We start from the raw sequence: 121,896 nt of genomic DNA, 5'->3' as shown, positions 1-121,896 counted from the left end.
ATTTTTCATAATTTGAAATCTAAGGAATGATTTTAATTTTTTATGTTGTTTGGAATGGGAATGATTTGAAAGAAATTAAATTAAATTTCTTTTGTTTGGATGATTTATGAAAAGAAAAGAAAATAAAAATTTTACTGATTTAGACTTTTAATCTAAATTTATTGGTTAGAAATTAAAATGAAACAACTAGGTAATTTACTTTGAAATTTTACGAAATTCTACAAAATCCGACCATTTTGGTATGAAAATCTTTTTATACAAAAATAAGATTTGAAATCCATTCAAAATCATAAAGTACCCAACAACAAAATTCATTTGAAATTCTTCGAAACCTAAGGTAGGAAACAGAGCATAAATTTTTGATTTATTAACATTTATAATTTGGATGCTATTTGAAACATAAGATCCAACTAGTTTACACTGGCATATCCATATAAAAAAAACATTAAAAATTTTTTTTAACAAATTTAACCCAAAAAATTCAAGACTTAATTGAGAATTTTAAAGCTTAATTGAAAATTTAAAAGATTAAAAGTAAAATTAAGAATTTTCTACCAGATTAGAGACTATACACAGCCTATAAATATGACACTTAATTCAAAAGAATAATAATAATAATAATAATAATAATAATAATAATAATAATAATAATAGATGGGAGGGAAAGACATTGATAATGACAAGAGAAATGAGACAAGGAGGGCTTACCTAAACAGCACTATTCAGAAAACATATTGATTGGTGAACACGTGACTCAAAATTTTCTAACTTATACAACTAATTCACAGTTGGTGTGCATCACATGCACAAGGAATCAAGTTTTGCAATCTGATTCAAACCCATGTGCCACCAAATTCACCCTCCTCCTACTCACACTAAGAAAAACAAAATCTAAGGGCTGACCTAAGTTTTAAATGAACAGATAGAAAGGAGAATTACCCCTAGTTTGTCTTAGATCCAAAATCGACCCAAAAGTTTATCTTCTAAATTTACTATTTCTAATTTTTATATTTGAAAGGATTAATATGGATAAGAATTCAATTAATTAAGGGATATATTCTCGACCAAAAAATTGAAAGTTTGAATTCACACCCTACCATCCTAATTAATATCGGTTTAGAATACAAGGTTGAGTGCCTAAAATAGTGTAGATATTCTCAAGATTGTGAAGTTCTAATTTACTCTTTTTAATTTTTAGAATTAAAAGCTTAAATATGTGAAGTGTTAGGAGGACAGAATCTTAACTATGATACCATATTAAATCACCTAACAATCTAATTTAAGTTTATGGTTTCAATAAATTTAATGTTTTATACATACCTCAATAATCTATCCCATCAAACCTCGCAGATAATGCAGGTTTAAAACATAGTGTTGAGTGCCTAAAATGACTGCAAATATTCCCAATGATGGCAGAAAATCAAGCAGCTCATACAAAAATAGAGACTGAAATACTATGCCATATATCGCTTATATAGTACAAATGATCTGAATTCTCCCTGCAATAATTCAACCGAAGAAGCTTAACTAAAGAGTACTATCTTCCATATACTCAAAAAAATGAAAATTGAAGAAAAAAAGGTGGGAAACATAGGGGATGTGATGAATCAAGTGAAGTACAAGTCCACCAGTTGAACTTGTTTTTGCAGAAAGACATTTTTGGGACTCAATGTAACGGCAGAGAGAAGAGAAATAGTGCTGAGCCAGCAAGAAGAAGGAGCGAATTTGAATACCAAGGCAGGGCTGTGGGCGGTGCGAAGGAACCTGGAAGCCCAAATGGCGAGAGGGCCGAGGGATCGGGGGCGGGCGCCTCGAACTCGTCTGGATTGGGAGGGCTTGGGTTGGAGGGAATGGTGGGAATGGAGCCAGTTGCAGAAGGAATGTTACCGCCTGGAGAGGGCAATAATGGAGCAATTTCAGGGGAGAGTTCTTGGAAAGGGGAGATGGGTTGTGGAGAATTGGTGGTAAAAAGTGATGGAGAGGCTGAGATTATGGTGGAGGATTTTGGATTGTGTAGAGAGTCAGATGGTAAAGCTAGCAAAGTTGAGGCCATGAAAGCCATAATGAGTGCTGAACAATACCAAAAGGAGGCCATTCTAATGATGATGAAATCAGTGGGACTCTCACTGGAGAGTGTAATATATTCGTGAAAACTGAAGGGTTTTTATTTCAAGAAAAGAAAAGAAAAATATTTTTCCCTTCCTAAGCTGCAGAAACTCGAGAGGATGATGGTTTAGGTTTAGGGGCTTTTTTTGCTTCAAATGATGATGCGGGACCTATAAAATGGGAGAATGGAGAAGCCAGGTGGGCCAAATTCCACGTGGCTGGTGGTAAGTGGATGATGTGGAGGGAATACAGGTTGTAATGTTTAGGGAAGCGACAAAAGATTGATAGACTTTTTAAGCTGCGGCTTGTTTGTTAGCTGATGATTCCTCTTTAACCCGTGATATTGGTTCTCCTTAATTTACGATAATTCAGATCCTAAACTCCAGTCCAGTTGATCACAACTTTACTAAAAATATTAATTTCACTTACCACTCTGATTACTGCGCTCTCTCTATTCTAATTACTTGAATTTCAATGATTAATCCGAATCCCACCTCTCAAACTTGTTGAACAGATCTGTACTCGGACATGGAAAGATCAAGCACAAACGCACAGACAGAAGTTTACCAAATTGAGGAGATGCCAAGAAAAAGTCGGCTTGAATATGCATTTTCAGAGGGCACCGAGAAAAATCTCTAACATAGGGATGGGATCTTCAGGGTTTTAATGTTTTCTAACTCAATGAGACTATATTTGGATGGGATCTTGTCGTAAGTGCTATGTGGAGATGTCTTTCCTCATGGATTAAATTGATTCTTTGCACAAGTTAGAGCTCATATTTTGTAAATGGATCCAATCTGTCCTATTAATAAAGTTTCTGCTCTTGTTTCTCAAGAGAAACATCAAAAGAATATGAACGTAGTCTCCAATGGCGGAGATTCCGTGACATTTTCTGTAAAATTTGAAGACTCCAAAGCACATTGATTTCACGGCTCCAATTAATAAGGGGCAGAAAAGGGGAGACCAATTTGTACTCTTTGTGGTTTTTCTATTCATGGCTTACGCTCACGAGAAATGTTATAAGCTACATGGTTACCTTCCTAGATATAAGCAAAGAGAAACCTGGACATAATCTAACAAGGAAGAAGGCCACACCTGTTAACCAAAGCTATGGACGGCGGTTCTTCGAAAGCTTCTTCATCCTGATGAAGCGTTGGATATTTTGTTCAGACGTTTAAATCTGAATACACTCTAGAATTACGGCTGATAGAATTTGAATAATACTTAGTGCTTACTGATCAACATCCATTTCTTATTGAACACCGTTAAATAATATCCTTGCTTCTAAGGGAAGGATCCAGTCAGTTTCCTTATGTTCGACATCCTGAAAAAAGTTCAGTAGTGGGAGAATAAGGGCTTAGATTTTTCAATCTCAAGTTCCCGTTTCAGTTTTGGGGTGGGTTTATTCTTACAGCGACATTCCTTATCAATAAGGCATCCTATCCTGATTGACAAGATAAACTCCTTTTCAATTACATTGTGACCCACGAATGGATTATAATTCTCTCTGGGTTTTTGGTTGCTTAAACTTTGCTTCCTTCTAACCGAGCCAAGTTTTGACCAACTTAAACATTCTATAGGTTGCAGATGCATTTATTAGATTGATTATAAATAAGATGGAAATACGAGGAAAATGTAAGCTCATTAAGATATACACTATAAGAAGGTAGGGATTTCTTTAAAAAAATTTCCTGCGGCGGAGCTTGCCACTGTGAACATTCTTCTTATGATCGCATCTATTTGTAATTGGCCACTTGAGCAACTTGATGCAAAGTATGTATTTTTCGCTGGTAATAAATTTTAGAAGATTCTGTGGATATACCTTTAGGTTTTCCTATAGCGATTCATGGGGGGATCCCTTGGTTTCTAAGGTTCACAAATCCATCTATGATATCAAAGAAGCTTCGGGAAAATGGTTCTCTAAATTTTTTCTCTGCTATTCTTGTTCCTGGTTTTCAAAATTTATTAGCCTAGCACTCGTTGGTCACCAAGTGTTCAGGATCTTTTAAAAAGGACAAAATTATTAGTCTATGCCATCGATATTACAGTTGCTGGATCTGATGTGAGTGGCCCTGGATTTTGGAAGTTTTCTTAAATGGATAGCTCAAGCTTGAGGATCTTGGTAGTTAGAAATTTATCTTCGTCCGGAGATTTGATCTCGTAGACGTATATATCTTTCTAAATGTCATTAGACTCCTCAATTACTTTATTCTGATTCATGATGTTTTTTGGTAGATCCTAAAATTCAGTAAAGTTCTTTTGATGGTGATGTTCTTAATGATGCTTCTTCATATTGGCATTTAGCTGGAAGGCTTCTCTATCTGACAATATCAGGACCGGAGGGAGTGAAGAATAAACCTACTTTGTGTTGCCTCTCGAATAGACTTAGCAAAACCCACTGTGAACATGCACGTACGTCCTAGCTTCACTTTCAACACTCAATCGATTATTTCGCTAGTGTCAAGAATTGTTTAGACATTTTAGGGCCGATTGACTTCTATTTTGTGGAAAGGATGAAAATAGATGTTATTGTCTAGCGCCGAGAAGGCAGTAGCACCAATGAATTAACGCCATGACGGCTTAAGAATTCAGGTTCACAGATCAGAAGCTAAAAAGCCATAATAGTCATTCCGTTCGGCTCTACTCAAAGGATTGTTAGTTAAATAGGCGAGCAGATAATTCAGCAGCGCATTTTGCTGCTTAACGAAAATATCAAAATATTTTTGTCAAGAAATGGAGAAGATAGATTTGTAAGAGTACCTGACGCAGTATGCCGAATCCTTGTAGCTCGTGAGGATTCCTCAATAAAGTACTTCACAATTGACTATGTTTGAGTAGATGTTCCCTCCCTGTTAAGCAAAGGCAGTATTTGCAGAAAACAGAGCTCGGGGAAATTATCTGAAGCAAACTCGAGGAGGAATAAGGAAGTCAGAGTTGAAGAAAACGAAAAGTTCGAGCCACTTCAATCGAGCATGAGCTTTTAAATGATCCAACAGGAAAAGAACAAAAAATAGAAAATCTTAAAAGGTAAATGAAACTTTAGCATGATCCGTTTATCCTAGGGTCAATAATCTGAGATCAGTGAAGAATGAGCTTATTGCCAGTTCGTGAAGCTCAACATATTCGAAACCTCAATTCCGTTCGAACTCCTGCTTAGATACAAACGAGAAGTTCAATGAGTCAGAAATTGAACAAATGCAGCAGTCTCTAATAGTGATTATTTTTTCGAGGTTTAAGATACATACGCATTGAACCAATAACTAGCTTAGAACTCCGTACAATATGTGAGTTCTACTGTCGACGCCTCTGATTGTTGATTACTCGATCATCTACTTCCTTCCATGGGATAGAGTCAACAAAATCACGATTCAGAAGATCAAAAGTAATGTTGCTAATGACTAGATCATTAGCAGAGTACAACAGAGAAACTACTGAATAGGATAAATATAGCTCGGAATAATTTGTAAGAAGTACATGACGCACCGAATCTCAATAGCTCGTGAGGTCTCCTCCGATAAAGTACTCCAAAACTGATCATGTTTGAGCAGATATTTCCTCCTTGATTAAGCAGATGCAGTCAGTATTAACGGAAAACAAAATTCGGAGAAATTAGCTAACGTAAACTTGAGAATTAAGGAAGGTCAACGTAGGAGAAAATTAATAATTCTAATCTACTTCGATCGAGCATGAGCTTTAAGATGATCGAGCAGCAGAAAATGTAAAATAGAACAATGTTAAAGTAAATGAAATTTTAGTACGACCTGCGATCATGTGAAGCACAACATATTTCCCGCAGAAACATCAATCCCGTTCAAACTCCAGCTTAGATATAATGCAAAACCAAAAGTTCAACTAGTCCAAAATTGAACAGATGCAGCAGTTTCTTATGGTGATTACTTTTTCGATATTTCAGAAAAACATACGCCTCGGAGCAAACATCAGCTGAGAACTCCTTCTCCGCACAATAAGTAAGTTCTGTTGATTCGCTTCCTGCAGAATCTTGATCATCTACTGCACATCAACGCGCTTGATCGCCAATTAATCGATCGTCTTCTTCCTTCGGTATAGCTATGGAGTATTAGAAAGCACGATTTAGAATATCAAAACTATTGCTACCGGTGACTGGAAAATCAGCAGGGTACAACAGATAAATTCACGGATAGGCTGAAAATAAAGCTCGAAAAACTTAACCGAGTAATTTCCGCTGCCAATGGAATTGCTGGAGATGCTATAATCGCTCAACAGTTCCTCTGTTCGCTTTGCCATAAGGTTCCAAATGGAGAGGTCTACGATTTGAACAGTTCAACCGGAGGGAGAAATAGTAATAAAATTCTCGATAGGTGATGATTCGAGTTCCACGAGAGAGAATGTTGGCGATTCGCCATGGATGGGAGAATCGACTAGCAAATGAATGGGCGGGAACAGACAAGCGACGACTGAAATTGTGAAAATAATGGCGGTTTGTCAAACAACATTTTTAACAATTTTTTTTTTAAAGAACATTTTTAACAATTTTAATAATGAAGGTGAAATTTAAAATAAAAATATAAAATAAAATATGTTAAAGTACAACTTTTTCCCTATGGTTTAGCGTGGTTTTAATTTGACCCTTGTAGTTCTTTTTTCAATTTGGATCTTTATGGTTTGAATTTAGTTCACAGCTATGAGATTTATTTATTATATTTAGACTTAGGTCGCTTTAGAAATTCAACGACCAAAGTAAAATAGTATAAAAATTAGCATAAACAAAAATTTAAGATATACAAATTAAATTATAAGTTTTGGAAATTGATGTACCAAAATAAACTAACGGTGAAAATACAATAAACATAATAGTATTTGAACAAAACAGAAAGTTATAAAATAAAGTAGCATCTGCTATGCTGTCGTTACCTACATATTTCATTCTCCAGTTAGTGCATCAAATTTGTTTTATATAACCCATGTTATTCTATCTATTAATTGCATACTCTTTGCCAAAAGAATCAAATATCGTGGAAATTGTTAAAAAGACAATTAGAGTTGAATTAGATAATTTTAGGTGGACAAATATACTCTCCTAAATTTATTCGGTCATTACCCCTTCCAATTTGTGACGAAAATACCCTTGAAATAAATACACCTTAAATTTAGGAAACAAAATAGTGAATCAAAATTATAAAGTTCAAAAATTTTAAATAACATATACATTTAGAAAATTCGAAATTTGTAAGATAAAGTATTTTAAGTGTATGCTTTCAAATAAAAAAAATATAAAATTGAATCAAAATGTAAAATGGACTAACAAAAACATAAAATCAATTTAGAAAAGTGGAAAATGAATAAAAAATAAGATTGAAAAATCAAATACTGTTTTTAAAACTGTGGGAGGGGTATCCACATTGAGAGACACGATAATTAATACCAAATTCATGAACCGTCTCCTTATCCCCAAAAAACGTAATCGGAAAAAAAAAAGAACCTACAAAATAGGTTACAAATAAAGGTTAGGACAAACTAGAAACGCGGTGAAGCACCTAGACGAGGATGAAGCTAAGGTATTGGTTGTATATAATAATACCTACGTGGTACTGAAAATAGTTTACTTACACTACAATGAGCGACTTGTTTGCATCATTTTATTACTTAGTTTTTACCATTGGTTAAGTATAATCACTATCTAATATAGTGTAAATACGTATATAGACATAATAAAACAGAGTAAGTAAATAGGTGTATAGGAAGAATAAAGACGAAACATAGAGTAAGTAAAGATGCGTATAAACATAATAAAGACAGAGTAAGTAAAGAGACATATAGACATAATAAAAGACATAGTAAGTAAAGAGGTATATAGGCAAAATAATACAGAGTAAGTAAAGATACACACGGTACCTGAATTTTTCTCAATCAGCATGGCTGCAACAGACAATACGAGATAATGTGACTGCTCATTATGGCTACAATGTCTCGTGAGGAAGGAGACTCATTTTCTCTTCCAATCATTTTCTTCATCTTCTACTACTTTCTCTCAACTATCGATAATTATATTACCTTAAATATCAATTCATCCAATGTTTACTTCAAATTTGTACCAATTAGGATTCAAATGCATAAATTAAAATAGGGATCAAATGACACATTTTGTGGCAGGAAACTATTTAGGGAGAAGAAAAAATTCTTTAGTTCTTCCATCGTTTAATTGAATTTTTCTTATAATCTGAATGTTTACTAGATGAATTTCGATCACATAATTGAAGGCTCAAACTTTACAAGTCATTATCTACTCGATTTGTTGATCAATCCATGTCTAAAAGAACTTGAGATTCTTGGGTTGATAAAAATTTGGGATTATGAAACTTTTGTAATAATATTTAGGAGACACCATATTTAAGATGGTGATAATTGCAATGGAATTTACTGTCAAATTAGTTAGGTTGGTTATAAATTCTAATTAGATTATGTTGGAGATAAATTAATAATATTTTTAAAAAGTTTGAATGATATAGGTAGGTCGTTTGATAATATAGATTCGGTAGATGGATTTGACTGTTTGATAATGTGATTTCTAGGATGTAGGTGGTTCAAAAGTAAAGGGGTAAAATTGAGAACAGATTGCAAGAACAATATAGGCATGAAATATGTGTAGGGTAAATATGAACTTCTACCCCTTCCATAAATTTTAGGAAATCCAAGCATGATCATATATGCCTTACGAAAATTTTGACCATTTTTCATTATGATATATTGTACGTAGCCATTACTCATCATTTCCCTAATTGATAAATGATAACATCAATAACAATTTAGGGTTTAAAGTTTAGAGATCACATAGACACGAACACAAGGCTAGAATTGTAATTTACTTAACTTATGAGGGTTGTTTTGGTAATTTCATCCTCAATTTATTATTATTATTATTATTTTTGCCATCATTTATTTCCAATTAATCAGCGGGTGTAGCAAGAGAGGAATCCCGAGTGAAAACAATCGATACCGTAGAATTTGTATCGAACATCTCAGGCGAAGAGCCCTCACTTTCAACGTTATTACATTACCGATTTTCAAAATCACAAGAGAAATTCAGTGCTAATCCCTCTGGGCTTCTTCCGATGCCCAAACATCGCGTTTCCCTCAAATTTCTCCTCCCCCTCAACTCTAAACTCTGTGTTTCTGCTGCTTTCCAACTGAAAAAAAGCACAAGTAAGTAACCTATTTTATCGTTTTTCTTACTCTTCAGAAATGTCTGTTTATGATCATGTATAGGGTTTTGTTTAAATCCTCTTCTCAAATCGTCGTCTCCAACCTTCTGCAGATTTTGAGGGTATTTGATGCATGGGTTTGTACTTTTGACTAAAATGGATTCAATGGCGTTTTTGAAGTTTGTTGGTTTCTTGAATGTGGGTTTTGCCTGATTTGGGCTGAGTTAGGGTTTTACTGCGGGTTGGTTTTGCTGAGAGTTTCGTGAACTCTCTACTTTTTTTCTTGGAGAACTCCTGAAATTTTAGAATCGTAGCCGTTGTGGAATTTGGTCCGTTGACGGATTTTGCGATGAAGGCGTAGAAATATTTATTTAATTTGGTGCCATTTCAAGAGCGTAGAGCTTTAAGGTGGTTTCATGCATTCCTTTTACTCTAATGGAGTTTAGGGTTGGTGTTTGTAAAACGGATTGCGGAAGTTGATAACGGACAGCACCTCTACTAGCAGCCTGCATTTTATTTTTTGATTTTTGTTGATATGCATTTTTATTTTTCAAATCACATGATGGCTACCTTAGCTAGAATTTTTGAGTTCTACAAGTTTTATGATAATCAGATGTTATAGGATTAGGTAGATTTTTGTTTTGATATCCGTGAATGTATGCACCAACTTACATGTAATTGCCCAACCCTACAACTTTTGAATATCAAGAAACTTGTGGGATTTTATTATAGGTAAGCAGCCACAATGCAATGGGGTGTGAAGGTTGGGCATGCTTTTTTGTAATTTGGTTAGGGTGGGGTAAAGGTGTAGAAAGAGTGAGTTAGATAGGAAATAGTTGGGTACTCCTGGAGAGGATAAAACCTCTTGAAATTTTTTTGCTAACCTTGCACCCATCTCTTCACATCACTAGTAAGTAGTAATTGTCAGAATGGAAGGAGTTTAATCAAATTGGTGTCAGAGAATTTCCCCTAGGCATGCCAATGGGAAAGATAGTTGATAATATAAAGGAGTATGTGGTAGGATGGTAGGGCGTGGTGGTAGAGGAAGTGTAGAAAATAAAATACGAATCATGGAGAGAAATAGTGTTGCATTATTAGAAGGGATGGCCATGCCTCATCGTTGCAATGGCTAGAGGAGTAGGATGGTGGTATAATTGCTTATGATCGTTAAGACTTAAGAGGGCCAAAGCGTTGGAGTGGACGCTTGAAGATGAGGCATCTGCATCAAGTGAGCCGAATAAGAGAGGAGCTGAGGCGAATAAGGCATTGTATAAGTGACTAGAATTGCATCTTTTTGATGGCCTACAATATGGTTACCAAGATTAGTGCTACTGTGAAAGTTGAATAGGATGGCAGGAGAGAAGCATATGGAGGCGTTGGTGGTGTGCTTAACTAGGGAGCCATTAGTTCAATTCGAGTTGATTGAGAGTTGGAAGTGAATTAGAACTTGGATGGAGTTCAAAAAACTTGCCCCCTCAGGCCTATTTCAATCTCTTCTAGAAGGGACCTTGTATGAAAGGCAATTCATATTAGGACTGGTGATTAGTGTGAGGGGTTATCACCTACAGTTTGAAATCTCTCAAATGAAGTGTTGGTGGGAAGCTTCCTTAATGCTATGCTACAAGCTTTTTTTTATTTATTTATATATATATATATATATATATATATATATCCGTGAGTGTCCCGGCCAGCTTACGCGCACCTCGACTAATCTCACGGGGCAACCACCTGACCCCACAACATTTGGTGCCGGGAAATACATAGGAATTACTAATTCCTAAGGTAGGTGGCCATCATGGGATTTGAACCTATTCCCTCTTAATTACCCTAGTCTCTTTGGATCGACGGTATGACTACAAGCTTAAGGATGAGTTGCAGGTTTTCCAGCCTGTGAACCTGGTATAAGGAAGGTGATGGGGAGAAAGACCAGAATGGCAAAGTGAAAGAGAATGTAGGAGAGATTTATGAAGTAGTGGCAATAGTGAAGCCGTGGTTGAACTCGATATGATTGTTGGAATCATTAGACAATCCCCAGTAGGCATCAAATTCGCCTTCAGCCTCTGCACAACAACTCCAAGCTACTCCATTAAGAGTTGACCTCACTGGTCTGATAGGTGTCTAGAGCAATTATGATTTATTTGTAAGACAGGGAGAGGTTCTATGATAGTTTTGGAAGATCCTGTGTTAATTTCTCAAGGGTAAGTCTTATGACTTTCTATTAGATTCTATTTCTTCTATAGCCCTATATTGATGTAAAAAATTATCTCTCCTTTTATTAACTATATTTTAAATATAATTTTGGTCATTTGGAAGAGCTGTTTGTAATCTTCTTTGGCTTGAGGCTTGACCTTCCTCTTCGATTGTAATTTCACTTTCATATCACTTATGATATTGTTTCTCATCCTTAAAAAAATGGTAAGACAGGATTTTTTATCTCATAATTTTCAGAATTAGACAACTCCTAGAAAATTAGAACTGGAAACTTATTGAGTTATTTTATTTTTATTTTTAAAAATTTTTACCGCTGAAATATCACGAGAACAGAGAGAAATGAAATATGATTTGAGATGGACTATAATTTTTATTGGACTGATGATTGGGTTATTGATTAGTATGCTTATAAGAACTGAACATCTGTCCATTTGCTAGGAATGATTTATTTTATGGATTGATCTTCCATGTGCTTAATTTTTTTTTAGATTATTTTTTAATTGGTGTAACTTGCTTCAAACTGTAGCGACCGACTTTATTTGAGATCTGCGTGCTTTGGGCATGGTTTAGAAGCATCGGCAATTTGCCTGAACATGCAGCTTAACTTAGCGAGGACGATAATACAAGCATCTGCTGTTATGTAAAAGTCAATTTGCATTGCGTATTTTGTATTCGAGTCATTTGAGTGAGGTTGATAATTATATGAGTTATGGATTGCAACAAAGAAGAAGCCATTAGAGCAAGGGATATTGCTGAGAAGAAGATGGAAAGCAAAGATTTCACTGGGGCTCGTAAATTCATTCTCAGGGCTCAACAGCTAAATCCTGATGCGGAGAATATTTCACAAATGCTTATGGTCTGTGATGTGCATTGCGCAGCAGAGAAGAAACTGCTTGGGAATGAGATGGACTGGTACGGCATCCTTCAGATTGAGCAAACGGCAAATGAGGCGACAATCAGGAAGCAATACCGGAAGTATGCTCTTCTTCTCCATCCGGACAAAAACAAATTTATTGGTGCAGAAGCTGCTTTCAAGTTGGTCGGTGAAGCTCAAAGAGTGTTGTTGGACCAAGAGAAACGCCGGTTGCATGACATGAGATGCAAACCAGCAGTACCTTATCGACCTCCACAAAGAGCTGGTTCGACTTTTAATGTTGGGGTTCAAGCTAACTTCAGAGGCAACTTTACGGCCTTCACTCCTCAACATCCACAGCCTCAACCCCAAGGACATTCGGGTTTTGGTCAAAACCGTGCAACTTTTTGGACCGTCTGCCCATTTTGTTCAGTGAGGTACCAGTACTATAAAGAAGTCGTCAATAGATCGCTTTGCTGTCAGAATTGCAAGAAGCCCTTTGTTGCATATGATATGGAACTGCAAGGGGCTCACCCTCAGCCTATGTCTAACTTGCACCACACAACATTTTTTCAGCAGCAGAATTCCTTCAATCACAGGGCTGAGATGGGACACCCAGGAAACTCTCAGTCTGAGAAGCGTAGAATGGAATCTCTCCGGAGGACGCACAACACTTCAGGTGCTGCTTCAGAAAAGTTATATGGTAAGAAAAGAAGGAAGCAGACATCTGAATCCAGTGAGAGTTGTGATACTGGAAGTAGCTCCGATTTTGAAGAAAATGTAGTTACTAATGAAGATAGCAAAAAGGATGTTGGACGCCCTGGAGCGCACCATCCACGGAGATCTAGTCGACAGAGGCATAAGATTTCTTACAATGAGAATTTAAGTGACGACGACTCTGTGATCACTCCAAAAAAATCAAAGAGAAGCAAATCGTCCGACAGCTCAGATGAGGACAGTGAAGAAGTATATGTAGACGAGGCATCTAAAATCAATAATCAATCTGGATCTGCTGATGTGGATGATGATCAGAGGGAAACAAATAAGCTAGGACATAATTGCTCTGAAGCGAGCTTATCGCGTAGAAGCAAGGGTGGTAAGAAGGTGAGCCATAAAGAAACATTAGATAACGATTATTCTCAGAGAAGCATGGGGTCAGCTGGTGATCCCGAGGTTAATTTGTTCTCATGTTCTGATCCTGATTTCAATGATTTTGATAAACTACGGAACCGAGAGTGTTTCAAACTTGGGCAGATCTGGGCTATGTATGATAATATTGATACTATGCCTAGATTCTATGCTCGGGTCAAGAAAGTGTTTCCTTCTGGATTCAAGGTTCAGATCACCTGGCTAGAGCCAGAAGCTAATGATGAGTGCCAAAGCAAATGTGTTGATGAAAAAGTGCCAGTTTCTTGTGGTGAATTTGTATCTGGAGCAACTGAGACCATGACAGATTGTGGCTCGATGTTTTCTCATGCTGTTTCTTTGGTCAAAGGCGGCCGTAAAGATATTTTCAAAATTTATCCTAGGAAAGGGCAAATTTGGGCTCTCTTCAAAAACTGGGATAAGAATTACAACCGTGATTCCAATTGCCAGTATGAGTATGAGTTTGCTGAGACATTGTCAGAATATAGCAAAGAATCTGGTATAGATGTTGCACTCCTAGCCAAGGTGAAAGGCTTTTCGTGTCTCTTTTGTCGAATGGTCAAGGAAGGAGAAAATTCGTTTAGAGTCCCTGCAGCTGAATTATTCAGGTTCTCCCACCAGGTTCCTTCGTTTCCACTCACAGGCGATGAAAGAGATGATGTTCCGGAAGGTTCTTTTGAACTTGATCCAGCCGCTCTTCCCCCCAATGTTCCGGAGATCGCCATCCCCCAGCATTTAAAGAAGGTGGCTGCCAATGCTGGTCTTAACACATTGAAGTCCACGGCGGGGCCTAATGGAGATGCAGGCACACACAAAGCCGATGCTGATACTAAAAGCGACGATGGTGATGTGGCTGAGGCTTATGAGATTCCAGACCCTGAATTCCACAACTTCGATGTTGATAAAACTTCTGAGAAGTTTCGGGTTGGTCAGGTCTGGGCATTGTACAGTGATGAGGATGCCTTACCGAAGTATTATGCTCAGATCAAGAAAATAACTCACAAACCGGAGTTCGAATTGAGATTGTTGTGGCTGGAGTCCTCTGAACTGCCAGACGATACTATTGAATGGCACGATAAAAGTATGCCGATTTCTTGTGGGAGATTTAGAACTCAGAGGACTAAGATGCACAGCTACTACTCCACCAAATCCTTTTCTCATCTGGTTAGAACTATTCCTGTTCCTAAGAATGGGTTCTACATCTCTCCTTCATTGGGTGAGGTTTGGGCATTATACAAGAACTGGACCCCTGAAATCAGATGTTCAGATATGGATAAATGTGAATATGTTATAGTAGAAGTCATTGAGGACGACGATTTGCAAAAAGAAGTCTTGGTCTTGGACCGCGTCCATGGTTTCAACTCGGTCTTCAAGGCTAAGACCAAAGGTGATTCTTCAACCGTCACTATGGTAATTACCCGAGTCGAGCTTCTACGATTTTCCCACCGGATTCCCGCTTTTCGGCTGACAGATGAGAGGGGCGGTAGCTTGAGAGGTTGCTTGGAGCTTGATCCTGCCGCTTTACCGATATATTTTTTTTATTGACCCGATCAGGCAGGACGATAAAAACCATAGGCAGCAATGCCATTGTATACCTCTGTATCTAATAGCCTCAACGGAGCCTTTGTGCAATGAACTGAACCGAAATGAAGCGTTTTTTAAGAGATGCCTTGGCAAACAACAGCTTGTTTAGATGAGGAGTCTGTGCTGGTTTCGATCCACACTGGCTTTGGGAGAAAGAGAAGTTTTCTCGCTCATATTACTCTGGGTTTGTTCTAACATTTTCAATTATCATTGTGAAATCACCCTTAATTTTGTTTGTAGCTAGCTGGACCTTATTTGCCAAGGAAAATATGATGAATTTCTTCACTTAACAAAATGAAATGTTAAAATTATGTGTCCATCTTTCTCCTACAGATTTGTCATCCAAATTTGCTGCTGATGAATTACTGGAAACTCGCCCCTCCACATTATACTTTGTTCTAAGTTGGAAGGCAAAACATACATTACCACGAGTTCTTAGAATAGTTATCTGAGTTTATTTGATGGCTGGTAAGATTTTCTTATTGGTTTTCTTTACTTTTTTTTCTATTCGACTTCTAAAATAATCAACGGATGAAAATTAGATGTATTTTAATTGATTGAGATATGACTTTTTAGATCATTTAGATAAAGAGTGGAGAATTGAATGGGCAATTCTTTTGGTAATATATATATATTTTTTCTTTTATCTTGTTTTTGTTTTCTATTTCTTATTTTTCATTTTCTCTTTTAATAAATAAAAACAATATTGCATTTGGTAATTTAAAATATTTAAGTCCTGATTGATGAAGGGTAGTGGTGGATTGCTCTACATTCAACCACGTCATTACGACCCTCAAAGCAATACAGCCCTTAGTTGGGTGAGGTTGTGTGTGAGCCAAATGACGTAGGTGTACAAGAGTACTTTGTGCCACAACCATCATTGAGTGCGTAGATTTTCTTTTGTAGTTGGTTTTAAATTCAGTTTAAAAAACTCTTCCATTCCATAACATAACGGGGTGAGGTAATGTGCCGGTTAAGCAAATCAACAAACTGAAGTATCTTATAACAACTAAGTGAGATAAATGCACCACATAACCCTACTAAATATTTGACTAAGAGAAATAAATGCAAAAATTAAAATAATTTTTAAAAAATTAATGAGTTGACAATTTTTCAATGATGATTAGTATAAATATATATTTTGATACAGCCTTAAATATTTTTAATCTATCCTAAATTATATCACAAAGGATTTTTCTAAATATTTTATAATCTCTCCGAGAATTTAACTTTGAGAAATTATGATGATCAAGGGCGAGAAACTATTGAAAATTTTGTTATCGGAAGAACAAAATCAAAAGCGATAAAAATTTTTCTTCAACATTCAAACGGAAAAAAAAAAATTTAGTTTTAATTTTAAGTTAGAGCCCGTTAGATTTCTGATTTTGGTTTTTAAAAACAAAAATCACATATTAATAACTTTTTTGTAGAGAGAAAACAAGTGTTTTAGAAGAAAAAATTTAGGTAGGAAAAAAATTTAGAACCTCAAAGAAATTTGTTATAGATATTATGTCAAGAATAAATGTTGAACATTAAAAAGAAAAGTGAGATTTTAAACAACATACCTTTATTTTTAAAAACTACTTTTTTTTTTTCGTTTTCCAAATTTATTTAAAATTTAAAAGGTGATTTTTTGAATTGGTTACCGAAAATTTATTTTTTCAAAGCTTAAAAACAAAATAGTTACCAAACCTCCCTTATTTTCCTACTTCTGTAATCGTGTCAATATCATCTTTTACTTTTTTTTTTTTTGGAAACAATATCATCTTTTTTTAAATATCATTTATCAAAAAAAAAAAAATAAATATCCATTGTAAAATAGAAGAATTGAAATTAATAAAATTAAGGGCAAAATACTCGCAAAAGATATATTTTTTTTTAATTAAATTGTTAATTTATAAATAGTGGTTTCTCACCTGTTATGTCAAATTCACATAAAAAATAGTTGTTCTCCCTATGAGTATGAAGAACCTTTTTCGTAAATTCTCGTCTACTAAAAAATTTGTATTCCAAGACAGAACAAAAAGGACAATATACAGGATGGGTAGAAGAAGTTGTGATATTTGGTTCGATCCATGATCTGAAACGACGCTACGGGATATAATATATTAAACGACTACACCAATCCTAAGGATCCATAGGCTTAATTGCGGATCTAGCACAACAATAAAAATGTTTAAGTTGTTTCGTCTTAGATTTTTATTTCAATTTTTATCCCTAGGTTTGAGGTAGATGTTTACTTGGTTCCTGAATTTTCAATGAACACTTTTGGTCATGTGGTTTGAGGTATGTGTCTAATTGGTCCTTGAAGTTTGAGAAATAGTTTTAAATGGTCCATGATTTTTTTTACTGTTAATTAACTAATATTATAACGATGTGACAAATTACAGTTAATTTGTTTATTGTAGTTGCTGATGTGACAAATTATATTAATTAAATGATATATGTGTAGGTGATGGTGCTTTCTCCCTCCTCTCCCCATCTTTTCCTCTCTCCTTCTCTTGCTTTTTCTGATGACCACCACGTATTTGCCGTCGCCGTCACTTCATTTTAACATTAGTTAATTAACAGTAAAAAAAACGACCATTTAAAACTATTTCTCAAACTTCGGAGACCCAAAGTGTTTATTTTAAAACTTGAGGGACCAAGTTGACACATATTTTAAATCTCAAGACCAAACATGTTTATTTTAAAATTTTAGGGGCCAATTAGACACGTACCTCAAATCTCAGGGATCAAAATGGACGAAATAAGGACTAAGTATTTTACCCTAAAATTAATTTAATTAAAGAATGACAGCTGTCGGCTGCTACTAAAGCAAGAGTAACGGCTTGCTGACTAGGACCGATGAATCCCACCGCAGCTTTCGGTATAATTTTTTAATTACATTTCACAAAATTTTAATTAAATTTTTTTTCTTTGAAAATTACCCTTTTTTTCATTTTGGAAGATGCCTCTTCCGTGGGAGCCGCCGCTGGGATCAGTTTCCATAGTCTCACTCATTTTTTTCCCTCCAAAACCCTCACCCCTCACTTTCACCTTCCCGCCATATCGTCCCTGATCCTTAATCCCTCTTCCGATCAACTTTCCGGCGCCGGCTAAATTATCTCCGACGTTTCTCCGTCAGTGATTAGAACCAATTTTCTGCAATAGTTTCGCGGTTCGTCGTTGTTGGATTTTCTTTGCTGCAGAAGAATTGAAATGGCTTCTTCTGGGAGCGATCCCGAGGATATTGATTGTACGGATACTGAAGTGTTTGACGGCCATCTTTCACCGACCACCTCTTCTGGTAAAAGATTTTGATTTTTGTATAATTTTCGCTTGAAGTGATTTTAATGTGGTAAAAGTTTTGGCCTCGATGTTCACCCATTGTGTTTCTGAAGTTGCTGGATTTTACTTTTCCATGTATTTTAGTGTGATTTTCGAAGTTTTCATATTGTGAATGATTTTTCTTGGGGACTGTTCTTGGATTCCACCTTTTTAAGAGTTGAGATACAAAGCTCTGATCTTTTAGCAGTGCTCAGTGGTGACTATTTAAACTGTGGGAAATTTTCATTTTTTTAATTGTATTTGGTGTGTGAATTTTAACCTTAGACTGTTGATGATTTCGTCAAATTGATATTGGTTGAGTTTGGGCATTTTATTGCTACATTTTGAGGTTTTCTTTAACATACTTGATTTTGTAGCTAGGTTTCGTAATGGTTGGGTTTGGATATTTCTATGGACTGATTTCGAGTGTTTTTTAGGTTGAATTTAGTATGAATTATTGGTTAGTTATTAAACAATTTTCTAATTTTTTTATTTCACCACATGTTTAAGTTTATGATTCAATTTGATGGCGGTAAGATTTAGGCTAAAATTGACTCACTTGATCATCAAGTATAGGAGTAAAAGTGAGCTTTTTCCAGCCACAAATCACATACAAATAGATTATAGTGGCTGTGACTGGAAGCTATTTTAGTTTCATTTTGATTGATCCTATGACTTGTGAGAACAGCAATAAAGCTTCAAATTCTTCAGGAACAACTCATTTTTATGACGACAAGTTTGAAACTCAAGTAGTGGATCTTGCTGGAGAAAGTCAAGCAGTGGATCCCATAGATGATGAGTTTGAAACTCAAATAGCGAATCCTGCCGGAGAAACTCAAGCCTTTGATATTGCAGGTGAAACCCAAATCTTGAGTCTCTGTGGTGAAACCCAACTACTCGATGATGATCCTATTCCCACTTGCATTGAAAATATGGACTTCAACACTCAAATATTGAATGATTTTGATGATGACGTTGGCACTGATTGCTATGATGATGAAGGAACAGACACAACTGAAATTAATAGTGATGAGGATCTATCTGGTGATGAATCAGCCCAAAGTTTTGACCAATTAGTGGATTGGGAGAAAGGCCTATTGACCTCTCTTCCTGAACGAGACGGGAGGAAGGATTATGAGGAGCTCCCGGATAAGTCGACTGATAAAAAATGTAATTCAGGTATTATTCTTTTAAACCAGTGACCAATAACAAGTCTTTGTGTAACTCTCTCGATCATTGGCAATTAGATACATCTATTTCTTGTAGCTTTGAGCAGGAGCGGAGTTTGAATGAGATATAATTTGGTTTGTTTGTTGTGTACGTCAAGTAGTTTTAGAGTAGTGTTGTAGTAGTTCCTTGTTTTCAGAATGTTATGTTCATACTATCGATTATCGTGAACACAGACATCAAGATATTTACAATATGTTATTAATAATGTTTTGAGCTATCACATTATATTTTCCTTAACTTTTCGAATGTGATTTCAGTATTCATCATCCTGATGAGGTGAGTTTTAGACTTTAGTCGAATGATGTCTTTGCCAAGAGGCCAGAGGGTAGGGAAAAAAATAGAATATATAGTTTTTCTTGGGCTGATAAAAGTGATCATGAGATGTTTTCTGTGCTGCAAATTGTGATTGTTTCATTCAAGCAATATGCTTAAAATAATTTATATTCTCTTAAGAAGTCATGAATTCAGTTTTCTTTTATTTCACCTTTGCAGGGCCCACACGACTTGTTTCGATTCGTGCAGCCTCATTGCGTGCCTCTGGTTTAGCTGCAGCCCGCAGTTCTGCCTCACAAACTAGAAACCCCTGGCCATCTTCTGTTATTAGTGACAAGGATATAGAAAAGTCATCCTTGAAAGATAATCACGTTGATCGGCAGATCAATCTTGGGCAATGCTGTGCGAATGCTGGAGAGCTAGGTAACATTAAGTGCAGGGTTGGCAGTTCAGCAGTGAGAAAACTTTTTACTGAGGATTCTACACCTGCTAATGATTTAGGAGATCTTCATGAATTGACTGCATATGATGGTGATCAGTTGGCAGGGTTAAGCTATGTCGACTCTCAAGAACCCGGCGATTTAACGCAAGATAATGCTCTTGATTTTGTCGAAAAGTTTCTTAAAGATAACTCCATGGAGTTTGATCGAGGAGGTACCTGTAAACTGGATGCCATGGTACAATCAAAGTCAATTCCTAACCCAAAAGGACAATATGATCTGGCTAACATTGTTAACTGTATAAGAAGAGTAGGAGAATCAAAAGTTTTTGACTGGGACGATAATCGGGAAGATGAGACAGGTGGGGATCTTTTCTGCAGAAGGAAGGAAGAGTTCTTTACAGAACCTCGAAAACTGAAAGGAAGAAGACCGGACTCGAATGGTGCTAAGGAAGGATCTTCTTTAAGTATTGAGAATACGAAATCAAGGTTTTTTTGTTCTGAATCACGTCTAGAGTTGGGTAAAGGAAAAGAGAACAATGAGTCAACCCGAGAAACCACCATCAAATGTAAAAAGAACCTACGTAAGAAATTGGACCAACAGAATGATGGCGTTCCATGTAAGGGACAGTTGGAAGATGATGTCATCGAGCCTGATGAGCAAGAAGTCCTTAATGTCGGTTTTGATACTCAGATGGCAGCCGAAGCAATGGAAGCATTATTCCATGATGGGAATATCGATAAATTAGTTAATAATGGAGAAAATAAACGTTTGGAAAATAGTCGGAAGGATTCTTTTGGTGGTTCTCCTGCTGGAAAACCAGACTATAGCTTGAACTTAAGGCAATCTGCTAAAAGGGGACGTGCTAAGAAAAGAAACACAGTCAATACTGAAAGAAACAGGCAAAGGGTGTTGTCACAGAGGAGTTCTGGAAATCTCATCAAGTCTTGTGAAAATGAGACTGTAAAAATGCCGGGGAAGGGTAAGAGGACAAATGCTGATAAAATCAGTGAGAACGAAAACTCTGGTTGTGTATCCAATAATGGATGTAGGACGGTTCAGAAGTGGCCTTTATGTGAAAAAGTTGTCGAGGTTTCACCTGTTGCTCATCGAACTAGGCGTTCGAGGATAGCTAATCAATCAAAAAATGCTAAAGCAAAGAGAACGAAAGCTACTGAGGCAGTTTCTAAAACACTCAATATGAAGACGAAAAAAGGCACTAAAAATGATGCAATTAACTCTGCAGGAGAACGAAGTTCATGTGGTATGTTAGCTGGTGAGGTCGGTCTATCTGATAAATTTCTCGGGCAAACTGTGAACCGGCGCAAAAGGTCGCGTAACACACAGAAAACACGATCATCATTACGTCTGCTTTCGCCTCTTTCTTTAAATGAGAACTTGGAAGGACCAACTGTTGACAGAACAGATGCAGAAAATGCTCATGTTTTAAGTTTAACCGTCGATATGAATGTTAACAAAAAGAATGATGGACGTACAGTTTCGTCTGTTGTAAGGACTACGTTGGAGGAATCTCCTAGTAAAAGGCGTAAACCATCTATCTTGGTTTGTACTACTCCGCCTGATAACTGTAGAACACCTGTAAATGCTGCATCACCAGTTTGTATGGGCAACGAGTACTACAAACAATCATGCAAAAAGAGCCGCTCAAAATCATGTCTTCTGAAAGAAATCCGTGACTTAACTGCGACGGGGCTTGTATCGGGATCCTTATCGACTGAATCAAGGAAGCGAAAAGATATGAACGAAGTTCGAGTCTTGTATAGCCAACACCTCGATGAGGACATAATCAAACAGCAAAAGAAGGTAATTTAAGTCTTCAGATCCCATACTCTTTTAGCTCCTGCGTGTAAGGTGGTCTCTTCAACTAATCATTCATCATCCTTATTGATTCTCTTTCAGACGTTGGCTCGCCTTGGGGTTACCGTGGCACCATCCATGACCGAGGCGACGCATTTCATAGCGGATAAATTTGTTCGTACGAGGAATATGTTAGAGGCCATTGCTCATGGTAAGCTTGTGGTGACACACCTATGGATTGAGAGTTGTGGACAGGCGAGCTGCTTCATCGACGAAAAAAATTACATCCTACGGGATGCCAAAAAAGAGAAGGAATTTGGATTTAGTATGCCTGGTTCCTTGGCTTGTGCTCGGCAGCGCCCTCTTCTAGAGGTGATTTGTTTCTCAATGTTTAACCAAGTGCCTTTGTTTTTTGCCTTCTGTAATCTTTAGTTTTCACAATGGTAAGCTCCACAGGGTCGACGAGTCTTAATTACCCCAAATACAAAGCCTGGGAAAGACGTCATTTTGAGTTTGATCAAGGCGGTAAAGGGTCAAGTATGTTTCGCCTTACTTCTCTCATTGATTCAAGCATGTTTGGGAGTGATTTTTGCCGGCCAAAATCACTGTTTTAAGACAGTGCTATTTGGTAATATTGCATTTTGGAGAATGACTATTTCTGTTACACTATGATTTTGCCTAAAATTTTTTATGAAGTTTTTTTTGGGTCTTAGTCTTACACTCCTTTTAGCTAATTTGACAGTTTTGAAATTACTTTTGAAAACAAACCTTAATCATTCAAAAATACTTTTTAATTATATCAAAATGATTTATAATTAAACATATTTTACAAAAGTCATTTTAGAACATGTATTTGTATTTTTTTTGCTTCTGCAATTTCATGGGATTGTACATGCTTTTGTTTGGTTTGACACAAAATTATCTACTAGTTTGTTTGGTCTGAATGATTTTTTCTCTTCTCCCTTCTCTTTTTGCTGATGATGGTTGTGATGCTATCAGGCAGTGGAGAGAATTGGGCGTTCTATGCTGAAGGATGACCAAATTCCAGATGATTTGTTGGTATTGTCATGTGAAGAAGATTATGATTTCTGCTTGCCTTTTCTTCAAAAAGGTTAGTTAATATTGACCCTTTTCATTTTTATAGCATCGAAGTGGATAATTGAGACCTGTTTGATAACGTTTTCTATTTTTTGTTTTCTTTGTTTTTAGATCTACTCACTAGATCTAAAAAGCATTCAAAAACTTTTTCTTTTTTTTTTTGAAAAATTGACTATGATTTTTATAGCGTTAGGAAGAAAGTATGTACCTAAGTAAATACAATAAAATTAATTTTAAAAACAGACAAAAAGGGAAAAAGAAAAACAACATTGTTATCAAATGAGTAACCAAATTTATAGCTTCGTTTCGTTTTTAGAAAATTACTAAGTGTCCTTTGCTTGTAGGCGCTGCAGTGTATAGTTCCGAGCTGCTACTGAATGGGATTGTAACTCAGAAGCTCGAGTTTGAAAGGTCGGGTATTTTATTATTTGTTAAATTACTCACTTCTCTTCATAAAAGCTCAGTTTTTTCATAAAAAAATTTATTTGTTAAATTACAGCTAAAAATTTATTTGTCTTTTTATCTCCTGAACTTTCACCAAAGAAAACAGTTTTATTCCTAAAGTTTTGAATGGGTTTGAGATGATCCCTGCCATTAGTTTGATCTGAATAGAAAATTAGCCTTCATCAAGCTCGAGTTGATCTTCATCTTGATTACACGACGTCCTTTTAAACATTAAATAGAAATGAAACAAACCTCACACATCCTAAGAGCAAACACCATTTGATGCTTGTTCTTGATAACGTCGATCTTTCTCTGCAGGCATCGTCTTTTCGTAGATCATGTCAAGAGGACTCGTTCAACGATATGGCTCAAAAAAGATGGCAATAAGTTCCATCCCGTTGCTAAACATCAATAACTTTATTACTTATTCGTTGATTTTCTCTTGGGTTATGTTATTTCTAGGTGTTGCAGTCTGTACATTATAATCATAGTTTTTTCCTTTTTTAAACTTTAATCATAGTTTTGATGTGCTCTATATAGTATATATTAGCTTTCTTTAGTTTCATGTAAATTTTTATGCTGTAAGAGAACAAGAGAGGTACATGTTTTATCATTTTATTTATTCTTTTTATTGTTTTTAACTCGTCGATGTGCAACCATATTTCACCGAGTGATGTAATATAAATCAAGTAACTTTATACAATCTAAATGATGAAAATTTTTAGGTGTTTGTTCAGTAACATTTCTGTTTTTTATTTTTTGTTTTTTATTTTTTATTTTTTATTTTTTGAGAAACATAATTATTTGGTGAATATATCTATTTTTAATTCTTATTTAAAAATTATTTTCAAAATTGGGTAGAAATTTAAAAAACAACAAAAGGAGGGTTTTTTTGTTTCTTCACGTTTTCAGTATTTTTCAAAATATGGATAAAAATGTTATTTTATTATTTTAATTTTTAAAAGTATAATAAATCTAAAAAGTAAAGTTTTTGAATATTTAATTAAAACATTAAATTTCATACAAAACTTTTATTCTTTTTCTTTTTAATTTAAAATTTTAGAAAACAATAGATGTTATCAAATTTGTTTTCTTTTATTTTTTAATTAAAAATAATAATAAACAGTTATTCAATGTAGTTGTAATTTTTTTTTACTGAAAAAGAAAGAAATGAGAAACAAGAATTCAAACCAAACCCATATAATCAAGACTTATGGTTGAAATTTTTCTGCATTAAACTTTACCAATGAATTTATATATAATTAATTAATTAAACGGTTGATTTGTCAAGTTGAGTATAGCTTATCCTAATTTTCAATCAAAAAATAAAAACCCTGTTGATTTAAATAATGTGATCTTTTTCCAGAAGATTAGAATTTTCTCAATTTGCTCATAAAAGTTGAGAAACTACTTGAGAGTGGAACTGCTGCTAAAAATTTACAAGCTTGAGTAGTGGATACTCATGGCCTTTTTAAGTCTTTTTGTACATGACATTGCAAAGATATAACAGAAAACTGCTTCCAACGGATCAGAATTCGCTATACGAAAAATATATACGGTGCATTGATACATGTCTTCAAAGTTCAAGCATAATCTTCGTTCATCACTACCAGTTGTAGCTTCCGCTCGATCCCATCTATTGATATTGTCGATACGTACATTTGAGATGATGATCGTTACTCTTGGGATACCTGAATTTTCTGTAAAATGGAATCTACCTGCATTTTTGCTGTTCATGAACCGAATTATCTTCAGTAATCTTGGGGGCTTATCGTCTTTAGAATTTGATCATACCGGGTTAGGATTCTGAGCAACTCGAACTCGCCAAATGTAGTAATTAATGTATAGAGCGTTCAGGCTCATAGCCACACCTAAACCCAAGACAGCAGACAGCAATATGGCATGAATGGCCTTCAGTTTCAGCTGCAAACAAAGACCAAAAGAAGGTTGTCATTATGATGTAGTAAAGGAACCACGACGGAAAGATTGGCTCGTGCTAGAAGCATTTGAATCTTGTAGCTTCATAGATTCGATTCGATGAATGCCCCCCATTGTTCTGGTAGAATCAATTCCAAGCTAATAGATAATCCACGATCAACTTCCTTTCACACAACCCTATCGCAGGGAAGTCGAATCCTTGCTGCCAAGGTGTTCTTTTACCTAAGGTAAAGTTGAAGATTTCAATCGGGTCGGGTCAATTTGGTTTTCAGAAACAGTTTTGGCCTTGGTTTTTGCCAAAAACCGACCCAAACCAACTTGTATGCATCCCTATTTGTTCCTCTTCACAAACAAGGTCGCGTTCTTTAACGGAATAATACTTTTCCTATACACTATACACCAATCAATTGGAGTTCGTAGTCTCTAGTTTCTAGTAGTAGTCCAGTGTTCAAAAAATAAGCAGAACCCACTAAATTTTTTAGCCAATAAAATAATGTGATAGAAATTCTTACTGATCGATGTATAGGCAAATATTTTCCTTTGCTTGAATTTTCATCTTTCAACCCAAATTTAAGACTGAATTGGTCCCTTTCTAATATGAATTAAGAGAGATCTCACAAGAATGAAACCAAATTTGCTATGTCTCATGCATGAAGATTTTACTCACCAAAGTATAGAATAGATGAAGAATGATAGCTACAAGTGCAAACTCAAGAGCTGCATATGTCCATATGTACTCCTTGATTGCTGTAAAGTTAAACAAGCAGGCAAATATTAAGAATCATAAATAAATCAGTTAAAGAAAAGTATTTAAAATTTAGTGGTGAACTCTACCGAGGATGACAGACAATATCGATGACAGGAGACCGAACACCAATGCAAACGGCGCAGCATAAGCGATCGCCTTAGTCTTCAAGTCATGAATCTAAAAACAAATAATTAAGGCAAAAACACCAATATTACAGTTCGACGTGAATGAAAGCAGAATTGAACATTAACGAAATCTAAGTACTGCGAGGGGATAACATCGAGCAGAAATAATTCGTAAAGAAATTTGGAAAATGGCATACCAGAAGCTGCTCGAGGAAGAAAAAGTAGCATATTGTGCTGATTAAAACAAGCACCACAAAGTCCTGCCAAACACTGCAACAAAATGCAGAAGTCAAGTTACAGTTTTCACTCAGGTATAAGAAACAAAAAACCAGAAACGAGCGTGAAATTTTCAAACATCATCAAGAAACAGAAACCGTTCAGTTGAATAACAGAACCTTTCAGATAAAGTTTAACAAATCCAAATTGCGATGAGCTGTTTGTTATACCCTAAGAAGCACGGACACGGACACGGGACACGGACACGGACACGGACACGACAGGACACGGCGATACGTCAATTTCTAAAAAACTAAGACACGGACACGCTGGGGATACGTTATTTATTTATTATTTTTTTTAAGATATAGGTAAATTTAACATAAAAATGCTAAATATACTTCGCTAAAAAACATAAATGTCAAGTAAATTTATTGGGTTGAAGATGTACCCCACTAAAAAGCATAAAAATAGTAAATGTAATCCACTAAAAAATCCTAGAGAAGGATTTGAATTTGATTATTGGGTCGAAGTTGTCATCCTAATTTAGTAAATCATATTCTACTCCAGTTTAATTCATATGAAATTAGGGAAAAAAGGAAGTAAGAATAGAGCTTATTTAATTTAACTCACACCAACAGAAGGGTGGGTCACTAGGTAGCGTTTTAGGGTTTTTTTTTTGTAGTTTAAGTTGTTGAGATTTCAGCCAAACTTCGTGGACTTCCAAAATTGGGCTAAGGAAACAATATTTTTTTATCTGGCGTGTCCCTCCCGTGTCCAAAACGTGTCCCCACGTGTCTGAAATTAAAATAAAAAATTTAATATTCGGACACTTTAAATTGCGTGTCGGACACGTGTCCGGACGTATCCGTGTCCGACACAGACACTCCTCCTTTTTTGCCGTGTCCGTGTTTTATAGGTTATACCTGATCGCCTGTGAACGGAAAGTTTGTTGATTTTGCGACTGCCTTCTGTCCCGTTGTGCGGTGGTGGGAATTCGGAGTAACGTGACGGGTAAATTCTGTACTTCCTGCCTACAGACTTCACAGTTCTTGTTTCCTTTTCTGCTAAACCATTCAATTGCACAATCTTTGTGTACAAGCCTGAGGTCTCCTTTGCAACTGCATTCCATTTTGAGAGTGTTTTCTTCTTTACATGGGTCAAGACAAATTCTACAAATTGCTTCCTCTTCAGCAATTTCTTCATCGTCGTTTTCCAAGGTAGCAGAACCATTTTCATCTGATACATGGAAATAGTTCGTGTTAGGTTCAAATATATAATCGTCCCTAAAGTTGGTACTACTTTTCAATTTTGTCTCTAATCTTTTAAAAGTTTTAATTTTATCCTTCTATGTATTCATTCTTTTTCAATCAAATCCTTATTCTCACTAGACATCAAGATTCATTGAAAAAATGATGATCTAACGTCGGGATACATTTTATTGACGAAGTAGAAAATATCCTATATTTTAATTCAATGAAATAGACATGTCTACACATAGAATAAGAAACTTATTTATTTCAGGTATCATTATGCTTATGACACATGTAGTTAAATGTTATAGTAAGTACTATATTCAAATTAGGTTAAATAATTTATGGACCTAATATATATATAGTACGTAATATTGCGCCCCGTAATAAAGCCATGTCTCGGTGTCTATGGGACATGAAGAGTGCTCATGGTATAAACTATAAAGCAATATTTAAGTTAGTAATAAAGGAAGGATTAATCTAAACAAGCTGATTAATTACTATCAAGTATTAGCTGAAACAAGAGTGAAAGTGAACTGAAAGTGAAAGTAGGGTATATGGATTTTTACCAGAACTAGTACTGGCCTCAGAATGCACATTACGGGTAACGAAAGATGTAGATCGTATTATAACGATATTTCTACCGGGCACGGATAGAGACCTCGAAACTGTACGGACTGCTCCTTTCTGCAAGAATTAACCACAATTAGAAGACCAAATTACGGTTCTGAAACAAGCGCCATTGCTCGTGTCAATATAATAAGAACTATAAAATGATAAAAAGAGGCAAGGAACCAAGAAACTGAGGTACCAGCAAGTTTTTGTATGTCAAAAGTTAAAAAATGAATGTAATACGAGATAACTCACACGTGGGATTGGCCTTTCATCGGTTTCAATCGGAGTTGTTGTGGCAGGGAGGGGAACCACGGGGGACAAGTTTGATGCTGGAGTAACTGGGAGAGAGGAGGATCTTTTCCACGAAAATGCCGAAGCAAAAGCAGCCATTATTGGACTTTCAGCAGTTGTCCTCGGGTCCGAACTCAAAAGTGAACTTCTCTCACCCTCAGCAACAATGCCTTTTCTCTTAAAGCTTAAAGCCCTCAAGAAGCTTCCTGGAGATAAAACACCATTATTGGAAGCTTGAGATTGGAGTAAACCTTTTCCACTACGGCTTTTACCAAAGCCGGACGATCTTGGGGGTATTTGAAGTGAAATATCAGGACGTCTCCCACTACGTCCAGCATCGGAAGTCTGTTCATTTTCGGATTTTAAAACATCAACCTGCTAATTACAAATATTCGGATACAAATACAAAGTCATATTAGATTCATTGTCTATCCAGGCAGTTCTATACATAATTAAGTTGTAACTCACAATGGAAAATTTTCATGTGGGACAGTAAAATTTTACATTGTAATGATATGAAAGACATCTCAGACTCTTTATTCTATTAAGAATAAATAATTTTATATTTCACTTATTTTTAGCTCACAAATTCTTCCCATTTTAATGGTTTCTCCAAGTTCAATGCCACAAATATTTCTATGATGCAGCTAAGTAACTCTAAGGATGCCCGCAACCCAACCCGAGCATAGTCCAATTGTAAGAGGCATTTCGATCTCCTTTAGGAGATTGTAAGTTCGAATTCTCATTCTATAATTGTGATCTTATGACATAACATTTTAAAAAAGAATAATAAGAACTATAAGGATCAAGGATGTCCTGTTAATCGTCTTCCCACATCGAAGCCACGATATGCAAAAATAACTTCAATGTTTTAAATTTTAATTATAAAAACTCGAGAACAATTGCAAGCCCGAGCTCCCTATGTGAATTATCTTAAGGGAGACTTGTCTAGGCCACATTGTTCTAAGCGAGTCACCTTGTGGCTTCCAACTTCACTACTCGTCCGGGGCATTCACTGATGATCGATCCTCAAGCCAGTGTATTGTATCAAGGATTTTCCAAACATCCATCCATTCAAGTCCTATTGTGATTCAAAATTTTAATTATTAAAATATGATGTAAATAAGAGATTAGGCAATGTTATTAGATAGATTTATGAATCTATGATATGTGATCGTTTTACTACTTTCTTTTTGTTTTCTGTTTTTTTTTTTTTTTTTTGTGGCTAGTACTTGATACACTATTTAAGATCTACCAACAGTGCAAGATAAAGAAAATCCACCCCCCCCCCCTCCCCCCCAATAATTCAGCTCAATTAAGCTGAGTTTTTTATTATTTTTTTTAAATCACTGTTTCGAACAAACCTCATTATCTCATCACTCACATGAATCATAATTTCTCAGAATGATTGTAGTAATAATCCATGTCATAACTCGGAAGAACAGGACAGTATCAAACCAATTGTACAACTCTAAAACAGCTGAAACAATAATCCCAAAATCAACTTGAAGATAAATCAAAATGCAAACTCACATGCAGAAGACAGAGAATAAATTAAATTTGAAAAAAAGAAAAAAAAACTAACTAACCTCTGGAGTAATCTCAGAAACCCCATTTGAAAGTGGCTGAACTGCAGCCATTTCTGTAATAAACCCCACGAAATCAAAAGAAGAATCCAAGATTTAAGAGTGAATCAGAGCAGAAAGCGAGAAAAGAAGGGGAAGAGTAAAAGGAGTGGGAAATTTATGGATTCATTTATTATTATTATTTTTTTAATTTTAATACGAGTTTTTTAAGGGGAAAACAATGATACTCTGGGAAGACGATGGTCTGGAATCTGATCTGGCTGCTGCTATGCTAGCTTCCAACCTGACGAAGAAAGTGGGCTTAAAAGGCCCATTTACAGTGCACTTGAAGCAATGATGGGCCCACCTCTCCACAGAAAAGCCCAAAATCTTTTACTCATTTTCCGTGCATGGTGGGATCCACGCGCTCGATAATGCATCAAAACGTTGAATTTCGTTCACGTATTTTGTATTTGTAATTTCTGAATAAATTATTTATATATAAGAAAAATTTATTAACACAAATGTATAACTACATATAAAGAAATAACTGAAGTGTTATGCAAAATTAATGGTTGAAGAAATTAATTAAAAGTAAAAATGAACGGACTAAAATTATCATTTTTTAAAAATACGGGAATTAAAATAGAAATTTTGAAAATATATATACTCAAATGAACAAAAATTAAAATTATATGTACAAAAATGAATATTTTAAAATATGGTGTTCTAAAATAAACCAAAACTAAAGTAAAGCGACTGAAGTAGTATTTAAACTTTTTTAAGACTAATTTCTATAGCATATAAATCGACTAAAAGAAATAAGAGAGAGAGGTTAACGTTGACTTGCGAATTTGTAAAGAGAGGTGTAGCTATTTTCAAGCTGATTTGTTACAACTTTCTGTTACTAAAAGTTGGAGTTTACTTCAAAATGGGACTTGTTTTTCAACATAAACTTTGGTTAGCTTAACATGTGGACTTTGTGTGAAGTCTACTTACTAGTTAGTTTTAGATTTCTTAATTTGAAATTTTTTAACAGTGGGTTGAAAAAGGTAAATCAACCTTCAATTTATGCCTCTATTTTGACATGCTGCTACGATGTTATACGTGCTCGTCTTGATATATAGTTTAGACTTCTTTATTTATGCTTCCAATCAGTTATTGATGAGAAATTTCTCCCTCTGATTCTTCATTCGTTTTGTCTTGATTTGACAATCACATGTCCACCAGGCACCAATAAAATGATCCAAGAAAATCTATCCGTCTTGTTTCAAGTCTATCCGTCTTGAAATATTATATAATAAGTTAAGAGATAATATATTGGGAGAGCTATTTTAAAATCTTAATTACATAGATGTGTTTAGTTTTCAAAATTTACACTTTTAGATATTTGCAGTTAGGATTTTATTTTATTACCGTTTCTACCCTTATTTATTGCTTTTTATTTTATTATAATTTTTAAATTTTAAAGATTTGAATCCTTAATTTGTAATTATATTCATTTAATTGTTGTGGGCCCCATTCAAAATTTAAATTAAATGAATATTTTTGCTGCCGATTCGATTTCCTCGTTTGCTTCCGATTTTCTCCAACCATCTTTTTTGTTTACTGCTGTCTTCGTTTCCAACGTGCAAAGACGTCGACGGCCAGACCTTCATTTTCCATCTTCAGGGATTTTATGAACAATGTATTTATTTCTTTTGCACGTTTCCAACGACGTTCATTTTCCATCGCTGAATAAAGTTTCTGTTGACAACGTGTTCCTCGTCTCCTGTCCCCTTCTGTTTTTACCATTGATACTTATTAGTGTTCCGTTAAGATTGGTATATATGGGGATATTTTTTATGTATGTGTACAGAAAATGGAAGTTCAAAACGTCTCACAGTCTTAGTATTCCTGATTATATTCGTATATATAGGTATATATTGTATATGTGAATATATCTTATATGTGTATACATATATCTTATAGTTCTGTAGAAAGGGTCCTCCATACCATTTGTAATTATTAGTCTTCCGTTAAGATTGGTATATATGAGGATATTTTGTTTATGTGTATAGAAAATTGAAGTTCTAAGTGTCTCATATTCTTAGTATTCCTGATTATATTCGTATATATAGGTATATATTGTATATGTGTATATATCTTATATGTGTATATATCTTATAGTTGTATATAAGAAGATATAAACGCATATATCCTATAGTAATGTAGAAAGGGTCCTCCAAAATTTAAGTTTTAAACGTCTCATGGATGAAGCGAAAAAAGTTCTTGATTTCGAATTTGAGAGATTTTTGGACGGGATTTAGAGATATTTTGGGAGGTTATGATTTCAATTTTGGGGAATCTAGGGTTTTGTTTTTAATGTTTTGGTGTTTTAATTTATTTTGGGAAGTATCATTAACCTAAAATTATGGGATCTAAATTATAACCTTCAAATTAATCAATTTTGCATATTAAAATGAATTTGTAAATACAAGAGGCTATTTAAGTAATTTATATGATGGGTACTCTAAAATGATAATTGATACACCACGAGTACAAGATATCAATTCTTTTTCTAGATTGGAATTCTTAAAAGAAGTCTATGGAATTCTATGGGTGCTTGTTCCTTTTTTGACTACTGTATTGGGAATCACAATAAGCGTACTAGTAATTGTATGGTTAGAAAAAGAAATATCCGCACGGATACAACAACGGATTGGACCTGAATATGCTGGTCCTTTGGGAGTTCTTCAAGCTTTAGCAGATGGTACAAAACTACTTTTTAAAGAAAATCTGTTTCCATCTAGAGGTGATACTCGTTTATTCAGTTGATAGACAAATTTGTAAATTTCATAAATTCTATCCTTTTATGTAATTAGGATATTTAAATAGCTCATCAATGTACTAATCCCATAAATTAATGAATTAGACTTTAAATTCATGGGCCTGCTTCTCTAATCCTGCTTGTTTATGGGCCGCTTAATTGGGCCTTTTACTAAAAAAGCGTAGTTGGGCTTTCTCTGGGCCGGATTTCGAAATTGCCGCCTTCTCGATTGATGTTTAAGAACGAAAAGAAAAAATAAATTGGAAAAAAACACAGTTCCTCTCTGAAACCGAAGGACGTCGCAGCTATCTTCACAGCTTCAGCCCTGTAAGTATCTCTGAAACTTCAAGTAGAAACCACCGCTTGCTTTTGGAAACGAAAAATGGATTCTATTTTATAATTAATTTTATATGATTTGTTTTGTTGATTCTCAGTCCAAATGAAGTTTCTAGACTGGTATGTGAAGATTGGGGCAGTTTCGGCTTTGATTGGAGCTTCCATGGAGATGTTCATGATTAAGACGGGCTTCTGTGTGAGAACCCTCCTTCTTCTTCCTCCTTCTTCAGTTTATCACTTTAAATTCTTTTTGTTTCCAAGTAATTAGTGGAAGTAGTTTTGGTAATGGCTGCTTCGTCTTCCGATAGGTCTTTATATTAGATCTTAGAAAATTGATGTTTCTACGAGAATCGAAAGATGTTTTTCAATAGTTCTTTACCATCTTTTTTTTTTAATTATTTTATTATTTTTTAATTCTAAGATCTTCTGTTTAAGTTGATTGAAGAAAATTTTGCTTGTCAATAAATATAAACTAAGTTTTTATTTCTTGTGTTTCATACTTCGAAGTGAAGAAGTTTAATTGAGTTGAAATTGTAATGAGCCATAAAATTCGCGGTATAGTTCGAGGCTGTAGCTGATCTCAGTTTCGATACTATTGTGTTAGCTGCCATTAATCTAGAACTTTTAGAATTGTGGTCCGGAAGTTTAACAAGTGTCTAATTGGCACTTGAACTTAAATGTGTTTAACAGGTACATGACTTATTAGACTTTTTTTTTTAAAAAAAAAAAGAAATACAAATCTATTGAGTTTGTGAATTTTAAAAAATCTCGAATATATCAAAGATCTATTAGACATAAAATTGAAATTTATTGATCTTTTAAATACCTTTTAAGTTTAAGAACCTATTAAACAGTTAATAAACTTATTAGAATGTGTCATTGACATGGTGAGTTTTTTGCAGATTTGTAGCCTTTATGTCAAAGTGGAAATATATACGTATTTATTTACATTCAGTGTCTGTGGATCTAGTTTTCAAGGGAGGAAATTTTAAGGCTAGACTTTTTAATGGATTCTTAATTATACGAAGCTACTGATTCATGGTGTTTGCTGTCCCATATTGAAACTGATTCAACTGCTCACGCTGTGAGTCAGAAAAGTTAGTTTAAGAAAGTTCTAATTACAAGGAAGTTCTGATTCAATCGCTCTGCTGAAGTCAGTTTATTGTTTGATGGTCAATTTATTTTGGCTTTTGTATCTTGCAGATGATAAAGTAACAGTTTTGGAATCAGAGAAGCTGGCTTGGGAGAATTCGCCCGAGGCTCAAGCAGTTAGAGAAGCCCTCAATCCTTGGAGAAATCGTGATGCTGTTGCAGAGGCCAAAAAAGACGCCTAATGCTTCAACTGCTTACTGGACTAGCTGCTTTGCAAGGTTTGTCTGACTTCATAATCAGCAAATAGAACATAGAACTTATCATATAGAAAGATATAAGCAATGTTGTAACCATGCCCATGCTTTAACTTAGGGGTGTCAGCAGGTTCAGGTTTTAGCTGAAACCGATGTTGAGCTGACATATTGGTCTAAGGGGGAAAAAGTTGACGTTGAAATTGTGACCAAATAGGTCCAGTTTGATCGTGAAACTTCCAACCAAATACTGATACATCTCACAGAAGATAGGAAAAGTACAGTTTCGTGTGATGATTAGAGTTTTGGTTAAAGTGTTAAATTCAAATAATTCCTCCTGTGTTCTTGCCTAGAAAATTTGGATGAATACTACTAGCATAAGATGGATCACATCGATCTTTGATACTGTTAAAAGCTAGGCAAGATGATCGAAACATTAAAATGGCAATACGCGTACGATTAGAACACCCAAAACTCCAAAAGTAAAGGATTTACAAATCACTACCCCCTCCCATTTTTTCCTTTAATTTTATTATTACTCAATATTCTTGCTCTGTTTAACCAAAGTATAATAGAAACAAAAACTCTAACTCATTAAATCTTTCCAAACTGGAAAAAAATTTCTCATGGAGAATGATATGTCGGAGCTAGTTTTGATAACTATTTTTTTATTTTGTTTTTTGTTATGTTTTGTTTTTAAAAGTTACGCTCATAAATATTAGAAGATAACAAAACAAAGAAAAACATAGGTGGAAGTAATATTTACGAGCTTAATTTTTTAAAATTTAAGCCAAGTTTTGAAAAACTAAGAAAAATTAGTTCTTAAAAGCTTGCTTTTGTTTTTTAAATTAGTTGAGAAGTCAACTGTGTTTTAAAAAAGTGAAAAAAATTGTAGAAACAAATCATAATTATCGATATAAAAGATTGAAAAATGAAATGGTTGTCAAGTGGGTTTAAATTCTTTGGGAAGAGCACACCATGACGAAGCTAAGACCTACTATCATCTGGGTTTCTATGACATAGCTTCCCAAATTTTCCTATTGAATAAACAATGAAAGAACAAGGGATGATGGAAGGATATTGAAACTTCAAAACTTCACTAACAGACCTATCATAGTTCTACAGTGGTTTTTTTGACAATATTCAACTCTGTTTGTGTATATTGGTATGCAAGAACTCCCTTCGTACCGACACCTTGTACAGCAAAGGACTTAGCGGTTTCTTCTAATCGGTTTTGCAGGTGGGGAACAACAATTACAGAAGAAGACTACTGAAGGATATGCATATTGGTCCTCGGACTGCAAGGCACTGTAGTCCAGACCTCAGAAAGTGCACTTTTTTCTGGTGAAAATACTGATTTTTTCATTGAAGGAGAAGCTTAAGTTTAATAGAATAATCATGGACGAGATTTTTAACATATCTTCCCAAAACTCTTTCTGCCTATCTATATTCAAATCTCCAGGTGCCTCTAATTAGTTTTAGTATAAGAAACTGGCATGGATGAAAATTTTTGAGATCTGATTTTGTACTTGATATAATCCTTCAGGGCATGTGAGCCAACCAACCATTAGAATTGAAGACAATAAAGGCATCATTTGATAGTAGAAAACGGTATTTTCTGTGTCACCCTAAAATTCCCCATAGCACAGGCTTTCAGTTAATAAGAGATAGAGTTCTGTAGAGGCATTTATATAAGACATTGGAGGTCTTCTTATGGTAGTAATATGGTAGATTTTCAGATCATCTGATTCAATGTTTTTTTTTTTTTGATATCCGTGTGTCTGGGCTAGCTTGCGTGCACCTCGACTAATTACAAGCCAATCGTCTGACTTTACTACATTTGGTTGATAAGGTAACTCGTAGGATATTAAATTCTAGATAGGTGACCACCATGGTTTAAACTCATTTCCTCGAAGTCCTTTGCTATTTACATTGATCCTTATTAATCACTAGGTCATCCCATGATGGTTATCTGATTCAATGTTAGAATATAAATTGTACGATGATAGGCATAGGCCCTGATTAGAAAGGTATATTCTAGAAAGAGGGGGCGAGAGGGAGCGTAGCTAATGTAATGGGGTGTGAGGGTTTCTATTAATAGTGCGGGGACGGGGTCCGAGTTTGTTAGAGGGGCAAATATGAAATTACATCGTATTGAATATATCTCAATTAGGGGATGGGGAAGAGGCATCTTTTGGCTGATTTCTGAGGAAGCAATTGTTTGGTGAGAATAGGGAGCTCTCGAATTCTCCCTTGGCTTGTAATCTCTTCTCTGAATATCAATAATAGAATCGAGGTTCTATCATATTACCAAGCTCAGATTCTGATAACTCGATATCGAGGATTCTGTTTCTAATTCATTCTACCATGTTGGATTATAGTTCTTGACTATAACCTCCCGGATGATTATGACATAGTTGTTGCAGAACACAATTGTTGAAAATGTTTCTTGGTTAGGAAGACAGTTTAGTATTTAACCATTAGTTTGGATCTTTTTTGGGTCAAACTTTCACACTATCTAAATTTATTCATTATACTTTCAAATTTTCTAGAATTCCAAAATTTTCCATAAAAATTTGTTTTGGTCCTTGTCGTTGATTTTGTAGTGCACAAAGTATAAATCTTATGTGATATATTCAGTGGACACAAGTTCTAAGTTAGATTTTGTTAGGAGAACTTTAAGGATTAAAACTGAATAAATATGAAAGTTTGGAGATTAAAATAGAATTTAACCGTGGAAAGGTTGTTGGGGGGTAAGAAATCCGACAGAAGCAAGAATCTTCCACTAGTTTTGGAAATAATGGACCAAGAAAAGTGACATATATATGTATATATATATTTGTATCTCCGCTGATGGGGCTCAGTGTGAAATATTGACTCCCAAATTCAACTGTCTCTGATTCTGATTCCAGATGTTGGTTTTAGTGGATTTTTCCTCCATTTCTGTCAATTACTAAGTTGTTCAAGAGGATCACCTCTCCAACCAAACAAGCCAATCCCAACTTAAGTTGTTTCGACGTTTGGTTTGGTTCAAATTGTTGTGGGAAAGGGTATGTTTGAGTGGCTGGTTGGTCGAGGCGTTGGAACTTGGAAGTACCTATGGATGAAAAAGGGGCTTAAACAATTAGGATTAATAAATGTGCGTGATTCCATGTGAACTGGATTAAAAGTAGTAAATAGTTTGATAAAGAATGGCTAAGTTTGAAAGGACGGAAAGTGATTGAATTTAATCTTGGATAGCACGTTTTTCAAATAAACATTTTTTTTTCAAAAGTACTTTTTGACATGTAATCAAAATTTTGTAAAATATTTTAAATTAATTAGAAATATAAAGGATATCGAAAGTGCAACGACTATAAAAACGTCATCGTCGGCAAACCAAAATGTTTAGGTGTTTGAAATTGCAACCTTTTAACCGAAAGAAAATTTTGAATAAAGAAGAAAGAAGAAAGAGAATATGAAAAAGAAGAAGCACTTGGGAGATTGTGGATCAACCGTCTATTTCTTGACTTTTTTTGTTTGGTGGGGGCAACAATTTCCTTTAACATTAATAGAAACAACTTGATGAGATATCAATCAACTTATGAGGCTCATTACATTTCTATTAATTTGTCATCAAAATTTATGATGAATTAAGAAAATCAAGTTTGGTCGATAATAAAGTCAACATCAACCGGATTGATAGACATTTTTTATTTAAGAGAATGACGATAGATTGCGTTCAGATATTAAAATGTTGGAATTCAATATAGCATACCTCTAGAAATATTGAAATGCATTCAACTTACATTTTCAAAATATTTATAAAAATCCATATAACAAAGCAAATGAAACAAATTAAAACAATTATTAAACTCGGTCTAAGAAACAAAAATGGAGGATTTAGCACATAAAAAGTTCAGGATTCGAACTCAAAATTGAAAAACTCAAGATCAATTTTTTTTTAATTTAATAAGAGGGAATAAAGTGGTAGAAATATTCTATAACTGTGTAGTCCATAATATTTAAACCTAAAAAAAAAAAGTAGCTCTCTGATCTCCAGCTCTGAAATGACAAATGGAGTGGATAGGTGACATGAAACCCACCATCAAATTAAAATGTTAAGCAAGAACCTACCACATTTTTTCAAAACCCAGCAAAATATATATATATATATATATAATGAAGATCTTGTCATGATCATCTATAAAATCTCCACATAAATCACTTCAATTTATTTCAGCAACAATTTAATATAAAAACATGCACAAAATCTCCCTCCACATATCATAACTCAACAAACCCACCTCCCAAAAAGTCAAAAAAAAAAAGTTTTTTTTTTTTTTTTTGCCTTCATATATTACTCCAAACTTTTTCTTGTTAATTCATAATTAAAACAATGGACCAGATGAAAGATGGGTCTTCTTTCTTTGTGTGGGAAGACAGCGCAGATTCCGAGGTGGATAAATTACCGTTTTACCCTCGCCCGGGTGAGGAATCTGCTGTGGATGATCAGGAGGATGCTCGGTCCTGCAGCTGCGACGATGCGGGCGAGAGATCTAGAGCCGTTGATTTCCAAGATGATGGGGATGATGCCGACGATGGAGATCAAGGCGTTGGTGGGCCCGACCAGCTCGACGGAAGTTGGCGGAGCGTGGCGGCGGCCGGCGAGGAGGAGGAAGAACTAGAAGGTGAGTCATGTAATGTGGGTGTGATCCGTAATATGAACGAAATAGTGGAAGACAAAGTCTTTTGGGACACTTGCATGGCGGGAGGGTATCCATAATTTATTTATTTATTATTTTTTTTAGATAACTGTATCCAAATATCTTCAAAATAGTATGATATTATCTGTCAAAAAGTCTCATAGACAATGTGAGAATTTATTTGACATTTATCTTACAAACTCAACATTTTTTTTAATAATAAAAAAATATAGTATTATTTGTGGCGAGAATCGAATCTTGGAATCTTCATCATTCTATATATGGAAGGAAACTGATATTTTGACCGTTAAGGTATATACTACATGGTGGAAGGGTATCCATGAATTTTCTTTTTGAATATAGTATTATTTGTGGGTGCGTGGTGAGACTTGAACGTTAGATCTATAGGGAAGAATACTGATATTTTGACTATATATATATACACACACATACACATACTACATGTGGAAGGATATCTATGAATTTTATTTTGAAATATAATATTATTTGTGGTGTGTTGAGACTCCAACTTTGATCTATATGGAAGAATACGACCGTTAAGGTATATATTGCATGTGATAAGAGAGTATCCATGATTTTCTTTTGAAATATTGTATTTATTTGCGATGAGACTGGAATCATCGATCTATGTAGAAGAATAGAGATATTTTATATATTGCACATGGTAGGGAGGGTATCTACATATATATATATATATATATATATTTTTACAATATAGTATTATTTGTGGTGAGACTCAGAATAATTAATCTTTGATCTATACGGAAGAATATTGATATTTTTTATTGTTAAGATATATATCTGCATGGTGGGAGAGTATCCATTATTTTTATATATAGAAGTATATAGTATGTACTGCATGCCGAGAATATATATATATATATTTTTTTTGAATATAGTATTGTTTACGGTGAAGACACCACCACAATGTTATAATATTGTTCAGAAGTCTCCTACCAATGGAAATAATTGTCTTATTTTATATGCTCATGATCATTTCCTTCCTTAATCAATGTGTAACTTTGTTTGTACAGATAACAAAATGGTTATCAAACGTGCCCTAAAGTAACCTCAATTAATCTTGGTCATGTAGACTTTACTCTATTTTAGTCTATAAATTTTTTAAATATCTATTTTAGTGGCTCAATATATTAACTTTAATTTAGATTTATCTTATTTGTTATCCATATAAATTTTTATAAGGTCTATTTTAATAGCTTGATTCTTGTTATTATTTTATCATTAATGGTTGAGCAGATAGCTGCGTTAATATTGATTCATTATGACGGAAGCTTTTGCTCATGGAACTGTATTTTTTTATTAGAGATTACAAACCATAACATAATGAAAATAATGTATTGACAGGATAAAGAAACTATAATATCCCATTTAAGTTGGACGAGCCTTTTTATGGGATTCCATATATTTGGGGACTTCAGATTCGTAATAATGTCATGCTTGCTTTTGGTACTTCGGAGAAATAAATTTTAATCAACCCATATTTGTCCAATGGATTCAAGCTACTCAAGATAAAACTTATATGAATTTAATGTATTTTTATCTTCAACAAGTGGCCCGATGTTTAACACGAATCATAGGATGTGATTGTCTGGTCGATTAAATCAAAACATAACTTGACAATATAAAATTTGAACTTATTTAAAACAATGCACACCCCAAAAGCCGCCGTCATCTTTTTTCCCATACCTTCAACAGCAGCCCCAAATTTCGAATAGGAGAGGTCGTCTTTTGTATTTTCTGGCATGATTCAAGGGTTCGTCTATAGCTGGATGATGAAGTTTTTGTCCACAGCATAGCATACAGAGTTTTTGTCCATCGTCGGTGGATTCGATACTCTCGCCTGAGGTTTCTTGTTTCTGATCGGAAGTTTCAAGAATCTCACCATGGAAAAATAGCATCAATGAGAGCAGGGGATGCATATTGTGGCCCTATTTTAAATATTTTTAGGGGATTTTTGTATTAATTTCATAGATGTTTCGTTCAATGTAGGTGGCAATCAATATATATTTTTTTAGTACAATATTGTGGGAGTGGGGGTTCGAATTCATGACTTTTTGGTCAGAGATAAATGCCTTAACCATTTGAGCTATGTTGGATTTGGCCGCGGCAATCAATATTTGCTTTCAATATAACACTATGATTTTGTACTAAAAAAAATAGAACTCGGTAAGAAAAAGCGTGGGCAGGTACCTCCCTGACCCACTAAATACAACAAAAGAAAGGTCCTATTATGATGATGAATTTGTTATAATACGAGTATATATAACATATACCATTACATAATTATTGTTTATAGGCTCACCAATGGGGATTAAATTTTTGTGTCAAATAGTAGGTTATATATTATACGCTGCTAGGTTGGATTATATATGTGTTTAAGTTAGTTGATTTTGATTTATGAGTTATAATCTTCTATATTATAAACTAGAACCGACCTCGATTACGAATTTAGAAAAGGGCAAACCTTAAATAAAGTCAAAGAACACCTGCAAGGTTAGAAACTAGCTTTTAAACTTTGGTCAATTTCTTAAACTCAAAATTTTTTTCCGTCAGTTTGGTCAATTTCCCCATTTTCTTCCTATTGTATATATTTCTACTTCAAAACCTTGTGACTACAAAAAAATAAAATACTCCTTTGATAATAAACTTGAGAATTACTGCTGAGCTATACTTGCTTTGACGGACAACGCGAAAGTTACTGGTGTACTTAACAAACAATCATTTAATTTGTTTAACTTTGCAGGTAGAGTCGAGCGAATTAATGGGCCTGAAATATTTTCTTGACAGAAATAATGGGCCTGAGATTGATTGTGAATGAGGCCCAAATCGAAGATGAAGCCCAAAAGTCCAATGTGCAAGAACTTTATTTTATTTGAATTTCTTTTAAGATAAGTGATATTTGACTTTCAGATTTTCAACGGTCACTTGGCACCGCGTTTGACAGCTTTGATACGGTTGGTAAGATCTGAGAAAGTTTCCAAGTAAGAGTTATTGAGAAACTTGTCGACTTTATTTCAACTTGGCTTATTACCATTTATTCAAATTATTTATTTAATTATTACGATAATTTTATATCTCTGCAATAACATGACTGTCATTGTCAACCTTATGACTAAATCAACATCTTTTTTTACTTTTCAATTTTAATTTTTATCCAAAAAAAAAGAAGAAATGTTGACCTTATTCGAGAGTATGAAATTAAAAATCTTTCATCGATTATTTGTAATATTATTAGAGAAATGTGGAAAACAAGATTTCGAGGGGATTTTATTCCTAGAATACCTCAAGCTCAAGTACCAACATTTTGACAATACTTGCAAAAGAGTGGAGCTGATAATGCATAATTTAGATGTAAGAGTGTCAGTAGATACCTGAAGCAACTCGAGAAAATAAACATCCTCTTGAAGATTTTTCATTTTTTTTACTTTACTTTAAAAAAAAACAGTACTATTCTAAAAACTTTACTTCTATTTCTAATCGATGTGAGACTATGTTCATATTTCTAATATCATTTACTCGACAGCTTTCCTTGGACCTTCCTCACTTCAACCTCAATCCTCCCTATTTCCCTCTTCCCTTCGTCAAGATTACTAGGAAATTAATCATTTTATAAATTAGCTTAATAATTGGTCAAAGCTTGTCTCTAATTTTTATAGCTTAATCCATCAATAAAAACAGCTAGCATTTTGAATAATTCTCTCTTATTTCATACTTTATGTCACATCCATGTATAATATAATATTAATATCTTCATTCCCTTTCTATTTCAAAGACTGATTCGTGTTCTTCCATTAAAGTATGGTAACATATATTTATAGTATATACATATAAAATATGTATGGATCTCAATACAAAATATAAAGTTATTAATTTGAAATTAAATTATGAAAATTCTATACTGCATTACAATATCTATCATATTATTTAGTGGTCATTGTTAATGTTTGATGGAATTGTTGGCAATAAAATTATGTCAACATTAAGGGATAGTTTCCGCGCACACAAAAAATCGAAGAAAGTCATAAAAATAATTAAAGTTATATATGTTAAAATATTTATAAAATGATCAACTTTATTTTAATTCATGAACTTAAATTTTTAAATTAATTGATGATTTAACGTAGTACCATAATAGGGAGTTATTCTTATATTGTCATTTTGTCATTTGATTAAATTTATCCTAATCTGTAAATTTAAGCTATTGAATTTATTGGTCAACTAAATAGAATTAATAATTTTGTAAGTGAAATATATACTAATTTTCAATTTCGTTTATAAATAACACGATCGTAAACCTATGTTTTATATTTTGTTTGGGTTTGTAAATGTTTATTTTATTTTATGGGAAGTGGGATTTGAAATTATTATTCAATAATATATACATGTTTTCATAACCCGTGAACCAAAAAGGCCAAGTTCTTTAAAGAAGCCTCACACGAATTAGAAAGTTTCTTGGATTACAAAAAAAGTAAAAAAAATTGCCGTTGGCTACTTTCATATGAATGCATAAACTAACATTAATATATATAAATAGAGAGAGAGAGAAAGAGAGAGTTTAATTATTTAAAAAAATGAAAAATGAAGGTTGGATGTCAACCATATATTTAAAATAATGAGGTAGGTTTGTAATTATCGTGTAAATGAATTATGGTTCAAAAGGATTTTTTTTTTCCTATTGATAAAGTTTTGATGGATATTAGAAAAATGTGGGAATATTTACAAGAATTTTTTTTATGGAGGCATGGAGGAATATCTTCTCCCTTTACTCAAAGAAAGATGACCTTTTGTTTTCTTTTCTTAATAATTTTTAATTTAAATATATAAATCATCTTGCAAGTGAGAATTTTTTTTTATTAGATGCATTATGGATATTATTTGGAGTAGGAATGGAATGAGAAATATATAATTTAAATGTATTGTGAAACTATCTGTAACCGTGTAACAATTTAAGTGACAAACACTACTCTAACAATTGTAATAGAACGGTCTCTTCCTGACTCCTATAAATACGTCATTATTCTCGCTCACAAATAAGTGATTATATATATATGGAACCGATCTATTAGTTCAGACTTTAGACTAATTTGAACGTACGAGTGTTTGTTGCATTGCTTATACATGTTTCCTTGCATAGTTCGGCACAGCTCGATCGGTTAGCTCAACATGGATCTCTCGGACCATCAAAAAATCATCATCAACGTAATTCATTGTACATATTGTTGAATTATCATTAATTTATTAAGAGGATGAGTTGTGACTTGAAAAACATTGTTGGAGTTGGATGAAAGATGAAATATTTGTTTGATTTATTTTCCATAATACTAAATTTAACTTAAGAAATTTAAAAAGAAAAGTATCTTTAAATAAAAACCGTATAGAGTTCTTTCTTTTAATTTCATCAAGGGAAGATCATCTCTTTAATATCAAGAAACGAGATCTCATCAAAATTTATATAAAATTTCGAAAATAATATTTCCTAAATATGCAAAAATAAAAAATAATATTTTAGAAAGATAACTTAAACGCATTATACGAATATTCAACATTATTGCATCAATCTCACACCAACAAAGCACCTCCAATAATTTTTGGAATTGTTTTCCGAAAGAAAAATAATTTTTGGAATTAACTTTTCCTCTTTTTTAATTTTTATAAAAACTAAACCGAAGAAAGATAATTAAATAAACAATATTGTTAAACACACTCTTTTTTTTTTTCAAACTACAAACAAGAAATTTCATTATTCATATACCTCAATTTTGATTAGAAAAAGAAAAAGGAAATTCTCACCACTAACACAAACGTCCGACTTTGAAAAGATTATTAAATAATTTAAAAGGTCAGCTTGTCGCCTTGCCTTCATGGGAAGAATAATAATAATTATAATAATTTTAAATTTTAAATACTAATTTGGTCCACATACTTTTAAAATATTTATTTTAATCTATATATTTTCAATTTTTATTCATTTTAGCCTTTTTACCTGCAAAACGTCTTTTTTCTCTCTTTCTAAAATTTTAATACAACCATGGAAATCTTTGAATAAAAATTTATGACCATATTATTTCAAAACGAAAGGATAAATAATTAAACTGTCACGTTAAGATTATGATGGAAAGAAATAAGATTAAAAAAACTAAAACAGATGATTTACAGGGACTAAAATAAACATAGATTGAAAATATAGAGACTAAAATTGACGTTTTTTAGAATACAAAATTAGAATTGTATTTAAAAAATTTTCAAAAACCAATCATTTTATTATTTTAAAATTGAGATCGACCCATATCCACAGTCTCACAAGCCCTTAATTATGGGATAAGTCTTTGACTTTACACCATTATTCCAATTGGATGAATTTTTATTTTTCATGTTCCCATTATTTTCTTCCCCAATCCTTGGTATAAAAAGCCCCTCATTGCCTTATTTTTTTCCATCAATCCATTTTCTTCTTCTAAATTTGATATATTTTTTCTGTTCAAAATCTCTAAAATGAGAGCTTCAAACCATGGCTTCCCCCTCTTCTCTTTACTTTTTTTCAGTGTTTTTCTTGCTCTTCAGGTCTCCAATGGCGCTCTCATAAAAAACTTCTATTGGCGAAGCTGCCCCCAAGCTGAGCCAATCATCAAAGACGTCACCTTTCGACTTGCTCGGTCAAATCCCGCTCTCGGCGCTCAACTTTTGAGACTTCAGTTCCATGACTGCTTTGTTCGGGTACATTAGATTATCTCAAGTTTATTAAGAATATAAATAAAAGATTAAATATATTGTAATCTATCGACTTAAATTTTTGGTAGTTTAATGATATCTGAATGGTAAGTTATGTTAAACTCGTATAATGTCATCAAATATTACGCTGTTGGGTATTATTATGATACTATCCCAAGTGTTCGAACTCCTAATTTTTAATACTCTCTTATAATTAATCTACTTTAATATTTCTCTCTTTACTCTCTTTACGTTGTCGATTTTTCTTTCATAAATAATTTAGTTTACATTGTCGGACTTCACATCATTCTTATGTTGTACTAAAAAATTATCATTACTCTTGTAATGTTGTTGCTACTAATATAAGTACCTGTTAGGCTTTGTGTTAATTTTCAAGACTACGGTAGTGTAAGAATAACACACAAGTGGGTCGAGTATTTAAAATATAAATAAAAAATTTATCATAACTTATTATCTTTAAGTTTTTGGACAAAAGGGATGCGATGGATCGATTCTATTGAATACGGTGGGAGGAAACCAATCGGAGAAGGAGGCGAGACCGAACCAATCACTTTTTAGGGTTTGAGGCGATTGACGAGATCAAGTCGGAGGTTGAGAAGGCTTGCCCGGGAGTTGTATCTTGTGCCGACATTCTTACCCTTGCTGCTCGCGATGCTGTTTCCTTTCCCGTAAGTCACTTCCTCACTCTTGTCTCCTTATAAAACATTTATTTTGCAAAAGTTTTATAAAGGTCTCAATTTTATGAAAACGTCTCACGTTTATTCTTATGGATTATAAACGCAGTTCAAAAATCAGCCACGGTGGCCCGTCCTCACCGGAAGAAGAGATGGAAGGATCTCGCAATCATCGGAAGTCGCCGGAAATATTCCGTCGCCGTTCTCCGACTTCGCCACTCTTAAGCAAATCTTCGAGAAGAAAGGCCTTACCGCGAACGATCTGGTGATATTATCTGGTACTAATTAAATTATAATCCAAATGTATATATTTATTTTGTAAGTAATAATTTATATCAAAATTCCTTCCGAAAAAAAAAATTATATCAAAATTAAATTCTATAAGTATGATAAAAGAATCATGTAGAAATAAAGAGCAGTACATGCATGAAGGTGGCCACATCATGCAGGGCACGTCCACAGAAGGTTATTTTTTCTTAATATTGTTATAAATTTGAAATATATTTTTTAAAAAAATATATTTTAGAAAATATTTTGAAATTCTCGAGTTATTCCTCAGTGTTGTGCACTAGTGTTGGTTATGATCAAAATAAAATATTTGGAAGTTTTGAAAGCGATTAAGATATTGATTTGAAAAATAGCTAGAAAGTTTTAATTAAAGATAGTGATGTTTCTTATGTTTTGAATATTTTGAGTATATATTTTGGCAGTAGATTTAAAAATTGGATGCCAAATTAAAAATATTGTTCAAAGAATATTTAGTCATATAATTACTAAACAAAAGAAATAATAGTAGTTTTTGAGCTAAGTCCGGTTGATAATAAAAATAATAATAGTTATTAACTAAATATTTTGGTAATCTCAAATATTTATAATAAATTTATTTGGTATAATTATTATTTACAATATTATATAATAGTAGGTTATACATTATTTAATTTAAAAAAAAAGAAATTGATATTAATTTATTATATATTTATCAAAATTATATTTTTTTCAGGTGTAATTTTACATTTTCAAATTTAGAATTTCAAAATTGAAGACCATTGTTCTTAGTCAAAAATAGATTTTAAAAACAAATTTACAGGACTTTGTTTTAAGAATCCGAAAACAAGAAATATAATCTCACAATTTTTTACAGTTTTACGTACACCCTCCATTCATGTTATAAATTTTCCTCATAAACAATTTTTTTAACTTATGTTGTTTGACCACATTATTTTTAAACAATAATATTGATGTCGCAGACAATAAATGAAAGCTAGCAATATAAATAAAAATCTGACGACCTTCTAATTTTTTGATAAATAGAAAAAAAAAATATCTTTTACTACCTTTCTCTTATACTTGTTACAAATTTAATAGCGGGTACTTAAGTCCTCATTAAAAAAATTCATGGTTCATTATTGTTAAAAAAAAATTATATGTTTTTGCATTTATTTTTTAATTGTTCAGGACTTATATTTTATTTTTTTCAAAAAATTAAGAGAAGTTGTCACAATATGGTTGATAGAGACAAATAAAGGTATCTCAAATTTATATTCAAGTGTTAATCAAATTATGAGATATGATGATTTCGACTCTAGTACAGTCTCATTCAATAATTTTTCCTACCGTTTAAATCTATTTTAATTATATTTTAGGTGGTCACACGATTGGGGTTGCTCACTGCGGCACATTCTCTAGGAGGTTGTACAACTTTACTGGCAAGGGAGATGCTGACCCGTTGTTAGATCCAAAATACGCTGACATGCTTAGACGACAATGCCCGAACCCGGCCAACACGTCGATTACGGTGGAAATGGATCCACGGAGTTCTCACTCGTTCGATAGTAAATATTTCAAAATTCTCACTCAGAAAAAAGGTTTGTTTCAGTCTGACGCTGCACTGCTAACCGACGTCGTTTCGTCTCGCCTTGTCGGACAATTGAGGAATCCCCTAGTTTTCTCCTTTAGATTTGCTGACTCCATGTTGAAGATGTCTGCCATTGAAGTTCTCACTGGAACTAATGGTGAAATCAGGAAACATTGTCGTTTTGTCAATTGATCATTATATGTATTTGTGTTATTGAAGGAAGCTATCTATGAAATTCATATTAGTATGTATGTATGCCAATCGCCAAGGTTGGTTAATCTTATGATATTATATAAGATAACGTCTATTTACCTTTCCTTTTATACCCTTTTAATTTTCAATTAAAATGATTGTTTTTAAAACTTCAACTAACACTAACATAGATATTTTGAGGTTCTAGAGGGACAAAAATGGAAGAAATCTAAGTCCATAGACTAAAACTAAAATAGGGATTTTAAACATTCTTTACTTATAAAGTTAAAATTTTATTGAATCAGCATGGTGTAAATATATCTAATGAATATGCAGTGGAGGAAGGAACTACACTTGTAAAAAGAAATAGTGAAGGGTTGGGTAACTGAACACCAAATCTTGCAATTTGGGAATTGATCCAAATTTTCAAGTCTCTTTATTAAAGTTGAACCAGTCAAAATTTTATTCAAACTCATAGGGTTTAAATAGGGTTTTGTTTGGCATTTTTGAGTTATCAATAATAGGGTGTTACTTTTTCCTGCCGAACTGCTATAAATAGAACATAGAAATTACCGTTTAGGTTCTCATTAGTCTCAACTGTGTGTTATATTTTAAGATTTGATATAGTTTGTATCAGGAATTAGGAGGATTACTTAGGAAATTTAACCATTTTTCTTTTCAAATAAAAATTTTTCACGAGAATTTAAATATTCAAATTTATCTTTTAATTTGAAATTTATTTTTCAAAAAAATAAACAGAAAATCCGAACCCGAACCCCACGAAATTCTGCTGAAAATTTCACTGGAAGTCATTTCCCATCCCGCCCCGGCCCCACAAATTTATTAGTGCATTTAAACACCCATTGTTATTTATGGATTAAAAAAGGGGTACAAATTTAATTTCTAAGAGTTGTAGAATAATTCACAAATAATAGTTTCTTTGGGGCTAATTTCAAATAAGCCAAATTAATCTACTTTTGTTTGTATTATCACTAATTGGGCAGTTAGAAGTTAGAACTTAAAACATGCGGCTTTTCGAAATCCAGGAAACGTTAAAATTCTGTTATTTTGGTGCGGCGTTTTGTCGTAATTTATTCTTAACCGCCACTAAAATTATTTTCAACGACCACTATAAATTATTATTTTCATTTTCTTTTTCTTTTTCTTTTTTCTGCTCAAGTTTTCTTCGATACTCAATGGGGAAGAAGAAGAAGAAAACAGAGGAAATCAAAGTAAGTGATCCCATCTTCGTCTTTTTCCTCTATCAACGACGTCGTTTCTTTACTTGCTAAAAAATAATGAGCTTCTTGAATTAGCCGTTGACTGCAGAATTTAAAGTTTCAATGCATTGTAAAGCATGCGAAAGAACTGTGGCCAAAGCCATTTCCAAATTCAAAGGTAACTATCCCAAAAATGTTGTTATTTATTGTTAATATAATTATATTTTTAAAATTTAAAATTTCATTTTCTTTTGTTTGATTATGATGTTGAAGGGGTGGAGAAGTTTACGACAGACATGAGAAAGCACAATGTTATAGTGACGGGAAAGTTCGATCCACAAAAAGTTATGAAGAAAATAAGAAAAAAGTTGGGAAAGGTGGTCGAGATGGTGATCGACAAAAGTTCAAGTGCAACGGCAAAAGATCAGGCGACCGTTGCCAAGGAGTCAGATCGATCGGACCCGAATAATGCCAGTCAGTTGATGATGTTCAATTGTTGCAAGGAGAGTGCTCAGTTGCTAGTTTTGTTTAGTGATGAGAATCCAAATGCTTGTTGCATCATGTAGATAGAGATGATGATTCTTTACCAATGGCTGGTGAGAAACTGATAGAATTCAACTTGCTTTCAATAATAATATAACTTTGTGTTCCTAAAACATAATATCGAAAATAACGAAAAAAGTGAGTATTGGGAGTTCTTCGACTTCGAGTGGTAAGGGCGTCAATCTCGTCTCCAAGAAAATTAAGCATCTGTTTATACAGCCTAGACTGATAATGTATTGGTTATATGTATATGCAAGTATGACAGAACTTGACCAGCGAGATTTCGGTCGAGATTTCGAATTTGTACATTACATCAAAGAGAAGCGCTGCGATTTGGAAAGTTCTCTTCTATGACATGATCTCAAGAGCTTCCCTGGTTTGTCCGAGCATATTGAAAATTGTAGCAGCAATATGAGATGGGCAAAGACCTGCTTCTGCAAGTTGGTCTGCTGGCGATCCATGGTCGATGTATCGGTCGGGAAGAACAAGCGGTCTCCACTGCAAGTGTTGTATGGAATGCTGGATTATTAAATTTCATAGAACAATCTTAAAGCAGAGATTTAAAATATGGTTTGTATGAGATTTATACCCTCAAGGTGCCATCCAGAAGGCCATCAAGGGCCAGGAACTGGATGACATGAGACCCGAATCCCCCGATCGATCCTTCTTCCACTGTGATCAAAATTTCGTGCGATTTGGCAAGACTTCGGATAAGTGCTCGATCAAGTGGCTTGCAGAAACGTCCATCTGCAACTGTTATACGTAAGCCGTGGCGCTCAACCAAAGACGCTGCAGCCATACAGTTTTGGACTGCCGTTCCATAGCCCAAGAGAGCCACTCTTTCCCCTTCAAGTAAAATCCTGCCTTTTCCAACCTGTTATAAAGAATCGTCAATTAGATTCCTGGTGCGGCAAAGACTGTTCATGGCTGGAACCTTGAGATTTTTTTTTCCAAAAATGTACCTCAATAGGAATGCCTTTATTCCCTGGTGGCAGCTCGACACCGATACCGTTACCTCGTGGATACCGGAAACAGCTGGGTCGGTCATCTATGGCTGCAGCTGTAGCAACCATGTTAAAGAGCTCGGCCTCATCGGACGGGGCCATCACTACCATGTTAGGTAGGCATGCCATAAACGTAACATCAAAAGAACCACAATGAGTCGGGCCATCTGCTCCAACCAACCCTGCTCTATCCATTGCAAATCTCACAGGCAACTTTTGCAAATCAACATCATGAACTACCTGTAAAATCGAACACGACAGATTTCGTTGGAACTCATACAAAAACAAACTCGATACACCTTACTAATGGAGAATGAAGGATGGAATTGAAGCCAATTCTTGCCTGGTCATATGCCCTCTGCATAAACGATGAGTAGATCGCACAGAATGGTTTAAGGCCTTCACAGGCCAGACCGGCAGCAAACGTAACGGCGTGCTGTTCAGCTATACCAACATCAAAGCATCGTGTGGGAAATCGTCGTTGAAAGAGATTTAAGCCTGTGCCTCCTCCCATTGCAGCATGGATTGCAATAATATCTTTGTCAGCTTCAGCTTCTGCAATCAATGCCTCAGCAAAGTACGTCGTATATGATTGCGTTGCAGCTTTGGCTTTCTGCTGTTTACCAGTAGCAGGATCGAACTTTGCAACTCCTGCATATATGAGCCACAATTTTAAGTTGTAACCAATTTCAAAAACAGTACAAATAACAGCTCAGTTTCCAAAACAATGATCATCTATCCCAAATTTCATTTCAGCGGACAAACGAAGTGACATACTAACTGAAAGATAATCTTCTATTTACCATGGTACTTATCGGCAGCTCTTTCAGCATATGGATATCCTCGTCCTTTCTCAGTGACAACATGGATGAGGACTGGACCAGTGGTTTTTGTACTCTTAACTTCCTTAAGAATGGATACAAGATCATCCATGTTATGACCATCAACGGGGCCGATATAGTAGAGCCCGAGCTCCTCAAATAACGTCGATCCAGAACCACTAATCATCCCGCGAGCATATTCATCAACTTTTGCTGCCAATTCATGCATAGGACCGCCAATTTGTTTCGTGACGCCCTGAAACATCATTGGTGTAAAGATAAGTAAACTCAAACTCATTCAGATAGAAGGACCAGAGCCTGCTGGTTTGCTTTGGTTCACTATTTCTTACCTTGGCTACCTCTCTCAATTCTCTGAGAGGCCTGTTTGACTGCAGCCGGCTGAGAGCACTGCTCAAAGCTCCCACGGGCGGTGCGGGCCCATCTAGAGTTGCAGTTGGTAAAGAGACTTGCTTATTGTCGTTAAGAATAACAATCATATCCGAGTCAAGGTATCCAGCATTGTTCATGGCTTCATAAGCTTGACCTGCAGTCATGGCACCATCACCTATGACTGCAACCACATTGTTCTTTCTTCCCTTAAGATCCCTTCCCACAGCCATTCCTGTTGAGCCACAAGATAAAAAATTGCAGTGAAACTTCCCAGTGAAGTAATTTGTTTACAAGCAGTTGTCACAAATATTTTGATACATTAGGCAATTTTATGAAAAGAAAAACAAATTTTTAATATTTTGTATAATTTTGTTAGAGTTTTAAGAAATTTGTAGACACTAGACAACAAAACAAGTAAAATTAAGATTTATGAACCAAAAAAAAACAAAAACAAAAATCGTTATCAAAGAGACACACAGACTAGTCAACAGATTATGCATCTTTCCACCTGCCAGAAAAACGCAACTCCAAAATATCAATGGAGACGCACAAAACAATCTCGGACAGTGGCTCAGATGATGTTCTGATCTTATCCTTATCACTCTCACACAACCATTTTTCTTCAGCTCTCAGTTGGAGCCTCATCCTAAAAGCTAATTACCTAAGCCTGCTGAGATGGTGGTAGAGCTGTGACCGGCGCCAAAGCAATCGAATTCGCTCTCCGAGCGTTTGGTGAATCCTGACAACCCATCTGTCTGTCTGATAGTAGGCATCTTATCCCTCCTTCCAGTTAGAATCTTGTGTGGATAAGACTACAAATCACCACACAATTCAAAACATATTATAAACAAAGCCAATCAACATCTCTCACCATGTCAAAGCATAAACAATAAAATTTTCCTACAGCAAAGAGGGAAGGCAAGAAAGGGAACCTGATGGCCAACGTCCCACAGAATCCTGTCCTGTGGCGCATTGAAGACATAGTGAAGAGCCACCGTGAGCTCCACCACACCAAGGCTGGAACCCAAGTGACCCCCAGTTTTAGAAACATTGAAGATGACATCAGATCTTACTTCATCAGCTAGTTGATAAAGCTCCTGAGTCAACGACATCCCGGTAAGAAACTAAACTCCTTGAACAGTGTTAAACTTACACCAAACTCAGAAAACTTAAGATAATAGATTGAAGTATGTATATTCGATCTCAAGAGCCATCAAGTAATATAAATATTAGTTGGGTAGAGCCATAGAAGATGATATTGCAGGGACTTGAATGCAGAGCATGAGGTTTTATAAAAAATTCCATGCTTTGACACCGTAATCAACTACTACTGAATTCAAAAGTTTAAAAGTTTAAAGCCAGTAGTTTAGGATATATTTAATTTTTAAAATATATTCTTTAAGAGTATGAAGCTTTTTTTCTTTGGAAAGAAAAAGCGGGGAGCTTGTTATCAAGCTAGTGATTTGGGTTTTGAGTCTTTAACCTTGATAGATAGATTTTTCATGTGAATCGGATAGTTTATTGTGTCCAAAAGAGGAGTCGGTGGCCTCTGTGAAGGATACTCTCCAGTCTCTGAAAGTGATGCACAGATCCCACCTGGGATTTTCTTGACCTGCTACAAACAAAAGCAAACAACCACACCACATCTTTCAAAACATATCTGTTTCAATTTCCAAATTTAAAATAATTCAAATGGTAGGTCAAATAATAATAATAAATAACCAAGGAAAAAAAAAAAGAAAAGTGAAAGGGAACATCTTATTGGAACTCTCCCCGAGAACAACATCAATTCAAAAGGTGAAGAAAAGCCATAATTCCCAATTTTCAATTGGGAAAAAAAGGAAAAATCAGAAAATATTCTCTTCTTGTTCACTTGGGCTTTTCTTCAAACACTTGGTGTGCAGTGGTTCATCTCCATCTATTTTAATACCTGATTGAGCTTTTTCTGAACTCGGAAGACCAGATCCGTACCCCACAAGGATCGAGAAGAAACAGCACTGGAACTTTCATGCTCTTTCACTGCTCCACGGCTGACATGAACAGGAAACATCGAAGTACAGAGCGCCATTAGAGCTCCAACAACACCCAAAACGGAAAATTGGAGCGGTTTCAGCTAAAATCAAAACCCAGTTGAAGAAATCCCAGAAAAAGAAAAAAGAGAACCAATGCTCTGGTCTTCTCCCTCTCACACACCCACTTTCTACGTGTCTTATAGAGTGACACGGTAGTAGAAATCGAACGAACTGTTTTTCCCACTAAGGAAGTGGTAATCGAAGTGGGAAATTCATTCTTTTTTCTTTTCTATGATTGTTTTTTTGCAATAGATCACAGAAAGAAAAAAGAACCAATGGAAAGTGGAAGCGTGTGGAGAATTCGGTAGATTGGCGATAGAATTGAGAAGCAATGACGAGTGAGGGAGACAAATTGAAGCCGAATTCGTTGGGTGTCTTGTCTAGCTTTTAGAGTACGGTCTTTACATTCTCTCTTTAACTGTAAAATAAGCAGCGCCAGTGCTCCACTCTGTAAATCGGACATCTTTTCTTATTGGTCCACGTGGACAGAAATCCCAAAATGGATATGTGGATAGGGAGAACATACATCCACCAATGTAAATAATTTCTAGCTTCTCGCCTTATTTTTTACACACAATTGTAAAATTAGAAAAAAAAAATCTAATTTTTACTCAAAATTGGTTCGAGGATGAAGGATATATGATAAAATTATAAATTTGGCACCTGAATTTTTAGAGTTGTATTTGTTTAGTCTCGATAATTTGAAATGTTTCGAATAGGTGTCTAAACTTTGAAGGTTCTCTAATTTCAAAAAGTTTTTTAGTAGATTCTTTTAGTTTCGATTTTCTATATAATAAGTTCATGCAAATGAGTCGGCCGTGTAACATTTTCTTTAGTACAATGGGGATATTGGGAGATTCGAACCTTCAACTTATAAGGAGATAAATTATGTCTTAACTAGTTCAGCTATGTTTATGTCAATATTTGTCATGTTGACATGAACATAGCTAAATAATGGATGAAGTTAAATAATACAATCAATGTGTCATGAAAGTATTTAATTGATGAAGTTAATAACATTAACTTATTAAACACAAAATTAAAAGTTTATTAATCTATCAAGAACACCTTGAATAATAGGGAAAAGTAGACGTAACTTTGAAAGTTGTTTATTAAAAACTTTTTAGTATGTAAATTAAATAGATACGATGTTAAGCTAAAGCAACCATAGCTCACTGATAATTGACATAAATTTTCAACCAAGAGGTTGTAGTTCGATTCCCCGTACCCACATGTTGTATTAAAAAAAATAGATATGATGTTAAAAGTTCAAAGATCAAATTTATAATTTAGCTTCAAGAGAAGACATTATAAACTCGAGTATAGATTCGAATCTCTACACCATTGTAATATTAAGTCTTTTTTTTTTTTTTCGGTGATTCGATGGCTGTGTTTTTATGATCAGATGGATGTCTTCTTTTTGTTTTATTGTAAAATAGAATTTAATTGTATTTTTCTTACGTGGTCATACACAAATATGTTTTCACTCAATTTGTGTCTTTTTGTCATCTAGTGATGGGTATTGGGCTCATGGTTTAATGAGTATAAATTTGTTCAGTGGAGTTTATGCATTCATTATAAAATGATAATTTGAGTTTGTCTAATTTGTGTTCGGTAGAGTTCAATAATCGTGGTACTTATAATTAGTGAAGGAAAGATAAGATTTATGGATTTCTTTCCCATTCTATAATGAGATTCAAAGACCTTATTTATATACAAAATTTATCCTTACTTTTAAAAATAAAAAGACGAAAATATTGTAACAAGTTTTAAAATAATTTTTAAAGATTCTACCGATCTTCTTGTTTTGATTAAGATTTGATGTATGGCTTCAACTTTTTTATTGAAATTACGTTAACATCATTTTAAGAGGATTATAAAGTTGATTTTTTTTAATGGAAAGTTACTTTTTTTTTATATATATCTAACAAAAAAGTTACTTTCCCCTAAATTGAGTAGCGTAAAATTATCCATCATATTATGTCTATTATTATTATTATATTATTTTTTTTTTTTGGCTGTTTGGAGAGAGAAACAAACAGAACCTAAAATTTTTGGGGGGGATTTGGAGGAGAGGGGAAAATGTGGAAAATGAGGGAGGGAATGAGAAGGAAAAAAATAATAAAATAAAATCTACATTGTATGGTATTGATAAAAAGACAAAAGGTGGAGAGCACAACATTAATGAGGTAGAGACACGATAAGGAAAAAAAAATCTAGTGCTCTGCCCACTCCAACCTAGGAATATATAATATATTTCGAAAAATCAATTTGATAGATCGACATCGATCAATCGATTTAATTGATAATTCGGTAAGTGATATGTTGGTCGGTTGGAGCGGTAAAAAAAAAATCATTTTCAATAAGAATTGAGATTCCGTGACTACAGTTCAATGAGTTAGGACACATATTTACTATCAAAATATAGTGAATTTAAATTTCTGCTGTCCTAAAAAAAATTAAGACCATTTTTATCAAAATTTGTCTTTTAGTAAGCACCCATCACAATCTAACTCACAAATATAATGAGAACTGAAAGCTTATCGTTTGGAAAATATGGCTTAGAGGTCATACTTAGCTGCTCCACGTTTCTGAATTAATGAAGGTTACGTATTTTTCATTGTATGCTTAAAATTTCTAACTTGAATATATCGATTTGGTCATTAAAATATATCTAGCTTTTTTTTTTTTTAAAAAAAAAAGTAATTTTGTTCATTTTTATTTCATATGTTTATTCACTCTCATTTTTATTTTTAGAAGCACGAATAGTTATCACGAACTGACGAGTTTTGTCGAAAAATATATTCCTTGGCAATTTCATACAATTTAATTTTAGTTTACACGTTAAATCTTAATGTAAAGTTCACAATTTTTTAACAGAAAAAAGAGAAATTAAAGGGTTATTTAACATTTTTAATAATCCTGTTTATTGTTCTCTAAAATTGTATATATATATAAAAAAAAAAAGGTAAAAGTTCAAATGAAAAAAAGTTCAAGTGAAACAAACAAATATTTTAGGCTATTTTATTTGTTTGATATTTATTAAGCATTTTAAAAAATAAAAATGATAAAACAATATTTTTATCTAACTGAAAATTTGGAATCAAAGGGTTGATTTTGTTGTTTCCAAAATTTTGAAAGCATTTATTAGAAATGTTAAATGAGAAATAGAAATAATTATCAAATCCTTATGTTTCTAAAAAATGGAACGTTACAGGACTTAAACTAAACTTGTTTAAAAGAAAGGAAAGTTGAGACAATCAACCTACGGAGATATAGCTTCTTACTCAACCTAAATGAAAATTTCACAACGAGACAAAATACTCCATTTCAATGGACGTAGACCAGACATGCTAGGAAATCAAACTTACTAAAGCAGGAAAAGATATTTAGAGAGTGGGAAGGAAAGAGAGGGAATGGTATAGCACAAGAGGTCCTCCAACTTGCTGTCCGCTCCCCTTCACGTTCTTTGCTGGACAGGAAGATGAAGTTCAAACATCGCCAGAGAGAAGCATGAAAAACAATAATTGAAAATATTACCAAAGAAACCCTAAAGGTCTGAGTTGCAACTTCCTTAACAATTACTTCAAAAGTAGACTTTGCAATTTGTCTAGACCTATATAAGTAAAAGACATCAAACGGCTATCTCCCAAAATAAAAAAAAAAAAAAAGATATCACGGGCAAAAAGTTAATAAATATAGAATTTGATTAACAAACATACTGTTTTACAAAGGATGAAGAAGATAAACAAATGGAAAGACTTAAGAAATATGAAACATTAGTTTAAAATGAAGTGAGAAGAAGAGTAATTTCTAAGCTCCAAAAAGTAAAGACCAAAAGAAAATTTGGAGGAAGAATAGATCCAAGTATAGCTTTTCTTCCTCTCCCCCTTTCACTTCATTTTCGCTTCTGTAAACAGAACATGTCGATTGACCCGAGGATCGTATTTTCGGAACTCGAGCTTCTCTGTAATTTTGGTTGGCTTTCGCTTGACGTAGAAGAAACCAGTCCCAGCAGCGGATACAAGTCGGATGAACATTGTAGCTTTCTTTTTCTTGTCACCCATTTCCTAATACATCAAAAAAGAAAAAGTAAATCATCAAATCGTACAAAGAAGTATGTATTCTCATGTCTCATCAGATCATTTTGAATGTCAACTGTTGAAGTCCATGTAGTATACAAGACTGTTTTATTTCACAAAAAGCGATTCAAAATGAGTTGGAATCGTCCTTCCGAGTCCTATGCTATGGAGATTTTGAAATATTAAAGCAATCAATAAACAAAGTTTGTTATCATATGATCGAACATCTAAAGCGCTAACAGTCTCTCCCTAACAAAACAAACCACTAATGAACAATATCGAAAGAGTTCAATCACTAATCAATATCCATCATTAATAATAAGCACTTTACTCTATATTTTCTTAACAAATTCTCCCTCCGAATTACGCCTGAAATTCTGATACTTGATCTTGCCTGTTAAGCAACAAATGAGGAAATTTTTTGTTGAAAACATTTTTCTCATGCACGGTTTCGTCAAACATATGAGAATCATGCACCTAAGGTTCTTTTCATCTCACTGTCCCTAGTTTTCTTTACTTGGTGATGGGCGACAACAAAGAAGCCATAAATTTTAACCAATAGTTTCTAGTAGATTTCAAGGAGAAAAAGGTAACATTGTAGAACAATAACCTCACATATTAGTCCAATTTATTAACCACCCCAAAACTTAAGTTGATTAGTTATGGTGTATTAAAGCATTTTATATATGCACTTAACATTTTCTTTATCTATGGTGTAAAATATCAATTTGATTCATTGAGCCTAACACGTGAAAAATATCATTACAGGAGTTCAAACTCAAAATCTCACACTTTAATAGTGTAAGAATGCTAACTGCTGTTATTTGTGCATAGAAGATGCTGAACTTCAAGGCCGACTCATGAGGCTTTTGTTCGGCTGGTGCTTTCCTATCCATACAAACCCAAGGATTCTTCTTCACACGGTTTTAGTGGGTCAGTCCTATCCAAAAGGAAGTTGGAATTCTTAGGAACCAGCTTATCAGAGTCTTTCTTTGGAGTATATGGATTGAAAGGAACAATCGGGTCGGGTCTTTTAACGACCCATCCCTGTTTTCCTTTCAATAGATTTTCTGATCTGATTATGTTATTAGTTCTTGACTTGTGTAAATATTACTATTCTCCTTTTACAAGTTATGGTCTTAATGACCTTGTATCAAATGGAGCAACTTTTTTTAATTCTGTTTTGGGATTCATCTTTTGTAATTTCATCCATCAATGAAATTATTGTTTCTTACCTAAAAAAATCACTACTAAGACTAAAAACTTAAGCTAATAGGTTAATATATCCTACACAAATATACCAAGTTTCGTAATATCTTCATCAAAAGCAAATCCGAAAACTGATTCAAGAATGTCAGATGCAGGAAAACATGAAAGAAGCCATTATCAACAGAAGAAGCAAAGGCCAGGACCAATTAGTCCAATAAACAAGTATCCTCAACCTACGCATTTCTAAGATAACGTTCTACTATATAGTCACTAGATAATCAAAACCTTCTTCCACACTAATGGAAGCATAGATTGAAAGAATGTCTGCCGAAGCTACCTTCGACCTTCAATTAACGGATCGAATTTCCAAATATACGAGAATGACTCCAAAAAGCACATAATTTGGTCAAAAGATTGCTGAGTTGCGTTTCATTAGTCGATTGAACAATTAAAGAAGAAAAAATCGATGGCAATAAATATATGAGGAGACTAGATGTTAAGATTGAGAAACTTACAGTTCGATGGTGTGGAAAGACGCTGTGAAGAGCCCTAGAATGGAAGCGGGAGCAAAAGCAGAAGCAGGATATGTGTTCTATATAATTATTAGGTAAAACTACAAATTTTGGCTGATTTCAATTTGGGTTTGTCTTGAAAAAATTGGGTGCTCATAGAGGTAATTTTGATAAAAAAAAAAAGGTGAGGTTAATTTCAAGGTCTGTATAATTTTAAAATTTTCATTTTAACGTGATTCAATAGTTGAGCGACAATTCGAATTTAAGAACTTTGATATATGAATTAAATTTTTCTAAAAAAAAACTATATGAATTAAATCATCTCTTCTATTACCTATAGCATATTTTTTGTACAGGAAACAAAAATAATAAAAAAAATATTTTTTTATATTAGCATTAAGTTTAAAATTTTGTAAAAAATGTATAAATTGCAAGCTTATACCAAGACAAATCAAAAACTACTTTTATGATATTTTAGAAAAAAAAAAATAACAAATAATGTTACAATTGTATTAAAGGATATAGATGAGTAAAAAATAGGTAGAAATGGAGAGACTTTTATTTATTTATCTTGAATTGATAAAAGACCATTTAAAAATGATTTATAGGATTTTTTTTAGTGTGGAGGTGGGAGTTCACGTCAATTATAACTCCAACTAAATCGAAACTTTTAAAATCTACTAAAATTGAGTTTAAACAATATTAAATTAAAATTTTAGAAATCGGATGAAGTTAAAATCAAAACCAAATTTGTAATTTAACTTATGGTTGAAAAATGGAAAAGAAGTAAGAACTCATGGTATTTTTTTCCTCATTCTTTTTGTAAATTATATTTAATGCCCTTATTTTTATCGTAATTTCATCCGTGATTCCGTATTGAATTATAAAATTGGGGTTTTTAACCTCATTATATAACTTATTTGGATTTTTGACCTATTTCTAAAAAAATCTAATTTGTGATCTCTACCATGTACGACTCTTTTACACTTTTTGTCTTTGTAAAATTATCAAAATATCTCTGTTACTTTTAAGTAAAATTATCCACCAACCTCTCCCCTTAACCCTTACAATTTTTTTTATTTGAATCTAATATGGAAAAATTTCAACATTTTAATTTATGAATCAATTACGTAACAACCGAATCCACTTAAATCCTCCAACAATTAAATTAGGGTGAAATTTTTTTTGCATGATCAAAGAATAAATGCATAAGATTTGTGCGGATTTAATTACAAAAAAAGTCAAGATTTAATAAATTTCGGCCCAATATTACATTAAATGCCCGAGATTTAATTGACAACAAATAAGACCACAAGAGAGAGAAGAAAAAGAGAAGAAAAAAAATTGGACTGATTGGTGCGGATCCCGATCCGGGTCAGTTTTTTTTTGTTTGTCTTCCCTCTCCTCTTGGTCCTATTTGTTGTCAATAAAATCTCGGACATTTAAATTTTTAATTAAATATTTGAGTTAGACTTTTTTCTATTCATAATTGATTTTTAAAGTTTAAAAGTTATATTTTTTAAACAAAATTGAAAAGAATTTTTTTTTATTTATTTTATTGAGGAGGGAGAAATTGTTGATTTTAAAATATGGTACTACAATGATTTCACATTTAAAAATTAGAAAATGAGTGAAAAAAATAATAAGGAGAATAGGGTCAGAAACTAATCTATATCTATATTATATTAAAAAGGTAGGAGGTAGGAAAAACATTTTTGGACACTTTTGCCCTTTACTAAATTTACAAATTTACAAATTATGCCATTAATATATTATTACAAATATTAAATTAATTATTAATTATTAATTATTAATTATTAATTATCAATACTATAAATGCATGGAATATAAAAGGTTAGAATGCAAAAAGTTTTCCAACAACATAAAATTAATTTTTTCTTTAATTAAAATTCATACTAGAATTTCAAGAGTTTTAGAATTTGAAAAGCTTTTGTAACGTTTTATCCTCTATTACTATAAAAATAGGTTTTCTTCTACATGTTTTTCACAAGTTTCAATACTTTTTTATTCTTAGTTCCTTGAAACATCTCCAAAGATGATTCAATCTTGAAAACATCTCGAGATATTTGTGACATATTCATCAAGTTGCAATAGAGGCATATGTTGAATCTACATATCTCGAATACTAGTTTGTAACATTACCATTCCACAATTTTACAAAGTTGAATAATAGTATCTGTCAAACAATCTTCAAGAATGAACATATTTACTCTAAAAGATGAGTGTATAGTGAGTACTTAGATTTTTTTTGTACTATTGTTATTTTTCTAATTAATGTGTTTTTTATTTGGAATGTTTCTTTTTTTAGCAATTTTGTTTTGTTTAGGATTTGGACTTTTTTTTTGTTACTAATGTTTTTTATTGTTTAGTGTATTTTTTTTTATTTGGAATGTTTTTTTTAGCAATTTTATTTAGAATATTTGTTTAAAATATAGATAATTACAAGCTCATGTTCTTATTGTTGAAAAAAAAAACAATCATAGAAGTCAGTATATAAAAAAATGTTTAATTAATAAATTAATTATAAACAATAATTTGTATAGAATTGTAAAAGGTGGAATATAAAATTTTTGGTCATTTTATTTTCTAATAATATAATTTGAAGAATTTTTCTTTAATAATTTTAATTATAATATAAAATTAAATCAATAAAATAATTTAGTTTTAGTTAAAAAATTCAACATATACAACAAAATGTCAGCCCTAAACAAATATTTAATAAACAAACAAAATATTAAAAAAAATAAAATAAAGGATCATATTAGGTTGAAATAATTTAAAAATAAAAATATTAAAATATCTATTTACTTTTTTATTAATATATAATTTTTTCCTTTACTTTTAATTTATTTATTTACAAAATATATCATTAACAATTAACTATAATAGTATATTTTAAAAATAATTATAAATAGTACATTTTATTATTAGTAATTAGCTGTCAATAATAATAAATATATATAAAAATTAATCTTAATTATTTTTAAAATAATTATACTTAAAATATTTTACGTGAAACTATATAAAATTTAAATTACTTTATAATTAAAAAAAATTTATACGTGCACACATGGGAATAGATTAGTTTTTTCTAAAAGGGATCATTCATCCAAAATAAATTATCAAAGGAGTCGTATACCCTAATTTCCGGTATAATAAACAATTTGGACATAAATACCCTCCTATCAAAATTAATATTACTAACTTTGCCTTCCTGTCATTCCTGTGCAAGATATCATCATTAACCCTAACACTCTGTAATCCCTTCACTCGGTCTGATCTGCATCCTCTCTCAGATTCTCACACTTAACTTACAGAACTCGACCCAGTGGATTGAAAGGTTTGACTATTTCCCCGATTCTGAAACGAAGTTTTCTATTTCAGTTTTCTTTGGATTTTCTATTCGTAACGAGAGCAATTCGTTCGGTTGATAAGAATAGAAGAAAATATGATTTGAATGTCTTTTGATTCCATGATTTACAAGCAAAATTTTTGATGTTTTTGCGATGGTACCACACTAAATTATCTATTTGCTGTTGTTTTTCCTTGGGGAAACCAGAAATTGCTCGAATTAGAGATGGCGAGCGCAGTAGATGCTGCAGGAGAGCCAATTCCTACATCGGCGGTGCTAATGTCGTCGGCAAAGCACATTGCGAACATGTGTCGATCGGAGAATGTGGCATACCTCCAGTGCAAAAAGAAGGATGCGAACCCGGAGAAATGCCTCGACAAAGGCCAACAAGTCACTCGCTGCGTCCTTTCTCTGTAAGTGAATAACCTTTTGTTCTTTTCTGAGCCGAATTATTGATTTGCCATTTTTCGTTGGTTCTGGTTTCTATGGGTGCTTGATTTCCTTCGGATTGCTCCGGAACTACCACATTTGGAAATTTTGAATTGCTTTAGTTATCATATGATCGTCTTCGATCTGCTAGCAAATAGAGAATTAGGAAATACATTGCTTTAGTAATCATATGATCATCTTCTGATCCGCTAACAACTTAGCAAATAGAGGATTAGAAATTTAGGAAAATAAAAAAGCGATATTTCTTAGATTTGACATAGAAATGATTGGGTACTGGTGCGGATAAAATCTTAGTTTTATAACCTTTTATCTGACTAATCTGATCGTGTACATGGTTACTATTCTGAGGTCACTCACTTGTAGGTTGCTTTAGACTTTAGCTTAGGTGCAAGATGGAGATAATAGACCGTGGAGATGTTCCAAATTTACATTTACTTTAATCGCTCTTTGGGTTTTAGATTATAATATCGTGGTTGTTGAAGATTGCGAATACCAAATGAAATGTTGTTAGACATATGTGCTTGGAGGTTAGATGACCATGAACAATTTTAATTCCGCAATTCGTAGGGGCAGTAGCTTTTGCTTGAACGGCTAAATGCTTGATTGGCGAACATTTAACTTGACTGCTTATCTGAATATTAGTTGCTTCTGTTGTATCCTCAAGGATAGCTTGGGGCTTCAAGGAATATCCTTGAGGTCTTGGGTTCAAGCCACAAGGAACGCAACTCCACCAAGCAATTACCCTGGCATTTCATTTTCAGTGGTTGAATATGTGTTTGGAAATATAAAACTAGTATTGGGTGGTAGAATGAAGAGATGTTACTTCACTTAAATACATTGAATTAGAGAGTTTAATAGTATGATCAGTTCAAATTGAAGCCCCGGATGCTTGATTCATTAAACAAGTACGCCACATTTGAAGGCTAGAACATATAAAATGGTCCTTAATCTTTTAGGTAATTCTCAATTTGGTCATTTACCCTTGATGTTTTAAAAATTATCATATGAAATTCTTTTTAAATTTTGCTAATAAAAAATTGAATCGTCATTAAATTGTTGTTTTACTAACATATTTGGATATGCAGACATGCTATTCAAATGCTACTTGACTCATGAAATCCAACATGTAATAAAAAAGAATCCAACCCACCCATTAACAAAATTCATTTTTTCTTCTAAGTGGCATGTTTAGGTATTTCTCGTGTGTTTAAATATGATAAATAAAACAATAATTTAATGATACATCAACTTTTTGTTAAAAAAATTTATGGAAGGATCTAATTGAGAATTTTAAAGATTGAGAATCAAGTTGAGAATTACCTAAAATATGATAGATCATTTCGTATATTTAGCCTAAACTATATAGAAAGGTATGACTCCAGAAGGCATTGTGTTATCGTCTTGATATTCTGATTTATTGTTTACTATGTTCTATAATTTTATTTGTTTGATATCTTGCGTGAAGTATTAGCCAACTGCAATGCATTGAATTTATATTGGTGGAATGATGAATTTTAATCTAATTCTGATGCAAGATGGATGAATGCAATTTCATTATAAATATCCAGTTATATTGAATCTCAAGTTATTGTTTCCATAATCATCATTCTGCATATTTCGTGATTGCTGCTGAATAGTCATTAACTATCCATTCGATAGACACTATAGCTTTGAACAATATAGCTTTGTCTCTCTTTTAACCAATTGGAGAGCCTTTTTTAACTCCATTGGTTTGGGATCTTCCCCTTCTGTATTTCTTTACCATTTCATTACATTAATGAAATCTGTTTCTCCTAAAAAAAAAAAAAAATCTATTCATTCGATAGCTTATTAAAATAATGAGGCTAAATTACAAAAAACCCCTTCAACTCTGCCATTTGTTTCCAAAATATCTCTATCTTTTCTAAAGTTACAATGCTATCGCCCCCAAAGGACAGTCCAGTTGGCAAGGGTTTGAAGTCTCTTGGTCATATCGGCTTAGTAGTCTCAAGTTTGAATCTTTTTGTGAGCTTAATACCAAAAACCCTTGATGTCTCCTGGGTACAAGTCTTGGGGCGGGCGCAGGTGCCCCTAGGTATAGGGGAGTAAAGCTCCGACTCCCAATTATAAAAAAATTAAATAAATAAGGTTACAATACTATCCTCGACATTTCATAAACATTTCAAAATTACCATTTGATCTAACATCCATTAATATTTTGAACGGAAAGTTGGCTTGGCAAAACCTAGAATCTAGAATGACGTGACAATTGTAAAAAGGGAATGAGTTCAATCCATGGTGACCACCTACCTAGGATTTAATATCCTACGAGTTTCCTTGTTAACCAAATGTAGTAGGGTCATGCAGTTGGCTCGTGAATAGTCGAGGTGCGCGTAAGCTGGTCCAGATACACAAATATAAAAAAAATAGAATCTAGAATGACGTGACAATTAATGTAGAAACTTGCTTGGATTAATTATGAAAAGAGAGAAAATTTGGAAGAAGCTAGGATTAAGGAAAAATTGGGTAGATGGCAGAGAAGCAAACTCGGTTGACAATGGAAAAAGAAGACTTTTAGAGTAAAATTGAGACTTATTTTCTCGATCCAACAACGGCATTTGGGGATATTGAAACGTTCAATATGAAGAGAGAAGATGATTGCCCAAATTCTTGCATAAAATTTCGAGAAAGAGGGGGGAAAATGTTTGAGAAAGTTTGCCCAAAACCATTTGAAGATGTTCGTGTCTTCATGATTGTTTGTGAATTATGACAGAATTTTTTGTTCTTTTAGGTACATCACATGTTTAAGAAATTTTGCCCCTTTGGCTTGTCCAGAAAAGGGAACACCCTTTTTTCTCTCTTCAACCTATTCTTTCCCTCCAGAAATCCCATTTGCAGCTGGGTGGGTTTTTTCAGCACAGTTGGGTTGTTACTTTCTTTTCTTTTGGTGGTCAGATTCTTACTGAACACCGAGAAAAACAACATAGAAACACACAAGGGGTAATTAATTTCTAAGGGCTCGTTTGGTAACGTTCCTGTTTCTTGTTTCTATTTCTTTGCTTTTTAATGAAGAAAAATATTTTACATGGTTTCAACCTCCTAGAATTCAAATATGATATAACAATCTTTTTATTTATGTTTTGGAAAAAATTGAAAATGAGAACAAGAAAAGAAAAATTTGTTTTGATTGTTCTCAAAATTTCTGTACAATTTTGAGGATGTTCCAAAAAAAAAAAGGTAGGAACAAGAAATAAATTTAGTTGTAAAATGTTTAGATTTATTAAGAAAATTGGAAACGAGAATGTTACCAAACGGGCTCTAAGAAATCAACTCTCAATTTCTTAATTAAGGGGTAATTAGCTTTTGATTTCACTCTTCAAGTACTCTTTCTCTTTCAAGTTCTGTAAATTCTTAATTCCTTCTTGTGCCCCCCTCTTACCAACTAGGGTTTGTTTCAGATTCCCTCAGTTCCCATTTCTGGTTTTTTCCCCTCGTGAGTACCCCTATTTTATGTCACGTTTCCGTTCAAAATATTTAGAGAGGTTTGCTCATAAGATAGTATTGAAACTAGGTCTTTTATTATTTTTTATTTTATATGTATATTTTTTTGTAATTTAGCCAAAAGAATGAAGAATCCTAATTGTTTTTTATTTGGCTGATATCCTTTACTTTATTTTTTTTTACCGTGATTGATATTTTTTCTCCTGGTTGGCTGGGTCCACGTCTTATCACAAGTACTATTGTCTACTTTTGCCTTATACGCTCTTACACCGTTCTTTATCACTTTTTTAGCTGGATCTTTTGTGAGTGAGCCATCCTTTCATTGCATCAATTAAATTCTCTTGCCCATGCATTATATCCCATCATTCAATCACTCGCCATATCGATCCCATAATTAACCTAAATTCTGCTTCTGTTTGCAGGCTTAAAGATCTTCATCAAAGGTGCACGAAAGAGATGGATGCTTATGTCGGTTGCATGTACTACAATACTAACGAGTTCGATTTATGTCGCAAAGAGCAGGAAGCATTTGAGAAAGGATGTCCCTTAGAATGATTTTCCCCCATATGTGTAAAACTCATTCCAATAAAATTTATTGTCTGCAATGATCTAAGTACTGTTGTTGTTGCCTACCCTCTCTGAATTAAGCTTGTTTCTTCAGAAAAATGCACTGTTTTCTGTATGTGTCGGATTGCGAACCCGATACACTATCGCAAACAGAAGATAAACCGATCTTTGGCTGCCCCTTTTGGATTATTTTCATGAGCAACCATCTCTTTTGCTTCTTGAAGTTATCCTGTTCAAAGATATCTGGTGATTTTTTTCTTTACAATTCAAAAGTTGATATGGAAAATCGATATCTATCGAGTATATGCTCGATTTGTTTACGTCAACTCGTGGAGATCAGTTGATTTGAATAACTTATAAATGTATTTGATGTATCATTCTCAAAAGAAAAAAAAAAGCATATCCACAATAATGGGAGTAATCCATATACTGAAAGGAGCAGTGTAGAATGCAGATGGCATAGAACATGCATTGGATGAGGAAGAAATCATGGTTAATTGCTTTTACCTTTTCAGAATAATATATTTGATTTTTATGTTTTTTTGGTTCATAAGCTTAATTAGTTAAAACATTTATTCCGACAAAAATGTCACGAGTTCGAAACTCTTTAGAGAGAATGTGTTCAAATCATGTGGACCACATACTAAGATTTAATATCTTAATTGTTTGTGTCTAATAGGTCTCTAAACTTTAAATTTTTTATTTTTAATTTTGTATCTAATAAATTTATGAACTTTTTAATTACTTTTAATCTACAAACTTTTTTAGCACAAAATTGAATTTTCTGTCTAGGAAGACTCTAAACTTATCCTTTTTTAATAAGTTATAGATCTATTAGACACAAAATCAAAAGTTTATAACCTATCAGACAAAGTTCAAGAATCTGCTAGGAAAAAAAATTGAGACATCTTTTAAAGTTTATGGAGCATATAAGACACAACTCTAACTAAACTTAACCTTTAAATTATTAGATAAAAAAATTAGGACCGTCCTTTATCAATCTACACAGATATTTTTAATTTTAAAATCAATATTTTGTTTCTTTTTTTAAAGAAAATCTTTGTTATCAACTTATCAGTATCTTGTGAGTAGGCTGTGTCATAGAGGAACAGAAAGATGTGTTTTAAAAAGACACTCAATGATTGTATGTTTGTTTGTTGTACAGTGACAGGGAATTTGATCCTCTTACAACATCAAACCAGCAGCTGTAATAATCTCCACGTCAGTGACAGCTTTGCCCATATGCAAATCCAGATCTGTCATCTGTGGGTGATGGTTCATTTCTACACAACTGTACAAAAATCCTTCAAATATCCACTTGCCATTTCCACAACCTTCTTTATAAGCTACAATAATTTGCTACTCTCTTCACTATCCTCTGCTGACTAGTAACTACTGTCTTTTCTTTCCTCTTCCTCTCAGCTCTTGGAGACTGCCATGGCCATTGAGCAGCTCAAGGATGTTGAAAATGGTGAAAACAATGGCCTTAAGGGCTTGGAAGAGCCTCTTTTCTCTGCTTCACCAAGAGAGCCCTCCATGTGGATGGTCTTGCTCTGCACATTGGTTGCTGTTTGTGGTTCTTTTGAATTCGGATCGTGTGTAAGTTCTGTTTTCACAAACTTTTTCGTACTATTGTTAGTTATCAATATTCATGGAGTTCAATATCAAAACCAAATAGAGTAGTCCAAGTTTATTATAAACCTTTGCAAGGTTCTTTTTCTTTTCAACGTGGGAGCCTAAACATGTTTCCTCAAAATCGTGACTCTTTTGACTTATCGATCTTGGCCATATCCCATTTATTGACCCGATACTCGTTTCAACTTTTTGGACTCTGATACCGTATCAATATTCATGGGATTTCATCTCAAAATCAATTGGCAATGAGAGAAGTAATCCATGTCCGTTATAAACCTTTGTTAGGTTCCTTGTCTTTTCAATATGGAATCCTTAACGGTCCCATTTCGTTTTTAGTTTTTTGTTTTTGAAAGTTATCTTCGCTTGCTTTCCTTACAATAGTTGTATGGTTTTTTTTTTATCTTTCTTAAAAAATAAATTTCAAATTTTTTTTTTCTTTTTTTAAGAAAGCAGACTAGAGAACAAAGGATTACAGAGGTAAAAGTAGTGTTCATAAGAAGAATATTTATCTCATGATTAAGTTGTGGGAATTTTCCTGTAACTCACGACACGATCCTGGGATGTTGACATCATCTGAGGTTACTATGCGTGAGATAAATATTTCTCTATTTATAAATTTAATATTCAAAAATAGAAAACGAAAGGTAAACTTAGTTTACAGTTTTTTTTGTTTTTTCGGGTTTTCGATGATTTGTGAGTGAATCTTCCTTTTTCCTTTTGGAACCAGATAACAAAATATGAAAAAAGGGAAACAAAAATAAGAAGTATTTGTTGAGCTTATGTTATACTTTTGGCAGGTGGGCTACTCTGCACCAACTCAATCTGTGATCAGGGAAGAACTTCATCTCTCTCTGGCTCAGGTCCATTTCTATCTCTTTACAAAATTAGTTTCAGATTTTTCCTCACTTCTAACTTTCTTCAGCCTTAATGACTTGACAGTACTCTATGTTTGGCTCAATATTAACAATTGGAGCAATGGTTGGTGCTGTTACGAGCGGTCCGATTGCAGACTTCATCGGCCGAAAAGGGGTAAGTTAGATAGATTTTAAGTTAAGCTACAAGTTTAGTCTCTAATCTTTCAGAACTGTGTTTAATAGGTCCTCAACATTTTAAAAGTATACTTCAATTTTTTGTTGGAGTCCTATACGACAGTTTTTTAAAATTTAAAAATCTATTAGACATAAAATTAAAAAGATTAGAATCTTGTTAGACACGACATGAAAGTTCAGAGACTAAACTTGTAATTTAACCTATATTTTCAATGTACCAATAAACTTGGTGGTATGTTCAGGCTATGAGAATTTCGGCTACCTTCTGCATTACGGGTTGGCTCGCTGTTTATCTGTCGACGGTACGAGCTATATGCATGTTATGAACACATGATTCTTGAGAAAGAATAAGCAAAATATCATCCTACTGAAATTTCTTGTATGGTTTTGTCTGTGATTCTACCACAGGGAGCTTTATCCCTGGACTTTGGAAGGCTTCTCACTGGTTATGGGATTGGAATTTTCTCCTATGTGGTAATGTTTGGCCACTAAACATTCTAATTCTTCTTTCTCTTTGCATTTTAGCCATGCCTCTAGTGTTTTCTTTCTTTTTTAATGAATTCTTCATGTTGAAATTGTCAAAACTTGTAAATATACAACAACAGGTCCCAGTATTCATAGCGGAAATAGCACCGAAGAATCTACGGGGAGGCCTCACAACACTCAATCAGGTGGAGAAGATAAAAACCTTTTTTCTTCATCACGTTTTAGAAACAAATAAATTGTTAGCAAACAAGCTTAAACGAAACAAAAATGGTTATGTTATCTAACGGATCCTTAATTGTTTTCTTGGCAAATCGAAATATGTCTTATTTCCATCTTCCATTTTGCGGTCTGCAGCTTATGATCGTTACGGGCTCGTCGGTTGCCTTCTTGTTAGGAACTATGGTATCATGGAGAACACTTGCTTTAACTGGTAAGTTCTTTTTCTCTATCATACATTATAGTCAGTTAAGTTAGTTAAGATGATGTTATATAACATCATGTAAATAAAAGTGTAAGATGAAGAATGAAAGTTGGTTTGCAGGAGTTGTTCCATGTATTTTTCTGATTCTCGGTCTGTGGTTCGTTCCGGAGTCTCCGAGATGGCTGGTAACGTAGGCATTCGTTTAACAAAAACGGAAAAGAAAAAAACCGAATACGAACTTAAGGTTACTTGTTTGCAGGCAAAGGTTGGCAATGAGAAAGGATTTCTAGTTGCATTGCAGCGACTTCGTGGGAAAGATGCTGATATCTCAGATGAGGCCGCTGAAATCAAGGTAATTCGCTCAATTTTCATCGTCGAAATTAAACTTCGATGGATATTTGTAGTAGGATAATTGCTTATCGATCAGTATAAAGATAGATTACCGGTCAGCACATACTTAAGTACTAACCGATAAACACTTAAGTATTGTTCTCAATAACGAACTCTTCATTTTACTAACAGGACTACAACAAAAATCTGCAAAGTCTTCCAAAACCCAAACTCCTAGATTTGTTCCAAGGCAAATATATTCGTCCCGTTATTGTAAGTTTCTTCATCTGCATTGTAAAATTTCCTCCATTTCGAGTTCGGTTTTTCTAAACCGAGCTTTGATCGATGACTATTCTTGTTAGATCGGGGTTGGGCTAATGGTGTTCCAACAATTTGGAGGCATCAACGGGATCGGTTTCTATGCTAGTGAAACCTTTGCATTAGCTGGTATAATTTTCAAACATTGCCTTATTCTCCATTCCTCTGGCTTCTCTCTTTCCTCATTAATTCTTCTGGTATAAAATTGCAGGCCCCTCATCAGGCAAAGCTGGAACCATTTCTTATGCTTGTTTTCAGGTACATGAAAAAATAATTTGAAAATATAACAATTTTTTGTATCATTAATATATCTAATATAAAATATATCACTGATATATATATATATATATAATATATATATATTACTTGGTATACAGGATCTTTATATTTATGATCGTTTATGTCAAATATGTTATTATTGCAAAAGCCCTTAAATATTAAGTATGGAAACTTATTTAACAGGTTCCAATAACGGTAATCGGTGCAATGTTGATGGATAAGTCAGGGCGAAAGCCGCTTATAATGGTAAACATATCTTTCATCTTTTTTCTTCCTTCTAAATGAAATCTTATATGAGATGGATAGAATATGAGATGGATAGAAGAGCAAAATTTGATGCCCTTTTGATGGCTAATTATGCATTTGAAGGTGTCAGCCAGTGGCACATTTTTAGGTTGCTTTCTAGCGGGAGCTTCCTTCTTTCTCAAGGTAAGTAAATCACAATGAAACTCGTCATTTTGAGTCTATTTGGTAACGTTTTCATTTTTAGTTTCTTTCTCGAGCTTGTTTGTAAACTCTTTTGCAATATGTAGGACCATGGCTTGTTGCTCGGGTGGGTCCCGATTCTCGCCATTGCTGGAGTTTTGGTAACAAACTTCAAATATCTAATAAAGATTAGTTGTTTTTTTTTTCCTCACATTACCTCCAAATTGAGTTTTCACAACTTACACTTCTTCACTTTCAAATTCAGACATATATAGCATCCTTCTCAATAGGAATGGGAGCTGTTCCATGGGTGATAATGTCTGAGGTAAGCTTTTAACAACCTCCTAACTTCTAATATAGTTGATGTCATCGTAGTTTAATGGAATTGCAAATTCACCTCTTCTTAACGTCCCAACATTAAACCATAGGAGACGTATTTGCAATTGTATCAAATTACAAGGGTACGTTTTGCGAAAAAAGAGTGATCAACTTGGTACCCATTTGAGATGCCTGAGCCCTATCATGACGCTTTGCAACCGTCATTAGATTACAAGAGGCGAGTTTAGTTTGCATTTTGCAACAACGTAGACGCTTAGTTTATTAATTACATTGGCTCATATAATCCATGAGATCATTAAAGCATAAACTAAACATAGGTTTAGCTTTTTACTCATAAATCTAAACGATGAGTCAAACAACTCTTTCTTAAGAGTTTGCATTTATCTCTCGAAAAATACGAGGGTTCATACCTTTGATCGTTACACCAAAGAGATATCAGAGTAATAATGCAATTACTAGAACTTATAAGGACTACTTTTGATGACAGATCTTCCCCATTCATGTGAAAGGAGCTGCTGGGAGCTTAGTAGTTTTGGTGAATTGGTTAGGTGCTTGGGCAGTTTCTTACACCTTCAACTTCCTAATGAGTTGGAGTTCTTCAGGTCATTCATCTTATATTCTTCAACATAAAAAAAAAAATTAAATAATATTTTGATCTCGATATTTTTAGTTTTTGTTCATTTTATTCTTATACTTTTAAAACGTCTAATTAGATAGCTGTACGATTTACTTTTGTTCATTTTGATTCTTATACTTTTAAAACATCTATTTTAGTCAGTGTAGTTTTAAAAAGTGATCATTTTGATCATTATATGCAAAATTTTATGAGTGTGAAAAACTATTTTAATACAAAGTTATGCTCTATTTTAAGAAATTGATTGAATATAGTGTCGAGTAGAGATTGTGATTGAAAAATGAGATAAAAAAGAAAATACAATGACCAAAAGAAGTTGGTTTCAAAAGTATATGAATCAAAATTGAAGTCACAAAAATACACAAATTAAAATAGACAAAAATTAAAGTAAAGAGACCAAGATAAAAAATTTGAAAGCAACGAAATTAACCTTTAAACAAATAATAATAATAATAATAATAAAATAATAATGGTGGTGGATATTAATTTATGTTTTTTTTTTCCTTTTTGATTGCAGGGACATTTTTTGTTTATTCTGGTTTCTCTTTGTTAACTATTGTGTTCGTGGCCAAGTTGGTCCCAGAAACCAAAGGGAAAACATTGGAGGAAATCCAAGCCTGCATCAATCCAGAAATAAGAGGACTTGAATCTTTGAATTGAAAATCAAGTTTTATTTAGAACTTTGGGGTTTTTTTTAAATATTTTTTCTTCTTCTATTGTCAAATTTAGGGAGGGTTAATTTTTGGTTGGTTAATATTTGGTAGAATCAAAGGTCTCAATTTTACTGAGATATCGATAAAATATGTAGATGTCAGTGGATATTCTTAAAAAATTTATAAAAAAGAAAAAGATAATTATAACAAATGTTATTTTTTTCACGGGAGTTATAACAAATGTTTAAATTAACCAAGAACATTTTACTAAAATTTATTAGTATATATGTTATTTTGATGATTATTTTGCAATTGTATTGAAATTTCAATTTACTTTTCAGGTTAGTGTTGAACTTATAGATATATGAAGATGGGAATGTCCACAAATATCATACGCAAAATAAAATCATTAAGTTTAATTTTCAAATTTCAACGACATCTGTATTTTTTAAAGGTATAAGATCCTACAAGAAGGCATGTAAAATAACACATTTTAGATATAGGATTTATAAGGTGGGAAGAAGGTGAGAATTTTAAAAATATATAAAAGAAAAAAACTTTCCTCTAGCTTCCGGTCACCCAAATTGGAGAATGAGACAGAGATCAAGAGAGAAAATTTCTATCCAGTTAAACGGAGAGTACATCTCTAACTTCACTTCATCTTGGTGTCGTTTCTATGTCTCTTAATATGAGTTATAAATTTGTAGATCATACCAATTATATAAACCTAGAATTTGAGCTTATAAATCTCACTTTTTACATTACCTAACTTTTACAAAATATAAACTCATACAAACCGATGGATAATATGGTAACTCAAATTTGTATGAAACCCTACTTTCTTAGCCTTTCCTTCTGTCTTTCACTATTTACCATCTTAAATCAACCCAAAACTATTGTTAACAAAAGGAAAAAAAAAAGGTTAAAAACCAAAGTTCATTCTGAAACTATATTCTTTCTTAAATAATCCAAAAAAAAAGTATATTGTTATAAATACATAGACAAATTTAATCTTTGAACTATACACATAATTTTTTTTTTTGTTAAAAAACATATTTGATCATTTTACTTTCGTGAAAGTAACAAGTTAGTCTCTGAAATTTAATTTGTAGCGATTTAGTTCATGAACTTTCAAATTGGTAACAATTTTATTCCTAAACTTTAATATATAACAATTTAGTACTTGTAGTTTCCAATTTATAACGATTTAGTCTCTATCATAAATCTTTTTGTTAAATTTTTTATACATGTCAATAAATTAACGAGGGACTAAATGTGTCGTTTATACTTTATGAATAGTAAATTGTTAAATGAAAAAAAAAATTTGACGACGTGGGTCTAAAACGAGGAGTTGACCCTGGCGAACCGAAGTTCAGCTTTGATGAGATTTTTTATGATAGGGACTAAATTGTTACAAAATTTAAAATATAGAAAAAAATTGTTACATACTAAGGTCCAGAGACTAAACTATTATTATTTTGAAAATACAGTGGTTAAATTTTACAGAGACCAAATGTATTTTTTAATTATTTTTTTGGTTTGGAGTTTACTTGATGCTTAAATTTAAAATAATTAATTAAAAGTTAAGGGATATTTTAAAAATTAGTTATAGTTCAAGGGTAAAAACTCTAATTTTGTCCTATAAGTTATACTATATATCCAAAGTCAAATCCCGTTTAATCTTTTTTTATAAAAAAAAATATATATATATATATCCCGTTTAATAAAATTTTCTTAAATTTTAATAATAAAACAATATTTACTTAATTTTAAACGAAACAACAACTGGCATAAGACAAAAAAATAAAATGAAATAAATAAATCAACAAATAGAAATAGAAACTGATATAAATAAATAAATAAATACGAAGGGGAAAACGTTGATCTTCGTTTTCTTGCCCGATCCAAGCATTTCAACTGCACCGCGGGAATCTCTGAACTCTGATAGATCACAGTCTCTCTCTCTCTCTACAAGACATAGCCACCGGAATCAATGGCGTCGTCGACTGGTAGGATTACGTTTCGCGTTCTCATGGTGGTGCTCCTCCTCCTTGTCATTTTCTATGTCGGTCGTCCTCTGTACTGGAAAATTTCCGCAACTGTCCATGATATTCGCCAGAACAAACAGACCGTCAAAGAAGGTGCGTTATTTGAATGTTAAATTTATGTGTTTAGGTTCGTCTGAGCTTTGCGTGGAGTTTGAATTCTTCGTTTTGGACCTGTATTTCAGGTCTCTCTCAGATCGTTCTGGAAGCTCAGAAATCGGTGGGATGGTACCACGACGAGTCGGACTCGGGCGTCCATGATGAAAAGAAGGTCGGATCGGTTGCTACTCGGAGGCTGCTTCATCAGGTTTTGTGAAAAATCTCAGTTATTTGAATTGTGATTAGTCCGGGGGAATTGAATGGTTTCACATTTGTTAGTAAAGTTTGATCAGCGGATCTGGATTTTTGCCCGTAATAACGTGTTATGATGTCTGAATTAGCACCTATTGAATCAATTTAGTTAAAAGAAGGTAAAGAAATCGTAATGGATCATCGTTCGGCCTTCGGTGTTTGCCATTATGCATCGTCAGTCACTCGGATATTGTGGATAGTGATATTTGTACATGAGACGCGGTAAACTACTTCTTCCGTCTGACATAAAATTAGATATTGCTAGTTTTTAATCTTTGCCTTCCCTCTGGAAAAAAAAAAATCCAAATATGTATCTTAAATGAACGAAACTGGCTGATATCGTGGACGAGAATTTATAGTTGACTGAATATTTGGTAATGGTGGAAATATATCCATAAGAACTAAACATGTCGGTGGTTTTTTTGTGATGGTTTTTGTTACTGACTTGCAAATTGGGCATTCTAGTGCTGAAGAAGTGATTTCAATCAAATTCAACTAATTGAAGTATAATGGAGAAGGCTTCAACAATCGAATTGTAAGAAATGATGGATATATTTGAGCCTGTCTAGATAGAACTAAGACTTGGCGGAGCTAATAATTAGCCATATAATTTAGGTCGTACTCCTATACCAGCTTGCAATCATGTTTCATTGTGCTTTTTTATTCATAGGCTCAAATACTGCAAACATGACAAATCTCACTTGGTATCAAACTTCTGTCCATGTGCAAATAACTTGTCCCTGTTGTTTGACTTGTGGCAGTCCTGAATATCAAAATAAGTTGTTACCTTTGTCTTTGTGCCAGGTATTTGAACCTATAACTTAATTACATACCTCATCTCATCCTTGTAAACTTGCAAGAGATGGGAAAGAAAATTCTGGTGAAGGTTTGGGCATATTGGTATGATAATCATGTCTACAATACAAGCTCGACAGTCTGAAGTAATGTAGCGTATTGTAGGAAGATTCGGATCGAAATTAATTGTACTTATCCCCACTCTTTCACCCAATCAAGGTATAAGGAAACCTCTGATCTGACACTTGACGCATCATAAGACCCTTAGTTAACCAACCCTGTAGATATGATAAATGGTGACTAGTTGATTTCAGAATTAAGATTTTGGATGAGTGAGCAAGCTATAATATCTGGGTTTTTGGGGGAAAAAGATACATTTTGACCATCCTTTGCACTCTGGAATCTGGTTGGTTGTGGCGAACAGGTTAAAATCTTTAGCATAGTGTTATTCCCCTCTTAGATAACTGAAGCCCAAGAATCTCCATCCCAGCTGAGAAATATGGACTGGCACTAGATATGATTGACTTCTGAATTCCAACTTGATTTTCAATATAAAAATATCATAACGCAAAATAATGGAAGCTCAAACTTATCAATCCCAACTTCATAAAAATTTGAAATCAGATAAGACTTAAACTAGTAGCAGTTTCTGAAGTTCATCCTTCTATACCAATACACAAAATAAGCTTAAATGTGGTAGCATACATTATGAACTGTCAAACTAGATTGCTCCTCATGTTATGAAAACCTGGAACATTGCTTAGTTGGTCAATATTGCATGGAAAAACAGAATCAAAATAAATTATAGAATTTAGCAGTCTTGATTGATGTCATAATCTGCTACTGCAAACATCACCTTGAATAAAATATTTTCCATCCTTGGGAAAGAGGCCTTTTCGTTACCCTAATATAAATCTTCCTTGCCTTGTTTCACTTTGTGTGAGAAATTTGGTTCGCGTCAAAATCATAAATTCATAATCATATGTGCAACATAGAGATCAAATTGTGGAGACTTGAGAGGCAGAACCTTTACTCTTTTATCTGAGGAAAGTTATTGCCAACTTCTGATGTTTATATGTTACAGAATTTACCATTTTGTTTCATTTTATTCAAGTTTTTTATGATTTCTATCATTATGCTATAGGATGAGCCAGGTGGGGAAAAAAAGTATGGAAGAAATACTTCTTTGAAATGCTCCCTATGAGATATTTAACATCGTGGTACATGAGTACCATGTGGTGTTGGTTTCTATCCAAATTCATTAACAATTTTTAAATTTACACATAAATCAAAGTATTTCTGACACTGAGCTGCCATATGACAATTCTTTACAAATATCCACCTTGAAATGCTCAAACATCCTAGAATTTAGGTTACAGTCTTCAAGAGGAAAGATCTTTCTTCCAGATAAATGATCAAAATCTGTCTTCATAGAGGGGCAGGGAATATGCATCTTTTCTTTCTTTTCAGGTACATGTTATTTTTTTCCCAGTGGCATTGACCTTGCTTAGGTCAGTCTCTTATCTAGTATTAGTGTTCACTACTGGAGTAATGTAGCTGACAATTATATATATATTCATACTTTTGGTATAACTTACCCTTAAAACCAGCCGTAGAAATCCTCTCCTGATAATCTATTCCATGTGGAAAGGCCACATTCGAACATGATTGATAGACCTTATACTTCTACATTGAACTTGAAAAAGAAGGATCCTCCAGTATCTATAAACCCACATGCCAAGCTAAGTCTTGTTCACAATGTAAATGTAGAACTGCATCAGAATTTTTAAATACAACCTTTTTTTTTATCATTTGACAATCACGTAGGAAAGTGGCATGGTTTAGAAAACACTTCCTCACACATTAAACTTTCATACAGATCTCTTCAAACAAAAGAACGATACTCTAGAAAATGGAAAAACAACACTCCCATGAACTGTAATTGTAGAAGTTTCCTCTCGCCTTTAGGGAATATTGACAGACTTTAGAATACCAATTCTGTTGTACGGATCGACCCACCAGCAGCCACTATTTGTTGCTCCATCTGCAATTGACATATAAATTCGTTGAGATTAAGGAGAATGATCCACTAGTTTTCGTAACAATCATATGTACTGACCCTGAATAGATTCTCAAGCTTGTTTTTCACAAGACAGGTCTCTTGCTTTAATTGTTGCAGACATCTCAGGCACCTGCACCCAGAATTTTCCTTATTTTTATAAAGCTAATTTCATTCAATTCCGGACATATGTTAAAGGATCTCTACAGGAAAAAACTTTGGATTTTGTTCATGATATGAAGTTGAGCTTTTAAATGTTAGAAAACCAAAGTGATAAAAGTTCTAGTTCCAAAACCAAACTTCTAAAAATTTAGGGACCAAAATGAAAAGTAGATCAAATTCAAGGACAAAGCCGTATTTAAACCTAAGCATCATAACAGCCCAGCATAGCCTTCAAAAAGTAAGAACTCACCCCTCAATGTTCTGTTCCTCACAGAAGCTGCGGATAGCAATACAGACATTTTTAATTCTCTGTGCACCTACACTGTCAACCACAAAAAACCACAAAACTTCTCATTCTGTCGAGTTTTCAGATCTAAAATTGAGAGTTCCTTGTGAGAATCTTATTCAATTCTATGTTAGAGTTCGAAAATGGCTGTGAGAGATAGCCCAACACAAGCTGCCAAATGAAGACTTTCCTCACCCTGTGCTTTAAATTAGGCAAAATAATGGCTGTTTGGGAGCTATTATGAACAACAGCCCTTTACTTTCTAGACCAAACATGCTGAAGTAACTGTTGTTAACTTCTACAATCAAATCCATTGAACTATTTTTGAAAAGATGTCCATCCCTACCTGGAACTGCTTCCTTTAAGCTGATGAACATGGCCATCAACCTTCTGAAAGTCCACATCAGCCTCATCTCTGTAAAAAAAAAAGGCAAGGGAAAGAAAGACCCTTGTGTTTTAGGCAAAAGTTCCAGGAAAACCAGATCAAAAGAAAGAGAAACCCATAGATACAAAATTAAGCCTTGAGAAGTCTCACAAAGCTCTGGTTAGATCATTGATAAGCCTCTCAGAATCTTCAAAGAAAAGAGACACAACTTCAACTATGAAATCTGGGTTTCCCTCATCTTGCAGTTTCTGCAGCTCTATAAACTGACTGTCCAAGAAACCCTGGTCTCCCCACCAACAAAAGAGAAAAACAACAGAAATCAAACACTAGAATCAAGAAACCGAAACTAATAGAACAAACAAACCCAACCCCATCTATGATTTGATGATCTAGCTTTTGTTCTAACCTCCATGAATAGCGATTTTGTGTACTCGACCCATTGCCTCTGCATCAATCCCACCTCCATGCTTGCACTACACGCAAGAAGAAAACTCTGTTATTAGTTACCACTGCTACCCAAAGAAAGCACCTACCTTAAATTGCAGATCTTGAGCTGCAATAATTGCTACAGACAAAGGTTTGGAGTGCCAGAAAACCTTCAAAAAGTATTGCTAAGATGACTCCTCAATGATCCTTGTATAGTATAGCTCCAAATGCAAAACTTTTCCCTTATTTTTAGGTATTATTGGTTGCACTTAAACTAGCAGACCAACACAACTTTTCATCTTCTCTGGATTTGTGCACTGATTTTTTGTGTCCCCAACCTCCACAATTTGCTCTCTCTCTCTCTCTCTCTCTCTCTCTCTCTCTCTCTCTCTCTCTCTCTCTCTCTCTCTCTCTCTTGGGCTTTGTGTCATTTACTCATTTATGAACCTCAACTCTGAAAGGACTCCTTTACCATTTGATCTCCTTTTTGGTCTTTTCTTTACCTGCATTGTGCATTGGTTTTCTCTGTAACACTTTGTAATATTCCTTTTTGCTACTCTTTTTTTTCCCAAGAAGCTATTGGTTGCCATTAGTCGTTGAAGTTAAGCTTGATGATATTAAAAAGAAAAAGAAAGACTTTCATGGTTCTCTTTCATTGCATTTGGAATTTTGGATAGAGGGTGTCACAATGCAACTTTTAGCAAAGCGAAGTTGATCGTGCGCCACATCTATTGGTCGCTAAACTAGTAACCATATTCACACTCTTTTATTTTGTTCCTTCAACTTTTTAACAATTTATATTTCAATCTCGAACTTTTTAAAACTCAATTTTAGTCCTCCATATGTAGTCTGCACCTAAATAAAAGTGATATTATTCGTTTTGAATAATTTAGAATAAATATCGAAGGACTGAAATCGAGATTTTAGAAGTTAAATATCCAAGATGAAAAGTAGATAAAAACTTAAAAAGTACTGAAATTCTAGAAGTTCAAAGACCAAAACCATAATGTAATGAATAACTTCATCTATTAAAAAACATAGTCTTGTCAATTCAGATTCTATGTGTCATGTTATGTTCTATATATTTATATATATATATATTTCTCGGTGAAATTGATATTATAAGCTGAAGTTAGTGTGAAGCTAGAAGGAATCTGGATGGAGCAAATCGAACAGCTGTGTTTGATTTGTTTTAGTTGGGATTGATTAAGCAAAGAAGGGACAGAAAGTTGGACCAAAGTTATGCCATTTAAAACCCCTTCTTTTTTGTTTTGTGAGGTGAAAAAAAAAAAGGGAAAAAAATGTCTCTTGGTATTTTGGTGGGCTGCCATTTGTTTCTTTAGGAGAGGGAATCCTTATCCTTCTTTGGAGCGATGATGAGAATGAAATGACTCCTCAGTCCTCTTCCTTTTTTTTATATGTAAAAAAAGAAGGAAAAAAAAACGTAATGATGGGTTGGAAGTGGAACCATATTCTCATCGTTAATAGTAAAAAGGAATGTATTCTATTGGCTTCGAAAGGGATAAAATTAGAGTGGATCTTTGAATTTTTACCCAACTGAAAAAATTACCTCTCCTTTTACCAGCTTTTGATGGATAAGTCTCACTCACTAACACTTTCGTTATGGGATAAACAAATGCATATTTATTGTTCATGTGATCGGTCGAGTTTCAAAAATCTGTGTTTAAAATTACCTAAAAAGCTATGTCTTTTAGGTGTGTTTATGTTGAATAGTTCTTAGAACTCTTATGTCGGTGTGTTTTATGAAATTGTATCATTCGTTTGATCGCTCAAGTAAATTTCAATTTTTAATTCATCCACCCTTTTAAGAAAATTGACTCAAATAAGAATGCTTTTCAATTTTTAATTCATCCACCTTTTTAAGAAAATTGACTAAAATTAGAATGCTGATGATATGAACTTATGAAGCTTTGCAAAATTTTACATATGACCCCAAAATATTTAGACTTAAAAGAACGATCATGTTTTAAGTGTTTGATTTTAACACAAGGGTGATGTTATAATTTTAAAAAATATTATTTCATATGAGTTACATGTTTCCGAAAAATATATATATATATATAACTTGTGATTCAAAAATTCAAACAATTTACTTTATTTTTTCTTTTGATTTAACAATATGGAGTGTGAATTAAATCATTAATTTTTAAGATGGTAATAGATAACTTATCTATCTGGTTTATTACTTGAAGGTAAGTGGCCCACCTAGGGAGGACAATTGTAGGATACTCGTTTAATACCAAAAAGAAAAATAATATAGTAGCTGATAAGAGTTTACATGGCATTTCAATGTCATATCATATCATCATCCTGTCACTAAATCTCAAGGCATTAATGAACACGTTCTCTTTAGAAACTTTTGAAACATTGGATACAAAATAAAAATTAATATATATTTCAAAAATCAAATGCGTCATTTTAAATTATAAAAAAAATAATATACCACTCATGACCATGGCCTACTATGGACATGAATTTCAATCAATCACAACCTACGCTAACGTTTTTAGAAATAATCGAAGGTTCAACACATTTTCTGAAAATTTTTTTGCAATACACAAAAAAAAAAGTAATAAATAATAAATAATCGCACTTTCTAGACTGGAAAATTTTATTTTTATTTTAAAAAGTTGAAAACAAGTTTTTTGACACCATTATCAATCGATGCCTATATTCCTCACTTAAAAAAGAAAAGCGAAAATATTAGAAGAAAAAGGTAATGGTGGTACCATCTCTTATCCCATCCTTCAGCCCCAAGAAATTTTATTTGTTTATTTTTCTTTTTCTATTTCTTTTTTCTTTTTCTGTTTCTGTTTTTTGAGTTTAAAGAAAATTTTATATATTTCATATTCTTTTAATATCAGAAAATTTCCCCTCAATCCCCACCTAAGACAATAACAAGACAACTTTAGATATCGAAATACTTGTCATATACATCATGATCAATATTTAAGTACTTACCGATCAACACTCATCTTTGTGCTGATCATTAATAAAAATTGACAGCTTTTTTAGTCTTTTAGAAAATAGAAATATATATATATTCATTTCATTTCTCTTATTTGTTAGAAATTTAATGACGATAAGTAAAATATGAATACTAACCAATAAACACCTAAATATTTTTCATATATAAAGACGGAGGCTCTCAAACTTCTAGAAGAAGAGGGAGAAGGAAAAAACAGAAGCAGTTCATACTTGAGATTGATGGAAGGAGGAATCTCCATTACCATGGCCACTTTTGAGGTGCTTGTTGAGTGAGCATCTTGGCAGTGGCAATTGCTTTATTGATATGTCCAAACATTTGAATATTCCCACTTTTTGAGGACTTGTATTGTACCTGTGTGGGAAATGAGAAATGCTCTCTTTTACCCATATCACTAATTACCTCAGAACTCAGCTGGAATCTTTCATTCTAATATAATTTCTCAATACTTCAACTTCATGTTTATTTCTAATAATAAATGTTGAGAATTGTTCAAAACCTGAGTGATTTTGGCCTCTTTCCTTCGTGTCTTTCAGATGATTGAAATCCTGCTGGTTCCTTGAATTTGCTGAATTCATCACATCACAACTACTTACAAAGAGCCCAACATGCTGCCAAAAGATGAGGGCAATCATTATCAAGGCAACCAGTACCTATCAAGTGAGGATTTTTTATGGCATAATATAGTAGTTTTCAAACATATATAATAGAAATCAAACTAATAAAAAAAAAGCATGGAAGATTTCTAGATTTGAGAGAACGAGAGGACTTCGTTACTTACGTGTAAACGAACTTGTTTATTGACCGCTTGTGAGCTTGTCTTCCCAAGAGATGAACTTGTTTATTGCCCCGCTTGTGAGCTTGTCTTCCCAAGAGATGAACTCGATGATGGATTTGATGTATAAAAGTATGAAGAAAAATGTAAAGATTGTGATTTCGTCTCTTCGTATCATGAACTCGTTTCTCCCAAAGACGAGTTCAGAATTTGAAAAGTCAATCTCACCGCATTCTCACATCATTCCCACATCAGAAAAACTATTGTATATTCCTATAATATCTATAAACTATAGTTTTTAAAACTACAATATTCTTGTAAGAAAATACAATCAAAATAAGAAATAAAGATGATAAAAGTAATAATAACTCAATCCATTCATCCTTCCTTCAGAGGGCACAAGTTAGCCACAATCAATGGAGAATGACTGATGAATAATATTTACGTGGTCATCCAAATTTAAAAAATTGACAATTAAGAGATATGAATACAGAAAACAGAGAAAATAGAATAAATAACTGTAGGTAACTATAAATATTATTATTCTACAACTCTATGACTCTACAACTGCCATGCCCAACAACAAAAAGGTAAAGAATTTCATGCGTGACAAAACTTTATCAAGCAATAATTCCTAAATATTTCTTTTGAGAAGAAACAAGGCTTTCATTAGGGCAAGGGGACAGGAAGGAAATTAGCACTCAAAAGGAAAGAAAATGCCAAATAAAGCCGACCATTTTAAAGATAATACAATTACTATGAACTATCCACGAAAAACAAGAAATTACCGCCTGAAGCTACCGAAATCTTGCGTGGAAGGAGCAGATTGTAGAGATCAACAGATCCTGCAACTCCTCCTACAGTAGCCAGGAAGTTCCGGAGATCCAACCATGTACTCTGGGTTTTTGGTGCATTCCCCTAAGGCAGCCCATCTCTCACAATTTTCATTCTGGTCAGTACAGTTCCCAATGTCTGTCAAGTTCTTGCTGAATGAGTCTACGTGAATCCACTTTGTTGCTGACCATTTTTCTCCTTCAATGACAGGGCAACCTCCATGCAGACTGTTGGTGTCTGGGATAGCATTTGGATCAAGACTAAAGAAAAGAAGGGCATCACCTTTCCTTGGTTTCACTACACCATTCCGATGGGAATAAAGTCAGATAAAAGTATATAAACTTCATTCGAGTTCTACAGTTTGAATAGTTCTGAATAAGCACTCATAGTTTGCTTAACAACTCACCAGCAATTCCTTTCTTTGCACACTCTGAGAGATCCTCATCTGTTTCCAAAGCCTGTCGGTGGCGAGATTTCTGCTCACAGATTTATATAACGAGGTTAAGCAGATCTGTTGTCGTATATGGTTATTTCTTAACCAAATTCATTTAAGATGTAACCTTAATACTGATTACAGAATTTTGTTCAGAGTTGGTTGTTTCCCCCGAGGAAAACTTTCAAAAATCCCAGATGTTTCATTGTCTGATTCTATCCACCAATAATTAGGTCCAAATATTGGGGAATTGGTAGATTTTAATTCTTAGAAATAATAAAAATAACATATTTTCCCAACTGAAGTTTTCTTCAACAAAAGGGGCCATGCGGCAGCAACTGCTAAATGCCTCTAAGACAAATACTATTGCATCCACAATGAATGGGGATTGGTCGGTAGACATTTTGATTGAGGAAGATAATCGGGAAAAGGTCCAGAAAAAGAGTTTCAAATGGGGTAACAGAATCCGATACCAACTTGAACAATGATAAGGCTGTTCTCTGTAAGAGGTCCTAAAAATAAGGTAAAGTATTCAGGATCATCTAACATTGAGCTTCCTAAAAACTTTCTAATTAGAGAGCGCCAAATGTATACAAACTACGAACACAAAAAGGTGGGATCAATTTTTCCAAACATTTATATTATATTAGTTTTCGATGCATCGGAGTTAACTTTACACCCGAAGTCCTCAAAAAGATGCATTTCATCAGAATAAATTCTAAGGTTTATTATGTAGAGAGATTTTTCCAAACATTTGCGTTACTTAAATAGTTCAATGCATCGTAGTTAATCTTACACCCCAGAGTCCTTAAAAGGATGTTTTTCAGCAAAAGACTGAGTAGTGAGTACTAAGGTTTATTATTTAGAGAGTACTGAGATCTGAAAAGAGGTAATCTTACAATAGCAAACGAGAAAAATAAGCAGTTGTAGTAAAGTATGCTGTTAATCAACACTTGAACAAACCTCTGCCAAGGGGAAAACCGTTTCGCCGCCTTTGGTCACGTCAGAGAGATACATGAGGACAGTAGCTAAACGATGTCCTCCCCGAGCAAGATTCACCTTGTCAACAAAGTAATCATAATGTGACTCGTATCTCTGCCCATGTTCATATCTCAATACTTGAATGTCCTCCCCATTTTCTGAAAATCAAGAAATACACAATTCATTTGGCAGTAATTCTTGGCATCAATAATATATCCTCTCCTTGGCTTCTCGCAGAAATAAAGACACCATGAATGTTACTTGTGGTGAATGAGCTGTAGCAATTCAAATATATATGATGTATCTATGGCGAAAAATGTGATTTGACTGTGAACGAATTGTATACCTTTTGGAAGAAAAGTCCACGCAGCAATCTTGTCCTCTATGCCAGCAACAATGGGATCCTAAATATCAAATTAAAATATAAAACTACAATACAATCACAAACATTGGGGTCAAAAGATGGGGTGAAAAAAAGGGGTCTCATCTGATATTTGGTAGATCAATTTTAAGACACAAGTGGGAAGAGCACAAAGTACACTGGTCTAGACAATATATTGGATTTATTATACTCTAATAGCTCAAGTTTTTTAATCTAGTGGTGATTTAACTAGATACAGGAAGGAGGTTTTAAGTTATTATTCCTAAAAAATTGTTTACTCTCTAATTTTGTATTAACAGTGCAGGTAGTGGTCCTAATTGTTAAGAATCTCACATTGAAAAGAGAGTAGATTACATAGGTTTATAATAGACATGGACTACATAGACGTTGTGAATCAATCTTGATCAGGAGCATTCCTGTCGTAATGTGATTCTTTTATGTAAAGGCAGATCATTAAAACTACATATGTTTATAATAGATATGGGCTACATGGACGTTGAAATCTAAAGAGAAATTAGAGAAAAGTATCCAGAATGGAAGGAGATATGCGTTGAGATCAAACCTAACCTCACGATTCGAAATGAACATTCCTGAGCTCGTTCGAACTGTACTTAGCACGCTCTCTCCAGACTTATCATCAGCAACCTCAGATCTCTTTAGCTCGGATCTTGCCTATCGCAGATGAAAAACAAGCCTTCAACCAGATATTCATAATGACGACATGACTTCCAAATCAAACTGAATGATAAATATCACTAAAGCTACACTTACTAGAGAAACCAGGTGATCACATTCCAGGTCCGTGAGAAAGCCTTCATATACAAAAGCTCTGCAACACCAGTAAAATTTTGAAAATCGTAAATAAAGAGAAGACAACTTAATTACTGTTATTGCACTTGATCAAGGCCATTGCAACAGCAAACAGTCACTGAACTCAACCTAGACGACCAAAAATTAGAAGCTAAAAGAATTAAGAGTTCAATATTTTCTCTTCCGCAATTTTCTCAGCAACCAAACACAATAGAACGAAATAAAGAAGATACGTGCGTTTGGAAACGATAGCGCTAAAAACCTCGGTTTCCTTGAAATCTGCTTCACTTTACTAGGATCTACGGTGGAGCTCGCCGAACCAGCATACGAACAAGTGGATTCCCGAACAAGCGATGAGATCGAAATCAAGAACATAAACAACAGAGAGCGAAATCTGAACATAGTGTTCGCTCGGATCGAAGTATAGAGAGAGAGAGAAAGTTATCGGAGAATATGATGAACTCTGCAAGTTCAGAATATCGGAGGGGGAGGCTTCATCTCAGACGAGTCAACGTCGAACTGCCAATTTAACACGTGTGAGGTTGCCACGTCAGAACGAGAAACACGTGCTTAAAGTTAAAACTAGCCGAGCTGTGGTGCGCATTAAATAAAACGCGCGCTAAATTAAATGGGTGTTCATCATTGATCGGGCGAAAAATGATATTTATCCAATTAAAAGCATATTAAAAATTTTGAGAAAATTACAAAACTACCCTTACTTATAATCACATTCTTGAAGTTTCAATTGGATTAATTAACGCTCTAAATTTATCAAATTGCTGCAATTAAACTCTTAAATATTATAAGATTACCAATCATCTCTAAACTATAAATGTTGTTATAACCAAATTTAAATTTTCTACATCAATTTTTTGTTTTCTTAATTAAGATATCGGCTCAGTATTGGTTTATAAATCAAAACTTTTAATGGTTAAAATTTTTGTGCATTTACGGTATTTAAGAGTGATGGATCATATTCAAAATTTGAGAGTGTAATTGTAATAGTTTGGATTTTAAAAATTTAAATGATATTTTACCTTTGACCATAAATTATTTCTAAAAATTGCTACCCCATAATAATTAGGGATATGGGAGATTGAATCACTGGCTTCCAGGAAAAAAATATATCTCAATTATATTTAGTCAATATAAATTTTTCATCAAATTTGTAGAGTGCTAATATTTCAATAACACTCTCTCTGAATTATAATTATATTCTTCAGTGTTTTTTCCTACCCACTATTTTTTTTTCCTTAGCTTATGATTTGCAAGTGAGCATTCATTACGAGTCTATAGCAGTTCAGCAATAAACTTCGAAATTAATGTCCCTTCCAAACTTAAAGCATTCTAATGGAAAAATTGAAGATGATAACCTTTGGATCTATTTATACATCTAGATATTATTCGTTCTAGGGCTAAGTCTGCATATTCGTTTTTTTTTTAAACTCTACTTAAAATACCTCATACTTATAATAAATATTTTCGATGTCTCTAATTTTTTTATCGATAAAGGAAGATCTTTGATAAACTTTATTGTAAAAATTGTCAAATTGATTTTACCTATCGATTATGTAACAATTTGAAATGTTGACGGAATTTCTGGATCTACGCTTATTCGCAACTCTCCAAAGTATTTTCTCGCTTATAATGTAGAAAAATTTTTGGTAGTTTTCATCGTAAACATTTTCAAATAGACTTTTCTCTTGGTATACTTTTACAAAACAAAATCGTCATATCTTACTTGCACACAATTTCACCTGTACGAAGGGTTGATCTATTTGAGAATCTCCAGATCTATGCTTACTTTCAATCGTGGCATACTACACCCTTCCTCATACATTCTCATCCAAACCAAAACATGGTGGTAGAAAAGACGAAGAAAACTTCAATTCACAAAATTGAAACATGAGGATCATACGATCGAGTAAAATACAGCATAAATATCATATACAAATAATCTCATACGAAGTTTTCTCTTTTCTTTTTCTTTCTTTCTTTTCCTTTTTTTTTTGGGAGCAAAGTATCTGTGTCAGGTGATAAGAAATCTAAACATTAATATTACAGGTTCCTAAGACAACCTCCAAATGTCGATCCATGTCACTTAAATACTTGGTAGAATTATACTCTTCTGCATCCAACAGCTCCTCAGAGTATGTCCTCTGAAGTTTGGACTTCTGTCGTTTTACAAGCTCCTTACCAACTTCATCTCCTTTCAGAATCTGGACCACCTGCCATATATTTAAGTAGAAAAATGCTCTCCTTTGATCAGTTAAAAAGCAACAAAATCAACTTTATCAACGTTGAAAGAAAGACATGATGAGCATAATTTCAAAGTTTAGAAATGAGATGAACGTGAGAGCTTTTAGATTGATTGATAGGGATGACACTGGAGCAAGGTAGGATCGAGATACAATATACATATTTTACTCTATTCAAATCAAATAGGTCTCTAAATTTTAACTGTCGTATATAATAGGTCCTTAAGTTTTAAAAAGTGTCTAATAGGTAAAGGATCTATTAGATATAAAATTGAAAGTTTAGAAATCTTTTAGTACAAAATTGCAAGTTAAAGGATTTATTGGACATTTTTTTAATTTAGAAACCTCTATTAGACATTTTTTAAAGTTCAAAGATCTATTAGATATGATCTTGAAAGTTCTAACACCGAGCTTATAATTGAACCTTTTTTTTTTTTTGTCTTCATACCCACCTCATGAATGAGGGTCGGAGATCAGGCCAAGGGTGGGGCAGTAATCTCTTTTTTGACTTCGACAAGATAGAGATATGAATGAGCGAACCAATACACAGCAATTACAGGTACCAAAAGTTTTCCAACAATAGGAGGATCCATTTGTATTTACATCAGACAGCTATCAAAGAAGGATGGATATTTTCCTCAAGATAGAGTGCATACCTCACTCATTTCTGGCCGTTGAATTGAATACTGATGTATGCACATCGAAGCAATCGATATCATACGTTTCATTTGTTCGGTGTCATGTGCGTCACAAAGAGATGAATCAACAAGCTCCTTGAGATCATGCTTAGAAAGCAGAGGTTTAGCCTGCAGATGGTTTTAAAACAGAATAGTTTTCATAAACAAAATTGTTCCAAAGATCAGCAAAAACTAAGGTTGCAGTAGTGGACGTACCCACATCACAAGGCTTTGTTGTGAGGTATCCAGTGCTCGTCGTCCGGTAATAAGTTCCAATATCAGTACTCCATAGGCATAGACATCAGTTTTTTCATCAACTATGCCGTGCATAAAGAACTCGGGAGGAAGGTATCTATAATAATCAGAAGAGACAGAAGAGGAGGGTCAGGCTAATAATATGTTTGGTTTCTGAACTTTCGGAATAGATCTCTAAATTTTCAAGATTGTATCTACATACTAAAGTTTATAATAGGTACTAGGACTTTCGATTTTGTGGCTAATAGGTCCACGTGTTAACTCTAATAGTTTAACAATTATGCCATGAAAGGATTTAACTTGTTTGAATCAACACACCACATAATCTTTAAATAATATAGTCAGCGTGCCATAAAAGCACTAAATTGGCAAAATTAATGATAAGGACCTATTAGACGCAAAATTGAAAGTAAAGAGACTTTAAAGCATAGAAAGGAACCAGATAGATATGATCTTAAAATAATAGGGACGTATCAAAAACTGTTTAAAGTTAGGACCACGCTTGAAATTTAACAACAAAAATTCTTAACAATAAGTTTTGATGACAAACCCGAATGTGCCTTCAAACTTTGACACAGTATGGTGAGTCCATTGATCTGGCAGCCACTTTGCAAGCCCAAAGTCGGATATCTGGGTTCATTTTCAAGATTCACCAAACTAAAACTTGAAACATATAATGGATGTCCTTTACTGTATTAGCAGTATGAAAGTTTATGTTGGTTACTGTAAAGAGTTCCAGTGTATGTAATTAATTTCCATGCACAAACTTCTCAAGCCAATCGAAATGTATGAATGCAAAACAAAGGGAAGTCATTTATGTTTGTATGTTGAGTTCAACTCTCGCACATATCTCCTGCTACAATGTATTGTTGGGACTAATGAGGCAACACTTGGATAACTGCCAAAGCATAAAGCATACCTGAGGCTCAAAATCATCTCTAAGCAATATATTAGAGGCCTTAATATCTCTGTGGATTATTCTTCTTTGACAGCCTTCATGAAGATACAAGAGGCCTTCAGCAATTCCTAGAGCAATATTGTACCTCATTGTCCAATCAAGTCTCTCCTTTGACTCTAGATTATAGAGGCCAAATTAGCGATAGATTTAACAGTTGGAAAAGCAAAAGCTTGATCATAAATAACAAACCATAAAGTATGGATGCCAGGCTCCCATGGGGTGATAAATGAAGTATAAGGTGCATTCCCCCTTCAACTCCATACCCAATTACATTCGCGATATTAGGATGATCGACATGGACAATGATTCCGAGCTCAGACAAGAAGTCTGCAGTCATCTCTTCTTGGCTACCTCTTGTAAGCCGCTTGATCGCCACAAGTTGCCCATCTTCCAACTGCCCCTTGTAAACTTCAGAATAACCACCCTCGCCAATCAAGTTTTCTTTGGGAAAAAAAGAACGATGGTGTTCATCAGCATACAAACTAGATATTTGTTTCCACTAATACCATAAAAAGTAAGGGTATATTAATCGAATTTCACATCAACAAGGCTAATTCGAGGCTTAGAAATATACCTTTGCTGAAGTTATTGCTTGCAGCTTTCAGCTCTGAAAGTGTGAAATTCTTCCAAGAAGATCTGAAGTAGCAAAACTCGGTCTCTATGGCAGAGCTCACCACTGGTGAGAGCACCGGAAGCATATCCTCTCTGATTCTTTTGCTCTTTCTTCTGGTGAGTTTTGGAACAGCCTTAAGAGGAGGAAATGCGGGCTGAAATCGCATTTGAGGAATTTGAGGACCTTTCTTCAGTAAACGAAAGAAACCTCTCCAGTGACTCGCATTTCTGGAGTCAGGATGACCATCCCAGTCGGAGGTGCTGGTCAGTGAAGTTGTAGTTTCAGAATCTAAGCTTCTAGAGCAGTCCTCGAGCACCCCTCTTGGAGATGACTCAGCTTTGCCTCCATTTTCCAAATCTAATAATATCAACTCTATGAGCAGAGCCAGAAATTTTTCAGTGACTTGTTATATATAATATATATAATCTATTCATTGTAAAAATTATTAAATTTTTAGTATTTTATATACATATTTTGAACTTATTCTTTTTTTCTTGGCTCCGCTCCTAAGTACATCATCAATGATAAAATACTTTCAGGAGCTTAGAGATTTTCATACCATGAGTAGCGAAAGAGTCAGAGAATCCACGCGTTCTTCTGCTCCCTAAATTGGGAGTCCCCGCAACTTGATCTGTCTCATCATTTGAGTGATTTTTCCTAGCAGTATCGCCCGATTCGTTGCTGCTCAACAAATTTCCAATGTCAACAATGAATTGACAGCATAATAATGATAAAAGCTCGACGAAACATCCAAAATAACCCAATATGCAACCTTTGGGAGAGTCTAACTAGTGATTATCAATATATCAAACCTAAAAAATTTGAACTTATAGATTTAATATTTTATTCATATTCTCAATAAATTTGAAAGAAATGGCTTCATAGGGAATTACAGAAAGAATAAACCAGTCAAGGGAGGAGGAACAATAATTTTTTTATTTTTTTTAACCTTCAAATGAATACTGAAACGTGCAAAACTAAGCCGAAATCAAGCCAGTTTCGTTTTCAGGACCAAACCGATTGTTGATGGTGTGTTTTGATTCATCAATTTTTCTATACGTCCAAATTAAACGGACGAATCAAAAATACCTCGAGACCTCATCCTACCAAGAAAAGGTACTGCTGGGAAACGAAAAACCAAAAGAAAATATGTAAACAAAATGATGTGTTCTAAGTAGAGATGCAACAACCTTCGGGACGTGTGAAGCTCAATCGGATCGCATCCAGCCACATTCTCAGAGTCTCGATGATCCAATTTGTCTATGATCGAAACTTCCAACATCTTGGATCGCTGTAACGTTCGCTCGCTGGTCTTACTACTGCGGAAAGCAACAAGAACTGGTCGAGCTCAAGCACACTTAATCGTTTCAATTCTTACTTCTAAACATTTTTAATTATTACCCTACCATGTTGAAATCTGCAGATAACAATCACATCGTCCCCAATAAAAGATAAAACAAAAACCTAACAATAGCCATTACGAAACCCAAATTCCGCACCCTACAAGCAGCAAATCTACATAATCAAAAGGCCTCATACATTTTAAACATCGCAAAATCTGAAAAGGAAGCAAAGGAAGAATCACCTTGTAGAAGAAGCCGAAGATTCTCGATCATTTTCCATGAAGCTTATGAGAAGCACTAGCCAGAGAAGGATTCGGAAAGCAACCCAAGGAAATGGAGGAGGAAGAAACAGAGACTCACAGAGAGAGAGAGAGGGAGAGGTGAGTAGCGGTTGGCATGAATTCTCTTCGCCATTTCAACATTCTTTCTATTCTTGATTGATCTCCGAATTTCGATGCTCCAAAATCGGATTTAAATTTGCATCTTCCCTCAAGGCTCTACGTCATTCTGTAATTGAAAAACAGCAATCAATCAGACGAAGGAGAAAAAAAAGGAAAAACTATATGCAAACATGGCGTAACTGAGAATCGAAATTATGTTTAAGCCTTCAATTGAAAGCAAAGCACGTTAAGGAGTTGCAATTTTCCCGGGAAAATTAAAATCGGTTCTTGTCTTTTGGCTTCTCGACGCGTGCGATTTCAAATTCTTGTTATCTTCCTTCCAATCTCAACCTTCCAACTCCTTTTGTATGCCATAAATTAAAATCCGTGAGTGTTTAATTTTACGGGAAAATTGCCTTAATTGTTACGTGGGATATCATGAACTTTTAATTCACTCTTTAAATTCTTTTATTTACCTTGGTCCTCTTAATCAATGAAGATGATTTTTCAATTTATACGAATAATGTACTTTTTTTATGATATTATCATTGATAAATCTTCTTTTTTAAGTTAAAAGATTTTTGTCAAGTTAAACATTGAGATTTTCTTTTTTCTTAATATATCAGGTATACTTTACCGATATAATTGATATACTTCATAAATATATGAGTCACACTAAATATATGGACGATATATTTTATATTAAGCATATTATTCATAAATCTTCATCGAGTAAAGATTTTGATTTAAATAATATGGTAGGTTTCTTATTAATATATAGAAGGTATCAGAGATATATTTTATTTTAAATATATCATTAATATAATTGATATTAATGATATACTTGATAGCAGGTATATTACTTTATATACCAAATATAAAGTATATTCGTTGATGACATAATTCACCTCGCTAATATTATACTAAAAATGATTGAAAATCGGCTAGTTTTTATTAATTAATTCACGTAATAATTCAAATTACAGGTCTTGACATTTCTTCATCATTTTGGTTCACACACACTTTAAATCCTATAATCAATAAAATCATCCACGTTCTATTGTAATCAATAATTTCATTCTCTCTCTTTGGAACAAAATCTCTCTCATTTTTTTAAAGTCTGTTTGTGCAACAAAATGTGGTCTCGACCGGCCAAATTGAGATGAACTGAATGAACGAGTAAACGAATCGGAGTGAGTTGGAAGATCTTACATTGAAATGACTTACACAAAGAGATAAACGCTCTGACGATTAAGTCAGTAAGGAGGTCGACCTTAGTATTAAGACCGAGATAGAATCAGATACCCGACTGTGAAGCGGGGCCCTTATTTATGGATTTGGATGTCCGGTAGCATATTCAACAAGCGGTTGAGCATATGAGATTACTGATATTCCTATTGGAGATGATCGTGTTTGTCGTGCAGAGTTGGAGCTCCAATACACGCTTATTTAGTTAAGTTAGCTTGGTCGTTCTTGGGATGGATCGAGTCTATGAGATCGTTCCTTCGATTGGTTGTCCCGCTCTCCCGCTTCAGTCGTCTCGAACCATCAGGTTGAGGTCCATTCAATATCCTCCCGGTGGCAATGCTATCTTACACCTCCAACAAAGCTTTTAATTACTGAGGTTTATAAAATCTCTATTATCATATTTTATGCATTAGAATATTTTTTTAAGTACAACATATGGAGATAGGGATCCAAACTCACGACTTTTTGGTCAGACAAGTGTCTTCACCATTGAACTACATTCAAATTGGTTGCATTAAAATTGCATTGAATCATACTTACTAATAATTTACATATATATAACTATTATATGATACTGAAGGATGAAACTCCAAATCATTCAAACTAAGTACACTCTATAGTTGTGTAAATTATAATATAATTTTAGATTTTTTTTTTTTGAAGTTACCGTTTATTTTACTCAAGTCTCTGAATTTTAAATATTATGTTTTGTAATCACAAACTTTGCATTTATAATAATTTTAGTTATTAGTATTGAGTTTTTTAAATCATTTTGAAAGAGTCTAAGTGTTTGGTTTTAAAATGAATGAAAATTTCATTTAAAATGATAATCTAATGTTCGATTTTTGGATTGAATAGCCTTTCGCATAGGTCCACTTTGAAAAACCTTATAATTTTTTAAGGTAAGTTCAAGAATTTAAAAATTAAAATTCAGGAGGTACTTGTGCATGTCAACAATTAATTTTAGAAGAAGGGCTAGCAATTTTCGAAGGCTTCCACTACCGTAGAGGATGAATTTGTGCAAGATTAAACTTGAGTCTAATTCCTTGCAAACCTTAAACAAATCGAGTACATGGGTTGGTGATATCCTCTCTTTTGGCTCAAAATTTTGAATTTGTCGACTATCGTCGTGTTAAGATTGAAATTATCATGGGTTGGTTCATTGATTCAACGAAACCAATCTAAATCAAAAAAATTTAAAGACAATGAGTTTAAACCCCATAATGACCTTTATCTAAGAATTAATTTACTATATGTTTCATTCGTAACCAAATGTAATTAAGTCAGACAATTTTGTAGCCCATAAGTTGGAGAAAGGAGCAATTTCATCATCTTATTTGATATTGTGGTTATCCTCTTTCCTTGGCTGCTTAGTGTATCTAATGTAGAAAGTTAAAATATAGTCCATGTAGCTTGTTCTATAAGTTAATGAAGTTTACTATAAAATAATATAATTTTTTTAGTACAATAAGTAGAGGTGGAAGATTCGAACTTATGACCAATTACTGCTCATGTGGACGAAAAGAATAGCATTTAAACCATTATTTTATCAACCTTTCAATAAGTGCCCAAAAAGTGGTGTTTCAAAGCCTCTTGAAAAAGCCTACCTTAGGGGAGAAATTGCTAGATCGAATCTCAAAAACAAGATCCATCAATTTGGCCCCTCTGGCCAAATCTAAATGATATGGGATACATAAAAAATAAAAAATAAATAAAATAAAAAATCTCCATTTCCCAAGTAATACAGTTTCGTGTACCAAATTCTCAAAAGAAATTTCATATAAAATTAGGCAAAGTTTTTGAGGAAAAATCACATGGCTCCTTAATAATATAAAATCTTTTGACAAATTTACACAAATATATACCTAATCGTACTCCATTATATATTTGGTAGGTAGATTTGCTAATCTTATCCTACAAATTTGCTAATTTGACTAGATACATAAATTTAAGAGAATTAATAATGGGTAGATAGCAACAAGGAAAAATATTTGAAATGTTTTTTTTTTTTTGTTTTTTCAATTTTATCCTTCCAGATTTTTCTAATTTAACTAGCTACATAAATTCGGAAAAATATTTGAAATGTTTTATTTAGTTTTTCCAATTTTACCCTTTCTGATTTTGTTAATTTAACTAGCTACATGAATTTAAGAGAATCTATAATGGGTAGATAACAACCACACTCTTGAGTTTTACATACGGAAAAATATTTGAAATATTTATTTTAGTTATTTCAATTTTACCCACCTAGATTTTCAAATATATCAATAATATATCAAACTATGTGTGTATATATATCAAATATATGTAGGTTATAAAAGAGAGACATTTCTTCTATGTAAATAACACAAAACAATTCAATAAGTGAAACTTTCTATAAATAAAAAAAAAATTGAAACATAGTTACTATATATGAATGCAAATAGTATATCAATCAGTTATAACAAATATATTGTCGCCAAAACGAGCATAGCTCAGCGATAATTGACATTGACTAATTTTACAAAATTGAAACATAGTTGTTACTTTTACAAATAATTTTTTGCTACTTTTGCAAGCGCCGTAAATTTAAACTTCCTAAACTAACTCTCTTTCTCTTTCACAAATCATAGCCTCATGAATAAAATATATGTTTACACAAACCTAGATTTTCAGTAACTCATTTGTCATTTGCCAGCATATTATAAACATATATTATACAAATTCAAACTTTTCTAATTCCTAACTTATTAAAACAATGACACATTTACAAGAATATCATTCAATTCAATTATTCTCATGACTAAGGTCTCTAGAATATATAGTACTAGTAGTTAAAAATTTTTATTTCATTGAACTCGAAATGAATATAAGTAGTAGATATACAGACCTGAAACAGAAGTTAACTGGTGCGAACACCAATGCTAATGAACGCTACATACAATATATCCAAAGCATTTTCAGTGTACATTACGAGTAATCAACCCTTCAAATATGGTAAATAGGTCCTTGTTATCCGGGCCAAATATCTCATCGGCCTTCCGAAGGGTCTCCTGAAATATCAAACGATGATTCGTAAATGTTTAAGCGTGTGCGTGTGCGTGTGCACGTGAGGAAAGATAGAGACAGAGACTAAGAACCATACCTCTTTTGTTTGCTTGTGGGCATTCAACTCTTTAACATTGGTTAAGAATGCACTGAACTGCTCATACGACAACCGGCTCCTATAGCAGATGAACAAATTAGAAATCCTTGTAACATAGTTAGAGTTTTGATTATCTAAACGATGGAGTATTTCGATTTTTTTCTAAAATATTACAGTTCAGTTCAAATAAGTGACCGAAGATTTGAACCTATAACTTCTAAGCAATGTTACTCATGCTTAACTAGTTGAGCTATATCGGTTGGCAGAGATGGATGGGGTGAGTTTGGTAACATGACTAACAACTACCATTTTAGTCGAGAAAATGAAGCACATGTATTTGGCATGTACGTGATTTCACAGAACATCCCAATGATCTGCTAGGTTCAACATTAGTATTATTAAGAATGAGTTAACTTGATGTGCCCTTACCTCACTTGGCGGAAGAATTCTTTCCCATCAACCCGAGTTCGTCCTGAAAACGATTAATAAAGGTGATCAAAACATTCAGTAAAGCATCAGTCAGTTACATTCTTCAAATGCAATCGACACAATCATGAAATGTATGCTGTTTGGCTGACTTTTTGTTAAGAAAAGTATCATTAAACTCAGCTACTGTGTTCAGAGAAAGTTGTGTACTGTGTGATATGATTGGTGTGAATGCAAGATACATACAAAAACAAGCTGATCTTGTGTTGGGTCAAAATTTCAATCCCATCTTCTCTTTGCTGATAAGAAATGATATAATAATACTTTCATAACATGCTCATAAAAGAATGCTCCAACTTTTGTAATGATAGGAATATTACACACCATATTTATATCTGTCCATTAGTTAGCTCAATATGTCGTTACCAAATAATACTAAGAGCAAAAACCACATTAACATAATATTTATAATCGCATAGGATCACTGAAATGAAATATAAGCACATGGGCAAAACCGTGAATGTTTGTTGTTTTCAATCTACTTTATGAAAATTATATAGTTTCAAGAATATTAACAAAAATAAGGTAGTTTTACTCGATAACGAAACGATTTGTCACTAGACTATTTTATGCATAACACGATTTACTTAATTTGGAATTATTTTGAAACCAACCCCTTTCTAAGAATTCTTTCAGAAGTGCAAAAAAGACCTGAAAATCCATCAGATAAGAGGGATAAGAAAGAGAGGTGAGAACACTAGACATTCCCCAAAAGAAAATTGCACTATAACCAACCAGAGTTCTTTTCTTAATGATCTCTAAAATGAGCAACCAACTGAATTCTAAATTACAAATTTGCAAGGAAGAGAGATTTTGGAGCTAACCAGTATGAGTTCCTGCATGAGGGCTTGAAACTGAACTGTGATTGCCGGAGAGAACAGGCGAGTACATCGAGTTCCTATCAAACATCCCCCTTGAGACAGAGAATGACATCGAATGACGCTTTGGGGAAGCAGGTTTAGATGTTCTCGTAGGAGAAACTGATGCAGAAGAAATGGGAGGAGAACCAGGAGGTGTCAGCCGAGGTGTGCTAGTCTGTGATGCTAACAGAAGGCGGTTTGAAATACGAGGTCTTGAAGCTGCCATTGCAACACAGAGGAAAAGGAAAGTGTAAAACAACAAAGAACGAAGGCTGAGAGATATAAATCCGTCCTTAAATTTCGGGTTAACTAGAAATGATTAAACTTAAGCCTGTTCCATGGTATATGCTGCTTTACACATTTAGCAATTTTCTACAGTTATCAGTTTGTGTATTGCGTGTAGGAAGAACTATCATAAGATTCATAACTTCCAAGATTTATCAATGCAGTTATTTACCATCTGCGTCCTGCTCTTCTTTTACAGAATTCACTGTTTCAGAAGTGTTGCTCTGGATTGATGAGTATCTAGACGGTGGCAATGTCAGATCATCTTCTAAAACACATTAAAAGAAAATGTCCAAGTCAGAAACAATGGCATACATGAAAGGAAGTTAGGAAGATCCATAAAAAGTTTGGTTATCATATAAAATTATCAATGTGCTCTACAACTATAAGTAGGCCATCAAAAATAAATCTTTGCATAACGATGTTGAGCAAACAATAGAACTGATCCCAAGCAACTCATATTACCTACAATCTGCGGAGCAGAAGGCAAACTTTCCTGACTCTGTATTTGAGCAACAGCCTCTGAACCTCCTGTCTGTAGTAGCAGAAAGAGGGTTGGAATCAGAATTAAAACGTTGGTGGGAACTTTGATGGTCGTGTTTAATAGACCCTAAACTTTCGATTTTGTATCTAGTAGGTCTTTGAAGTTTAAATACGTCTCCGGAGTCAGAACTATTCCGACATTACTGAATGTATTAGGTCCTAAGCATAAATCTATGAATTTTAAAAAAAAAATGTGATAGTTAGAGAACCTATTAAACAAGAAATTGAAATTTCAGTGCTCATTTGGTAAAGTTCCTATTTCTTGTTAGAAAAATGAATTGCATAGCCCTAACAACTTTTCTATTTGTGTTTTAGAACAAATTAGAAATTGGAACGAAAATAAATAAACTTGTTTTAGTTGTTTTCAAAATTACTATACAATTTTGAGAATATTTCCAAAAAGGAGAAACAAGAAATATAATTAGTGTAAAATGCTTAGATTTCTTATAAAAAATTATAAACGAAAAACAAGAAACTGGAACGTTGCCAAATGAATCCTTAGTAACAGAAACTTATTATAGATTAAGTGGCCTACTTGACACAATCTTAAAAATGCAAAGACCAAATTTGTAATTTAACCAAATTTTAATTCTTCAGCTAGAAAAAAAAAACCTTCTCGAATCGTTTGAACGTTCTTGGTATTTGATAGAGAGACAACTTACGGAGTTCTCGTCTTCGCGTAGGGACTGCATAAGCGTCTTTCTGAAGACCTCCAACTGCAGATAAATGAAGAGAGAATCAAAACTCTAATATCAGTGCTAACAAACTTTACATATATTAATGGTATTAAAGTAGCCCCTGAACTATTTCCTGCTAATCCGAAATGTTCCACCATTTCCTCTAATAGAATATAAAATTTTTTACCAGTTTCACAAATATATGAATCGTATTTTGCACTATAATTCAACACGAATGGTAATCACGAAGCGACTCCATTGTAACTTCGAAAATTAAAATATTCGTCGTAATTACATTACATTACGGGCTAATTTTATCAGATAACTCAGAAACTCAATCCAAACCAAACACTCGAATGCTAATGCTAACTTGCTGAGCGGAAAAAACAAATTAATACACTTAGGCTGTACCTTGGAGACATCTCTATTGAGTTTCTTCACGGTATTAGAAAGCGACGCGTTCTCTTCCAACAGCGTCTCCTGCAGATAATCCAAGTTAAAACGAATCGAAAACCGCGAAGAAAATAGAAATCAAACCGAAAAAACTGATTGGCCGGACCTTTGCCCTGTCGACGCGGGCGAGTTCGTCGGCTTTCTCGGAGAGGGCGGCGTCGAGGGAGTCGATCTGAGATTGCAGGTCGGCGATGAGCGCGTCCTTCTCGGAAATCTGGGCATGGAGAGCGGAGGATTCGGATTCGAGAGCGGAAACACGCGTCGAGAGAGCAATGGAGGTGATCTTCCGAGCCACATCGAGCTGCTCGAATGGATCCGACGGTAGCACCTGCAGCACCTCCTCGGGAAGGCCGAAATTGGCAACACCCGATTCCTGCTCCCGCATTTCTCTACTCTCTCTCTCTATTTTTCTCTTTTTCTCTCTCTTCCTTTTTCCTTTTTTCTTTTTTATTTTCTTTTTCTCTTATCGACTGTGGCGCCAACTGTGAGAACTGAGAAGATAGACTTGGACTACAATGTACCATACACTATACAAAGCATTCGGATCCATTATTTCTTTTTCCTTTCTCTCTCGTATTTTAGAATAGATTAAAATATAATCTTAGTTTATTCTGTTTATTGTATTTTTAATTTTTATTTATTTTTATTTATGTATTTAAAAAAATTCATTTTGGTTACTGTATTTTTTAAAAATGACAATTTTAGTCTTTCTTTGTAAAATTTTAACACAAATTCTACACATAAAATAAACCTTTTAATATTAAAACATTGGTTATATTTCAAGAAATATATTGAGTGTGGTATCGTATTAAAATTGTGATAAAAACAAATGAGATTAAAAATAAAAGTAAAGGACTGTAATGGTCACCTTTAAAAAATCTGGGGACCAAAACATAGAGACTAAAATTAATAAAAGTTGAAAGTATAAATATTAAAATGAACTTGGAGTATAATGACAACCAAAGTCGGAGTGTATAGACAAAAATAGTATTTTTTTAAAACCTTTAAAAAACATCCGTAGTATATTTCAACTAGTTAAGGCATGACTTATTATAGCTCAACTCGTTAAGGTATCATCGACCAAAATGTCAAAAGTTTGAATGTCCACCCTTACATAAAAATGGGAATACCAACGCATATGGTAGATTTATGCATGAAAATGAAATTATAAAAAAAAATGTCTAAAATTAGTATCCACGGGTCAAGATATGGGTCAAAACACCCATATCGAGTATGCAGAATGTACTCTTAGATAGCGGTGCTTTTACCCATTGAACTATGTTTAAGTTGATTTTTATTATTATTTTTTAAAATTTTAGCGTTGAACGTGGATTAATTAGTTTGTATTGATTTGTTCACTGATATGTTAGTTAGTATTAATTAATTCTTTTTCTCACATAAATTAATTAGTTATTATTGTCCAAACAAAGGAAACAAAAGTATTAGTTGCTTATTTGTCTGCTCTATGTTAGGCTATAAATAGTCCATTTTAGCATTGTATGAGAGCTTTTAAGTATTATTGAAATAGAGTGTTCTTAAATGTTTCTCTCAAATTGGGATGGATTTCCCAGTGTTATTCACTGTTGATCGCCAATGTATCCACATTTGTTGAATTACAATCAAAACAGTGCAATAGAAAACAAACAATAATAGACGGCAATTTTGAGTTTTTTTTTTTAAATGAGCCTCAAATATATTTTGTCCTCCATATTATAAAATACTTTTTTTTTCTAACTCAAACAATCCAATTGGTTAAAATATATATTGTTGGAGGTGATTTTCAGCTCTGACATGGCACTCGATTAGATAATGAAACTTACACGTGGTTTGATTGATAAAATCCCAAGTATCTCTGGCCTCGGTTTCTTCTTCTATGATCGAGCCAACCTCTTGCGTGACCGAGCCAACCAAGCTTACTTGAAATCTTGTTCTCATTCATTGGTTGAACCGATTGGCTTCATTTCAGCTCAGCCTCAGCCTTCAATAGATTCCACGACAACACGCCGCAAGACACGGTTATCTTAAAGAACCGTTGAGGTCACGTCGGGAACATTGTTGGAGGAGTAGCCTATAAATGGAACTCATTCTCCTCATTTTCAGGTACACGAACATCCATTTTTTCTCTGAGAAGTAGCTTGGGTTCTCTCTGACTTTGACATCGAAGTGTTCTCTATTTTGCAGGTCACATGTCGAGTAGACTCTAGCTCATCTGTCAGGTCAGCCTAGCTTCCGAGCTGAGGTTCGCAACTTGTTCAAATTCGTGATTAAACATATATTATTGGCAAAAAGGTCGGAGGTTTATGAATTAAAAAAACTAATATTTGTCTAGTTTTAATTGTTAAATTTTCATTTTAAAAAATGTTTAAATCATTCAAATATAGTTTAACTAAAAGTTTCATTCAATATCAAATTAAATGATTAAACACATGAATGTTATATAATTAAAATAAATTAATAAATAATCAAACGTGCTTTGTCACGATATTTTCGAATGTTTTTTAGTAAAATAATATGTAGAGGTGGAGATTTAAACCTACAGTCTTTCAATCAGGAATATATATCTTAACCAATTGATTTATGTTTACTTAACCTATTTTGAAAGGTTTATTAACTTATTAAATTCTGATAAGGTAAATTGAAATATCAATTTTTTTTTCTCTCCAAAGCTCAATAAATTTTTTTTTTCTGAATTACAAAAATTATTTAACTATATTGGCCTGCTGAAATAATTTTTGTACCATAAAATTATTATCTCATTGAAACTTACATATTTCAAGAAAATATGTGGTTTTGGAGCAGAGAAAGTGAATGGATAGGGCATTTATAGAAGACAAAATTGTTCTAGTGGTCGTGCGAGTTTTCATTGTCTATCACGCATCCAGGTATTCCTCGGATGGGTCCGATGGGACGTGTTGTTTTATGGATGAGATTTTTTCAGGCCCATTTATGGATCGAATGGGCCTTGGCCCAATATGTTAACGGGTCTTGTAGAGCCTCGTAGTTTCAGGCCCAAGGTCATGCGGTAAATGTTGATCGATGGTCAGATGGGAAGCCTGGCGTGTTCACGTGGCACTTTTTTTTCCCCTTGACAGTACGTGGCAACTATTAATTGCGAGACAGAAGATTTTTATAGTGAAATACAATTTTTATTTTGGACCATAAGCTCTGGATTTTGTTTTATTTTAGTTATTGTATTTTCAAAATATTTTTAAAAGGACAAAGAACACACAAATATTTTGAAACTATAAAGATTAAACTAAAAAAAATTGAGAGTACAATGACTAAAATAGTATTTTAATCTAATTTATTTCTATAATATATACAAATGGGAAATTTTATAGCTGGAGTACTATTTATATTCATACTATGACTCTTCGTTTGTAAATAATTAATTAGTTGATGATGTGTGGGAGAATATTATCATAATATGTTAATCGATGATTATTACACGTAACTAAACCTAGCACAATATATATAGTCTATTTAGTACACAAATGTGAGAGTGGAGATATGAACTGAAGTAAAAAATAGATATCTAAACTAATGACATATTGATGATGCTAATAAAAATATACAAACAAGTCATAGATTGTTATAATTAGTATTAAGATATTAACGTCTCGTCAAAAAGTTAAATATTTTTTTGAAATTTGTAATATTTTATTTTTTAGTTTAACCATAAGGTGAGGTATCTAATATAGTTTAGTAATGATAATAAATGTTTTACGTAGGTAAGTTACATTGGAATTGACATATTTTCATAGATTTATTGCTTGTATCAAATATACCAAGCTTTTCAACGGTGGAAGTATTGACACGTGCACAAATTTTTTATTCGACGGATGGATAACATAATGGTAATGGGGTTGAATTTCTTCAACAAAAAAGAAAAATAATAATAATAATAATAATAAATAATGTGAAAGAGAGAGGTGGGCACCAAATCTGAGGCTTAGAATGTGATATTTTTCTGTGACTAAGATCTAATCAATCTCAAACCACCAATCCAATCTATGGCTTTGAAGGCCAATGTTGGGGAAATTCCCTCCACCACAAGCAGCAGCAGATTTTTTCCCCTCATTCAATCTTTTGTAACTTGTAAGCAAATTTGTGAGGGTGGGAGAAACGGTAAATTGGGTAGGTATCAATCGAAAAAACCACTGCTTGTATGACATAGATAAGTAAAAGATAATCGAGAAATTAAGAGAAAATTACAACAGTAAAGAAAACACAATCATTTACGTGAAAATTTCCAAACTAAGAAACACCACGATCTATTAAGGAAAAATTCATTACGTAAAAAATTATTACAATCACACAAAATTCTCTCTCCGACCCAATTGTACAAAAACACTCTTTCAAAGCTTAAATTGTTTCGATTGAGATGAATAAAACCTAAAGTCATATACTCTTTTATATAGCACTTGTAACACACTATCTTTCCTATGATAATTTATCTTCTAATATTCTGTCACAAACTCTACAAATTTGAGCTTAATTTTAAAGATCAATTCTCCTACTCTCACATTTGTTTAACTAAAAAATAATACGGAAGGTTTGAGTTATTTTTTTCATTTGTAATATAATTTAGAAAGGAAAACATTATCCCACCTTGTATTAAATAGCAGAGCATTTTTTTCATTTGCTCTTATTTATTAAATGATATATTTTAAATATGTGGATAATTCAAAATGTGCCGATCAAAGTAGCATACTATATAATATTTTAAACATTGCAAGTGAATTATAGTAAAATCTTGTAGATAGTAAATTTTGAAATAAACTACTGTAATTATTGTAGATATCATAGTTTACTTCGTTAATCGATTAACGAGTTGCAAATTGAAAATAAAATCTAAGAAATTTAACTAATACAGTGTGATACATGTAATACTCTTATTTTAGTAAATAATATTTTCAACTTTAATAACAAGTGGCTAATGTGAGAGAAACAAATAAAACTTAGTGATTAAGTGAAGGGAGCTTACCTCAAATGGGGTGGAGGGGTTGATTTGATTTTATACGCGAAGTGTGATTGATTGCTACTTAACCTTCTTCTTTCTCAGGAGTCTTTATTAGATTAAGAATTTATTTGATAGAAATGTCTAGAACTCTAATTAATTACTGGTAGGATTTCGGACAAAGTGACGAGTCAATTTCTTATTCAAGATGGTCGACCAGTTAATCGAGATGATACTTATAGATAGAACTTTGCACCAATATGATATTTGGCTATATACATTTCAAATCTTAAATTAATACTTGAGTTTAAGCTAGTGTCTAGCCAAACTTGGTAAAATTGTGCAGAAGATTTCGTACCTTTTTGAATAATGAATGCCATCTTTTGAGAAGTCGTGTCTTTTATTAACCGATATAATTAATTATTTATGACATAATTTTGTTGTTAGTGGATAGTTAGTCACTTTTATATTCAGTTGGTATGTTGGTAAGAGTATAACTCTATCAATACTTTCTGATTGTATTTGCTCGAGCGAGGGAGAAATAATACAATACTTTCACAATTAATGAAAGCTTTCATGGTATCAAATTCTTTTTTATCGTGTCTCACATTATCCTTTCAACACTTCCATTCTTTCATACAAGTCAGTATTGATAGTTGGTCTTTCCTAGATTAGTAAAAGGCGACTATATCCAAGGCTTGGACACATCTTTTCGAGTGAGAAGGCCATATGGCTGTTGGATTTGTAAGGTGATTGCAAACAAAGTCCCACATTGGCTTGGGAAGGGAACGATCATGGGTCTATAAGAGAGACAATTATCTCTATTGATATAAGGTCTTTTAGATGAAACCAAAAACAAAGCCGTACAAAAGCAAATTTCGAATTCACCTTATATCGATTATGATTGAGTACAAATTTCATGAAAATGTCGATAGTCGATAAAATATCAGTATCTATGTTGATAGAATATTTTTAGAAAGATTATAAAAATAAAAAAAAATTGTAAAATTTATTTAGATTAACAAACAAGCCTTTCATATTTTCTAAATAAGTTTAAAATGATTAATATTAATATTACGTCTACGTTGGTGATACTTTTTTGATAGTTTTTATATTTTGTCAATTTTTTTACAATACTACATTAACCTACATATTGATATTAAACTCATAAATACGTGAAACGTTGATGAAAATATCGACATGATGATGGATATATAATAACTTGATCATAAGACATAATTTAAATGTATATATATGCTTGACACATATTTTAAATTATATTTGATCAAATAATTACACGGTTTTATTAATAATAGGAACGTCTTGTTTTGTTAAGTAATAAATAATTTAATCAATAAACGAAGCTTCGTCGCGGCCTCCCATTTGAAGACACGTAATCAACGTACAAAGGAGGGCGCATGTGACTTTCCCACGAGACTTTTTAGGGCATCTTTTGACACGTCACATTCAACTCCCCTATTTTTATTTATTTTTTCAATTATTAAAACATTTCTTGTCTTTCAAATTTACCAAATTTAATTAAATCCTATCTCTCTCCTCTCTCGTGTGTGGAGGAGACTTCGGGGAAGCAGATTTTTTTCTTCTTATTTTTATTATTAAAATACTATTTTTATCACAATATCGTCAATATTGATTTATGTTAGTTTCTATATTTTTAATTTAATTCATCTTAGTTCTTATATTTTAAAAGTATTTATTTTAATTTTTGTACTTTTTGAAAAGTGATATTTGAGTCTTTATTTGTAAAATTTTAACACATATAACATAATGATTACATTTTAGATAATATAATGAGTTATTAAAATTGTGATAGAAAAATAAAATTAAGAGTAAAATAAATATTTTTTAAAATATAATAATTAAAATGAATATTTTAAAAATATAATAACTAAAATGAACTTAAATATACAGTGCACCAATTGAAATGAATATTTTAATAATATAATAACTAAAATAAATAAAAACCAACAAAATAGTATTTTAATTTAAAAGTAAAATATATTGTTTTGAGTCCACCTCACTCACTCCTTCCTCTCACATTCAAGGAAACTCTAACGGTTGACCTAGATTTTGGAATGTTGACTTTCGGTATACACGATTTTTTTTTCAAATGCTAATTGTTTTATGTATAAAAAAGATTTCAATTATCTAAAAAAAAAGATTTCAATTATTATTTTTTTGTGAAAACTATGATGGAGTTAAATTTATCTATTTGATCTTGAGTATTTTTAGTTCAACAAGACGTAAGATGAAGTTTAGAAATTTGAACTGTTAGTTTAGATAATTATATTCATACTTGTATTATTTTGGTACAAATTTCTAATAGTGACACCATTTGCTTCACGGTAACACACAAACATATACATATCAATGCTCCCAATTTGAGATAGAGAATAAATATCGAAAACACGTAAAGTTGATATGATTCTTTCCACGAAACATCAACTTTACTTTACTTTATTGAAATTTGTAATGGATAGCTTTTTGCTATTGAATTTAAAAACACATGGATATTTTATAGTGATTTTAAATCATGATCATTTTTCCTCGATGTACTAGTATTTAATTATCTAGTTTACTATATTACTTTCTATATATCAATCTTTAATTAGTAGCGTACCAATATAAGACAGATATTAATAACTGAATAGTACATTTGATATCATTCAAATTTCAAATTTACTATTTTTACTTATTTACTATTATCTACATATTTTTAAAAATTTACTTTGATAAAGTAATTTTTGTGACCATCGTCTATCTTTTTCTTTTTATCTCTCCTTACTAAGTCAATCTCTTAAATCAAATAAGTCAATCTCTCTCTTCCCATTTGATTTATGCTTCCACACAACCAATTCCCAATGGGACCATATATTTTTATTTTTTTATTTTTTTATATATTATAATAAAAAATAAGAAAAATAATAGAAAAATAAAGGTGCATAGGAGACAAGAGAGCATTATTTGCTTCCTTGCATTTCACTTCTGACTTGTCCCCACCTCTCATTAAAGCTCCATAGATTTGTTCCCTCTTTATTCCCTAATAATCTCTCTCTCTTATAAAGAAGTTTTCTCTTTCATTTTTCTATTTATTTTTTCCTTTTTTTTTCCTTGTAGGAGCATTAAAGCTCAAATGTCTACTCACCCCCTTTTACTTTATTTTTCTTTTCCATCCTTATTTTTCTCTCTCTTTTTTGTGTTTTGCAAATTACTCTTTATTGCTATGCATCAAGAATAATATTAAAATCACCCCCCAACAGTTAAATGGCATTTTCTCTTTTCTAAAAAAAGTAATAATTAAAGTTTCAATAACAATTCTTAAGCCAGCCTAAACGTATTTCAATTGGTTAAAATACATATTATATCGATGAAAAGTTTAGAGGTTCAACCAACCTAAACATATTTCAACGAGTTAAGACATTTATCTCTGACAAAAAGTTATAAGTTTAAATTCTTATCCCTATATATTGTACTAAAAAAGATTTAGATGTTTAAATTCCCGTCCTCACAAATTGTTGAACTAAAAAAAAATCTTTATTTTAATTCTTGTCTCGATCATTGTTAATTAGGCCAGAGAGAAAAAAAGTAATAGAAAGTCTAATCTATGCCAATTAGACTTGTTGCACTAGTATTTTAAATCATCACAAGTTTTGTAGTTGATGGTATTGGTAAGTAACCTGACCCTTTCAAATGGTCCAAAGTAAAGTTTGGAATATTTCAAAGCACCTAACCAAAGTCGTATATTCCCTTTCACATTTAAATATGGGTAATGTCCAAAAAAGGAAGACTAAAATAGCTGAACATTGAATCCATTTGGAACCATGGCTTAAATAATATATTAAATTTGTTAGTTTGAGTACATTTTAAATGGGTTAATACACTATAAATGTAAGCATAATTCAATTGTTAAAGTATCTTAATGCTACATTTTTGTTGTACTAGAAAACTAATAACTTTTTAAATTTTTATTATTTTGATAATATGAACATAGTTCAATTAGTTAAAATACTTGTCTCTAAACAAAATATTGTGAGTTCAAATCTAAATCATTATTATCTAAGATTATAATACCTTCAACTTTGTCTTTGTGATATAATTGTGAGATTCAAACACACCATGTGGACTAAATTGAAAGTTTGAAAATTAAAACATTAATTTAAAATTGATCTCAAATTAAAGGAGTTATTTTTGTTTGTGATGTATATATTGAGATTAAACCACAACTTTTAAATCAAGGAAATTAAATAAAAATTGAACTCAAACCATTTGTGTACTTTTAAAATATTAATTTTTTTTGTTTAGTTCAACCATTTGTTATGATTTTTTTCATATTTGTAAAAATTTAACACAAACTCTATCTTTAACAAAAACTCTTTAATATTAAGTTGGAGCTACATTTTAAGACATATATTAAGTGTAATGTCGTGTTGAAGTTATGATAGAACAAATTAGATTAAAATATAATCAAGGAATAAAAATGTTCGTTTTTATAGAACAAATTAGATTAAATTATAATAAATGTTCACTTTTTCAAAGATAAAAAATAATATTTTAACACTATATTTAATATACTTAATATTTAATTTTTTTTAGACGTATATTTAATATACACTCAAAGGTAGAAACTATTAAATAAATCAATTAATAAATTACAGCAAGTAGAGGAAATTATGACTTTTAAAATACATGGAGGTAGAAGAATAACTAAATTTATTTATTTTAAAAGATTTTTTTTTGTTTATTTAGAAGAACAAGTAGACGTACATACTACATTAATTAAACCCAAATAACACGAAAGACGGTCGATTGCTACCTCGGGACGATGAATCGGCGAGTAATTGGAACAGCTGGAAAAGACAGTCCCCGGATGGGAACCGAACCGCATCCATATCCTAAAGCAATTATGATTATGTGGTGGGGACCACCCCAACAACACCACGTGGGGGCCCACGTAAACAATTTCCACGTAAGAGATCAGGAAAACGACAACTAACACCGCGGGTGGGGGGGGGGGGGAAACGGCGTCATCGAAGAAAGTGGCCGAAGACAGCGACGTGAAAACGAATCAGCGTAACGGAGACCTGACGGTTCCTGTTAAAACGGGGGACGTGTGAGTTGGACCGAGTCGTGGTCAGCCACGTACCCAACACTCTCTCTCTTCTCGCTCAAACAAGGCGGCCAATCGCTCTCTGTCTTTCACGCGTCATTTTGCGAGGGTCGGTGAGATTAAGATTAAGATTAAAAATGTAGGTTACAAAAGAGCAACGCTCTTTTTTACCCTCGTCAAAACGCCACCGTTTAGCTCTCTCCACTTCCTCTGTCTTCCGCTATATATCGCCCCCCCCCCACGCTGTCTGAAGCCCAAACAAAGCCTTTGCAGAGCAGAAAAAACAGAGAAGGAATTTGGGGGAAAAGAGAAAAAAAATAGAAAAAAGAAGAGAAATCTGAAAAGACGAAAATAACCTTCTTCCTCTTCTTCTCCAGTTTCTCCCCTGTTGTTGTGTTGTCCCCTGTGTGAGGAAGAAGAGGCGACGGCGAAAGCTTTAGCAGCTTCACAGAGAAGGAACTCAGCAGCCCCGTAGTGCTTGTTCTTTTGGTTTTTTTTTTTATTTTCTTCGTTTTTTTTTTGGGAGATTTCTTAGGGATTTTGATTTTTCCATCCATGGGGACTGAGATCCTACGGCCTCAGGATTGTTTGATCGAGCGAATCAGGGTTCCACCGGCGGCGCTTTGTCGTCGGAGGAGTTCTTATGGAAACTCCGATTCTTCGTATGTTTATAGCTATAATCCTAGATCTAACAGAAAGTCGGCGGCGGCGGCGGCCCGGTTCGAGCGGCCGGAGCAGAAGAAGCGTTTCGTTTCGAACCACTCGGAGCCGTCGGTCTCGAAGAGATCGAGTTCCGACGACTTGAAGGCGATGAAGAATAGTTTGGTGATGGAGAAGGTGACGATATTGAGGCGAGGTGAATCGCTCGATTCGAAGTTCAAGAGCGAGGCCCTGAAGAAGGAAGGCGATAATTTGGTCGTGTGCGGGACGGAAAGGTTGGGGCCGGCGCCGGAAATGGTTCCGAAGCAGATCCGGATCGTCGACGTCAGGTGTCCGATTTCCGACGTGTACGCCGGATCGGCGTTCTCCATGTCGCCGTCTCCAAGCTCTCTTCCATTGCCGTCGTTCTCGAAGAAGAAACAGGTATCCACCATCGTTGACGACTCGGCTACCAGAGATCTGAGGCGTTTGCTTCGGCTCGACGCATAAGATCTTCTCCAGACCTTGAATTTGGATCTGAAATCTACCAGATCTCCTCTCCTCCATCTCTCTCATCCCTCATCTTTCTAACGTCTCTCTCGATCTGTCCAGATCTGGACCGCCGTGATTTTTTTAAACGGTGGTAGATCTGAAAATCGAGCTATCGAGGCAAGGTAAATCAGATATATAATTATCGCATAATATTGTGTATTTACGATGATCCAAGTCTGTTAACGGGGAAGAACCTCCGTGTAATGTAAGTTTAGCTATAAATCTAGGCTGGAAGAAGAAAATTTGGGTGGGTAAGGGTTTGATTTCTGCAAATATTGGGATTGGGACATAGTTTGCGCTTTGAATGATTAATTTTCTGCTCTGTTGTGAATTTCTTGAGTCAAGGGCTTTGCTAGTTTATCTTCTGTATGATATTATGAAGTAAAAATATAATAAGAAAACAAATCTGATGAAGATTTTGTAGATCTGGAATCCGTTTCTCTCTTCTCCTCTTCCATGGATGCGATGTCCGCCATTAATGAACTTCTTGAGCTTCTATCAGTTCGGGAAAGCAATACTCGAAGACATTTCAAACAAATCAAGATTCATTCCAGAAATGACGAATGATTTTGATGATTTTTCCTGGAAATTTTGTTCATCAATTGGGAGCTTCTGCCATAATCTTGCTTTTTTTTGACACAGGAAGAAGACGGCCGGGCACATGGATGATAAGAGATGAGGGTTAGAAATTGGTAAGTGGAGAGTCGAATCACAAGAAAAGATATTTTTTCTAAGATAATAATAATAATAATATAATATAAAATAGCTGGCCGCACGATAATAATGAAAGAATTCGTACTTTAAAAAAAAATTTATAAAAAGAACTTATATATTTATAATAATTTTATATTAAAAATATCAGTAAAGTTTGGCAGGTTACTGGTTCTAAAATTTGAAATATAGGTTGAGCTCTTCTTTACCTACTGTGTAATAAGTTGTAACGTGACTTTTGAGGTAGAAATATATTTTTTTAGTATTATCATATTCGATAACGTACAAAATGTTAAAATCTTCCCTTTCCTAAAAAAATTATTTTTTTTGACCTAAATTCTAATACAATTCTTTATACCAATTCATTAATAACTCTGTAAAAAAACAAAATCATTGATAATTGTTAACGTGTCAGATAATTTACGAGGTTTAATCATCCAAAAGGATCAAATTAAAAAATTTAAGCTCTAAGCTAGTTTTGAATTGGATGAGCTAACGGTTTGTCGAGCATGCAGGGTTTTGCACTGGTGTGGTGTTCGACTAAGTTCGAAAATTATATGTATCTGGACGAGGAAAAGATTTTACAGGCACTTGGATGAGAAATGCTCGATTATTACCTTACCATCTATCTATGTCCCCAAATTCAAATCGAGCTAGGGATTCCACTTTAAAAATAGGGGAGTTTAGAGCCATTTTTCTTCAACTTTGACGTGTTTGAGTTGAGGTTCCGATACATGTTTATGTCGAAAAGGTCATGTGGCGTGGCTTGGTCTTACCCATATCGCACTCTTGACTCTGACTAGTTTTTTTATCCTCTTATCTAGCTAAGCATTTTACTTAAAAAACACACAGTTTTAAACCTATTAGAAACTCGTTCTTCATTTCACCTGACTACACTTTTTAGAATTTTTGTATTTGTATTATTTAATAATTAAAAAAACCATGCATAACTTTTTAGAAATAAAATATGATACTTTTAATTCAATATGTAAATATTATTAATCCCATGTTTCTTTTACAATTTTTTAAATGAATGGCCTCAAACCACTTAAATAAATTCAACTTAAATATATTATATTGTCTGGTCAATTTTAGTTAGGGAGTATTACCTAACCATAATAATTACAGTTGGGGAAATTTTCAACTCAAAATGGATTGGGTCAAAATATTCTATCAACTAAATTAATTCAATCTTTAGACCATTTAAAAATTTTAAGTATTTTATTACTACATAATAAATCTTTATAAAAATGTCTACAAGTATATTGGGTCTTAAAAATTTAAAATACTCTTTTTAAACTGTATTGACCACATAAAAAGATTTAAGTATGAACCAATTTAAGCATAGTGATTTTGGTACCAAATTTCGTGAGTTCCAGCCCTCACCCTATTAAGTATGAGCTTATATTTATTATTATATATAAATTTTACTTTTTTTTAATTCTAAATTGATATGTTTTAATCACACAATTGAGCAAGTATCCCAAATATTGAGCGGTTAAATTTTGTTGTACTTTTAAAACGCCCATTTTGGCCTATGCACTTTCAAATTTTGTTAATTTTAGTTCCTATACTTACAAAATGTCCATTTTGATACCCATACTTTTGAAAAGTAACAATTTTGGTTCATATGCAAAATTTTAACATAAATTTTAAACTTGAAAACCATTTAACATAACTTTAGGTTGCATTTCAAGAAATTGTACGAGTAAAGCGGGCGTGTTGTGACCGAACAAAATGAAATAAAAATGAAAATCAAAGGAACAAAATAGTCACTTTTAAAAAGTATAGGAACTAAAGCGGGCGTGTTGAAAGTACCAGAACTAAAATGAACCATAGTTAAAAGTACCCGAATCAAGATAGACATTTTAAAAATACACCAACTAAAATAAACCAAAATAAAAAGGAACAAAAAAAAAAAATAAAAATACAGAACTAAAATAGCATTTACAGCTATTTTAGCACTTAAAATGCGAGTCTTCAGATGCTTCAGCCCATATTCCATGCAATTTCATTTTTGTATATTAAATTTTCATGTATCATTTAATAGAAATCTTATAACACCCTTTTTATACTCAGATTCATGTGTGTGAGTGGTCTACATGATGCAATATAAAATTAAAAACAAATATTGAAATTAGAATATTAGGACCCTATAAGCTTTAAGGGATATTATTTAGAAGATTTATATATCCATTATAATATATTATTCGACCAAAAAAAACAGCAAAACATAGTTCTAGTAGGACTCAGATTATTTTTGTAGGAGGATGGATGCCTTTGCATTATTTTGTCGAGTTTGAGTCGTTTTTCACATTATATAATTTTGTTGCTAGATTCAAATATTTTAGAGGCCAAGTTTAAGGAATATATGGCTTCATTTGAAATGTGTTTAGGTTTAGAAATTTATTAATTTGATAAGTTATTCAAGAATCAAAATTAAGATTCAACGATAATTAAATTTGTGTCAACATGAACATATTTCAACTTATTAAGACATCTATTTCATATCAAGAATTTGTGAGTTCGAGTCTCTATTCACATGTTGTACTAAAAAAAAATATATTCAATGGTCAACGTGAGTTTAACTGACATTTATCGCTGAGTAAAATATCGTGAGCTCAAATCTTTCTTTATTTTCACATGTTGTATTAAAAAAAAAGGTCAAGATGGAACTAAATGAAATTAAAATTTTAAGAAGTTTTCTCCAAATTTTAAGCAAACCCATAAATCCCTTCTCTAATTAGGTTATTCATTATTATCTTTTTTTTAGAGTACCCACTTGGCAGATTAAATTAATCGCAAATATTTAACCCTAATTTTACTATAAAAGAATCTAGAATTCAAGAAAATTCGATTTTAATTATTCGAGATTCATCAAATTTAAATAGAAGTTAATAAATGAACAGAAAATTTCGACTTACCTCCCGCGGTTCCTTTCTGTAAAATTGCGTGACCTGAAGGAAGAAAAATGGGGAAACCGCCGGTTTCGCCGGAGAATCAGCCACCTTTTCACCGGAGCGACGCCGACGACGACGATGAGAACGTGAGGCAGCTCAACGAATGCTCATCCTTATACTTATCCTTGCAGGTTCTTCATCGCCGTCGTGATCGTCGTCTTCTTCTTTACGTTCTGCAAAAACCCTAAGCCCTGAAATGCATATATTAATGGTTAGCGTTTTGATCTCCATGATTTTGCAGGAATGTCTGATCAAAACTGATAGGAACTGGAAAGCTTGCCAGGCTGGTATGCCGCTCATCTCTAAATCACCATCGTTTCAGTGATTTATGGTTTCATCTTGTTCAATCCTTTGTTTACATTCATCTTTGAATCATGTAAAAAGTTTTGAAACAGAATTTATTATGCCATCTGCCAACATCTTTTCTGTCTCTTACCATATTGGAACTTCTGTTTCTCTGTATCTATTGAGAATTCTATTACATTTCCACATAAAAGGCCAGTTAACTGGTTCGTTTTGGCAGAAGTTCAAGCTTTGAAGTCCTGCAATGAGAGGAGGAGAAAGAGTAGCCAAGGCAAGTGAAATTCTAGAAAGGAGTAGTGTACTAGTTTATGATATCTAAGGTTTTGGCTTTATTTGATTCACAGTTTTGTTGTCTTAACGTATACTGTCTCAGAGATCTGAGAATTTGACTCATCAAACAACATTTGAAGTGAGAAAATGGATAGAAATTATAAATGATTTTCAGGGTCTCTTTGACCAATATTTGATGATAATCAGCAATAAGTTAATTTCACAACAACCAAACCACTGACATGACACTTCAATAGCCATAGATCTACCTTAAGCAACAGGAAAAAGAAGGGTATTTTCTCTGTATACAAACATCTACGATGCCAGCCAGAATTGAAGAGACAAGGTAACAAGAGTGGGGTCTGAAACTTGTTTATAATTAAGCTTTGAAGTTAACCCACCTCATTAAATTCCTCCTTCTTCTTGTCCTTTTAATGGAACAGCAGATTTTCACTTTCAATCTCCATCACCACACACTACAAACATGGATTTGCATTTGCAAGCCTTCCAGACACAGAACATCCATCCATTTTTCAATGTCTTATACCGACCCCTTCTCTCTTTGTCTATCTCTATCAACTTGGTTGGTCCATGCTAAGCTGGAAGTTGAGTATTTGTTTCTCCTGTAGGCATAAACAAATTTAAGGTCAGGAGCTAAGAGGTGGTTCTTCTAAGCAAGATTAAGTTTAATGAATCTGTTGGTCAGTATTACCTTTCAGGATCTACTGCAAGTCTCTTCTGCTAGGGTTGGATGTTACAGCAACACTAGAGTCTGAATAAACAGGCTTTTCTCCATGAAAGAACAAGAACTTTGAAGAATTACTTTAGCAGTAAAATGAGATAGAGCTGAAGAGCCCTGCCATTATCAAGGTCTTTCACTATTCAGAGCTGGAACCACGATTGCGGGGCTTCGATTTGTTGAAACGACATGCTGAGAGTTTAGTGGATCTGAAAAACCGTCTTAAAGAAAAGGTGCTCTCCAATTGAGTGCTCGAGGAATTCTTGACAATTCCTCCTCCTGATCCTACAGGCCTGGTGCTGATCTGGCTTGATCCAGCTATGGCGATGGTGCCTGACTAAGCAATTACTCAAACAAAGGGTGGAAAAATGTTCACAGGATATTTGAATTGATAGAGATGAGAAAACTAAGCATTGAGTCTCTAATTTACAAATCTAAATATAGGCTTATGGTTGATAACAGAGACGAGCAAATTTTGTCATTAATTTTTTTTCCGTCCATAGTCCTGCACTTCGCGGTGGAAAATTATACCTTCATCATATTCAAGAGCAAGAAAAATGTAGCCAAAATAATTCTTAATACTTTATAGTTCATACATTAGACAGGCCTTTGATATGAACAATAATCATCGTTATGTCATCGGTTCGATTTTCATGTTCCATCCACAGTTTGTATGACTCGGCAGCGATAGCAGTACATGCATCTTGAGGATCTGCATAACTTGATGCCTATATGGAGAAAACACATTAGAAATTTTTGTTAAGATAAGATCCCAAAGTATCACAATTTGAAGATAAAGATAGGCTGTCATTTGCAAGAGACTAGTAGTAACTCTAACAAGTGATTCATAGCTACAGAACTTTGACAGGGAAATCAAGATATCACGACCAAAACTAGAAAAGAACTCATCAAACAAAGATATGAATCAAATGATGATGATGTTAGCTAAATCATGCTAGAAATTGATCACAATACATACCATATCAACAACAGTTTGACTGGAAAGGAACTCGAAAACTCCATCGCTAGCGACGACAAAGAAAAGATGATTGGGGTTAAGCTGAAGAACTAAGACCTCGGGAACAGCGTTTACACCGATCTTCTCTGCAGTACTATCACCTATGCTCCTGGTAAATGCAGTCCCGGGATACAACCCATTTTGAACCCAGAGTCGAGGCGGGTCGCCACCCTGACTTTCTTCATCACCCCAGCACTGAATATCAGGATCCAAAAGTCCTTCCACTTGATCAACACTCAGAACTCTAGCCCCACAAAGCTTCACTCTCTCATACTCATCCTTTCTAAATGGAGTTTGATCAGTTGACAAGTCCTTGCCAAGGACACAATTCCCTTCTTTAACTGCAATTACAGCCCTTGAATCACCCACATTGGCCACATAGAGGGTATCCCCAACAACAAGGACTGTAATTGCTGTTGTTCCACTCATGGAATCATCAATCTCACTTGTATGCAACTCCTCATTTGTGGATAAAAATGCTGAATTGTAAGCTTGTACAGGATCATCTAACAATGTGGGATCATTGCACAGCTTTTCTATTAGCCTATCCTTAACAAAATTTGAACACTGCATCCCAAACTGGCCATGCCCATCAAAAACACCAAAGAAATGGGCATTTGGGTTACCTTGTATATTTCTTCTAATGCAGAAACTGTCTTGGTTTTCTTTATCAGGAGATTCTGGGTAGAAACCACGCTGAGCCAGTACCAAGTATTCCAAATGATAGTTGTGGGAAGAAACAGGAACAAACTCCAATGATCTCTCTATCAGAGTGTTTTTATCTTGCAGACAGTAAGGAATTCCTTCCCTGAAGTCTTGGGATTCTCCGACCAACGATTTTGGGTAGCGACAGCAACACTTTGTATGGATACAACCCATGTTTTCCAAGTGGAAGAAACAGAAAGAAAACTAAAAAACTAAAGAGTTCGAACTTACCCACAAGGTGTTCGATGAAAGTCCTCAAAGAACAAGCAACATAAATTCAAATTGAACCATGAAAAACTCTACTCCTTGAGCAAAACCCGGATGCTTCTGACATTATCTAACCAAACACCATTGTTTTTCCGGGAGGAAAGCCCATATTTTCAGAAGAAAAAGTTGAGACGCAAAGAACAGAGCCTGAAACAGAATGAACAGCAAAACCTATGAAGTAAGCAGCCTGAAAAGGATTGTACCCTTTTTTTCTTTTCCTTCAAAGTAAAATTCTCCCCGACGCAAAAGAGGGAGGGAAAATCAAGAACTAAATCTAACAAAAAAAAAAAAAGATAAACAGTAAGTTTTTTATCACATACAAAACAACAGAGTGAAAGGTGGAAAGATGAA

General features: G+C 33.4%; 19 protein-coding genes and 1 long non-coding RNA gene across 35 annotated transcripts in view; 11 read left to right on the top strand and 9 right to left on the bottom strand.

Annotated features, from left to right (window-relative positions):
- Positions 1 to 1,432: 1,432 nt before the first annotated feature.
- Positions 1,433 to 2,264, bottom strand: AGP25 (arabinogalactan protein 25). Its single transcript, XM_022283040.2, has one exon. It carries the CDS (start codon positions 2,093 to 2,095, stop codon positions 1,667 to 1,669), a length of 429 nt encoding a protein of 142 aa, XP_022138732.1. The 5' UTR covers positions 2,096 to 2,264; the 3' UTR covers positions 1,433 to 1,666.
- Positions 2,265 to 9,052: 6,788 nt separating this feature from the next.
- LOC111009660 (uncharacterized) lies at positions 9,053 to 15,398 on the top strand. Of its 3 annotated transcripts, XM_022282812.2 has the most exons (3): positions 9,053 to 9,288; positions 9,401 to 9,695; positions 12,025 to 15,398. In XM_022282812.2, the coding sequence occupies exon 3, from the start codon at positions 12,208 to 12,210 to the stop codon at positions 15,040 to 15,042; it is 2,835 nt and encodes a 944-aa protein (XP_022138504.1). In that variant the 5' UTR covers positions 9,053 to 9,288; positions 9,401 to 9,695; positions 12,025 to 12,207; the 3' UTR covers positions 15,043 to 15,398. The 3 variants fall into 3 exon arrangements, with proteins under 3 accessions (XP_022138504.1, XP_022138503.1, XP_022138507.1); XM_022282811.2 differs by lacking the exon at positions 9,401 to 9,695; XM_022282815.2 differs by lacking the exons at positions 9,053 to 9,288; positions 9,401 to 9,695 and adding an exon at positions 10,992 to 11,485.
- Positions 15,399 to 18,026: 2,628 nt separating this feature from the next.
- LOC111009745 (BRCT domain-containing DNA repair protein) lies at positions 18,027 to 24,334 on the top strand. Its single transcript, XM_022282938.2, has 8 exons — positions 18,027 to 18,370; positions 19,102 to 19,569; positions 20,113 to 22,157; positions 22,254 to 22,523; positions 22,608 to 22,688; positions 23,151 to 23,262; positions 23,594 to 23,660; positions 24,012 to 24,334. The coding sequence occupies exons 1-8, from the start codon at positions 18,283 to 18,285 to the stop codon at positions 24,106 to 24,108; spliced, it is 3,228 nt and encodes a 1,075-aa protein (XP_022138630.1). The 5' UTR covers positions 18,027 to 18,282; the 3' UTR covers positions 24,109 to 24,334.
- Positions 24,335 to 25,092: 758 nt separating this feature from the next.
- On the bottom strand, positions 25,093 to 30,735 carry LOC111009750 (uncharacterized). 5 transcript variants are annotated; one of them, XM_022282945.2, is made up of 10 exons: positions 30,469 to 30,735; positions 29,856 to 29,960; positions 28,841 to 29,257; positions 28,543 to 28,660; positions 27,647 to 27,959; positions 26,702 to 26,774; positions 26,466 to 26,556; positions 26,299 to 26,378; positions 25,488 to 25,616; positions 25,093 to 25,422 (listed from the first exon to the last, which is right to left on the bottom strand). In XM_022282945.2, exons 2-10 carry the CDS (start codon positions 29,889 to 29,891, stop codon positions 25,408 to 25,410), a joined length of 1,272 nt encoding a protein of 423 aa, XP_022138637.1. In that variant the 5' UTR covers positions 29,892 to 29,960; positions 30,469 to 30,735; the 3' UTR covers positions 25,093 to 25,407. The 5 variants fall into 5 exon arrangements, with proteins under 5 accessions (XP_022138637.1, XP_022138638.1, XP_022138634.1 ...); XM_022282946.2 differs by having other exon boundaries at positions 28,841 to 29,254; positions 30,469 to 30,734; XM_022282942.2 differs by lacking the exon at positions 29,856 to 29,960.
- Positions 30,736 to 33,506: 2,771 nt separating this feature from the next.
- On the top strand, positions 33,507 to 36,675 carry LOC111009736 (DNA mismatch repair protein). The gene is made up of 4 exons (XM_088126360.1): positions 33,507 to 33,580; positions 33,688 to 33,783; positions 34,793 to 34,959; positions 36,173 to 36,675. Exons 2-3 carry the CDS (start codon positions 33,693 to 33,695, stop codon positions 34,921 to 34,923), a joined length of 222 nt encoding a protein of 73 aa, XP_087982486.1. The 5' UTR covers positions 33,507 to 33,580; positions 33,688 to 33,692; the 3' UTR covers positions 34,924 to 34,959; positions 36,173 to 36,675.
- Positions 36,676 to 46,119: 9,444 nt separating this feature from the next.
- LOC111009844 (peroxidase 24-like) lies at positions 46,120 to 49,238 on the top strand. Its single transcript, XM_022283067.2, is given in 5 exon segments — positions 46,120 to 46,373; positions 46,864 to 46,941; positions 46,943 to 47,056; positions 47,172 to 47,340; positions 48,706 to 49,238. Coding segments are annotated over 5 exon segments (987 nt in total). The 5' UTR covers positions 46,120 to 46,151; the 3' UTR covers positions 49,110 to 49,238.
- Positions 49,239 to 50,443: 1,205 nt separating this feature from the next.
- Positions 50,444 to 50,895, top strand: LOC111009701 (Heavy metal transport/detoxification superfamily protein). Its single transcript, XM_022282885.2, has 2 exons — positions 50,444 to 50,507; positions 50,603 to 50,895. Exons 1-2 carry the CDS (start codon positions 50,453 to 50,455, stop codon positions 50,893 to 50,895), a joined length of 348 nt encoding a protein of 115 aa, XP_022138577.2. The 5' UTR covers positions 50,444 to 50,452.
- Positions 50,896 to 50,939: 44 nt separating this feature from the next.
- Positions 50,940 to 55,473, bottom strand: LOC111009699 (putative 1-deoxy-D-xylulose-5-phosphate synthase, chloroplastic). Of its 2 annotated transcripts, none has more exons than XM_022282883.2 (10): positions 55,018 to 55,473; positions 54,571 to 54,702; positions 54,020 to 54,184; positions 53,749 to 53,899; positions 53,048 to 53,319; positions 52,680 to 52,953; positions 52,220 to 52,527; positions 51,835 to 52,116; positions 51,462 to 51,746; positions 50,940 to 51,370 (listed from the first exon to the last, which is right to left on the bottom strand). In XM_022282883.2, exons 1-10 carry the CDS (start codon positions 55,153 to 55,155, stop codon positions 51,221 to 51,223), a joined length of 2,157 nt encoding a protein of 718 aa, XP_022138575.1. In that variant the 5' UTR covers positions 55,156 to 55,473; the 3' UTR covers positions 50,940 to 51,220. The 2 variants fall into 2 exon arrangements, with proteins under 2 accessions (XP_022138575.1, XP_022138576.1); XM_022282884.2 differs by having other exon boundaries at positions 54,571 to 54,699.
- LOC111009702 (uncharacterized) lies at positions 54,068 to 55,703 on the top strand. The gene is made up of 2 exons (XR_002601266.2): positions 54,068 to 54,203; positions 55,412 to 55,703. It is a non-coding gene; the product is annotated as an uncharacterized LOC111009702 (long non-coding RNA).
- Positions 55,704 to 58,848: 3,145 nt separating this feature from the next.
- Positions 58,849 to 61,123, bottom strand: LOC111009599 (uncharacterized). Its single transcript, XM_022282732.2, has 2 exons — positions 60,966 to 61,123; positions 58,849 to 59,229 (listed from the first exon to the last, which is right to left on the bottom strand). Exon 2 carries the CDS (start codon positions 59,224 to 59,226, stop codon positions 59,053 to 59,055), a length of 174 nt encoding a protein of 57 aa, XP_022138424.1. The 5' UTR covers positions 59,227 to 59,229; positions 60,966 to 61,123; the 3' UTR covers positions 58,849 to 59,052.
- Positions 61,124 to 64,165: 3,042 nt separating this feature from the next.
- LOC111009549 (Cox19-like CHCH family protein) lies at positions 64,166 to 69,021 on the top strand. The gene is made up of 3 exons (XM_022282663.2): positions 64,166 to 64,323; positions 64,543 to 64,748; positions 68,688 to 69,021. Exons 2-3 carry the CDS (start codon positions 64,561 to 64,563, stop codon positions 68,818 to 68,820), a joined length of 321 nt encoding a protein of 106 aa, XP_022138355.1. The 5' UTR covers positions 64,166 to 64,323; positions 64,543 to 64,560; the 3' UTR covers positions 68,821 to 69,021.
- A 1,173-nt stretch (positions 69,022 to 70,194) lies between these two features.
- LOC111009686 (sugar transporter ERD6-like 16) lies at positions 70,195 to 75,613 on the top strand. Its single transcript, XM_022282862.2, has 18 exons — positions 70,195 to 70,431; positions 71,265 to 71,327; positions 71,407 to 71,496; positions 71,759 to 71,818; positions 71,925 to 71,990; positions 72,122 to 72,187; positions 72,357 to 72,432; positions 72,544 to 72,608; positions 72,683 to 72,775; positions 72,946 to 73,026; positions 73,116 to 73,200; positions 73,283 to 73,329; positions 73,534 to 73,596; positions 73,720 to 73,779; positions 73,884 to 73,937; positions 74,042 to 74,101; positions 74,603 to 74,717; positions 75,267 to 75,613. The coding sequence occupies exons 1-18, from the start codon at positions 70,270 to 70,272 to the stop codon at positions 75,407 to 75,409; spliced, it is 1,449 nt and encodes a 482-aa protein (XP_022138554.1). The 5' UTR covers positions 70,195 to 70,269; the 3' UTR covers positions 75,410 to 75,613.
- A 1,664-nt stretch (positions 75,614 to 77,277) lies between these two features.
- LOC111009689 (Low-density receptor-like protein) lies at positions 77,278 to 78,206 on the top strand. Its single transcript, XM_022282864.2, has 2 exons — positions 77,278 to 77,543; positions 77,633 to 78,206. The coding sequence occupies exons 1-2, from the start codon at positions 77,396 to 77,398 to the stop codon at positions 77,761 to 77,763; spliced, it is 279 nt and encodes a 92-aa protein (XP_022138556.1). The 5' UTR covers positions 77,278 to 77,395; the 3' UTR covers positions 77,764 to 78,206.
- Positions 78,207 to 80,342: 2,136 nt separating this feature from the next.
- AHP1 (histidine-containing phosphotransmitter 1) lies at positions 80,343 to 82,394 on the bottom strand. The gene is made up of 7 exons (XM_022282863.2): positions 82,082 to 82,394; positions 81,892 to 81,958; positions 81,636 to 81,766; positions 81,447 to 81,515; positions 81,065 to 81,136; positions 80,713 to 80,785; positions 80,343 to 80,637 (listed from the first exon to the last, which is right to left on the bottom strand). Exons 2-7 carry the CDS (start codon positions 81,949 to 81,951, stop codon positions 80,578 to 80,580), a joined length of 465 nt encoding a protein of 154 aa, XP_022138555.1. The 5' UTR covers positions 81,952 to 81,958; positions 82,082 to 82,394; the 3' UTR covers positions 80,343 to 80,577.
- Positions 82,395 to 86,181: 3,787 nt separating this feature from the next.
- LOC111009791 (putative prolyl 4-hydroxylase 4) lies at positions 86,182 to 89,635 on the bottom strand. The gene is made up of 7 exons (XM_022283002.2): positions 89,396 to 89,635; positions 89,095 to 89,152; positions 88,891 to 88,995; positions 88,288 to 88,345; positions 87,924 to 88,099; positions 86,934 to 87,003; positions 86,182 to 86,824 (listed from the first exon to the last, which is right to left on the bottom strand). The coding sequence occupies exons 1-7, from the start codon at positions 89,533 to 89,535 to the stop codon at positions 86,529 to 86,531; spliced, it is 903 nt and encodes a 300-aa protein (XP_022138694.1). The 5' UTR covers positions 89,536 to 89,635; the 3' UTR covers positions 86,182 to 86,528.
- Positions 89,636 to 90,995: 1,360 nt separating this feature from the next.
- Positions 90,996 to 95,989, bottom strand: LOC111009542 (Protein kinase superfamily protein). Of its 8 annotated transcripts, none has more exons than XM_022282646.2 (11): positions 95,480 to 95,987; positions 95,301 to 95,394; positions 95,085 to 95,213; positions 94,454 to 94,575; positions 93,856 to 94,266; positions 93,471 to 93,722; positions 93,243 to 93,397; positions 92,874 to 92,953; positions 92,285 to 92,420; positions 92,048 to 92,197; positions 90,996 to 91,361 (listed from the first exon to the last, which is right to left on the bottom strand). In XM_022282646.2, exons 3-11 carry the CDS (start codon positions 95,174 to 95,176, stop codon positions 91,179 to 91,181), a joined length of 1,581 nt encoding a protein of 526 aa, XP_022138338.1. In that variant the 5' UTR covers positions 95,177 to 95,213; positions 95,301 to 95,394; positions 95,480 to 95,987; the 3' UTR covers positions 90,996 to 91,178. The 8 variants fall into 8 exon arrangements, with proteins under 8 accessions (XP_022138338.1, XP_087982902.1, XP_087982903.1 ...); XM_088126776.1 differs by lacking the exon at positions 95,301 to 95,394 and having other exon boundaries at positions 95,598 to 95,744; positions 95,819 to 95,987; XM_088126777.1 differs by lacking the exon at positions 95,301 to 95,394 and having other exon boundaries at positions 95,598 to 95,744; positions 95,864 to 95,967.
- A 3,683-nt stretch (positions 95,990 to 99,672) lies between these two features.
- On the bottom strand, positions 99,673 to 103,780 carry LOC111009527 (uncharacterized protein At4g15545). Of its 2 annotated transcripts, none has more exons than XM_022282619.2 (9): positions 103,400 to 103,780; positions 103,252 to 103,320; positions 102,826 to 102,879; positions 102,086 to 102,155; positions 101,793 to 101,888; positions 101,300 to 101,554; positions 100,419 to 100,461; positions 99,990 to 100,068; positions 99,673 to 99,897 (listed from the first exon to the last, which is right to left on the bottom strand). In XM_022282619.2, exons 1-9 carry the CDS (start codon positions 103,676 to 103,678, stop codon positions 99,805 to 99,807), a joined length of 1,038 nt encoding a protein of 345 aa, XP_022138311.1. In that variant the 5' UTR covers positions 103,679 to 103,780; the 3' UTR covers positions 99,673 to 99,804. The 2 variants fall into 2 exon arrangements, with proteins under 2 accessions (XP_022138311.1, XP_022138312.1); XM_022282620.2 differs by having other exon boundaries at positions 101,793 to 101,885.
- Positions 103,781 to 113,629: 9,849 nt separating this feature from the next.
- On the top strand, positions 113,630 to 114,995 carry LOC111009532 (proline-rich nuclear receptor coactivator). Its single transcript, XM_022282626.2, has one exon. The coding sequence runs from the start codon at positions 113,937 to 113,939 to the stop codon at positions 114,528 to 114,530; it is 594 nt and encodes a 197-aa protein (XP_022138318.2). The 5' UTR covers positions 113,630 to 113,936; the 3' UTR covers positions 114,531 to 114,995.
- Positions 114,996 to 118,157: 3,162 nt separating this feature from the next.
- LOC111009761 (Cox19-like CHCH family protein) lies at positions 118,158 to 119,019 on the top strand. The gene is made up of 3 exons (XM_022282966.2): positions 118,158 to 118,374; positions 118,485 to 118,530; positions 118,767 to 119,019. Exons 1-3 carry the CDS (start codon positions 118,255 to 118,257, stop codon positions 118,823 to 118,825), a joined length of 225 nt encoding a protein of 74 aa, XP_022138658.1. The 5' UTR covers positions 118,158 to 118,254; the 3' UTR covers positions 118,826 to 119,019.
- A 130-nt stretch (positions 119,020 to 119,149) lies between these two features.
- Positions 119,150 to 121,896, bottom strand: part of LOC111009760 (putative protein phosphatase 2C 35) — a 3,039-nt gene continuing 292 nt past the window's right edge. The window contains exons 1-4 of the mRNA XM_022282963.2: positions 120,535 to 121,896; positions 120,152 to 120,283; positions 119,529 to 119,892; positions 119,150 to 119,439 (exon numbers count right to left, since the gene is read on the bottom strand). The exon at positions 120,535 to 121,896 is cut by the window's right edge and continues 292 nt beyond it. Coding sequence (XP_022138655.1) covers positions 119,695 to 119,892; positions 120,152 to 120,283; positions 120,535 to 121,452 — 1,248 coding nt within the window. The 5' untranslated portion in view covers positions 121,453 to 121,896 and the 3' untranslated portion in view covers positions 119,150 to 119,439; positions 119,529 to 119,694. The remainder of the gene's footprint in view (positions 119,440 to 119,528; positions 119,893 to 120,151; positions 120,284 to 120,534) is intronic.

The sequence above is a fragment of the Momordica charantia genome (genome assembly GCF_013281855.1).
Source record: "Momordica charantia cultivar OHB3-1 chromosome 7 unlocalized genomic scaffold, Mcharantia_2.0 BLBB01000007.1, whole genome shotgun sequence".
Taxonomy (NCBI): Eukaryota; Viridiplantae; Streptophyta; class Magnoliopsida; order Cucurbitales; family Cucurbitaceae; genus Momordica; species Momordica charantia.
This window is presented reverse-complemented; position numbering and strand designations above follow the sequence as displayed.

Excerpts from the sequence above, each read along its gene's own strand:
- LOC111009660 (XM_022282811.2), top strand. The coding sequence starts at position 12,208 with ATGGATTGCAACAAAGAAGAAGCCATTAGAGCAAGGGATATTGCTGAG.
- AGP25 (XM_022283040.2), bottom strand. The coding sequence starts at position 2,095 with ATGGCCTCCTTTTGGTATTGTTCAGCACTCATTATGGCTTTCATGGCC.
- LOC111009599 (XM_022282732.2), bottom strand. The coding sequence starts at position 59,226 with ATGGGTGACAAGAAAAAGAAAGCTACAATGTTCATCCGACTTGTATCC.
- LOC111009699 (XM_022282883.2), bottom strand. The coding sequence starts at position 55,155 with ATGGCGCTCTGTACTTCGATGTTTCCTGTTCATGTCAGCCGTGGAGCA. Across the intron at positions 53,320-53,748 it reads CACCATCTCAGCAGGCTTAG|GAATGGCTGTGGGAAGGGAT; the intron begins GTAATTAGCTTT and ends GTGGCTCAACAG. Across the intron at positions 52,954-53,047 it reads AATTGAGAGAGGTAGCCAAG|GGCGTCACGAAACAAATTGG; the intron begins GTAAGAAATAGT and ends ATGATGTTTCAG.
- AHP1 (XM_022282863.2), bottom strand. The coding sequence starts at position 81,951 with ATGGAGGTGGGATTGATGCAGAGGCAATGGGTCGAGTACACAAAATCG. Across the intron at positions 81,767-81,891 it reads CAAAATCGCTATTCATGGAG|GGTTTCTTGGACAGTCAGTT; the intron begins GTTAGAACAAAA and ends TGGGGAGACCAG. Across the intron at positions 80,638-80,712 it reads AGCTTGAGAATCTATTCAGG|ATGGAGCAACAAATAGTGGC; the intron begins GTCAGTACATAT and ends TGTCAATTGCAG.
- LOC111009745 (XM_022282938.2), top strand. The coding sequence starts at position 18,283 with ATGGCTTCTTCTGGGAGCGATCCCGAGGATATTGATTGTACGGATACT. Across the intron at positions 19,570-20,112 it reads TGATAAAAAATGTAATTCAG|GGCCCACACGACTTGTTTCG; the intron begins GTATTATTCTTT and ends TCACCTTTGCAG. Across the intron at positions 22,689-23,150 it reads TCAAGGCGGTAAAGGGTCAA|GCAGTGGAGAGAATTGGGCG; the intron begins GTATGTTTCGCC and ends TGATGCTATCAG.
- LOC111009542 (XM_088126775.1), bottom strand. The coding sequence starts at position 95,659 with ATGTTGAAATGGCGAAGAGAATTCATGCCAACCGCTACTCACCTCTCC. Across the intron at positions 93,398-93,470 it reads CCTGGCATCCATACTTTATG|AGTCAAAGGAGAGACTTGAT; the intron begins GTTTGTTATTTA and ends TCTATAATCTAG. Across the intron at positions 92,421-92,873 it reads AAGTTTGAAGGCACATTCGG|ATACCTTCCTCCCGAGTTCT; the intron begins GTTTGTCATCAA and ends TGATTATTATAG.
- LOC111009686 (XM_022282862.2), top strand. The coding sequence starts at position 70,270 with ATGGCCATTGAGCAGCTCAAGGATGTTGAAAATGGTGAAAACAATGGC. Across the intron at positions 71,991-72,121 it reads TTGGAATTTTCTCCTATGTG|GTCCCAGTATTCATAGCGGA; the intron begins GTAATGTTTGGC and ends ATACAACAACAG. Across the intron at positions 72,776-72,945 it reads ATGAGGCCGCTGAAATCAAG|GACTACAACAAAAATCTGCA; the intron begins GTAATTCGCTCA and ends TTTTACTAACAG.
- LOC111009527 (XM_022282619.2), bottom strand. The coding sequence starts at position 103,678 with ATGCGGGAGCAGGAATCGGGTGTTGCCAATTTCGGCCTTCCCGAGGAG. Across the intron at positions 101,889-102,085 it reads TTCTGCTCCGCAGATTGTAG|AAGATGATCTGACATTGCCA; the intron begins GTAATATGAGTT and ends AATGTGTTTTAG. Across the intron at positions 99,898-99,989 it reads CCCACAAGCAAACAAAAGAG|GAGACCCTTCGGAAGGCCGA; the intron begins GTATGGTTCTTA and ends TTGATATTTCAG.
- LOC111009791 (XM_022283002.2), bottom strand. The coding sequence starts at position 89,535 with ATGTTCAGATTTCGCTCTCTGTTGTTTATGTTCTTGATTTCGATCTCA. Across the intron at positions 89,153-89,395 it reads CAGATTTCAAGGAAACCGAG|AGCTTTTGTATATGAAGGCT; the intron begins GTTTTTAGCGCT and ends CTGGTGTTGCAG. Across the intron at positions 88,996-89,094 it reads GTGATCACCTGGTTTCTCTA|GCAAGATCCGAGCTAAAGAG; the intron begins GTAAGTGTAGCT and ends CATCTGCGATAG.
- LOC111009750 (XM_022282942.2), bottom strand. The coding sequence starts at position 30,519 with ATGGCTGCAGTTCAGCCACTTTCAAATGGGGTTTCTGAGATTACTCCA. Across the intron at positions 26,557-26,701 it reads TCTTCCTCGAGCAGCTTCTG|ATTCATGACTTGAAGACTAA; the intron begins GTATGCCATTTT and ends ATTTGTTTTTAG. Across the intron at positions 25,617-26,298 it reads TTCATCTATTCTATACTTTG|CTGAAACTGAAGGCCATTCA; the intron begins GTGAGTAAAATC and ends CTTTGTTTGCAG.
- LOC111009736 (XM_088126360.1), top strand. The coding sequence starts at position 33,693 with ATGAAGTTTCTAGACTGGTATGTGAAGATTGGGGCAGTTTCGGCTTTG. Across the intron at positions 33,784-34,792 it reads CATGATTAAGACGGGCTTCT|ATGATAAAGTAACAGTTTTG; the intron begins GTGTGAGAACCC and ends TGTATCTTGCAG.
- LOC111009761 (XM_022282966.2), top strand. The coding sequence starts at position 118,255 with ATGGGGAAACCGCCGGTTTCGCCGGAGAATCAGCCACCTTTTCACCGG. Across the intron at positions 118,375-118,484 it reads CCTTATACTTATCCTTGCAG|GAATGTCTGATCAAAACTGA; the intron begins GTTCTTCATCGC and ends ATGATTTTGCAG. Across the intron at positions 118,531-118,766 it reads CTGGAAAGCTTGCCAGGCTG|AAGTTCAAGCTTTGAAGTCC; the intron begins GTATGCCGCTCA and ends TCGTTTTGGCAG.
- LOC111009689 (XM_022282864.2), top strand. The coding sequence starts at position 77,396 with ATGGCGTCGTCGACTGGTAGGATTACGTTTCGCGTTCTCATGGTGGTG. Across the intron at positions 77,544-77,632 it reads CAAACAGACCGTCAAAGAAG|GTCTCTCTCAGATCGTTCTG; the intron begins GTGCGTTATTTG and ends CCTGTATTTCAG.
- LOC111009549 (XM_022282663.2), top strand. The coding sequence starts at position 64,561 with ATGGCGAGCGCAGTAGATGCTGCAGGAGAGCCAATTCCTACATCGGCG. Across the intron at positions 64,749-68,687 it reads ACTCGCTGCGTCCTTTCTCT|GCTTAAAGATCTTCATCAAA; the intron begins GTAAGTGAATAA and ends TTCTGTTTGCAG.
- LOC111009701 (XM_022282885.2), top strand. The coding sequence starts at position 50,453 with ATGCATTGTAAAGCATGCGAAAGAACTGTGGCCAAAGCCATTTCCAAA. Across the intron at positions 50,508-50,602 it reads AGCCATTTCCAAATTCAAAG|GGGTGGAGAAGTTTACGACA; the intron begins GTAACTATCCCA and ends ATGATGTTGAAG.
- LOC111009532 (XM_022282626.2), top strand. The coding sequence starts at position 113,937 with ATGGGGACTGAGATCCTACGGCCTCAGGATTGTTTGATCGAGCGAATC.